This window comes from Pinus tabuliformis, chromosome 6 (assembly GCF_031772625.1).
Source record: "Pinus tabuliformis cultivar Carrire ecotype Pingquan chromosome 6, CPIR1, whole genome shotgun sequence".
Lineage (NCBI taxonomy): Eukaryota > Viridiplantae > Streptophyta > Pinopsida > Pinales > Pinaceae > Pinus > Pinus tabuliformis.
In genome coordinates this window covers 1051621218-1051765396 of record NC_142292.1, presented here as the reverse complement: position 1 = coordinate 1051765396, position 144179 = coordinate 1051621218, and the positions used below count along the sequence as shown (strand labels likewise).

General features: G+C 41.5%; 1 protein-coding gene across 1 annotated transcript; it reads left to right on the top strand.

Moving 5' to 3' along the window:
* Positions 1–43217: 43217 nt before the first annotated feature.
* Positions 43218–106378, top strand: LOC149262579 (uncharacterized). The gene is made up of 3 exons (XM_089380655.1): positions 43218–43380; positions 43462–43628; positions 106250–106378. The coding sequence occupies exons 1-3, from the start codon at positions 43218–43220 to the stop codon at positions 106376–106378; spliced, it is 459 nt and encodes a 152-aa protein (XP_089236781.1).
* The last annotated feature ends 37801 nt before the right edge of the window (positions 106379–144179 follow it).

The window sequence follows — 144179 nt, the reverse complement described above, 5'->3', positions numbered from 1 at the left end:
TATATAAGATGACCCACATGAAGTTTTTCCCTAGTTTCCAATTTTAACAATCCCTCTCAACTAGGGAGAACTTCATCTGCAATCTATCTATCGGTTGTTACTATTCAGCCATCAAATGCACTGCCTTGTATAGCCTGACCCTTGCCTTGCTCTGCTCTATTTTGCCTATTTTGCTTTTTCTTATTCTACTGTGTACCGATCTGTATTGTTCTGCTCTGCTCTACTCTGCTCTGCTTTTGTCTGAATTATGAAGAAGAAGAAATGATCGAGGATGTATCATACTGACTCAAAGTCAGTCTCAGAGTATGTACCACTGGTCCCAAACCAGTCTCAACCAACCCAAAGTCAGCATCATAGTGAGTAAAACTCCACTGGTCCCAGACCAGTATCATCCTCCACTGACTCAAAGTCAGTCTCAAAGTGCGTACCGCTGGTCCCAGACCAGTCTCAACCGACCCGAAGTCAACGTCATAGTATGTACCACTCCTACCACTGGTCCTAGACCAGTATCGCAGTCTCAGAGAGTGTACCACTGGTCCCAAACCAGTCTCAACCGACCCGAAGTCAGTGTCATAGCATGTACCACTCTCACTGGTCCCAAACTAGTACTGCATTGATACACAGTCAGTCTCAGAGTATGTACCACTGGTCCTAGACCAGTCTCAACCGACTTGAAGTCAGTTTCATAGTACGATAAAAATCCTACCACTGGTCGCAGACCAGTATCATTGATCCCAGATCAATGGAGGTCATCCTAGCGTAGGGAGTATGGTAGATACAATGATGCGTCCATCGGTACTACTATGGTCCCTAACTTCATTTCCCTGCTCATTGATCAGATGATAGGTACTTCCCATGAGTCCCAGACTGCATGGGTAGGATACCTTGACAGGAGAACTTAATCAATCCTGTCCTCACAGGAGAACACATCAATCCATGTCGCCATGGAGAACACATCAATCCAGGCCTCACAGGAGAACACACCAATCTTGCTACAATCGCCATGGAGAACACATCAATCGAGGCCTCACAGGAGAACACATAGATCCTGCTAAAATCACCATGGAGAACACATCAATCTTGCTACAATTTCCATGGAGAACACATCAATCTAGGCCTCACAGGAGAACTAATCAATCCTGCTACAATCGCCATGGAGAACACATCAATCTAGGCCTCATAGGAGAACACATCAATCCTACTATAATTGCCATGAAGAACACATCAATCCAGGCCTCACGAGAGAACTAATCATCCTGCTACACAAGACAGTGAATCATCCTGTTCCACAAGAGAGCGAATCATCTTGTCCCACAAGAGACTGAATCATCTTGTTCCAGTGCGCACCACCAGGGGAGGGTGAGTCACCTTGTGGTCATATGTTGCTCTAGTAAGAACTGAGAGCCCTCAGAGCTCCTAGAGCTCAATGTATGCAACATGCAGGGACCCTTGTACAAGGGTTTCTTGATGACTCCAAGTTGTTTGGGAAAATCATAGATTAGATCTTTCCTCGGGACTTTGACAAGGTGTATCGACCTGTACATCATCTTAATGCGATGAAGCCTCCTTGCTCATCGACTTACCATATCCTAGATGATGTCTATCTGCTGGAGCAATCGACAAATATGGGATTCCTCAATAATCGAATCCCACTTCTGGTTGTTACAGAGAATCATAGTGGTATCTAATGTAAATCCAAACAGCTCACTGAAGAGCTTTCACAACCAGACTGCCTCACAGGAGGCCATGCTAGTAGCAATATACTCTGCTTCGGTGGTGCTCAAAGCCACCAACTTCTACTTCCTACTCATCCAGGATATTGAATCAGATCCCAAGGTGAAACAACACCCGGAAGTGCTCTTATGGTCCACCACACTACCTGCTCAATTAGCATCAGTATATCTAAGTAGTCTCACATATCCGGCAATGTATCTTAACCCATTAGTAATTGTGCCACAAAGATATCTGAGAATATTCTTGGCATCAATCTAGTGAGGCTCAACCAAATATGAGCTCACAATGCTAACTGCAAAACATATGTTCAGACTGAGGTTCACCAAGAACATCAACATGAATGAGTTTTTGAAACTCATAGGCATTTCCCAAATCTGGTCTGACATCACTACCATATAACTTCTGAAAGTTAAGATCCTTAAGGTAGTCACAGGCTTGTAGTCCATCATACCAAATATTTTTAGAATATTCACCACATATTTTCCTTGAGATAGGAAAATTTCCCTTGGCTTCTGCCACACTTCAAGTCCTTGGTTCTTCATTTCAAATTCAGAATCCAACTCCCTCTTACATTTGTGAATGAAAGGGTATGCACCTATTAGAAAGAGGTCATCCACATACAACAACAATATGAGAGGCTTGTCATCTTCAACCTTAAAGTAAAGGTTAGGATCAGCTTCACTCCTAGTGAATACTAGCTTCATCAAGTAGCTGTCGATCATCTCATACCATGCTTAGTGTGCTTGCTTCAGTCCATAGAGAGCCTTCTTCAACTTGCATACATGAGATTTTCAATCATAAATCTCAAATCCTTCGGGTTGTTCCACGTAGACCTCTTCTTTGATCGAACCATGCAGGAATGCGGTCTTGACATCCATTTGATGTAGGTTCCATCCTTGTGAAGCCGCAAGGGCTATGATCGAGCGGATGGTTGTATATCTGGAAACAGGTGCAAATATCACATCATAGTCTGTACCTTCCTTTTGGGAGAAACCACGAGCAACAAAACAAGCCTTATACTTTTCCATACTTTCATTTTCTGCATGATTTATCTTGTAAAGCCATTTAGAAGTGACAATTGTCTTATCCTGGGGTTTGGGAAATACTTCCCAGACATCATTCTCCATAATAGACTCATATTCTCTAGTCACAGCATCCTTCCATACCTGATGCTTGACAGCATTTGAGAATGATGGAGGCTCATTTTGTATGATCGTGCACATGATGTTCAGGTATCCTTGATACCTGTTAGGTTTCTTACTTTCACGGAAGGTTCCTCAAGGTGCAACATGTCCTTCAGCATCATCAAGTATCCCCCTAAGCCATGAAGGACTCTTCCTAGAAGAGGGAGGCTTAGGTAGATAAATAAGATCCATGGGTTCCTCCACATCAGGCATTGTTACATCATCTACCCATAGAGATAGCTTCCAAAATCGTATGGTTCTTCCTTTCTGCCACACCATTCTACTCAAGAGTATGTGGTGTAGTAGTCTCCCTCTTAATGCCAGCCTTATATATGCCTGAGTGAACCAACTGTAATATATCGAAGGTCTTGCTTTGACTTGAGGGGAATGGTCCCCTTTTGAGCTTTCCTTCGGCACATCCTGGACATACACCTTCTTTCTCTACTTGGAATTCAGGCATCCCTGTTACCATCTGTCTTACATCAGGTAGAGCTTTGTAATTAAGGTGGGCAAACCTCCAATGCCAAATTTTGGACTAAAGAGTTGTGTCACAAGACATGACACCTAGTGGACTTCCACCAACTTGATATAAAGAATCAACTCGAAACCCAAGAGTGAAAGCATCTTTAACATTATTTTTCCATATACGTACCTTGCCATCGCTAAAGGTTACCTTGTAGCCTTTGTCTTCCATTGCCGTGATGGATACCAGGTTCTTTTTGAGATCAGGTACATATAATACATCTTGTAAGTGAATAATATTACCTTGATTCAATTTGAGAGAAACATTTCCTACACCTTTCAAGGGGTATTTCATGTCATCTCCAAGGACAATTTTCAGGTTAGTTTCTTTCTCTACCAGATTATGGAGTACTTCTTTGTAACCAGTGAAGTGTCTTGAGGCACCACTATCAATGAGCCAAATTCCCATTGAGTCTGAAGGAGCGGAGGTAGATAGAGTAGTTGGTAGATAATATTCAGCCTACTTATTGTCAACAGTGTTAGATTCATACCTAGAATTTCTAGCCTTCTTGAATGATTACCCTCTTCCTTGATTTCCAACATTCTTTTACCTTTGTTGTTGAATTGTCCATTCCTTCAATTACCATTAGAGGGATTTTGATCACCCTCATGGTGAGAGTCCTTTCTATTAGGGCATTCCCTTGCATAGTGACCTGCTTTATTACAAGTGAAACATTGTCCTTTTCTTCCACCCTTAAATCCAGCCTTTCTTTTCGATTTAGACCCAGAATTATTCCTTTTCTTAGCATGAGAAGAAAAAGTAGCAGGAGGACCTTTAGGCAAGGGAATTTCTTTCTCTTCTACCCTTGTTTCTTCTTGAATGCTTCTAGCCATTAATTCCTTGAAACCAAGAATTACATTATTGTTCATAAGAGTAGTCTTGAATACATACCATTTGGATGGTAATCCTCCAAGATTTGTGAGTGCCATTTCTTTTTCAGTAATAGTCTCCCCAATATATATGAGATCGTTCTTGATCTCGGTGATTCTTAAGAAGTATGCTTGCATACTCTCATCTTTACCCTTCTTGATCTACCTCAGCTTATTTCTAAGAAACAAAACTTGATTTGCATCATTAACTTTAAATAACCTCACCGGTCTATCGTAGATTTCCTTGGAGGTGTCTAGATCAGAGATGTAGGCCACCAAGCACTTGTCGATAGAGTCCTGGATGATCTTCTTCGCTTTAATTTCTCCGTTCTTCCATTTTTTCGTGGCAGCAGGAGGTGCATTTGATGGAGGCTCAACAATATTGCCTCTCGCATGATCCAACACTCCTTGATCCTCAAGGGTTAGATCGATAGACATCTTCCATCCGTGATAGTCATCTTTCTCGTGGAGCTTGTCTTCGGTAGGAAAGAGTGTTGAGGACCCCATCGTTCTTTTAGGATAGCTTTGCCAATCTTCTCTTCCGTGATTGCTCTTGCTCTTGCTTGGGCTTTGTCTTCACCTCAGCTTTGATACCATGTTAAGTTATGGTATTTTCTATGCTTATAACAATTTACTTCTTTTTCTTATTATATTCCACAGATTAGAAATCCCATGTACATAAAGTAAAGTGCAGATAGAACATTAAACGATCAACAGAAAACAATCCAAGACAAGGGACACAAGATGTGGTGGCTAGCCAAGGACAAACCCCACAATGTGTGGGGAAACACTTTGATCAAATATTCTTTTATCTTCAATAATTCAGTAGAGATAAATAGTACAATAAATCTGATTCATATCAGCAGTAGCAAACCCTAGATCAGTAGCATCAGCATTAGCGACTTCATTATCAAACTAGGGCAGACGATATCTCACAAACTGATCGTTAGATCGACTTGATTCCACCACCAAAAGTGGAAAATTCTAGAGGAGGTTAAGATGAACCTACAGAGTAGTTGAGATGAGGAGATCTTCTAGTCCACGTAGGTCAATCTTTACTTCTACAGTTGCAGCTTCAGTTTCGGCAGCTTCCAGCTTCAAACTAGGGCAGTCGATATCTCGTAAACCGGCCATCGAATTGACTTTATTCCACCACTAAAAGTTGCGGATTCTAGAGGAGGTTCAGATGAACCTACAATGCAGTTCAGATGAGGAGATCTTCTAGTCCACGTAGGTCAATCTTTACTTCTGCAGTTGCAGCTTCAGTTTTGGTAGCTTCCGGCTTCAAACTAGGGCAGTCGATATCTTGCAAACCTTCCATCGAATTGACTTCATTCTACCACCAAAAGTTGTGGCTTTTAGAGGAGATCCAGATGGCCCTACAATGTAGTTCTAAGGAGGAGATATGATGGTCAACACTAGTCAAACTTTGGATCTGCAGTTGCAGCTTCAGGTTCAACAGCTTCTGGCTTCACATGTGTGAGAGAGAGACCCTTTTTTGCGCAGTAGAGAAGAGACTCATTTCTGCGTAGTAGAGAGAGAGAGATGTGATGAGATGAGTGAGTCCGAATGAGGAAAATTCCTCTTATATTTATACACAACGTTGTTGTTTGAATAGATGCGACTGTTGGGCTTCTGAGCCTACATGAGTTGTAGGTCGGCTTGATAATAATTTCATAATCAAAATAAATTCATATCTCCATGAATACTTATTGGAATCGGATGATCTTTATATCAATCCTACACCTCTTGATGAGAGGAATATAATAGAAATATTATCAGCCATGAATAAGATGACCCACATGAAGTTTTACCCTAGTTGCCAATTTTAATAGAGATATTAGGATAGTTATGGAAGTTCAGATTTTGTTTTATGAATTAGTTTGGTTGGAATATCAAGGGAAGAGCCATTCGGAAATGGATTCTACAAAATTAACGGGGATTTGTCTAAGATTTTCAAAGGAGTTTCATAGGGAAAAGTAGCTGAAATAACTGGATCTTTTATACTTAAACGAAATGTAATAGAAGAAAAGATATAGGTTCAGTTGAAGCTAAAGAGCAGTTAAGAATTCTTTAATTTTATATCAGAAGAAAACATTTAAATTATCCATAGCCAAAATCAGAGTGTATCTTTCAACAAATTATGTTCATAAACTTTCTATAAAATAATTCATATTTAAGAACACATAAGTATAGAAACAAAGAAATAAACACATAGGCAGTGAGAGAAGAACTTCATCAAATAGTCCAACACATGAATCCTGTGAAGAATGCCATTTTTATTATTGCTAAGTCCACTGAAGCTTGAAAAATATACAATAGCTTTCTTCTATACAAAAACCAACATCTCTTACTCCAAATGATGAAGTATTTATAACAATTTATTACAAAATATATTGATTTAAAATATCAAGATTCATTTCAAAATATCCTAAACTGACTGTAAAAATAGAACACAAATAAAGAAAACTAAAATTATTTGAATAGTTCTTGCACTATCCTTGAGGATTGTTGATGATAAAGAAGAGAAATTCTAATTTTATTGCAACTTTTATTTGGTGAGGTGGCATCCCAGTCACTAACTATCCATGATATTTTTCCTCTTGAAATTCTGAAAAATAGGTTCTAGTGATCCCTTTGTAGATCCCAAACCATAATAGTTGTTAGAAAACTGAGAAAGGTTTTTGAAAATTCATTTTCACTTACTCGAAAACCACATTTGAAAACACTGGCTGAAAATAGGAAAATTCATGAAAATATACCTGCAAAGCTTCGTAAGAGTATCCCAAACCATAACAACTGTTAGAAAACTTAGAATTTTTTCGTACATGAGGATATTATAAACAAATTCCTCTTTCCATTTTTGAAAATTTGTTCTCAGCTATTCGTAACCCATGTTTTAAATGACTATTTTGTATATGAAAAAACATATTTTTAACTGACCATGAAACGAACATATGACGTGTAGGTAGGTGGTGACATGGAGGTGGGGTGTGATGTGGAGACATGACGTGGAGGTGAGTGGGGACAACAGTCTAAGTGGCAAGCAGTGAGTGGCTGAGTTGTTCAGATTCAGAGAGAAAAGGAAATCATTTTAGGGGAATAAATATAGGGTAGGGTCCTGGTCTTACGCATAGCTCAGTAAGATAAAGCTTTCAATATGCTACGCCTTGAATAGGAAAAACCCGAGGGGAGGGGGGCGGGGCCCCTTGCTCCGCTCGCCCACGTTGCTCGTTCGTTATAGTATAGATGGTTTTACTTACATATATGTCTGAATGAAAACGAATGAGAGATAGAAGCAATAGCTCCGTGGAGCTTTCTCTGCGGTCCTGTTTGTTGCAGGGCCCAGCTGATAACTACAGAGTTTACGTGGGTGTGAAAACAAGGTCAAATGTTAATTACGTAATGGATATGTCTAGGTGTCAGGATAGGAGTGGAGGGGAGCGTGCGTGAAGAGCAGTCAGGAAAGGGGGAGAAGGTTGGCAGATTTCGGAGCAGGGTCAAAGTGGTAAGTGGTTTTTGAAGGGGGGGTGTGAAATAATGCAGAGGTGACATGTAGGGATGGCACCCGGAGGGAGGAAACAACTTCCTAGACCCCCCTTCCCCACCTGCGGATAAATGTAGGATCGGTAGGGGGGCCAAAAAACCTTGCTAGTCGTTGATTTAATGAGGAGTCCATCGAACCGTCGGATGGAGCGCAGAACTTAACAGATACAGCTGTTGCCATTTTTCGCTTGGGGGTTTTATTACATATTACTTAATCGTGTTTAAATTACATGATTAAACTTATTATAAAAAATTAATTTATGTTAAAACATAATTACTTTATCCTAAGGGCGCATTTTGTCTTACAAGCCCATTTCTTTACTTTTTCTATTTTTTCTTGGAAATAATTAGCAGGATGAAATATTATTTACAGCTCTCAAACCCAAATAATCAAGTAAAACAATAACTCATCCTATAAAATTTATAGGACCCTAACAAGAGGCTATAGTGGAAAATTTCCCTTTGATTAAATAATGGATAGGGGTTAGGGGTGATTCAAATCAATCCACCATCTTTTTGGAAATTAGAGGGGCCTCCTTGAAACTAGTCATCCCTTTCAAGATAAAATCCTCCTAATTAAAAGAGAAGTAGTTTTTATCCCTTGTTAACTCTTATTGTAAATATTTTGATCCTCATCTATAATTCTCCACAATTAACCAATTTGAGGCTAATCTAATGCTCATAAAAGTAAAAACTAAAGAATGGGCTAAAAAGAAGAATATGGTTGGGGTCCATGAACTAAGGGAGATTGAGGAATAACTACAATTTTTTTTTTGATCAAGATGGGGAAGCATACCTCACTCCTAAATAAAGAGAGGATCTTATGGGTTTAGAAAAATGGAAAAAGGGTTCTCTCAAAAGAACAAGAGAAGGAGTGGAAATTAAAAAGATGATGCATTTGGTTGGCTAGCGAGGATGAGAACACAAAAAAAATACAATCCTATGCCAAGGTAAGGAAAATGAACAATACCATATGAAGTCTTTAGGGCCTTGATGACATAGAATTTACACATTTTGAGGGCCTAGAATCCATAGCAAAGAGTCATTTCGAAATCCTCTTCTATGCACTAGCTAGAGCCTCAATCACAAAAGTAATTAGAATTTCTCAACTTTTCCCTGGGTTGGTTGACGAAGATGAGAACATGGCCATCATGGATGATGTTTCCAATTCAATCCTTTTTCCTATCCCTTCAATGAACATTTTACTCTATTCTAGCATTATCCCCACTAATTTTGATGGTTCTAACCTCTTCCTCATTGTTGTAGGATCCCTGAGTATCCCCCATACTCAAGCCATTATACATCTCAATTTTTAAATCTAGCTCCATTATTGGGTCCTATATTCCCTTAGCTTTCCATTGACTAGTTTGTCCCCCCAATCTAAGCTATGGTTGCTAAGTTACACCCTTTTGAAGATATTGTATGCCTTATTTTTCCTTCATACTATTTCAATCACAACACCTTCATATAAATTATGATCCACGATTGTAGGATGTCTTTGGAAATATCTCTCCAAGATATTTTATTTGATTTGTAAACAATGATAGTGATAATTCTTTTATGTACCTGAAAAAATCGTTTAGGCCCTCAAAAATTGCCTGCAAGAAGATGAACTATAAATTTAGAAAATATTCAAAAAATGTACGAAAAATTTGTTTGATTTTCTCCCTTGGTGTCAGGGCCCTAGAGTCACACTTTGAAGTGCTCTAGTGGAGAGCCCAAGAACATCTAAATTTGATTTTAATTTGTTATTAATTTTGGCTTTCTACTATAAATCTAAAAGTGAATCACTTAACTTTATTTAATCTTACTTAATATATTTATCTTTCTTCTAGCTTGAATATTTATTTTCTTAGATTCTTAATGTAAAGTTTCAATAAGAAAAACATAATCTATAGATAGATTGCAACAAATTAATCAAACATTATCTTAATTTGTTCATTTTGAATGTTGTTTTCACTGAATGCATGTGTGAAATTTGATTTTGATTCTTTTGGTTTTTCTCTGTGTATTTTCAAACATAAGTTTTTGTGTACTCTAAAGAGCCACTTCCAGCTATTCAAATAAGGTTTTAGATCTCAAATTTAAAAAAAAATAGTTTATTTTCATAATTCAGGTGAGGGAAAATGTCAACAATTTATAAGGGTTTTGTTGGGTATAATTTCCACTTTTTTTCAGTTACAGAATCCATTTTCCTTTCGTTTGACATAAAATGAAAAAGGGGTTTAATGAGAAGAGAAAAATGGAGAATATATTTCAGTAAACTAAAATGAGTAAATAGGAATTAATTTCAGCCTATTGATATCAGCTGGACAACTAAGAAGTTAAGAATTAAGTTGTAAGAAATGTAGCGATCTTATTTTATACATTTTATTTCTATCCATGTAAAATATTATCAAAGTGATAAATATAATCTTCACAATATTGATAAAATCCTACATAAATTAAAGCTAACAATCGTACTGATGCAAAATTTTCTTTAATTAACAATCACATTCAAATATCATACAAACATCATGTTTACAACATGATATGCAATAAAAAATCTCTGTAATTGTATTAATATGGTGAAAAAATAAAATTACAAGGTGGGTTTTCAAAATTTCACGGAGAAGCATTGACAAGCCAAGACATACTTCAGAATTCCTCCTTACAACAACTTCAACATTCCCAATGTATTCTAGAAAAAAATTGACAGAGTTTCCTTACACCATAATTTTTCTCTCTAATTACATCAAAATGAGGCCTATATATAGGCTCTCAAGAGGTATTCAATAACCACTAGGAATCTCTTACAATCATAAAAAAATATTGTAACTAACTTCCTCTAGACATTTCTAAAAATATTTACCAGTTGTAGAGTGGATACCATCTGATTTGGCCATAGTGGACTCTCCTTCTCTCTCTTGCTCATGCGTTGGGTGCATTTCTCTCTCTTTATTGGGTGTTGACTTAAGAGTTTGCATCACTTAGGTTGGGTCGTTGGTGGTGCCATTCTTGGTTGTATCGATGCCAATGGTTGAATTTGTATTTGTGCATGTTGCTGTAGTGGAGGAATGGAACTTGATCCAGCATCTACAAATGACACATGTGGCATTAGTGCAAGTCCATTTTGAATTGCTAGTTTATCTAAATACATTAAACCCTTCCACTCCTTACTAAATGGAATGTCATAGGTTTTTTCATCCAAAATGATCCCTTATAAAGTTGTGACCATCTCATAATCTAATTTACCTTGCTCTTTTAAGAGGCTCTTTAACAATAACACAATTTCAAAATAATATTCATACAAATTTACAATTTCCTTTCCATGCAGGGAATGATCCTCTTCCCTGAAACCTTCATGATTTTCTTTGATTTAAATGAGACTCTTCATGAGGGATTCCTTGGAATATAAATCCCCATTCCCATAAAAGAATGGTGATAATTTCCTCTTGTATATCATTTCACATCTATCTTTAAGCCTTGTACTTCTTTGGACATTACCTTTGTTTTCTTCTCCACTAGTATCACCATTTTTTTTCTTTCTCTTCATCTAGTTTTCCCTCGCTACCAACTTGGATCTAACCTCGTTGTCCAATGCTCCTTCCTTGGTTTTGACATAAACCTACTCAATACTCCCACTACATGTGCAATATTTGGTATAGTACATACCATTGCATACATCAGACTACCGACTGGAATTGCATATGGAACATGGGACGTGTCCTCTTCTTCTTCTTATGTCTTGGGACACTATTCAGAAAATACCTTTACACCTACAGGAATAGGAACCTTCACCGGTTTACTACCCTGCATATTAAACCTCTACAGTACTGTCTCGACATACTTCCTCTGGTTTAACCAGAGCTTCTTCTTTGCTCTATCTCATTTAATTTCCATGCCAAAAATATGGTTTGCAGCACCAAGATCTTTCATGTCGAATTTGGAGGACAATTTGGTCTTAAAATCCTGGATAATTTCTTTGTCATTTCCAACCAGCAACATATTATTTGCATACAAGACCAGATAAATAAAATGGTCACCAATTAATTTAAAATACACACAGTGATATTCTTTGCTTCTGGTGAATCCAAGTCCCCGTATAAATGTATCAAATTTATAATACCACATCCTTGGTGACTGTTTTAACCCGTATAGAGACATTTTTAATTTTCATACCAGTTATTTCTTACCCTTCACTACAAAGCCTTTAGGTTGCCTCATGTAGATCTCTTCTTCCATATCCCCGTGAATAAATTTTGTCTTCACATCCATCTATTCTACCTCAAAATCAAAAGTAGCAGGAACAGATAAAAGTAGTCTAATAGAAGCTACCTTGGCAACAAGAGAAAGAGTATCACCAAAATCAATTCCCAGCACTTAGGAATAAACTTTTGCTACCAACCGAGCCTTGTATCTCTCCACCTTTCCTTCTGCATTCGTCTTCTTCTTGATCACCCATTTGATACCAATGGGTTTCCTTCTAGCTGGCAACTCCACCAGATACCAAGCCTAATTTTTGTGCAAAGATTCCATTTCATCAACCATGGCCTTTTTCATAGTTTTCCATTCTCTGAATCTATTACTTCATTCATAGTTATGGGATAATAATTAGTAATAGGTAAAGAAAATTTTTAATAGACAACAAATGGACTATACCTTTCTGGTTTCCTTCTTTCTCGAACGGATCTTCTCATATCCAGAGTTTATGGCTCTTCATCTTCTGATTCATCTTCTGTTGTAGAGTCTGATTCTTCCTCCTTTAGCTCAAACTCTATATTCTTAGGTTCCTTTTGTAGGACTTCATGTTTAATAACATAATTCACCTCTCTAAACACCACCTCTTATCTGTACACAACCTTCATTGTTACTAGGTTTCAAAGCCTATAACCTTTTAAACCATCCTTATACCTAATAAAGATGAAATTTTCAGATTTACTATCCAACTTTGTTCTTTTCTCCTTTGGAACATGTACCTATGCATCACATCCAAATACCCTTAGATGTGAAAGAGATGGTTTCTTACCAATCCATACCTCTTGTGGAGTCTTATCCTCCAACAATGATGACGGTGATATGTTGACCAGGTAACATGCAGTCTTCGCCACCTCTGCCTAGAATTCTTGTCCTAACACGACACCACTGAGCATGCTTCTTGCCCTTTCCATCAATGTCTTGTTCATTCTTTCTATAACTCCATTTTGCTCAAGTGTGTATGGAGTATTATTTTGATGTGCTATACCACACTACTTATAGAATTCTTCAAATTCCTTCTTGCAAAACTCTCCACTGTTATCTATCCTCAACACCTTAATCTTCTTCTCTGTCTAGTTTTCCACTAGAGACTTAAATTCTTTAAAATTTTCAAATACTTTAGATTTCTTCTTGAGGAAATATATCGATGTATTCCTTGAGAAGTCATCTATAAATGATACATAGTATACAGAATTACCCAGTGATGGAACTGACACAGGTCCAAATACATCACTATGAACAAGCTCTAATACCTGTTTCACCCTCTTACCACCTGTTACACAACATTTTGTCATTGTCCCTGTACTCCCTGTTCCTCAATCCTGGGGGACCTCTACAGTGAACTCTATATGCTTTCCCATCATGAAGAGCATGTATTTACATCCCTATTCATGTGCAGAACATTCCCCTCTTGCATCATTTCCCAATAATTTTCCTTCAATCCCAGTTTTTAAGATTGGTGCTAGTGTTCAGTTCCTTCCCCGTGGAAATTTGAAGAGTTTGAAACCAGGCCTAGCACCCAATTATGAAAGTGATACCTTCATCACTCGCGCTGACCCTCTTTTGGCAAGTTTTTAAAAATGGAGTTGAAGCTTCTAGGTCTAGAAGATTCGTGAACGGAAGTATGGTAAATGGTTGGGCTGGATAGAGCCGAGAGAGTCTTTTTGGGCTCCTTTCCCCTCTTAAGATGGAACAAACCAAAGAGATAATCCCTCTCCCATCATAATAGGAACCATATCCCCTCCATCAAAGCTATATACACTCCCCCGTTTCCAAGCTGAACTAGTATTTTTGTAGCTTGAATAACCAACAAGATATCTATAGCTTTAGCCTTCTAGTTTATGTCTGTGAAGGGAGAATAGTGTGTTTGGTTTGGTTTAGAACTAATTAAAGGGAGAAGCCTTAAACTTCCATTGGTGAGGCCAACCATGAGATTCTAGCAGTGGTGTTGGAACTTGGATATGTCGAAGGAGACCTGTGACATCAAGGCTTTGGTTGTATCTCTTTATGAGTTTTATATGAATACAACTAATGGTTTATTTCCTACATTGAGTGTCATATTACATTTGATGGCTTAAGATTCCTTGAATTTTTAAGTCGAATGAATGTGATTGCATTCTATTACGTTTTTTGTTGTCTCTTGTGTATTTGTTTCAGGTATTTGAATGGAAAGAACGAAAGGAAGTTGGAGCAAAGGAGAGAGATCACCATCAAGTGGATTAGAATTATAAGAGGTAGGCCCTCTTATTTGATTCTAGTCTAAGGAAGTTTACATTAGGTTATTTTGTTTGCGGCTAGACCCACACTTGGGCTAGAGGTATCACCTTTGTTTGCAGAGGAGATCTACCTAATCCACAAATTGACAACTCCACTGAGGAGCCATCCCTCTCTTTTGATTGTTTTTCATTTCTTAGTTTGTGTGAACTTTTTTTGTATCACCCTTTCCCTTTGGTTTTTTGTGCTTTGCATGGCTTACTACTTTGGCTCTGAAATTTATTGTGACAGGTCTGGTTTTGATATTTGAAATATTTTATTTTTTCTTTTAAATCCTTAATCAATGCATTTTATTTTCTGACAATCGTGCTGACCAGTGGGAATTTCTCTTAAAAAATCGCGTCATACCCCCTTGTGGTGCTTGTTGTCAGTTAGTAAATCGCATTAATTCTTGTAGGTGAAGATCAAGGTTTCTCTTGAATCATAACTAGTGTGTGTTGCCCTCATAATTTTTTCCTTTTGGCCCATTTTCCTTTGTTTCTCCCTGGCTAGAAAGCTTCATTATCTTGTTTTGTGTGCTTATTTGGTTTGAGATTTCCTTACTTGATTTTTGAGTCTTTGGATGGTTTGTGGCCCTAGGGCATCTAGGTCATTTTCTATTCAGTTGTTTGTGTGCTCAGCAAGTCAAGTCGTTGGTTAACTACTCCATGCATTTTATGCTTTTGTACTTTTATTTCTTTGGTTTCAATTGAACAAGTTTGAAAAGTTTCGTTTGCTCTTATCTTGGTTGAACATCTCTTTTCGAGCATAGATTACAATTGCTCATCTTGTTTCTATTAATTCTTTGCATGATTTTTTTGGAAAGAGTTATCTTTTTTGTGATTTGCATATGATTGATGTTGATTTTTTAAAAATCATTCATTCAAGTGTTTATGTGAAGGATTCATTTTATCATTCCATTGAAAAATACATCATTCTAGTTTGCTGAATCGATATGTTGCATTAAGTAGCATCATTGAAAGCTAGAATTGCATCATCATTTGCATTCGAAATGAAATGAACTTCTTTTACCATTGAAAGGACTAGTTGAAGTGCATTTGATAGGAAGATAGGAAGTGGAAAGAATTTTCATTATTTTGTTTTTAAAAAGCGAAGTAGTGAAGAGTCATCTTGCTTTTAGTTGCTTGTTTGTTGCATTGATTGTTTTCTCTACTCTCATTAGTGTAAACATTCATCGAATTGAAAGGGTTTTGTCTCATTTAGTTGCATATAGGATTTTTTCGAGTCACGTCGATAGGGCCTAAAAAATGAGACATAATTTCAAGATAAACTTTAAAATGTATTAAATTAAACTAAGGAACATTTGAAACTTGATGCTCACATTTTAGAGGTCTAGGCTAGAGACGTGTTCCGATGTCTTTAAACCTAGTAGTTTTCATTCACTTCGGCACTAGACATCGCCAGTAGGGACTTGTGATCCCCGTACTGTCGCGTATATAAAGGGAGACCCCACTAAGTTTGAAATCCCTTATCCATAGGAAGTCGAGTCTGCTGCCTTGTAAACATCATACATTGAACATAGCATTCAGGGAGATTGCCTGCCCATACTTCTTAGTTCACTGGGAGGTATTTTGCAGTTCACAGTTACCCGGTAATCCTTTTGCCTAGATTATCATGAGTAGTCATTCTGGTATTTTTGACTCTTTAAATCTAAAATATCATTGAACACTTTTCCTTTCGAGCTCATTCAAACTGAAAGTGATAAAGTCATCTTTGCCTTTTTCTCAACTCTTAAAACATGAAAAGACAAAAGTCTATTTCAACGTCTTAAAAAATTGTTTCCCATGATCACATCACATTCCTGATAGTCTTATTCTAGACCACATCATGAGTATACCTTTAATATATTTTGAAGAAGCCCTGAAATTAATCTCTTTTCTCTTGCTCTTTGAGACAAAGTCATCGTGGCAGAACCATCAGGTTCACCTAGTTCCTCTTCCACTCCTCCATCTGAAAGATCATCTAAGGAGCCTCTTCCTGAACTCTCATAGTCACTCAAGGATCAAGGTGTTGAACTTGGAATTGTTTTGAGTATTCAACCTTTGTCATCTCGTCCTCCTCCATCAGATACTAGGTCACCTTACGAATCTGGCTTGGAATTTTTGGATAACCCTATCTAGACTCCCGAGAGTCTCCCGACTCCTGAAGGTTAGCAAAGACTAGTCGTTTACCCTGTGAATCCTTTGTTTGATCCTGTTGGGATATCACTGCAGCATCCGTACAATCCACGCGATCAATTGGGTATTCCTTTGGAGTTATCCCCTTGAACATCTTCAGTTGTCTGTCATCATTTATTTCCACTCATGGAATCAGAAGGCGAGATTCCAGTCTCCTCTTCAGGTCACTCAGAGGTTTTTGCTACACACACTCCTCACGTAATTGATAAACAGGCATATCAACTCTCTCCTAAAGGTTTCCCTTACACAGGAAGCATTCCGACTAGCATTTACCCTGAGTATAACATGCCTTCATTGCTACATGGTTATACCTCTCTAGCTCAGTTGGTGTCGGGCACTCCTAGTGCCTCGTCATTGTATCACAACTCTATCTAGTTGTCTTGCGCTATGCCTACCTCAGGTCCGTTCGTTCAGAACCTGACCTCTCAACCAATTATGCATATTGCAATCACTTCAGTTCTGGTGCAACCCAACATTCTGAGTCCACTCGTTTCTTCATTTCAACTGACTCTTCTGGTTCAATCGACAATCTCGAGTCAAGTCTCTGTAAGTTCTTTGACCCCTCCAGTAAGTGGACAGACTGTACCACTGCCTGGGGGGCAAGATTCGAATATCTCCATGATGTCTGGTGCAACAAATGTGAGTGGATAAAAAATTCACATGGTTGGAATGAATCATCCCTCTTATGGTGCTATTCTGAATAGTGTTGGTCCTTCTGGATCAAGTAATGTCCCATACTAGCAGCCAAACCCTGCTGGTCTATCTAGGTCAGCTAATGTCCAGTACCAGCAGCCATATGTGGCTCAGGTTCCATTATAACGTCCTTATGTTCCATATGTTTCACAAGCGATGGTAAATCTGCCTTACATCCCTCAAGTTGGACCTTATGTTCAACCTGGTCCATCCACCGTGCCTAGTGGATATGGCCAGTTCCAAATCAGGAACTTCTGGTACCCTCAAGGTATCGCTTCGGGAAATGTCGAAGTACCCTTGCCGCAGTAAGGGAAACCCTTGTAGCAGTAAGGGTAACCTTCGTAGCAACAAGGGCCATCCTTGTAGCAGCAAGGGAAAATAGTACAACAACAAGGAGAACTGTAACAACCATGGGGGAAACCCTTACAATAGTCGCAACAAACTTTGCACCCATAGACGCAGTTTGTTCACCAATCTTCTCAACCTATGTCCTTGAAAGTTCAACCTATGTAGCCATAGGGACAACCTTTACAACAGAAAGGCTAGCCCTTGCAACCACAAGGTCACCTCGACAACAACAACCCTTGTATTTATATCAACAGGGTCAACCTTTGCAAGGTCAAGGTCAAGTCCTGTAACAACAGGCTCAAAATCCTTATGTCCAGGGGAAATGGGTTCAGAATCCTTATGTCCAAGGGTAGCAAGTGAAAAATCCTTATGTCCAAGGAAAGCAGGTTCAAAACCCTTATGTCTAGGGGTAGTAGGTGCAAAATCCATATGTCCATGGTCAACAGGCTCAATATCCTTTTAACCCGTATGTTTCTTATCAGCAACCTATGGTCAGACAATATCAAGGTTACCCGGGTCAGAATCCTACCTACGGGCAAGGTAACCTATAGTAGGGGCAAATCAAATGCCATATGGACAAAATCCTCCACTGTGGGGCTAAAATCCTTACCAACAAGGGTGGGTTCTGCAGTCTGGGCCTGCTCAGAGGCCCGAAATGCCTTTTAATACACAATTGCCATTCTTGGCCACATTGGAGCTGCTAGATGTTTCTAGGCTCACAAATTATCCCATTCTTCATTCGCCATACTGGCCTCCAGTTCTGTCCAATATTCTGAGTGATTGTTTGAATTTTTAGGGAAAATTGAAGGAGGATCCACAAGCCCACATGATGACATATCATCTCTGGTGCTCCTCCAATTCATACGTTGATGATTCAATTCATTTTTTCAATGGAATCTCACATGTGCTGTAGCCAAGTGGTACATCAAATTGCCTTGAGGTACCTAAAATGACTTAAACACTTTTGCTATGGCTTTCCTCACACATTTTTAGCTACCGGTTTGCTACGAAATTGGAACCCATCTGCTTATCCCTTAAGGAAGACATTGTGACCCCTATCTCCAATCATATCCATGAATGGAGGCGTCAGAAATGCCTGATTAAGTTTGAAATTGTTGATCAGTTGTTGACAAAATGGTTTACCAAGTCATTCGTCAGCAAAATTGCTGAGGACATAACTATGTGTGGCTATGTCACTGAGGAGCAAGCCATCACTCGTGCCTAGTATTTAGACCTCATCTACTCACAATCTGGCACATTATATGATATGTTACCTGATGCTCCAAGACTGTCATCCAATCTAACATCATCGAAGTCTCTAGCTACCCCACCTGTTGATGGAGTGATTGGTTCCATGTCTCAAACCTTGAAATCTTCTTCCAAGCAGAAGGAGGTCTCAAACACTGGTTCGAATTATCCCTCTCGAAATTCACCTGGTCTTGGTAAAACCTTTGAGGTTCACACTGTCCAGTCTACCGCAGTGGAAAAATCCTCTGACGGTAAAAAGAATGGAAAAGTCAAGGCCAAAGCTGATGCCCCAAAACGGGGCCCTCCTAAGTCGTCTATTGGCGATGCTTCTCAAAGGAAGCCTAAGTATCCATGCTTGATCTGTGAGGAGGATCACTATACTAAATATTGTCCTTGGACGGTTTGAAGTTAGTCGCTTGATCAAAGGAACCCCAGCTGTCTTGAAAGATCCCTTTTTGTCCCAGCAGACCCAAATGGTAGACCAACCTCAGTCTTTCGCTTCCTTAGGTTCCCAAGTTTTTATGATGAGTACACCTATAAATGTGGCTACTAGATCAAAATATTATCAAACAGCTACTCCGATAGAAGGGAAAGAGAAAGAAGCTTCCCCTTCCTCCTCTATCCCGTCTACCTCTAGTGCTCTCCATATAGAGCGACCTACTCCTGATTCCGCTATTCGACCACCCTCTTGGGGTGTGCTACAAAAGTCCTCGTATAATCCAAATGCTCGATCCACCCAACATTATAACATTGTTTAGGATTTGGCTCAAGTGCCATGAACTATGTCTACTCTCGAGGTCTTTCAAAGTTTTCCTTCTCAATGGAAAGCGTTGCTATCGGAAATTGTAGGTATTGATCCATCTGATACCAATCTCATTTGTTTTGATCTAGAAAACCATGTTCCATGCTTACCTCAATAGATTTCATTTCTCATTCATGTGATCATTAATGAGAAGACAATTCACAGAATCGTCATTGAGGAATTCGCTTCCACCTGCATCACGTCTATCTCTTGTTGGAAGGCAATTGGTTCTCCTACCTTGAACCAATCACCTCACACTTTGGAAGCCTTTGATGGGTTTAATTCTTGACCATTCGGTGTCCTTCCTGATCTTGCCATTACCTTGGAAGGAAAGACAGTACATGTCGAAGTAGAAATTGTGGATGCAAATCTTAATTATAATCTTCTACTCAAATGGAGTTGGACCCATGCTATGCATGTTGTGGCCTCTTCTCTATTCTATGTGCTTTATTTTCCCCATCAAGGGAAAATTGTCATGGTCAATGAGTTGTCTTTCTTTGCTTCTTCTTCCTCGGATGGCAATGTTCCTTACGTGAAGCATACCGGTGCTCCTTATGAGAGTGTGGGGGATGGACTTTTTAAAGATCCCACCTTGATGGGTATTTTTCCTCTCCCACCTCTGCATGTTGCCTTAGTCAACATGATCTTGGTTAAGTCTGATCCTTGGGTCATTCCCTCTCCTAATCTTGTTGATACGTGGGGTGATGTCATGCTGTTAAGCCCTTCCAAGATCAATTATGTGGAGATTGTTTCGGCTTCGGCTTCGGTACCTACTGATCATACTGTTTTGAGTACATATCTTGACACGTATTCTCAATCCTCATGGCTTGGTCCTTTGGATTCTCCCTATCCCTTAACCGAGACTTTTCCTTCTAACGAAATTATCATGGAAATTATGTCTCTAGAGGAAGCACCATGGAATTATAGTCATCATCGTTCCTCGTTCTTGCCTGGCCCAATGGTCATGTCTACCTATCTTGAGAATTTCTCTTCTCATTTTCCGAACCAACCACTTCAAATGCCTATTATGACTCATGAAGTTTGGTCGGAAGGAAACATGGGTAATATTACCCAAATGATGCCCATTGACATTTCTATTAAACCAAGTATCGTTGAAAACGTTCATATTGGGGTGACTTGTTCTCCTAATGAGATCAAGCTCTATACTCATCTTTTTCAAGAATTTTGAGACGTTTTTGCATGGTCATATGAATAAATGCTTTACATTGACCCAAGTATAGTCATGCATGAGATTTTGAATTATCCAAACGCAAAGCCTGTTCGACAATGACTTCATCCAGTGCACCCTAGAAAAGCAACCACCATTAAAGGAGAAGTTGAAAAACTTCTTAAAGCTGGATTTATTTATTTATTTATCCAATCCCTCTAATAGATTGGGTTTCAAATATCATACCACTAACTAAGAAGCAGGGTACCATTTGGGTCTGTGTTGATTATCGTGACCTTAGTCATGCCTGTCCAAAGGATAATTACCCCACTCCTTTTATAGACCAGATCATCGATGAATGTGATGGGAGTGATATTTTCTCCTCTATGGATAATTTCTCTAGTTATAATTAGATAAACATTACATCGACTGATCAAGATATGACTGCCTTTATCTATCCGTGGGGGACTTTGGCGTATAAAAAGCTCCCTTTTGGCCATAAGAATGTCGGGGCAACTTTTGAAAGAGTGATGTCATATGCTTTCCATGATATTAAAAACATAATTCAACCTTATTTGGATGATCTTCCTACTCATTCACGTAAGTTCCATGACCATCTTGACCATCTTCAACAAATCTTTCTTCATTGTAGACACTACAACATTCAACTGAATCTGCATAAATGTGTCTTTTGCATTTAATCCAGACGACTGCTCAGTTTTATTGTTTCCAAAGATGGAATTCATCTTGATCCTCTAAAATTCAAGGCTATTGTTAATCTACCCCCTCCCTCTTCGTTGCATCAATTATAGAGTCTACAAGGGAAAGCAAACTTCCTTCGTCGTTTTGTGCCTAATTATGATGAGCTAGCTTCAGGGTTCACCAAGTTGCTTAAGCAAGGGACTCCATTCATTTGGGATGAGGTTGCCCAAAAGTATCTCAATGACTTAAAAGTTTTCCTCAGTAATTCTCCTTTGTTTCACCCTCCAAACTATCATCATGATTATTTCCTCTATCTACCTGTAGCCTCTAGCATTATTGCTATGGTGTTGGTGCAAGACAATGACGAAGGTCATGAACATGTTATTTACTACCTCAGCCATAATCTCCTTGATCCTGAGATGCGTTATGCTCATGTTGAGAAGTTGGCTTTGACTGTTGTTCAGGTTGTTCAACACTTTCGGCATTATATTCTCCTCCACACTACAACTGTGATTTATGACTATAACCCCATGACTTACATTTTGACTTGTCAGTTACTCGGGGACAAGTATTCCAAGTGGATTGTCATCTTCTAGGAATTTTATTTGGTGTTCACTAGTTCCAAATCCAAGAAATCACTTGTATTTGCTGAGTTGATTTTCTCTCTTCCCTCTGCTTCTCTTCCTACTGGTGCTGATGAGCAGCTCTTGGACAAGACTCTTTTTCTGATTAGCACTCTCGACCCTTGGTACAGTGATATCATCATGTATCTCCAAACTTCTACCTTCTAGTATGCATTGACCAAGGATGATAGCTGATGCATTCGACATCAATCCCAACCTTACCGCATCATTGGGGATACTTTATACCGTGTTGGTGTTGATTCAATTCTTCACTGATGTTTAAATCTCGAGGTTGAAAGAGTCTTGAATGATTTTCATTCCGGTGCATGTGGCGGTCATCTATATGGCTATGCCGTTGCTCAAAAGATCCTCCGTGCTAGCTATTTATGACCCTCTATCTTTAAGGATTTCATCCTTGCTATTCGCAAATGCCATTAGTGCCTAATTTATCAGTGGAAAATGTGCACCCCACTCACTCACCTTCACCCCGTCATTACCGTTGGTCCATTTTCAAAATGTGGTATTAACTATATGACATGTAACCCTCGTTTGGCTGGGGGGCATGGTTATATTATCGTTGTCGTCGATTACTTAACCAAATGGGCCGAAGTGATGCCTATGTATTCAGCTGACGGTAAAACGACATTGCAATTTCTATTCAACCATGTTATTTCTAGGTTTGAAGTGCCTCAAGCCATTGCCATTGGCCATGGCTCCCATTTTCACAATTACATGATGGCTAAGATGACTTCTACATTGAGCTTGCATCATGATGGATTAACCCTGTATTACCCTCTAGCCAACGGCCAAGTTGAAGTTGTAAACAAATTTTTAGATGTGACGCTTCAATGCACCATTCAGATGCACAAATCCAATTGGAATCTCATGATTTTTTCAAATCTGTGGGCTTACTGAAGCTCGACCAAAGACACAACTAGATTCACACCTTTCCAGCTCATTTATGGTCTAGAAGCAACTTTATTGATTGAGTGTGAAATTCCCTCACTCAAATTGGTGGTCAAATTACTCCTTGAAACCTCAACTCAAGAAGAGCATCTCTTGTATTTAGAACAATTGGATGAAACCCTTCATCTTGCTTCTTTAGTCAATGAAGCATAGAAAAATTGGGTTAAATCCCATTTTGATCAATCTATTTCTCCTCGTGATTTTTCCGATGGTGATTTGGTCCTGCTATATGACCAAGCTAATGGTAAGATGGGGGCAGGTAAATTCGGACCCATGTGGCAGGACCCTATATTGTCAAACGCATGTTACAAAAAGGGGCCTATGAGCTAATTGATTATGATAGCAACCCTTTGGACCAGCCCCGCAATGGGATGTATCTCAAAAAGTACTATGCTTGAGTGATCTCACATGGCTACTTTTTTACATAAGTGTGTTATTCATTTTTGTGCAAGTTTGGTTTGGTGTGTTTCTTCAAGCAGCTTTCCTGCTTATTATGTCTTCACCTACTTTGCAGATGTATGTGACTCCTTATGTTGGTTTCGCTGATGGTGCTTGCCATACTACCCAGAATTTATCTTCCATGACATGGGCTATCTACGCTCCTAATGGTGAGTTGATTGATCTTCAAGGTATTTTTTTGGGTCAAACAACTAATAAAATTGTTGAATATAGTGCAGTTATCGAACTCTTGTTAGAATCGATCACTCTTGAAATTTGGGAAATGGTTGTTAACCTTGATTCATAGCTTTTTGTTCTTTAGCTCAATGGGAAATATTCCATCAGAAACCCTCACATATTGAGAATGTATTTGCGTATTCGTCTATTGGAAAGAAATTTTGATAACATCACATATCATCATATTCCTAGGCATATGAATACATTAACAAATGCATTAGCTCATTATGTGTTAGATAGACATTTACACAACATGTGAAAACAAAACATTGTATCATAGTAAACATGAAATATAGCATATATATATATATATATATATATATATATATATATATATATATATATATATATATATTGATAATGTTTCAGTGTCATACATCAAAAACCCAAAAAATAATATATATGTTCAGTACATCCGTGACTCATAGGCCTGAAAGTTGTAAATGCTAAAACTATGGACTACTCAGCATGGTGCTCATGATAGCACATCACTACTTGTACCACTTGAGTCAGTAAATGACGGATCCGATCTGACACTCCCACTGTGTGCCACTGACATTGGCATGGGATGTCACCCACCCAGGCATACTTTGGGATGCCTTTGGTCAAGTTGTCAAGGTTCCACACAATCTCCTCCTCATTATCAACTCCTTCCTGATAAGGAGTGATCTCAAACTGTCGAGCAACGCGTCTAGTGATCAGGGACATCCCAGGTAGTCACTCTGGTCCCACATCTAAAATTACAAAATCGAAATGTCACAAATGCATATATTTCAAAAACAATAAAAAATAAAAAAATAAAAATTATTTTTCCTATCTCCTTCATCAAAATATTCTCCCTCTGGGAGCAACATGTCAAGATCACCATGGAAGTTAGTACCACTATATGGAAAATCCTCTACCACGATCAGTTGATGTCTCAACCATGCAAAGAAGGCAGGCTTGTATGACATGTGCTGAGCCCCACCAGTTCTGGGCATTAGTTAACTCCATCAGACCATTTGTGGGTCTCGTGGCAATGGGGTGTTTACCTTTGCCAGCTAATATTGAAATAGAGGGATCTTCTCCAAAAAGAAAGTCACCAGAATGGAACCATATCCAAACTGTTTCAAGTTCCCTGCCTTGGCTTTGGATAACTGGTGCGTCATGTTCACCTTCATGGCTTCTACCCAATTGAAGACAATGGTCATCATGCAGTCTATGGCATACTTAAATTTGGACTTATTGGACTCATGCAATGCCTAAGCCCCATCAACTTTGTTTATGATCAAGAGCAACACTTTCAGTACAAGGTCTTTAACACTCATGATATCAACCTTGCTACTTTTTTATTTCAGTTCTTCCGGACAATGTTCTACAAGAAACATGTTCACACTTACCCCAATGGGCCTGGACCCATATAGATTGACTGGTTCCCCTCTTCGGGACAATTCGGTGATGAAGTAGATATCTGAAGTCTCTAGCTCCAGCTCTTGGTCCTAGATCACAAAGACTTCCCATCCAAGCTCCCAAAGACTAATCAAGTATTGTAACAGCTCAGGTCGAGCCCAAAGGTCCGGTGTAAGGAAGAATTTGAGGAGCCCGTAGTTCCTCAGATCATTTAGACAACTTGGATCTGCCAACGCATGTGCATCAATTGCCTTATGCTCAGGTTCTTTCCAATCAACCATTTTTTCACTGTATTTTGCCTGCAAACACCAAATATTCAAGTCAACATTAGTCTTGGACCAAGAAATTTCGGATTTGTAGCAAATAAATTGGGCGAAAATGAAATTTTTTCTTCTCTCTACACCAGTGCGACTGTTTTAAAAATAGTAGCATTGACAGTGCAGGTGCCTGTGCTTTAACCCTTGATCAACACAATCTTGAGCCTGAATCTCACACCTACCAAGGGCGAATGTTTTTTGCAAAAATATCCTCAAAAAATCTGAAAAATGGTTAAAAGTAGGAAAAACAGGTATTAAAATGAAGATTAGGGTCTCAGCTCTTACCTGCAACTAATGGTTCATTGATCGGCCTCCTGGATCTGCCGCAATCCGCTCCTAAAGTTTTAGGGCACAAATGGGTAAAAATTTCTCCAAACAAGGTAAAAAAGGTAAATGGTAAAAAATGATTTACTTTTCCCCTTTTTATTCACTTTTTATGACATTTTAGGGTTTTAAAAGCATTTTTCACCTATTTTTACCTTAGAAATCAGATAATGAGTTTTCTTCTTGTTCAGTGACATGTGATGGATTGTTGATGATGGTGCTGGAGTCATGTTTAAGATATTTTCTCAACTTGTAAAAAACTCAAATGGAAAGATCACCGAGTATTTTTCCCTTTTTGACTCGTTAAAGAGAATAAAAATGGGGGGTTTTCTTTCAGCTCTTTTTCGACCCTTAAAACACAAAAATATTGTTGAGCTCTTGTCATTTTGAAATCATTAAAGGTTGTGAAACATCATTTACCTAGTATATGTTTACCCATTTTTTGGATTGGGATAAACTATTTATGAAAAAGGTACTCCTTGACTGACATGGTCAAGCGGTTCTCTCAAGTATTACTTTCTACCTTTTCGGGTTCGAGAGACACAAATGTATGAAAAGGGACTTGTTAGAGTCGGTCTGGTCATCCCTCCGTCAGAGATCAAAAATATTTTTGCATTCCATGTTTAGGTGTCCCATCTCGCTCGATCAGTTGCATTCCGTTAGGAGCATGCCATAAATCTGTCGGAAGGGCTTTTGTCATTCATTCCCCTCATGCTTTGCACTGTTGGCTCAGGTCTCATCATCAAAATCAAGTCTTAAAAGTCATTTGCAGTCTTGTTTCAGTTTCTAGGTCATAACAGTCATTTTAGTCATTATGTCTAGGGTTAGTCAAGCTGTGTCTTCACAAGGTCTAATAAAGCCAGCCAGCCAGAGGGAGGTTCTTGATAAGTTATTATTTCAAAGATTTTTATCGTCATATGGATGGATTATGACTTTTCTTCAAAACTCTGTTTTGAAGACAAGTTGGCATTTTGTTTTTTGTAATAATTTTCAAAAATTTTCAGTTCTTGAAATCTTCAAGCACAACCCTGGTCTCCTTTGCCAAATTCCATGTCAGTTATTCCTGCAAAAAATTGCCAAGAAAGTCATCATTTCAACCAAAAAATCAAGGAGGAAACAAAAAGTCAGAGTTGTATTAATTATGAAAAAGTGCCAATTTCAAAACATTACAAAAATGGGTTTTGAGGAACCAAAAATCAAATCAATGTCTTTATAAATATTTTTCCATGAAGATCAATATCATTTTGCATGTCAAGGTCAAAGAAAAGCATTTCAAACTGAGTTGGGTGAGCTAGTGCATGTTTTGGGGAGAAATAGCTTGCAGCTAGCCGGCGTGGCACACAGAATAGGTGGCACGGTGCACTGGAAGCGCGCGGCACACTGGGAGTTTTCGTCCAGTGTTATTCTAAACGAGCAAGGCGCACTTGGTTCTTGGTGCAGCGCATACAGTCCAAAGCCCGAAATTGTTTCAAATCTCTTCAAGTTGCTCATTCCTTGTGTGGATTTGCCAGGTAGGGCCTTCTTCTTAATGTTGCATCAAATTTTGTGATACATGATGGTGGTTTATGGGTGGTAACGGTTGACACAAAAATCCAAACCCTCCCTCTAAAGTGCCTTCAAAGGAAGATTGTTGTGGGTTCCTAAATCTTTAATTTGTCACCAAGGACTCTCCTCCTTCCCCATTTCTCCCTTGTTTCATCATTTCCTACCCCCCCCACTAAGCTCATCAATCCTACATTTTCTTTCATACATTCAAATCCCAAAACCCCAAAACCCTAGCCCTTATAAAAATCTCCCAATCCTATACAACAATCCCAAACCCTAAACCCTATTCCCATACATAAATCCTCAAACCCTCTCCCATAATTCCCTATCAAATTTCTCCTAATAATTCCCATTCCTCACTATTATTTCCCCTTCCTAACATTCCCTTGTTGCATTTTTTTTTCCCCTTGGTGGCAGAATCCAACTATATTACATTACAACATAGCAGTTTTATACATCATTAAAGAGCAGTCCAAGCACAGTTCATATACAAAAACATTTTTTCTTCAAGGTATATTGTACAACAGTCATGGCATCTGAGCATTCATCGGACTGTGAGGTGGAAACCCAAAGTAACTCTCCCTTGGAAGAACAGGCACCCCGGAGACCTCATAAAAGTGGCAGACATGTTAGGGAAGAACCGACTACCCTTTCAACTTCAGTTCCTTATTCACATTCTGTGGATTTTGCTGCTGGTACCTTGAGATCCATTGTCATTATTGGTGGTTTCTCTCGTTCTTGTTAACGGTTCACATCATTGATCGGTAATCAAGTGATTTTTTAGCATGTTCGACTTCAAGACATCTATTCACATGTTAGAATTTCTACTTTTATCGGGTCGTGTTGGAAGCACAAGACCCTCGGCTTAGATTACTAAATTCCAGGTTACAAGGTGATGTGGCATGATCATGCTAATCTACATGTCTCTTTCGTATGGATGGTTGCGACCATACCATGAGTTGTTATATGTGATCCTTCTCGTTGTTGGATGGCTGCGACCATACCTTAGGTTCGACATGATCCTCCTTAATGGATGGTTGTGCCCATATCTTGGATCCATTTACATGATCTTTCTCTAGATGGCTGCGTCCATACCACGATTCATGTTTCATTTATCAGAGTTTTCAGTGATGTATATGTATCTATGCTTGCTTGCAGGTTTTTCGAAGATTGTCTCTGGTTCCACGCACCTACTTGCAAAGCATTTCACCCCTCACTCTAGTTCGTCGTTTACACTTTAAGGGCATTTTTTACACAACATTTTGTCACTATCCTTGTACTCCTCATTCCTTGATCCCAGGGGTCCTCTACAGTGAACTCTATATGCTTCCCCACATGAAGAGCAGGTCTTTACATCCTTATTCATGTGCAGAACATTCCCCTCTTGCATCATTTCCCAAGAATTTTCCTTCAATCCTAGTTTTTAAGACTGGCGCTAGTGTTTAGTTCCTTCTCCAAGCCAATTTGTAGAGTCTAAAACCAGACCTAGCACCAAACGGTGCAAGTGAGCCCTTCGTCACTCATGCTGACCCTCTTTTGGCAAGATTTTAAAAATGGAGTCGAAGCTTCTAGGTCTAGAAGCTTTGCGAATAGAAGTTTGGTAAATGGTTGGGCTGGAGAGGTCAAAAACCTAAACATGACCTCTTTGCCCCTATTTTCACACACAGGAAGCAGTCTTGGGAGATTGAGGTTTTGGAGGGAAAATGGGCAACCAATTCAAAAATTCCACTTGAATTGGAAAGTAGACAGGTAGGGCTTTCCAACAAGCACACTTGGGCTCAATTTGGACTTCAGCAAGTGCCTCAAAGTCAGCATCAAAGTGGCGTGATGCATACAGAAATTGGCGTGATGCACAGAGGTTTTTTGCCCAATTTTTCACCTTCCAGCTCAGAAATTCGGCTAGTTTGACTATTTTTGCTTTGTGATGTAATTTTTGATCTATCTTGATGTAATTGGGTGAACATGATGTAATTTTGGTACTTATTTACTTGTTCTAGAGGATTCATTCACCAAAAAGTGAAAATTTAATGAATGAATTAGTTTCCTACCTTATAGAGGCAAGTTGTTTTGACTGCCTAGATTTTAGTGCTTTGTTTAGAATTGGTTGAAACAGCTCCTAGAATGATGAGATAGACACCTAGAGGCAAGGGAACAGGTTGGCTTGCATTTATTATGTAATTTCTAAGCCATTTTCAGGGTTGGACTCTTGGGAAAAGTTTGGCACTCTATTGTACATTCATTTCTGCATTTTTGGCTAAGGAAAGACTAGGGTTTTGCAGCACTGTTTGGGATCCATGTGGCTTTATGTTTTGATGGTGTGATTCTCTGAGTAATTGTAATTTTATCTAGTGTTATGTGTATCATTTTCAAGCTTCTTCTTCTGAATTTGAACAAATGAGTGATTAAGGTAGAATCCATAACTGTTATGCTCTGCCTTTGAATTTGTTTAAATTTTCATGTTTTCATCTGTTTAAGGAGAATTCTTGAGGATCTATTTGTCTCCTTAGCTCCTCACCAGTCTGATCTATCCATCTCACTCACTTTAAAGCATCAAAACGATTGCCTTCCTTGCCCTAATCAGAACTCTGCAGAAACTGTGCCTCATCCCCGAGCCCAATTTGCCTTTCCCTGTTTCCAACACAAAACCCTCAAAAACTCAAATCAAATCCTTTGCACTTAATACCTAGCCTAAAATCAGTTGCTAAATCAGTCATCTCCAGCCCCATTGCTTATCTTTCGCTGAGATTGACCCGGAGAGAGACCTCTCCTATCCTCGTAGGGCTAGCTACGAGGCTGAGCGTGGTTTGATGTGGACCTAAAACCTTGTATTTTCAGCCTGAGGCAAATCTAGGCTCTAACAGGACCTTTTGGAGTTTTCTTTTATGTTTCTTTTTCAAACTCTCTAAATATGAAAAAGATACTGAATTACACCTTTGTCGGACTCGTTAAAAAATTAAATGACATCGGATTCGTCACCATGATGGACATGAGCTTCTCTTTCCTAGGGCTCATTAATCTTACTAGGTCAGATTTATTCGAAGGATGGACGTATAGTGCAAGAACATGCTATCCCCTTCAAGCTTGTGATAAAAAATGATTGGGTTACTTGCCAAAACTGGTGGGGGAAAATGGGAAATCCTATCAGTTGTGTCAGTAACTCACTCTTGAACATGACACTTTCTGCTTCGTGTCAGGTTGGGATATCCGCACTTCATCGTTGACTTTCCTGGGTTGGGCTGTTCATTTTTTTCTTTCCATTTGATCTCTTCCATGTCGTCATGACCTCCGATCCTATGGATCCAAAAGATGCCAAACTCCGGAGTCATGTCGCCAAGATGTTCAAGATTTATCCTTATATAGTTACATTCATTCCTGATTCTTTGTATCATCCATAATCATTACATCCCTTTGTCTTGCATCGATGATGTGGGATACATCATGGTCCTCCTTCAATAAGGTCACTTCCTATCAACTTTAGCACATTATCCAGGAAGTTGGCCGTGATACTCCTTTCGAGTACCTTAGAGCTTGCATGCCCTAATGGCAAGTTCTTCGCACTCGATGACAAGTTCACATCATTGGCTTTCGGTCGAGTGATTTAATCGGTGTTCAACTTCAGTTCCTTATTCACATTCTGTGGATTTTGCTGCTGGTACCTTGAGAGCCATTGTCATTATTGGTGGTTTCTCTCGTTCTTGTTAACGGTTCACATCATTGATCGGTAATCAAGTGATTTTTTAGCATGTTCGACTTCAAGACATCTATTCACATGTTAGAATTTCTACTTTGATCGGGTCATGTTGGAAGCACAAGACCCTCGGCTTAGATTACTAAATTCCAAGTTACAAGGTGATGTGGCATGATCATGCTAATCTACATGTCTCTTTCGTATGGATGGTTGCGACTATACCATGAGTTGTTATATGTGATCCTTCTCGTTGTTGGATGGCTGCGACCATACCTTAGGTTCGACATGATCCTCCTTAATGGATGGTTGTGCCCATATCTTGGATCCATTTACATGATCTTTCTCTAGATGGCTGCGTCCATACCACGATTCATGTATCATTTATCAGAGTTTTCAGTGATGTATATGTATCTATGCTTGCTTGCAGGTTTTTCGAAGATTGTCTCTGGTTCCACGCACCTACTTGCAAAGCATTTCACCCCTCACTCTAGTTCGTCGTTTACACTTTAAGGGCATTTGTTACACAACATTTTGTCACTATCCCTGTACTCCTCATTCCTTGATCCCAGGGGTCCTCTACAGTGAACTCTATATGCTTCCCCACATGAAGAGCATGTCTTTACATCCTTATTCATGTGCAGAACATTCCCCTCTTGTATCATTTCCCAAGAATTTTCCTTCAATCCCAGTTTTTAAGACTGGCACTAGTGTTTACTTCCTTCTCCGGGCCAATTTGTAGAGTCTAAAACTAGACCTAGCACCAAACGGTGCAAGTGAGCCCTTCGTCACTCACGCTGACCCTCTTTTGGCAAGATTTTAAAAATGGAGTCGAAGCTTCCAGGTCTAGAAGATTTGTGAATAGAAGTTTGGTAAATGGTTGGGCTGGATAGAGTTGAGAGAGTCTGTTTGGGCTCATTTACCCTATTAAGATGGAACAAACCAAAGAAATAAGTCCTCTCCCATTATAATAGGAACCATCTCCCCTCCATCAAAGCTATATAAACTCCTCCTTTTCCAAGTTGAGCTAGCCTTTTTGGAGCTTGAATAACCAACAAGATATCTATAGCTTTAGCCTTCTAGTTTATGTTTGTGAAGGGAGAATAGTGTGTTTGGTTTGGTTTAGAACTAAAGGGAAGAAGCCTTAAACTTCCATTGTTGAGGCTAACCATGAGATGCTAGCACTGGTGTTGGAACCCGGATATGTCAGAGGAGACCTGCAACATCAAGGATTTTGTTGTATCTATTTCTAAGTTTTATATGAATACAACTAATTGTTTGTTTCCTAAATTGAGTGTCATATTACATTTGATGGCTTAATATTCCTTTACTTTTTAAGTAGATTGAATGTGATTGCATACTGTTACATTTTCTATTGTCTCTTATGTATTTGTTTAAGGTATTTGATTGGAAAGAATGAAAGGACAAAGGAGGGAGATCACCATCAAGCATATTAACGTTCTAAGAGGTAGGCCCTCTTATTTGATTCTAGTCTAAGAAAGTTTACATTAGGTTGTTGTGTATGCGGCTACACCGTCTCTTGGGCTAGAGGTATCACCTTTGTCCACAGAGGAGATTTACCTACTCCACACCACCAGAGGGGAACTCACCTGATTCTACTTCCCATATACAAAATTTTCATAGAAATAAAAATCCAGAGAGCTATTAGACATACCTTCTACCATATCTTTACCATGAAGTATTAAAAGGCCCTTCTCTGCGATATGTACAAGACTTTGATGCCGTAGCATGGTATTTTCCCTAGAGACCACTAGATTTTCTACTCCACTTTTAGGAACCGTAGAACTGTTGCACCCATCAATAATAGTGCTACCTTGCATCTTGTACAAAGTTCCCATTCAAACTCCTCACATCAATACCAGTGCTCCTCGAACCATCTTGCAGGTATCTTTCTCGAACAGTGTTTTTACACCTGCATCATCCAACTTACTTATAGAAATAAGACTTCTGGCTAATGCAGGAATATGCAGAACACATGGAAGTGTTCTAATCCTTCCACCTTACAGCTTCAACTTGACTTTTCCGTGACCAATGATTCTAGCCTTGTTATCATCCCCTAAGAAGACATCACCACCGTCATATTTCCCATACTCACAAAACCACTCTCTATGGGGAGTGAAGTGAAAGGATGCACCTGAGTCAAACAACCATGTCATGATCTACATGTGTACTTGAATAAGAAGCCAAGTACACATCCCCACCTTCATCTAAGGTGGTTTTCACCTCTACAGAAGGAGCATCATCAGATCCCTTTCCTTTCTCAGGAGCTTTGTATTTACAGTCCTATTACACATTAATTTGTCACTGAATCTGCATTCCTTGATCCTGAATACTGCCGATCCATGTTACTGACATCTGTGTTGTGTTATGTTTCCAGTTCTGTGTCATTACCTTCCTTGCAATCTGAGGAATAATGTCTCAATTCATTATCTTTGGAGAAGACCCCTTTTTACCTAGGTTTTTGGGTCGTCGAGGATCAGAAGTTATCCCTCCCATGAAGATGGTCAAGTTAACACTAGCCCTAGCAAAGTCTTCATTCTGTCCCTACGTTACACCCACGAAAAGCCATATTTGGCAAGTTTTTTAACAACTCATCGAAAATTCGAGATGAAATTGCTTCAGGGGTGGTCCTAGGGCTGGTTGTTGGGTCAGTTGAGCTCGTCTCTCTCCTCTGGGATAGTTTCTCCACCTTTTCTGCAACCTCCCTAATATAAGCTCTTCCTTCCATCTTTTATGGGACCTCTACCTCATATAAATATATCCTCCGTGAATGAGATCAGCTAGCTTTGATGTAATTGGATGATAGCTAGCAATAATTTGATAGCTTCAGGTTTCTAAGAGAGGAGTAGAGGTAGAGAATGTTATTCGAGTGTGGAAGTAGCCTCATATGTATTTTGGTATGAGAGATTTTTGAGTAGAGTTGGCTTGAGAACTTTCTAGCATCAATCCTTTTGGACGGAAGAGAGAGCCATATGTTCCCTTGGGAGACGGTTCACAAGTAAATGCTTATGAGGACATGCTGACAGGACCCTTCAAGGAGGCTTAAGATGTCAAGGCTCGGTTGTATGTTTTACTTTGATTTATATTAATGCAAATCAATAGCTTGTTTCCTATATCGTGTGTTAAATTATATGTCGATAGCTTGAGGTTCCTTGACTCCAAATAGATTGCTTGGTCGTTTTCTATTGCATTTGTGGTGTTTCTCTACATGTTGTTTTTAGGTATAAGTGACTAGAAGAACAAGAGCTAGAGCAACACGATGAGGAATTCATCAAATGTCGAACTAAAGGTAGAACTTCATAACACCAACTTTCTAAGGAAATTTGCCTTGGTATTTTCTTTGCAGTGACTAGACCCACTCTAGGGCTAGAGGGTTTGCCTCTGTCCGCAAAGGGAACTTACCTGTGTCACAAGTTGGTGACCATACTCGGGAGTTGTCTTTTGTTTTTTGTGTTGATTGGTTTTGTTTGTTTATTGTCTTCCTTACTGTTTGGGTAGCATGCTCTATTGTAGAAGTTGTTAGACTACTCATGTAGCCTTCCCACCATTCTGAGTGATAGATCTGGCCTTGCTCCAGTCCAAATTTCATTTTTTGACTTTGATCTGAGGTCATCGCTGTTTATTTCCTAACAGTCGCGAAGTAGTCGCGTCTGCGCTGTCTTTTGGGTTGCACCTTTTACTGTATGGCATGATTAAATTGTCTAACAGTCGTGACGAGTCCTGAAATCAGCTCGGTGCAACTAATTGATGTATTTTCGTGACAATGTCGCAAAGTGCTTAGTTAGGGAGGTGCAACAATTTGTTGTCGACACATGTTGCTAGTGTTTTACTTGCGACAATTCCTGTAAGTTTCAAATTTTGAAGTTTATTTGGTTGATCGGCCAGTGTGTTCTATCCTCTCAGCTTATTTTTCTCCTCTTTATTGTGTCAAAAGTGGTGATTGTTAGGATTTTTGATTCCGGTTTTCAAGTCTTTTCAAATCCTCCCTCTTGAATCGTGTGACCTAAATACCTTAGGGTTTCTCAAATGCTTGGTTTGCTTGGGTCATTCATTCATTGAGATCTTTAGACTCTGCTTGGTATAATCTCTCATATTGTTTGAGGCTTCTTCCTTTTCGTTTTTCATCCTCTTGATTGGTATGTGGCATTTGGTCACCGAAATTTTTGGTCTTGTTCGTTCAGTCTCCTTCCCTTGATTGGCATAAATTACTTTGCTTCCCAGTCAATGAGATAGCTTTCCAGTTTTGTAAAAAGGATTATTTCCTTAGTTTTGAGTCTTAGATTCATTTTTTCATGTAGTTTCTTATCATTTATTTGAAAAAATAAAAAATTGTATTCATACTGTATTAAGGTTTGAAAGATGATTTTTGCATTAGTAGATTCTTGAGATTAAGATATTGAAAAGCAAAAACTGTGTTTCTCATTTTTTCTTGTTCAGATTGCTTGCAAGTTTTAGTAAATGGTGGAGGTGTTCCTTTTTCTTTGATTGGTTTGCTTGTTTTCCATTCAGTTGTTATGCATTGAACCTCACTCTTCCTTAGCTAGTTGTTCATCCAACGAGAATAGTCTTTTTGTTCATTTAGTTGCATTCTAGGAGTGTTAAAGATACATTCGATAAGGCCTTAAACCCGAGACTTAATTCAAGATTAATTGTTAAAATTTATTGAATGAAATTAAAAATGCATTGGAACCTAATGCTCACATATCTAGAGATCTAGGCTAAAGACATGTTCCGGTGTCGTTAAACCTAGTTTCTATTGTTTTCACTAAGGTTGGGTGATTCCTCCTTTTGTGATTCAATAGATACCAGTACGGATTTGTGCTCACTATACCGTGGCGTATATGTTGGGAGACCCCACTAGGTTATCATCCTATTATCCATAGGAAGTCGAGTCTACCGCCTTATGAATCGTAATGCACCATACACAACATTTAGGAAGATTGACTGTCGTATAGGAAGTCCTTGGTCATTTCTCTTTCATTTTATTACCAAGGTGTATATGCAGTTTTACGATTTGTCTGGTAAACCTTTTGTCTAGAATTCCAGAGCAGTCACTTTCATTCCTTTTTGACTCTTTAAAAGTAAAAGGATCATTTGAGCACTTGTCCTTTCAGGCTCATTAAACTTTGAAGTAGATTAGAGTCATCTTTTGTCCTTTTTCTCGACTCTTTAAACATGAAAAAGAAAAGTTTCGTTCCGATGCCATAAAATTTATTTGTTTGCAATAACATCTTACCTATTAATCTTGGCCACTTCGTGATAATATCTTGGAAGGTTTTTTGCAACCCTATTGATTATGTCTTTTCTCCTAGACTTTTGAATTTAGGCCATCCTTGCGAACTCACTGAATCCATCGTCCTTACCAGGTGATGGAGAGCCCCTTTCTCCTGTCTCTTCTGAGGTATCATTTGTCACTAGTACTCTTCCTATTGTCCTGAGCATTTAGCCTCTTTCCTTTCGAGCTCCCGGTGAGGAACCTTTTGATATCAATTGGACTCCTCCCAATGTTTTGGAATTTTTAGATGAGGACCTCCCATCTACTCCTCCTGGTGCTTTGATTTCGATGGCCACTTCTGACATGGATGAGTCAAGTCCCATTAGTAATCAAGAGAGCCTTGTGTCAACTGAGGAATGTCATTTCCCCCCGTAAGGTTTTCCTTCCCATACCGCTCCAAATGTGTTGTTGCCACTTCGCTATCATGTTCTGGCTGACATGGTTCTACATCTCTGCATCAGAGCTTTGTGTGGTCTCGTACTACAATTCCGACTTCAAGACCTTTCACGTCTGCTCAGTCGACCTTGACTTCCATACCTCAGACACAAGTTACATCAATTATGTCCATTCCATCAATGCCCACCGTGTGTGTGGCTTCTATAGCCCCTTCTGTTAGTGTGGTTACCACATCTTCGGTAGTTACTACTATGATTGGGATATCTTTCGAGCCCGCTGGAAGTGGTCCTTCACCTCTTGTTTCTGGAGATGGTCAACCTACGGGTAATGTACTGATCTCTTCAATGTCCATTCCATCAAGATTGTCATATGAGCAGTACCTATTTTCTCTTCAAAATCCAACTCATAACCCTTTAGGTTCTCAACCATTGTCTATTCTGCATAACCCTCCGCACTACTATGATCACCGTGGAGCTCATATTTATTACACTTGGTCTTCTCCTTCGGGGGTCCCAGTTGAGAATTACGTTCCGCTTTCGGTTGCCTAGAATCACAGTACTTACCACGGCCTACAAGGACAACCTTTTCAAGAACATCCTTCGGGCTTGCAAGGACAACCCTTTCAGGGACAACCTTTGGCCTTCATAGGTTCCTCCTTTGTTTATTCAGGGCAACCTTTTGGTCAACCAGGTCAGCCTCAATTCCAGCAAGGCCAACCTGTTACCCAGTAAGGACCACCCTTTGATTAGGTAGGACAGCCTCAGTTTTAGCAAGGCCAACCTTCTGCTTAGGTAGCATAGCCTCAGTTTTGGCAAAGCCAACCTATTGCCCAGCAAGGCCAAACTTCTGGTCAGATAGGTCAACCTTAGTTCCAACAAGGCCAACCTTCTAATCATTTAGGTCAGCCCCAGTTCCAACGAGGACATCAGTCTAGTCAAGTCAATCCAACTCTTAGTCAACCGGGCACTCAGACGCAAGCTAGTTTCCAAGCTCAACCTGGTCTCCAGACTCAGGCTGGACTCCAAACTCAACCCGGTCCCCAAACTTAGGTTGGGTTCCAAGCCAAACCTGTTTATCAGATGCAACCTGGGCCCCAGGCACAGTTTGGACCTCAACTGCAATACGGTCTCCAAGTACCTCAGCTACCCCAAGGGCAACCTCAGGGTGCTCAGTAGCAGAACTATCAGCAACCTCAGGTTAATCCTTATCAGAATTTTCAGCAACCATATGTTTCCCCTGTTGGTCAAGTTAGTAACAAATGGTTTGTTGGCGGTCAAAATCATTGTCAACAACAAGGTTATGGCATTAATCCAACCAACTATAACCCTTGTGGACAAAATCCTTATGGAAAAAATCCATGGGGGCAACAAGGCTCTGGTTGGAACAGTAACACTGGCCCTTATCAAAGGCCCATGATGTCTTTTAACCCTCAATTACCTTTCCTTGTGACTTTGGAACTGCCCGATGTGTTGAAGTTGACAAATGACCCCATACTTCATAATCTATATTGGCCACCAGTTCTGACCAAGATTCCCGGTGAGTGTCCTAAATTTGACAGCAAATCTGGAGAGGATCCCCAAGAGCATGTTATGACTTATCACTTTTGGTGCTCATCTAATTCCTAACTTGATGATTCTATCTGTCTCCATCCTTTTCAAAGGAATCTTACTGGTTCTGCTGTGAAATGGTATATTGAACTCACTCATGGAACTTTCCAAGACTTTAACTCTCTTGCGATGGAATTTCTTACCCATTTTAAGTTACCAATTTTCTATGAAATGGGAATGCGTCTCCTTACTTATCTAAAATAGGACACGACTACCCACATCTTCGATCATATTCATGAATGGAGAAGGTGGCACCATTTGATTAAGTCCTGGATCCCAGATCAACTTTTGACTGATTGGTTTACTACCTCTTTTGTCAGTCTAATAGCTTGAGATATTTCTATGGGGGCATGTGTTATTGAAGAGCAAGCCATCGCACATGCTTAGTATCTTTATTTGTTCTATTCTCAATTTGGCACGCTTTACGATGTCTTACCTGGTGCTTCGCGACTTGGAACTTCTAAAGCCCCGTCAACACCTTCTGTCGATGGTGTTATTGGCTTCGTTTCTCAATCTTCCTGAAAGTCTTCCATGACTTCTGTGAAGCAAAAACCCATTGATCTTGTTGAAAATGCTTCTTAGTCTACATCTAGTATTGGGAAAACCACAGAAGTTAATGCCATTCAGTCTACTGCGGCAGAGAAAACTTCGAAAGGTAAGAAGAAAGGGAAAGGTAAAAATAAGTTCGAAGCACCAAAGAAAGAACCTCCTAAGACTTCTGCCGATGATGGTTCTAAATGCAAACCTAAGTATCATTGTCTTATTTGTGACGAGGATCACTACACTAAATACTATACTAGACAGTTTGAGGTTAGTCACTTGCTTAAGGGGACTTCAGGAACTCCTACTGTACTTGTTGGAGAGGTAAATCCCCTCTACGGATAGAGGCGATCCCTACTAGCCCAGCAGGGGTCTAGCAACAATCACACAATGCTGCTACGCATGTTCCTAATTACAATTAAACAAGAGGTAAAGAGAACCTACTTGGATTCCTGCGCTGTCGTTTGACGAAGAGATGTTGCCTTCGCTCCTCCGCTTCGGCTGGTCACAATCCTCCGCGATCTCCGCGAATAGATACCTGCACACACGAAGGGGAAACAAACACAAGCGTGAAATCTAGTAAAAGCAACCATACATCAGTCAGAAAAGATGTAATTCACATTTAACCATTGCATAGACAAATGAGAATGGAACAATAATAGCAGTCATCTATTATTAATCAGAATAGAGAAGAGTACAACCAAATGTTCTGACGTCGGTAGCCTTCTCAGGAGGGGCCAGTCAGCATGTATCTCAAGCATTCACCTTTGAGGATGATTCTCCCAAGACAAACAACTCTCTCTCTCACACAAATAGCACAAAACAACCTTCCCTAAGCAATCAATCACTTCCACACCTAGCACACCAAACCTATAGCAGCAATCTGAGCACTACAAGCTCTGTACAATCCAAGCTATTCCAAGCTAAGTCTAACTAGCTGCTCAGGGTAATGGTGAGAGTTTATATAGGAGAAGGAGCCTCCTAAAAGGGTGGAAGGATGAGCTTATCCTTGAGGGAAATGGTTGCAAAGGGTCGAACAAACATGCCATAGAAGGGAGTCGACATTCACAAAGCTAACAACCAAGCCTGGAGTTATCTGGAAGGCTGGTTGTTTGAACAAATTCGCCCAAACTGGATCAGCGCGGATTATGAGGCAACTGACGCGATGTCGTCACGTTCACATAACTAGGACAGTCATGTCAGCGCGGAAGAACACGGGAAAGGCGCGCTGGCTACCAGCGCGGAAAAGTGATGTCATTCCGAGCTGGCGGCGCGCGGGATACACTATGGAGCGCCAGTCATCGCGGGTATTTTGCAAACAGACGCGCTGGTGAATAAAACTTTAGGAAAATGGGTTTTTTGGGCTAGTTCAGAAGGCATGAAGTTTAGTGATTGGCACAGCAGGGTGACTGACAGGACGGCAGTGACAAATTACTGTGTAACAGATGCCCCCTAAAGCATGAAGACCGAGAGAGTGGGAGGGGTGAAATGCTTTACAACACACGCCGAACTGGAACACCACCAGGAAGGACCGAAATATCTCTGATAATCAAATACACGCAGTCTAGGCATGGGCGCAGCCATCCAAAAAGACATGCGAAAAAGGTCTGTGGAATGGACGCAGCCACCCAGCTAAAGAGACCATAATAATGATAAGGTATGGTCGCAGCCATCCATGAAGATTCAGGTATGGGTGCAGCCATCCATCAATGAGTCATGTAATGATCATCCACAAAATCGCAACCTGGACCATAAACAGACAGGGATCCAGGGTCTTGCGCTCCGTCCCGATCCGAACAAAGTACAAGTTCAAGCATGTGAATACATGGGTTGAAGTCGAACATGCATGAACATCGTCTGATTACCAGTCAATGAGGAAAACTGTTAACAGACGCGAGAGGTACCACCAATAATGACAATGGCCCTCAAGGTACTATAGGTACAATCCGCGGCATGTGAATCAATGAGCTGGTGTCGAACACCCACAGAATCATTCGATCGGAGGCCAATGGTGTAAACCTCGCGTCGAACACGAAGAACCTGCCATTAGGGCATGCAGGCTCTAAGGCACCTGAAGGGAGTCTCTAAGTCACCTTCCCGGATAATGAGCTGAAGTCGACAGGAAGTGACCTTGATCGAAGGTGGGCCATAATGATTCCCACATCATCGTCACGAGACAGAGGAAAAAATGATTTGTGTGAGATAGCAGATGAGGTTGTATTATTGCAGAGGTCAACTTCTCTTGAACATATTGGCGGCACTGTAGCGGGTTTGGCAGTACTTGACATCAAATGAGCAGAGGATAGGTGATGTTGGTAATGAGTAAATGAGAGGCCAAATAGGATATCCCAAACCCATGGAGGCTAGTGAAAACAAGATGACATGACCCCACCCAGACACGAAGTAGCAGAGTGCCATGTTCAAGAGCAACGTACTGCCAACACGACTGTAATCATAGTTCCATTTTCCCCACCATTTCTGGCAGGTACCCCGATTATTTTTGGATGACAAGCTTGACGGGGATAGCATATGCTTGATGTGCGTCATTTCGACAATGCCCGATGTCATTGACTGTTTAACGAGTCTGACAAAGGAAGAACTCGGCCTCTTTTCTTGTTTCGAGAGTCTGAAAAGAATGCGGAAAAGGAGACTCCAAGGGGGGTCCTTTTTCGTACAGTTGTGTCTCTCGAGCCCGAAAAAGTATAAAACTATGCTCGAAAGAACCGCCCGGCCATTACGACCGAGGAGTACTTTTCGTGGATAGTGCCTTCGACCCGAAAAAGTAAAAAAGCGGTCGAAAACACGTCGTTTTAGAGCCGTTATCGGGCGCGAAACGACAAACACCCGACAATCTTTTTAGTTTAATGATCGAAAAAAGAGCTTAAAACGACCGCCTTTCATTCCTTTTAACGAGCTGAAAGGAGGCTCGGCTATCTTCTCTTGTTTAACGTCAGAAAAGAGCTTAGAGACGACATATTTGGGGATCATATGAACGGAGGACTGTCAGGACCAAGTTGCTTTATCTGAACCTGCACAAGAGCACTACCCGCATAAATCCATTCGATATGTGTAAAAAACATATTGAAACATGCATTTAACAAATTCAGGGCTAAAGTCATGGTTAAAAATGGCAAAAACCCAAAAAATATGACAATTCATGAGTTTTTACTATAAATAGGGGGAGTAATAAGTCATTTTTACCATTTTACTATTTTGGGACGTGAAGGACGTGGAGAAGCCAGAAAGTTGACGGAGTGATTTCCAGCCCGTACGGACACCATTTCTCGAACCGCTTCTTCCAGGTAGGTTCTCGTTCCCTTGCCCTGCATTTTGGTTGTTTTTGGTAGGATTTTAACGGTTAAATTTGCCCGATTGGGTGAATTTTTGGTGCGTGGATGCGCTCTCGGTCAGCGCGGATATCCCACACGGGTCCGCGCTGACCGAATTAGAACAAAACGTGGCCAACTTCAGGTCAGCGCGGAAAACCCGTGTTCTTCCGCGCTGACCTCGAAAATTAACGAAGGGCTGCCATGGCCAGCGCGGCTGTTTTTAAAACAGCCGCGCTGGCGTGGAAAAATTATTTTGTTTTCAAATGAACGTGAAAAATCCTATGCCAGCACTTCTAATTTCTTTTCATGGTTTGTGCAGGACGTAATGGCTTTCCAATGGCAGGAAAGAGTGCACGATGTCGAAGATATTGCTACTTGGGCCAATGTGGATTGCTGCAATGCCATGCGGGCTTGCGGTTTTATGAAATTTTTCCTTACACCTCGACTAAGAGCTCAGCATGATCTTCTCGAGCTACTGATCAGGGCATGGAACCCGGTGGATATGAAATTCACTATCCGGGGCCAGGATATCGAATTTGACCACATGGATATCTTCTTTTTGACTGGGTTGTCACGCCGGGGTGCGAGGCCCATCATAGAGGGACAACGACCTGGCGGCGGTCCTCTAGATGATCTCATGGCTCGAGTATGCCCGGAGGCTGAGAAGACGATGAGTGGGAAAGTAGCAATCCCCACAGTGGGAAACATAGTCCTTCGCACCATCCTGTTCATGGTGACCCGGGCAGCGGGAAGCATGGCCAACCACGAGGCTTCAAAGACCCACCTCATGCTAGCTCTTGATTGCCTTGAGCCTACAATGTTTGATTGGTGCACAGAAGTGACCAACAACATGAAGAGGCAGTTGAGCAACTGTCGTCGTGGGGAGACGAAACAGTTCGGCTACGGGTCTATCTTAGTCCCGCTCATTCTAGAGCGAGTGCCAGCCATGCGGCTGCAGACGATGGCCGTGGATGCTCCTAGGGATCCTCGGGAGACGAGGGCCACACGATGGGCTCGCATCATGCCACGCGGAGGTGGCGGCCGGCCACATGCCTGGGGGACATTCTTCCGGGACTGGCTAGATCAGCAGGTTGTCTTCGTGGAGGACTGGCCATACGCGGGTATGGATTTCCGCAATGACCCTGATATGGTGCTGCCCCCAGGTGAACAGTGGGATGATGCAGGTATAACAATTGACTTTTTTGAGTTTTGTAATGTTTTGGAATTTTTTACGTACATGTCCTAATAAATGTCATGGTATGCAGATGTGGGGCCCACTAGACCGATTAGCCTGGCTGCCACGGCATGGAGAGAAGGACAGGGGGCCGGGGCTTTGGCCTTAGTCCCTCCAGGGGTTGACACATCAGAGACTGTGGCTCGCAACCTTGAGGGGTTGCTGGAGGGAGTGCCTGACTACCAGGGGGTCGAAGAGGTCCCCTTACAGCATCAGATCCATACAGTGGGGGTGGAACCCAGGGTGCACCGTCTTCTGAGGCGGGTAGCACGAGTAGCTGTGTACTACAGAGAGCATCATCCAGCCGAATAGTCGCCTAGGCTTTATTTCCACTGTTATTTTGAGACACATGACTCAGACGTACTGATACTTTGGACATATACACTTATTTTTGAGCGCCTTAGTGCGCCACACGATATATATATATATATACATACCGGTTTTTGGATTGATCATTGTTACATGTGATGATGTTTTGTTTATGTTATGCAATTGTTCAGTACAACTGTGATCTTATGTATGAATTTGCACGACACATGACCCATGAATTTTATATTTTTTAATGCAAGCTTAAAAGCACACATATGCAAACTATGCTTGAAATGATTTATTTACATATGCTTTACTCTATTATGCTTTCTATGTCTTCTTGCATGATGTTATCTGTTCCGCAAATGTCTGTCTAACACATGATTTGCCAATGCATCAATCAATGTGTTTAATCGTCTCGGAATATGCTGATATGTAATATAATCAAAGTTCTGTTCCAACAATCTTACACGTAGGTACAACCTTAGTATGCGTTGGTCTCTGACGGAATATCGCCCGTTAAGTTGATGGACGACCAGCTGGGAGTCCAGGTTCACCACTAATTCTCGGATGCCGAGATCAACCGCTTCGGCAAGTAATTCAATTACAGCGCTGTACTCGGCAACGTTGTTAGTGGTACGACCTAGGCAGACACCCTGAAGGTCTAGCAACTCTCCGTGAGGATCGTAGATCACCCACGCTGCCGAAGACAAATTACAAGTGCTACGGCAGGCACCATCAGCGAAACCAACATAAGGTGCACTAGACATCTGCACAGGAAAAAGAAAGCATAATAAGGGGCAAGACACGCCTTTATACCAAAGCAAAATGAAACTCATGCATGAAAAACACAAAACACACGTATATACAAAGTGAATGTGTGAAGCTATGCATAGTATTTCTTCAGATACAGCCCGTTGCGGGGCTTGTCAAGAGGATTTCCTTCATAGTCAATCAACTCATATGCGCCCTTTTGTAAAACTCTTTTCACGATGTAGGGACCTAACCACATGGATTCGAGTTTTCCTGCCCCCAGCTTATCCTTAGCTTGATCGTAGAGCAGTACTAAGTCTCCCTCAACAAAGGAACGAGGATGAATATTCTGGTCGAAGTGAGCCTTGACTCTCTTCTTCTGTGCTTCGATAGCCAGAGAAGCCAAACGACGAGTCTCGTCTAACCGTTCTAGGTAAAGAAGCCGTTCCTCCACCGGAGTGGTGTTGGGAAGCAACTCGACAGCTAATTTTAATGAAGGAATCTCGCATTCGACGGGAAGGGTAGCCTCCAGTCCATAGACCAGTTGAAACGGGGTGAAACTGGTGGCATCCTTCACAGAAGTCCGGTAGGCCCACAAGGCTGGGAAAAGCATAAGATGCCAGTTCGACTTGTGTGTATTGACGGTGCGTTGAAGCATGGTGATCAAAACTTTGTTCACGGCTTCGACTTGACCGTTCGATTGAGGATAGTACGGTGACGAACTATCTTGGCGCAAGCCTAGCTGGGTCATTAATTCCGTCATCATATGATTTCGGAAATGCTTTCCGTGATCTGTAACAATAGCCTGAGGGACTCCGAAACGAGTGATAATATGGTTGAATACAAACTGCGTCGCTGTATGACCATCTTCGTTTAATGTAGGCATCGCTTCGGCCCACTTGGTGAAATAATCCACAGCAACGATAATGTACCCATGCCCCCCGGCCGAACGAGGGTTACAGGACGTATAATCGATGCCCCATTTTGCAAATGGACCTACGGTTACGACAGGGTGCAGTGGTGCAACAGGTGCATGCATCTTCCGGTGGTAAACCTGGCACTCGTGACATGCACGTACAGCAAGGATGCAATCCTTGAAGATAGAAGGCCAGAAATAACCAGCGCGGAGGATCTTCTGAGCGGTAGCATATCCGGACATATGGCCGCCACAAGCGCCGGAGTGGCAGTCATTCAAGACTCGCTCAGCCTCCTCAAGGGTTAAGCATCGGCGAAGAACAGAATCGACGCCGAGGCGGTACAGGGTATCGCCCAAAATGCGGTATGGTTGAGCTTGGTGACGAATTCGTCGTCGAGCATCTTTCGATGTGTTGGGACAAAACGAAGACGTTTGTAAATATACGATAATGTCCCCGTACCACGGGTCGAGAGTGCTGATGAGAAATAGCGTTTCATCCGGAATATGCTCCTCTGAACGAGATGGTGCAGACTGAGATGGTAAGGAGCAGAGCAGTTCGGTGAAGACCAGCGATTTCTTGGACTTGGCTGCAGTGAATTCCAAGTCGAACTCTTGGAGGATTACGATCCACTTCGAGTATTTGCCCCCCAGCAACTGACGTGACAAAATGTAGGTCATGGGGTTGCAATCAGAGATCACGGTCGTCGTGCGCAACAGGATGTAATGACGGAAACGTTGGACGGCACAGACAGCTGCCAATGCCAACTTCTCGATGTATGCATAGCGAGTTTCCGTATCCAGAAGGTTGCGGCTAAGATAATATACAACATGCTCGGTGCCATCATCGTCGTCTTGCACTAAAACCATGCCGATGGTGGTATCGGTGGCGGCCAAATAAAGGGTGTAGTCACGGTGGTAATTTGGAGGTCTTAGGAGCGGAGCTGAGACCAGAAGGTCTTTAAGACGCTCAAAAGATTGTTGAGCGATAACGTCCCAGCGAAAGGGCATGTCTCGCTTCAATAATCGCGTGAAACCCTTAGCCACCTCGGAATAATTTGGGATGAATCGTCTGAGAAAATTGGCTTTCCCCTGCAAGCTCTGTAACTGCTGTAGAGAGGCAGGGGGAGGAAGATTCAAAATGGCCTCGACCTTAAGGGGATCCAGACGGATACCTTCCCGGGAGACGATAAACCCGAGCAGTCGGCCAGATTCTACGCAGAAGACACACTTATGCAGATTGAGTCGAATACAGTAGTGTCGACAGCGGAGAAAGATTTCGCGTAAATGAGATGGATGGTCTTGACGTTTAGCTGAATGAGCTGGTAGGTCATCCAGGTAAGGCTGTACGATGTGTCGGATATCATGAAAAGCATACGACATCGCACGCTGGAAAGTGGCACCGGCATTTTTCAGACCGAAAGGTAGCTTCTTGTAAGCGAAGGTGCCCCAAGGACAAATGAAAGCAGTCTTGTGCTGGTCTGCGGGGGCTATGTTGATCTGGTTGTAACCAGAGAAGCCGTCCATAAATGAATAAATTTCGCTTCCTACGCAATCGTCGATAAGCTGATCAATAAAAGGCGTAGGAAAGTTATCTTTTGGACAGGCGCGATTGATGTCGCGATAGTCAACACAAACCCGAATAGTACCCTGTTTTTTATTCACAGGGACTATATTAGATACCCATTCCGTGAGAGGAATGGCATAGATGAAACCAGCTCGAAGGAGTTTTTCAACTTCGGCCTTGATGGCTGCAGCCTTTCGAGGGTGCACTGGGCGTAAACGCTGACGAACAGGCTTAGCGCCAGGATAAGTAGGGATTTCGTGCTCCACGATACTGGGGTCAATGCCGGGCATTTCCTCGTAAGACCATGCGAAAACGTCACGGAATTCACGAAATAAATCGGTATAAAGTTGAATTTCCTCAGGAGTGCATGTGACTCCAATATAAATATTTTCGACAACCCCTGTTTTGACAGAGATGTCGATAGCCAGAGTTTGCGTAATGTTACCCATGTTTCCTTCCGAAGACACTTGATACAACTGAACAGGCGTTTGGAGAGGGATAGATGGGACACATGAAGCAAACCGTTCGAGACATGTGGCCATTTCCGAATGAGGAGGGAGAAACGAAGAGCGATGGTGGTAATCTGACCAAGGGAGCTCCTCGGGAGACATAGTCTCAATGATAGCCTCGTCGGAGGGAAATGATTCCTTCAGGGGATCCGAAGTGGCTTCTGCTCCCAACCAAGGGTAGTGGTCATATGAATCGGGAACACTGCTTGGGAAAGCAGGTTCAGGGGGTGGAGCCGATGCAGCGACTATCTCGACGTAGTTGAGCTCGGCAGGGCTCAATGGCATCATCTCGCCCCAAGAGTCTTCCTGATTCAAGGGAGGGAGAACCCATGGATCGGAACGCACTGTGATCATGTTAACGGAGGCGAGATTTGGAAGTGGGAGGGGAAAGACTCCCATCAGGGAGGGATCTTTAAATAATCCAGCACCCACACTCACTAGCGATTTGGAGGTATGCTCTACGAATGGCACATTCCCTTCAGAAGAGGAAGCGAAAAAGGACAGCTGGTCCACTGTGACGATTTTCCCTTGATGGGGAAAACGAACGACACGGAACAAAGAGGAGGCCACGGCTTGCATGGCATATGTCCAGCTTCGTCCAAGGAGGAGGTTGTAAGTGAGATTAGCGTCAACGACTTCAACCTCGACTTCTACCGTTTTCCCTTCTAAAGAGATAGGCAATCGCGGGAGGATACCATATGGACGAGATTCTCTTCCATCGAAAGCCTCTAGGGTGGTAGGAGACTGACTCAGAGCAGGAGAACCAATAGCCTTCCAACAAGCAATCGACATGATGCAGGTTGAGGCACCTTCATCAATGACCGTACGATGGATCGTTTTGCCATTGATGAGAACCTGTATAAGGAAGGCCACCTGGTGAGGCAATCTCTGCGTGAAACCCTCGAGATCAAAAGAGATTAAATCCGAATCTGCCGGGTCTATGCCACCAATCGCTGATAGCAGGGACTTCCTCTGGGAGGGGCAACTCTGGAGGACTTCTAATGCGGACATAGCAGATGGAGCCTGAGCTAAGTCCTCGACAATGCTATAATGTTGTGCAGCACGAGCATTGGGGTTATAAGATGACTTCCTGAGTACACCTTTGGGAGGGGGTCGGGGGATCGTCTCGGTGCTGGGCCGTTCGATGTGAAGGGGACCAGAACTGGACGGAGGAGCGCTGGAGGGAACTTCTGGCTCCTTCTCGGCTGAAGATGGATAATCTTTCGCTCGAGTTGTAACATGGATGGGGATGGTTCCAGCCATGAACACCTGAGAACCGAATGAGGAAGAGGATTGAGAAGGATCTACCACCTGATGCGTCTACTGGGACGGGAAAGGCTCTTTAAGCACGGCAGGGGACCCTGGAGCACCTTTCAAAAGCCGACTAACCTCGGACCACCTGGGGCAATCCTTAGTGTAGTGAACCTCCTCGCAAATGAGACAAGGATACTTAGGCTTCCGTTTGGCTCCTTCCTCGGAAGGAGGTTTAGGAGGGTTCTGCTTGGGCTGTCCAGATTTTTCTTTGGCCTTTCCTTTCTTTTTGCCTTTCGAGGATTTGTCTACCGCGGTGGACTGAACGGCATTTACCTCGGAGGTATTCCCAGGAATAGATTGGCTCTGAGAAGCATTCTCGTTAGAGGCATTTTGTTTCTACTTCCCAGGATTCGCGGTCGATTTCTTAGATGATGAATTTACGGAACCGATGACTCCATCAACAGAAGGCTTTGGTGGAGCTTTGGGTTGTTCGGGCCTTGGGGCATCTGGCAAATACTCATACAAAGTACCTGACTGAGAATACACTAAGTCCAGGTATTGAGCTCGCGCGATTGCTTGCTCCTCAGTTACACACGCCCCCATTGTGATATCTTTGGCAATTTTAGGGACAAAGGACGTGGTAAACCAGTCGGTCAAGAGTTGATCAGGGATCCAAAATTTAATCAAGCGACGGCGCCTTCTCCATTCATGTATATGATCGGAGATGTGCGTCGCCGTGTCCTGTTTTAGAGACGTGAGCAGATGGGTCCCAGTCTCGTACCGAATGGGTAACTGAAAATGAGTTAAAAAGGCCATAGCCAACGAGTTAAAATATGAAAACATGCCGCGATTGAGTTCGATGTACCATTTAGCAGCTGAACCAGTGAGAGTCCTCTGGAAGAGGCGAAGTCGGATAGAATCATCAAGTCATGAGTTAGATGAGCACCAAAGGTGATAAGTCATTACATGGGCCTGAGGATCCTCTCCGGCTTTGTCGTCGAACTTTGGACAGTCACCTGGTATTTTGGTTGGAACCGGTGGCCAATATGGATTATGCAAAATAGGGTCATTTGTTAACTTGGACACATCAGGTAGTTCCAACGTTGCCAAAAATGGTAGCTGCGGGTTGAAGGACATCTGTGGCTGCAGATTCGAGGCGACATTAGGGTTCCACCCAGATTGGGGTTGCCCCCACAAACTTTGTCCGGACGGGCCCGGCCCAAAAGGACCCGGCGCGTAGGAATTTTGTCCCGATGGACCTGGTCCAAAAGGACCTGGCGCATAGGGAGTTTGTCCGTAGGAGTTTTGTCCGTATGGATTTTGGCCATATGCGGACGGTTGTCCCTGTATCTGCCCCCCAGCTCCCCATGTATTAGCAGCTTGCCCGACAGGTTGGCCATATTGATAATTTTGATAAGGGGTGACCTGTGGTTGCTGATAATTTTGATAAGGAGCATACTGATTTTGCCCCTGGGGCTGCTGGTAGCCAGATGACTGCTGGGTCCCATACGGAGCCTGGTAGGCAGGCTGCGTTTGGTACGAGGGTTGATAACCTGTTTGAGTTTGAGGCCCAGAGTAATGTCCTTGAACCGGCTGGGGTTGAACCATCTGTCCCGAAGGTTGACTTGGTCGGATTCGAGATGGACCTGGTTGGCCAGCAGGGTAGCCTTGCTGGGCACCAGGTTGTCCATGTGCCACCAAGGGTTGTCTTTGCGGAATGGATGGTCGAATTGGCTGGATAGCTGGTTGACACCGAGGTTGGCCAGCTTGTCCAGGTTGACGATGAGGGTGGACAACGGGTTGATTTGGCTGTATAGACGGTTGGCCCGTTTGTCCCCCAGCGTGAACAGATTGAGAAGAGGGCTGGGCTTGCTGTATGGCAGGCTGCCCTCCTTGGTGTATGGGCTGAGCAGAGGGTTGGCCTTGCTGTACAGCAGGTTGCCCCCCTTGCCCAGAAGGATTCGTGATTTGAGGGGTAGGTTGGCCCTGTTGAACATAGGGTTGTCCACCCTGCCCAGGGAATTGACCAGACTGGGCGGTAGGTTGGCCCTGTTGAACATAGGGTTGTCCACCCTACCCAAGAGGATACCTTTGCTGGACCACTGGTTGATTTGGAGGATTGTAAACTGAGCCAGTTTGTCCAGAGGGGTACCCTTGCTGGAAACCGAGTTGGCCTTGTTGAAAAGAAGGTTGCTCTGGTTGTCCAGTAGGTTGATTTTGATATGGATATGGCGGACCTCCAATGCCCATGGGTTGTTCCTGGTAAGGTTGACCTTGTGGGCCCCCAGATTGTCCTGGGTCAGGCGGGCCATAAAGTGGTTGCCCCTGGGGGGTTTGCACGTAGAATGGCTGGTCTTGATTGGGTGGTCCTATGGGCTGCCTGGGAGGATCCCGGTTCCCTTTGAACATATGAGTAGCGTGATCGTACGTGACATTCAAGGGTTCCTCGTTTTCTTTGAAAGGGCGATGAGGGAGGCCTGAGATGCTCTCAAGGAACTCACCGTTTTCATCATAGTAAAAGAAGGGACCTTCGTAATCCGGTCCGTTATGGGTTCCCCAAAAGCATCATACGGTCCTGATCCTGGAATTCCACCAACAAAGGAACCAGCTTGAGGGTTTTCAGACGAGGAAACCGGTACAGCACTGACGACCGGAGTCGAACGTGCTACACAGACAGTAGGTTGAGTGGGAACTGAGGTGACGGGCGTGTTAAGCCCTGTCGTAAGGGGTGTACTAAGGGGCTGCGAAACAAAAGGCCCAGTGGAGGCAACAAGACTAGGATCCCATATAGTAGTAGAAGTCGTTCTAGCGGCATACCTATCCCTCACTGATTGATATCGTGGAGGGAGGGGAGAGGAAGCCGGGATCGAGGTCTCGACATCTGTGACCACGGGTGTCTCACCGGTGCTGGAAGCTGTCTCATCCATGTGGGAAGAAGACATTGGAGACGACATACAGAGAGGGGTACGAGGGGTATAATTGGGCTCCCAGATGGGATTCCAATCCTCTATGTAATCTTCGTCGCCTGGGGCACGTACGTTGATAGGCTGGATACTCGGAACAATGGGAAGAGTACCGCTTACAACTGGTACCTCTGGAGCAACAGAGGACGGAGAACCTTGATCACTTAGACCAGGAGTTGATGGGTCAGCCAGGATGACCAGACCCCTTAGAAAACCTAAAGGAAACCAACGATAAAAGCCTACTCAAAACTATCGCACACAAGATCTAAAATAGGTGATGTTATCGTGGCCAAATTAATTTTAAGACACAAGAACCAAACTTGACCTTTTCATGTTTCAGGAGTCGAGAAAAGGACGAAAAGATGACTCCAGTCTCCTTTCAATGTTTAATGAGCACGAAGTGACAAGACGCTCACAGGCACCTTTTCGTTTAGGGAGTCCGAAAAGGATCAAAAGGGACTGCTCTGGAACTCTAGGTAGAGGGTGTGCCAAACTTTTCGCAAAACCACAGAATACTTTTTAGGGTACGGGTGGTCGATCTTCGTGAATGCTGTGTTCACTGCATTGCGAATCGTAGGGCGACCGACTCGGCTTCCTATGGATAAAGGATAAAAGCCTAGTGGGGTCTCCCTATATACGCGACGGTACGTGGGAGCGCAGTCCGTGTTAGACCACTATTGAGTCACAGAAGGAGGAATCACCCAACCTAATGTGAAACAACAGTGACTATGTTTAAAGACGCCGGAACACGTCTCTAACCTAGACCTCTAGATATTTGCGTTTAGTTCCAATGCGTTTTTAGATTCATTTGGTTCATTTTACAGTTGATCTTGAGATTAAGTTTCGATTTCAAGCTCTATCGTATGTTCGCTCACAATTACCTAGATGCAATCTATATGCCAAAGAATTTCGTTTTGTTCGATGAATTCTAGCTACGAGAGGGCAAGGAATTTTTAACCGAACAAAACAAGTACAAGCAAACAAGCAACTTAATGCAACTAAAGCGAAGAAAGGAAATTTTTTCTTTTGAAGATGCAAACCAACAAAATGTTCTTTTCCTTTTCAATTTTTTAAAGCAAAGCTACTAGTTTGATTTCTTTTTAATGACACAAAGCACCTAAATGAATTTGGAGGAACCAGAACACCAAGTAAACTACTTAATGAAAGCACACAAAGTTCCCAAAACACTCAACCAAAGCTTCCAAATCAAAAGAAAACAAAATCCGCACGAGCTATGTGATCTAAGCTCTTGCAAGACAAGCAAGGACTGCAAGCAAGGAGGAAGCGAAAAGAAACCACTCGGGAACACAATCCAAAACACTCCGACAATCACTGAACGAGTGAGAAAACAAATCTGAAATCAGCTGGTCAAACAAGCAAACAAGATTCCTACGGCAGGCTTGAAACACACACGGCCTCTAGATGCCCTAGGGCTAGAGTGCGAAATCAATAGAGAAAAGCGAACACCTGAAGGACGAGAGCCACAACCAGTCGATTAGAGACTCAACCCAATCCGGCAATTGCAAGAGTAATGATGGAAACACGAACCAAGCAGCAAAAGCACAAGGGAAGGTATTTGCAAACTTAAGAACTGAGCAAAAACGGAACCCTATGGAACCAAGCTCCGCAATCAAGCAGTTCAGAGTTCAGACAATGAAAAACAAGTCGTCAGACAGGTGGAGAGAAGAAGGGAAAGTCACAGCAAGAGGTTCAAGAGGCCAATTTGGTCAAAAATGAATTTTACAGGATCAGCGTGGGTATCCTTCAGCAACTCGGCGCTGACAGGGGGAGGCCTGTAGCAACTTTGCGATGTCAGCGCGAAATGACAGGGATAAAGCACGCTGTCTCAGAAAAACGAGGTCAGCGCGGAAAGAAAGCACACAGATGCGATGACAAAAACTACAAAGAAGCGGGGCCGCGATTCCAGCGCGGAAGAACACAAATAAAGCGCGCTGTCTCTGAAAACGAGGTCAGCGCGACTGTTAGACGTACAGGCTCGATGGATAGAAAACCAACGAACAGGGTCGCGATGTCAGCGCGGCTGTTCGGAATTAAAATGCGCTGAGAGCAAAAACAAGCAAGGCCAAAAATAAAAGCTCCCCAAACCAAAGGCAAGAGCCTTTTGACAATAAAGATGCTTCCCAGAAACACCCAGAAAGTTCATAAGCAAAAGAGACAATCCCAAAAACTCGAAAAGAGATCAATCAAAGCCAAACACAAAAGTGGACTCAAGAGACAAAAAGGCTTATCCCCAGTGGAGTCGCCAAATTGTTGGAGAGGTAAATCCCCTCTACGGATAGAGGCGATCCCTACTAGCCCAGCAGGGGTCTAGCAACAATCACACAATGCTGCTACGCATGTTCCTAATTACAATTAAACAAGAGGTAAAGAGCACCTACTTGGATTCCTGCGCTATCGTTTGACGAAGAGATGTTGCCTTCGCTCCTCCGCTTCGGCTGGTCACAATCCTCCGTGATCTCCGCGAATAGATACCTGCACACACGAAGGGGAAACAAACACAAGCGTGAAATCTAGTAAAAGCAACCATACATCAGTCAGAAAAGATGTAATTCACATTTAACCATTGCATAGACAAATGAGAATGGAACAATAATAGCAGTCATCTATTATTAATCAGAATAGAGAAGAGTACAACCAAATGTTCTGACGTCGGTAGCCTTCTCAGGAGGGGCCAGTCAGCATGTATCTCAAGCATTCACCTTTGAGGATGATTCTCCCAAGACAAACAACTCTCTCTCTCACACAAATAGCACAAAACAACCTTCCCTAAGCAATCAATCACTTCCACACCTAGCACACCAAACCTATAGCAGCAATCTGAGCACTACAAGCTCTGTACAATCCAAGCTATTCCAAGCTAAGTCTAACTAGCTGCTCAGGGTAATGGTGAGAGTTTATATAGGAGAAGGAGCCTCCTAAAAGGGTGGAAGGATGAGCTTATCCTTGAGGGAAATGGTTGCAAAGGGTCGAACAGACATGCCATAGAAGGGAGTCGACATTCACAAAGCTAACAACCAAGCCTGGAGTTATCTGGAAGGCTGGTTGTTTGAACAAATTCGCCCAAACTGGATCAGCGCGGATTATGAGGCAACCGACGCGATGTCGCCGCGTTCACATAACTAGGACAGTCATGTCAGCGCGGAAGAACACGGGAAAGGCGCGCTGGCTACCAGTGCGGAAAAGTGATGTCATTCCGAGCTGGCGGCGCGCGGGATACACTATGTAGCGCCAGTCATCGCGGGTATTTTGCAAACAGACGCGCTGGTGAATAAAACTTTAGGAAAATGGGTTTTTTGGGCCAGTTCAGAAGGCATGAAGTTTAGTGATTGGCACAGTAGGGTGACTGACAGGACGGCAGTGACAAATTACTGTGTAACATTGGCTTCGTTTCTCAATCTTCCTGAAAGTCTTCCATGACTTCTGTGAAGCAAAAACCCATTGATCTTGTTGAAAATGCTTCTTAGTCTACATCTAGTATTGGGAAAACCACAGAAGTTAATGCCATTCAGTCTACTGCGGCAGAGAAAACTTCGAAAGGTAAGAAGAAAGGGAAAGGTAAAAATAAGTTCGAAGCACCAAAGAAAGAACCTCCTAAGACTTCTGCCGATGATGGTTCTAAATGCAAACCTAAGTATCATTGTCTTATTTGTGACGAGGATCACTACACTAAATACTATACTAGACAGTTTGAGGTTAGTCACTTGCTTAAGGGGACTTCGGGAACTCCTACTGTACTTAAAGAGCCTTTTCCCTCCCAGCAAACTAAAATGGTGGTAGACAAACCTCAATCCTCTTCCACTTTTGGCTCCCTAGTTTTTATGGCTGGGACTAGCCCTATTCATGTGAGTACTCGATCGAAAGATTACGCTCCATCCGTCGGGAAGGAACCTGAAGTACCTTCTAACATTCCTTCGTCTAGTTTTGGCCCTCTTCATATTGAATGGCCCAGCACCGAGTCTGTCATTAGACCTCCTACTAAGGGAGTTCTCTGAAAATCTTCCTATAACCCCAATTCTCATGTTTCACAGCACTGTAGTATTGTCGAAGACCTAGCCCAAGGTCCTTCGGCTATGTCCATGTTGGAATTTCTCTAGAGTTGTCCCCCCTAAAGGAAGTCTCTGCTATCCACCATTGGTGGCAGTGATCCAACTGATTCTGAGTTAAGTACATACGATCTTGAAAACCAAGTGCCTTGTTTTCCTCATCAAATCGCTTTTCTCATTCAAGTCATCATTAACTCCAAGAATATTCATCATACTATTAGTGATGAAGGCACCTCAACTTGCATCATGTCTGTTGCTTGTTGGAAGGCCATCGGTTCTCCCTCTTTGAGTCAATCTCCCCATACCTTGGAAGAATTTGATGGAAGAGATTCTCGTCCATTTGGTATTCTCCAGCACTTGCCTATCACCTTGTAAGGGAAGACGGTCGACGTCGAAGTCGAAGCTGTTGACGTTAATCAAACTTACAACCTTTTGTTGGGTTGAATTTAGATGTATGCCATGCATGCCGTGGCTTCGTCATTATTTCCTGTACTCCATTTTCCTCATCAAGGGACAATTGTTACAGTCGATCAGTTGTCCTTCCTCACTTCCTCTTCCTCGGATGGCAATGTTCTGTTTGTGGAGAATACCAGTATTCCCTATGAGAGTGTGGGTGTTGGACTCTTTAAAGATCCTGCCCTTATGGGCGTTTTTTCACTCACACATCCTAATATCAGCTCTATTAATATGATCTCTATCAATCATGATCCCTGGGTGATTCCCTTTCTCGATCAGGTGGATTCATGGGGTGAGGTTATGCCGTTGAGCCCTGCAGAGCTCAACTATGTTGAAATTGTTTTAGCTTTGGTTTCATCTTCTGACTCTACTCTTTCGAGTAGATCTCTCAACACGTATGTGAAATCCCCCTAGGTTGGAGATATTTCTTCTCCGGATCTGTTACGAGAGACACTTCCTTTTGATGATGCGATTCTTGAGACTATGTCTTTTGACGATCCTCATTTGGTTGATAATCATCATCATTCCTTGTTTCTCCCAAGCCATGGGACCATGGTTGCCTGTCTGGATAAGTTTTCTTCCTATGTTCCTTCTCAGCCACTTCAGATGCCCATCTTAATTCATGAGGTTTTTTCTGAGGGGAATATGGGAAATATTATGTAAACCATGCACATCCAAATCTCTGTTACACTAGGCATTGTTAAGAATATTCACATTGGAGTGACTTGTTCCCATGAGGAGATCCAGCTTTACACCGACCTTTTTCAAGAGTTTGTTTCACGATGTGTTCACCTAGTCGTATGAAGAAATGCCCAATATTGATCCAAGTATTTTGGTACACGAGATACCTACGTATCTTGGTTCGAAACCAGTTCGTCAATGTTTATGTCCCATGCACCCGAGAAAGGCTATTACATAGTAATTTGTCACTGCCTTCACTCCAGTCCTTCTACTGTGTCATGTATCCAAGTCAAACATGCTCATATTGAACAAATGTTCTCTTCTGCTACCAAATGACCCATTTTTCCTAAGTTATCTGTCTCATCGCGACTATGGACTAAATATACAGGTTGAAAGGCGCTCATAAACAGTCCAGCTACGCTACCAGCGCGGAACTACATTTGATTCCCGCGATGGTCTGATTTCATTCTCCAGCGCGTGGTTACTTATTATCTTTAGCGATGATCTAACTGGTTACATTGCTCACTAGTGATGTCAACTCTAAGGATCAATTACGCCCTCGAGATGATCCAGATGGGCGCGTTTGTTCCAGCAGTCGGCCTTCCAAATGACTCTAGACCTGGTTGTTGGCATAGTTTGTATCACCCTCCTTTCTCTAGCATGGCAGTTCCATTAATTGTGATACCTTCCTTTGGGATAATCTCACTCTTCCACCTCTCATGGAGACTCCTTCTCCTATTTAAACTCTCACCATTGCTATGCATTGCTAGTTTTCTGACAGTTGGCTAGTTGAGCAGTGCTGTTAGTGTTTGTGAGTTTGCTAGATAGCTGGTGTGAGTATGACAAGTGTGGGATTGTTGATAGCTTGTGGAAGGTTGTGAAGTACCCATAATCTTGTGTAAAACGTATGAGTGAGAGAGATCTTGTATGTTGGGAGATCCATCTTTAAAGGGTGAATTCTTGAAGAACATGTTGGTTGGATCCCTCTAAGAAGGCTTATGACGTCAAGACTTTGGTTGTAAGCTTACTCTTATTTCATTATTAATACAATCAATGGTGTTTTCCTATGTCTTGTATGCAATGTACTTGATAGCTCATGACTTCTTGACTTTGTGAGTAAACAGATCATTGTTGTTTTCCAGTTATGTGCTTTGTTGTATTTCCTTTGCATTGTTTCAGGTTGATCACTCATTAGGATAAGGAAGCGGAAGCTGGAGCAGCACAAAGGAACTCCATCGACCATCGGTTGAGGTAGGCCTCCAACTATGACTATTTAAGGAAAGCTATTGTTGATCTATCCTTGTTTGTGACTAGACCCATTCTAGGGCTAGAGGGGTTTCCTTTGTCCGTAGAGGGAACACTTTCCTGCATCACAAATTGGCGACTCCACCGAGGACTTTGGCTTTTGTTCTTCCTTTGTTTGCTCTTGTTTTGATTTTTGATTTGGTCTCTTTTGAAGTTTGGGGGTTAGTTATCAGTCTTTTGGGTTTCCTGGCTTGATCTGGGAAGTACCTTTATTTAATTGAAGGATTGATTGCTTTTGATTTGGGAGTTTTGGTTCGCCTGTCATTGTTTTGAACATCATCATGGTTTTAAATTTAGTAGTTGCACTGTCATCGCGCTCACCCTTTTGTAATATCCTATGCATTGGGTAATTACGCCTCACAGTCACGACGGTCCTGAAAATTCAACCATCATGGAAAATTGGTGTACTTCCGCGCTGACATCGCTCTGTTGCTGCGGTTAGTTCTTTATTAGTGTTTGTTGCTTGTGTATTACCCACACTAATTGCTGTAGAACTGATTTTCTCAATTCTACCTCCTGAGTCCATCAATCCTACTGGCCCCTTTCTTTTCTCGCCTGCTTAGTAGCTTGTTTTTCATTGTTTATGGTTGAGGCACTCTTTTGTCAGCTCTATTGAATGAATCTTGCTTTTTTGCCTTTGTGACCTGGTTCATTATTTCAAGTTTCTTGAATCAGTTGGCTTGGTTGCTGGTTTGCTCGAGGTTCGTTTGCAACCTTTTGTTGGTTTGATTGAGCCTTCCCCTTTTCTTGATTTTGGTTGATTGTTTAGTGATTGTTATTGAACCAATCTTTGGTATTGATTCGATTTCTTTTCGCTATTGAACATAGATCACAATTGTTTGGATCAACCAGTTTTTTCCACACTTGCTTGTTGCTTATTTTTTTCTTCTAGATTTAAAGACATCAAAATAAAAAGGATTGCATTCATTTAGTGTACAAAAGTGAAAGTGAATTTGCATTTCAAGTTTGCATATTGGAAAGCAAATGATAAGATCTCTCATTAGTAGTATCCATGCACTTTAGGAATTGATGTCTATATGCATTGAGTGACTGCCTTTGTTGTCTTGGTTTTCTTGGTTTGGGAGTAATCTCTCTACCCTCCCATACGTAGATGTTCGTTGAAGAAAAATGATTTTTCATTCATTCTAGCTGCATCCTAGGATTTGTTGTATACATACGGCAAGGCCTGAAAACTGAAACATAATCCAAGATCAACTCTAAAATGAGCTGAATAAATCTAACAACGCATTGGAACATAACACACACTATTTAGAGGTCTAGGCTAGAGACATGCTCCAACGTCATTAAACCTAGTCACTTTTGTTTCCACTCAAGGTTGGGTGATTCTTCCTTCTGTGACTCAATAGTGGTCTAGTACAGAATTGAGCTCCCATGTACCGTCGAGTATATGTTGGGAGACCCCACTAGGTTATCATCTGTTATAGACATTTTTGTGCCTTACAGCTTTGAGCATGAAATGTCCATAATCCAAGGGATCCAAAGTCCCTAAAGATGTTGTTACAGCTCCTAAAGGAACAAGGTCAACCAATGACAGCTTCTCCCAGAAGTTCTCCACCAAAAACCACTCAGAACTAGTCAAATCAGGATCAATTCAAAAGCTCCACTAGCTGCCTGCGTTGCAAAGCACCCAAATACACTGGCTAGGTGCGTTGCAACGCACTTGAATGCACTACCCAGGTGCGTTGAGCAGGAAATGACAAGTGGCAGAGTCATTCAACGAGGTGGAAAGACCATGGAAGCTTCCAGAATCTTCTCCAATGACACTTGCCTCACTGAATTCGACCAAGTGATGAGTAAGAGGCTCTCAGTCTCCAAGTGGAAGCAAGAACTGACAGAGAGAAGCCACAAGTCAAAACATAAGCTGACTCATCCTCTCTGCTTACATCTATATATGGATCCCTCATCCCAGAGATCTAGGGGCTGGAATTTTGTACTTTGCAGAGAATTGCTATTGGTTTTAGATTGAGATTAGTACATTGGGTGATTTATGCTTTGTTGGAGGAGAGGAAGGGATTCCTTTGCTGGGAGGTAGATGCTGGATCGGGACTCACTTGGTTGTATCTCCTCTTGGACTTTCTTATTCTATCAATAAACTATTCGAGTTTCTCCTATATGTTGTATACCAATGATGTTTTGTTATATTGCATGTTTAGCTTAATCTGATCCTGAGCTTTTTATGAATGTATATCTGTATCTTCGTGTAGTTTCTCTCTCTTGTGATCTTGCAGGAATTCGGTGAAGCTGGGTCGGTGAGGGAGTTGGGAGCTGGGAGCTACTGAAGAGAGGAGCGATTGGATCAACAAACTAGCGAAAGACACAGGTTAGTTAGATCCTTTCTCCTCATTTACATTTCATAAAGAAGAATACTCAAGTAAGTTTCCTTGTTTGTTGCTAAGGCACTATCACACCTTAGAGTGGGATAGGGGCGTTCTGAATAGATACTTTTCCCAACAACAAATTGGCGACTCCGCTGGGGATCATATCTAGTTAGTTTATTTGTGTTTCTATTGTTGTTCTTCTCATAAACTCAGGAGTGCTGAATCGAACTGCATTTGCCATTTACAAATGCAAAGTAGAGATCTGCCACTCTAGTCCACTCACTGGGCCTGTTTATGATCTGAACAAACTGATCCACAAATGCTCTAACAGCCCTTTGTGATAGCTCTTAGTCCTCCTTTAAATCATCCTCCTAATTGTACCTCATTGATAGCTTTTATCTGGCCAAAAACCTTAGATCAAACTGCAAACCGTGACCCAGAACCCAGAGACAATTCTCGTTTCTGCTTCAGTGCAGGCTCTGTGAAGAGACTCTGCATTTCAACGCAGGTCCCAAGAGGGCTACCTGCGCTGCAATTCAGTTTCTCTATCATGCAGGTGCGCTCATCAGCCTTTGCCTTGTGCAGTTGTGGTTCTTTGCATCCTTGTGTTCAGTTTTATCTCTATTTTTTGCAGCCTGTTATCAGTGTGTGTACCTATCTGAAAACCCTTTTTCTCTGCCTTAATTCCACCTCAGTTGTATAAAGAAACTGTATTTGTTCTTTGTGTATTTGTTACATCATTTGCAGTTTCCCATTGCAAAAGTAAACTAGTCATACTGTAGCCCTTAGATCTAGACCTGTCGTAAGTGTCGTTTTGATCTTAGGAGTAAGTTTGTTTTCTGTTGACAGTTGATTGCACTTTTACTTTTGTCTTTTGGTTTGAATTTGTGAATTTCTTGTGTCGAAACAAGTGTTTACTTCAAAATTATAAAGTGTCGTAATCGTCTTTTTGTTTTCAAAAAGAAACTTGTTTGTGTTTTCACTTGAAATCGAATTCAAATTTGTACAACAGCTTTCTTTTTAGGCATCAATATTAAGAAAGTGAAAACAAATACATGCATTTGTGCATTTGCACAACGATAGTTTGTATGGTTTGATTTAGGAAAAGTGCATTTACAGTGTGCTCTTTTCTCTTTGAGAAAAGATTGTGTCTTTCTTTTCCCCTTGTAGCTAGGATTTTCATTGTTGAAAAGAGATAAAAGCTTGCTTATCATCTTTAGACTGCATTTAGGAATTGTATCTACATCTCGTGGTGATCCAAAAAGGCAAAATTCTAAGAAAGATCAACCTAAAATAAATTGAATGAACTTAACAACGATTTGTAACTTAACGCACAACATAGAGGACTAGGCTAGAGACGTGTTCCGACGTCGTAAAACCTGGTGACTGTCGATCTCGCTGATGGTTGGGTGATTCCTCCTGAGAGACGATAAGCGCCAGTACGGATTGTGCTCCCACGTACCGTCGAGTATATATTGGGAGACCCCTATAGGCATAAAACCTTTATCCATAGGAAGCCGTGTCGGCCGCCCTACTAATCGCAATGCACTGAACACAACATTCGGGAAGATTGACCGCCCGTACCTTAAAAAGTATTCTGCGATTTTGCGAAAAGTTTGGCACACCCTCTACCTAGAACTCCAGAGAAGTCCCTTTCGTTCCTTTTTCAGACTCTATAACGGAAAAATTCCATCCGAGAATTTGTCACTTCGGGCTCGTTAAAATATCGAAGGAGACTAGAGTCATGTTTTGCTTTTTCTCAACTCTTTAAAATTGAAAAAGCAAGTTGTGTCCAAAGCATCTAAAATTCATTTAATTCGGAAACATATTTCCCCTTTTGTATTTTAGTTGATCAAGTAATCCGCAATCGTGGAAGAAAGTCAATTGAAACCCCGTCATTCGCGGAGGCTTACGAGTCAACTGTCTTTGTCTCTGGAATCGAAAACAGTACAGACAAAGTGAACTTGTTTAACCGGTTCGAAATCTCCTATTAAAGTTAGAACAAGTGTTCCAACAACATCGAAGGTTCTGGTTACTCCAAACATTTCTGGAAACCCTGCCTCTACAGAAGAAGTTCAACAGCCACAGAGGGACAGTGATACTGATCCTAGTCTGAGAGTAAACACTTGTGTTACTGAACCAGTTCCATCTGCAACCGGTTCGGAGAGTCTTGCTCCTCAAACATCTGTCGCTGTCGATTCAACCCCTTCTTCGGCACCAGAAATATTTTACGGACCTGACGGTCTTCCCCTTCCACCTGGTTTGATTGCGATAGAGGAAATTGTAGAAGATCCGCAAGCAAGTACTCCAACACCTTTTGGAGTCGGGGTCACTCTATTTCCTTCGACATCAGAAGTTAGTCTACCACCAGTGGAAGTTCCTGTAGAATTGCTAGGTAATTTTTTGGATAGACTCAAAATGTCTGAACAACCGTCAACATCTAGGACTGTGTCAACTGACACAACGATAGCAGAACTTCCTGCCGTCAGTCCGACAATGTTTGCCGGCATACCATCTGTCCCGACTAGCTCACAACCGCTAGAAGGAGTCCATCCAGGGGCTATTTCGACAGTATGGTCCGTTCCTGTTTGTTCCTCCGGAATAATATCTGGCAACTCTTATGTTGAGACTCGCCAAATTGATCCATTTGGAGGACAATTTGGGCAATCCAGTCCCCAAGGGCAGACAATCCCCTTGAGTTCCGGATTGCCACCGTATGGGGGGCAGTATGCCCTTTCATTACCCCCTCCGGGAGGATATCCATACGAGAGTTCACAACAGTATTCAGGTTATACTGGAATTACATCAAGTGGTTGGGTACCTATACTACCCCAACAACCAAGAGTTGTGTATTCTATGCAACAATGTGTACCTATGTCGAACATCCCGACTACGCCAGCTATTGTGACAGTGTCACAAGTTCAAACGCTGCCTGTTGTATGTCAACCTCAGATATCTCAGGTTGTAATGCAACAGCCCCTTGACCCTGTGACTCAACCACAATCACCGACTGGTGGGGCGACACAGGTCCAAACGGGTACAATTACCCCACATCTTGGTCCAACGGTTAGTATAGCACAACAGAACATGGCTTCACAACCGTGGCTGGTGCAATACCAACAACCACAATTCCAATAAGTATACCAAGGTTCTGAGCAGAAGATCTTTGCGAACAGTGGACAGCCGTACATCCAAAACGATCAAAATCAACCATTTTACAATGGTCATGTCCACCAACCGTATCAGTCATACCAACATCAACTACATTATGCTGGTATGCAAAGACCAACTGCTCAGGCAATTCTATCATATCCTGGGTATGCTTCACCTAACCTGAATCAACAGTTACCATTCGTGGCAACCTTAGAGTTACCTAATTTACACCGGTTAACAAACGATCCAATTGCTTACGCCCCTTGGTGGCCAGCGATTCCACACAAACTTCCATCGGATATTCCTAAATTTAATGGAAATCCAGGTGAAGATCCATCGAATCACGTGATGACATTTCATCTATGGTGTTCGTCAAACACCCTAAACGATGATTCGATAAGGCTTCGCCTTTTTTAGAGGACGTTAACGGGTCCAGCGGAAAAATGGTATATTGAATTGCCGAGAGCTTCGTTCGACAACTTCAGTACCTTAGCCACGACTTTCTTAACCCATTTTCAATTACCGATAAGGTATGAAACGAGAATGGAAATCCTAACCAACTTCAAACAGACAACGGCCACTCACATATCTGATCATATACATGAGTGGCGATGCCGTCGTAGGATGGTAAAAACGTACGTTCCCGATCAGCTATTAGCTGAATGGTTTATCAAGTCGTTACTTCCTGCCATAACGGAAGATGTGGCAAAGGGGGGAGTCGTAATGGAAGAGAAAGTTATCGCTCGTGCGCAATATCTGGACTTGGTCTATACTCAGTCTGGCACGCTCTACGACAAAATACCTGACGCCCCTAGACCGGAATTCTCAATTCCTCCTCCTCCTAAATCAAACAACGACTCTCATGACGGCGATGGCGTGATTGGCACTACAAACGCGAAATCGACAAAGGCTACATCCAAGAAAGCCCGTAAGATTTCAGATCAAAATGCAAAAGACGAAATTCTTGCTTCGGAAGTAAATGGCGTATCGACAGATAAGGGCAAAGAAACCAATCAACCAGGAAGCAAGAAGAAACAAGGCAAAGGGAAGAAGAAGAAACAGGATGACTCTTCACCTGAAAAATCTTCTTCAAACCCTCCTAGAAATAGGAAACCAAAAAATCCATGCTATATATGTGATGGGGATCATTGGACAGCAGATTGTCCACACAGAGCTGAGCTTAAGAAATTCTTTAAAAGTTCGAAAACCTCAGCCGTGTTAACTGATCCGTTCCCAAATCCAGGAACAAATCTGGTTGATAGTGGAAATGCTTCCCCGTCGCAAGTGCTAATGCTGTCGATTTCGAAACAGCAAAATGATGCTTTGATTTCGACAAGGAACAAAGATTACGGGAATCCGCAGCTGTCGAACGACAAGGATAAAGATCAACCAAGTGGTTCGACAACAACTTCGACAGAAGTTGTACCACCCATCATTCCTGAATTAACAATAAAACCACCGAAGGGAGTAGTACACAAGTCAACGTTTAATCCCCGCGCTAGAGCGGCACAGCATTATAACATAGTGGAAGATTTGGCCCAATCGCCATCCGCTATGTCGACTCTTGAGGTGCTACAAAATTGCCCATCCCAAAGGCAGGCTTTGTTATCAGCCATTGGTGGGATTGGCCCAATGGATTCCAATCTTGTGGCCTTTGATCATAAAGGATATGACCCTCAATTACCAGCTCAACTAGCTTTCCTTATTCAAGTGAAAGCCCTCAACAAAACTGTTCATCGAACAATTATTGATGAGGGGGCATCTACATGTATTATGTCGATAAGTTGCTGGAAAAATTTAGGGTCACCACCCTTGTCAAGATCGTCAACGACATTAAAAGCATTTGATGGACGATCATACACTCTATATGGGATTTTAAGTAACTTGCAAGTTGAACTAGGGGGAAAACCAGTAGAAGTAATCGACGAAAACCTCAATTACAACATCCTACTGGGAAGGCCTTGGATATATGCCATGGCCGCAGTTGTGTCGACCTACTTCGGGAAGATTGCATTTCCCTTTCAAGGAAGAATTACAATCATCGACCAACAAACATTTTTCCCCAACAGTTCACAAGTTACGGGAAGCATTCCAATGATCCATGGAAGCGATCATTCGCTTCAAAATATTGGAATAGGCCTCCTAAAAGACCCTGCCTTAATGGTACTTTTGCCCTACCGCCTCCAAGTAATCTGGAAAAAGTGGCCACAGTGGAAACCTACAATATGAAATCTTCTATATCTAATGGATTCGGAAGATTCCTAAACATTTTGTCAGCATGGATCATCGCCCTAATAGAAATATTGTAGCAATCAATTTTCTTGGCCTGGGGGGCAAACCAAAATCAACACTCATCGATTGTTTGGATAGATAAGTCTAAGGAAAATGGCACCTCTTCAAATCCTTCGTCACTTGTACATTCTACAAACGGAGGAATCATTCAATCAATGGTAATTGACGGGGCGCCATGCAATGATTCCCACCATCGTTCCCTTCTCCCGGATTGTGGAGAAGATACTAAAGATGACCTTTATCATCCTTCAGTTTTCGATTTTCTATCAAATACTGTAAATACAGTGGGCTCCGAGGATGGTTCTTATCTCATGTCGACCTCGTTAAAAAATGAAACAAGGAGTCTTGAGGATGGTTCTTTTACTGTGTCAACCTCATTAAAAAATGAAACAAATCCCCTTTCCAAATCTCAAAGGTAAACCTTCATTCCAATCACCGAGTTGAATGCAATGAAGCTTGGGGGGCATGCACCTCGATTTGAGTTATTATGCTGGGGGCATGCAAACTTATCGAGCAGTTTTAGCACATAGTTCATGCTCGTTAAAAAAATAACATAAGATCGAGCAAGTGTTTCAACCCGCGTTTAAGCTCGTTAAAAAATGAACTATCCTCCGGTAAATAACCACCGTGAATGTAACATTATCAGCCATTAAAGCCTTGGTCGTGTTTGCACCGTCACCTCCACTTTTCCATTGGCCGATCATTCACCTCCATATGATTGTTTACCCATTTTGAGGAACAGCTGCGAAGAGTGATTTCACTAGCCATCCTTGTGACACTGCTGTGATTGGAAAATTCCAACCCTTACCTCGAATCAGCTGCTACCCATTTTATCACTCGTTCCTCAAAAGACGAGTCTTCTTTAAGCTCTTTTCATTTGACTCGTAAAATATGAAAATATTGCCGAGTTTTGGCCTTCCAGCTCGTTAAAGTGACCGGAAGTGCTATCCCTCCTCTAGATTTTAATCTTTTTGGACCTGAGGGATTATTGCACAAAAAGATCGAGCGCTTGTTTTGTTCGGCTCGTTAAAACTATTGAAATTTCATCCCTTCTGTATTGTTTTATACTTTTTCGGACTTAAGGGATTAGATGACGAAAAAGGACTTCCGGAGTTAACTTTACTTACCTTTTCAGACTCTCTAAAAATGAAAAGGACCGAGTTATCTTTGTCGTTAGACTCGTTAAAAACATTAATAGCGACAAACTTGTCTTTAGACGAGAACGAGTTTCACTATCGCTAGGCTCGTTAAAACATAGCGATAGGTTTGCCCGAAGGGAAAATTATAGAACAAGCATATGTTATCCTCCTCAAGCTTGACAAAAATAAAGAGGTACTGGTCAGCAATGACTGGGGAAAAATTGGGAAGAAACTCAAAGAACCTTTATTGGTAGCAAGTCGCTCTTGAAAATGACACTTCCACTCCGTGCCAGAGTCGGGTTGGGTTGTTTCATTCACCGGTCACATCACCATGGTCTCGCCATACCATCCACCTTTGGGGTAAATGCTACCGATCCATCACATAAGTGTCGCCGATATGTTCAAGAGAAGTCATCCAGAGAAGTCAACCGTGTCCCATCCACTACCATACATTATACTTCATTCTTTCATGACCGCCACCCTGAACCATATATCATCAGATCATTTTCACCTCCATCAAAATCATTTGCTCCGTTCCGTGTCACTGATGTGGGATACATCAAGGCCCTCCTTTGACAGATCACTTCTTGTCGACATCAGCTCATTATCCAAGAAGTTGATCTAGGAACACCCCCTTCAGTACTTTGAAGCTTGCATGCCTCAATGGCAAGTTTCTCACTTCCGGCGACAGGTATACATCAATGACCTTCGACCGAAAGATTTTGTGTGGTGTTCGACGCCAAGTCCTCTATTCACACCACGTGAATTGTACTGCAGTAACTTGAGGGTCATTACCATTATCGGTGATTCCTCTCGCGCTTGTCAACAGTTTACATCATTGACTGGTAATCAAGCGATGTCTTTCCATGTTCGACTTCAAAACATTTCTCACATGGATCAACTTGTACTTAGAGTGAAGATCGGACGAGATTGAAGACCCCGGATCTAGTTTCATCCATCCGGGCTGCGATATATATTCAGGAAAAATAAAGACATTGACATGTACAGCATTGCAGAACAGATAATCATCCTACTGAAAGGATGATGATTTCATCAAAATCATCAGTCTACCATCAGACGATTGTCTGTCCTATGTACATAAAAATGAATTTATAAAGCTGAGCATGGGAATGCCTGCCTCAGCTAGATCATGAAAACAGTATGAAAAATAATGTATTGTATTGTATCTTATTACAGGTCTCCTCCCAGCATTGAAAGAACTTCGGATCCTCCTAATAAAGCATTTCACCCGATAAACGGCCTCATACTTTAGGGGGCAACTGTTATAGACATTTTTGTGCCTTACAGCTTTGAGCATGAAATTTCCATAATCCAAGGGATCCAAAGTCCCTAAAGATGTTGTTACAGCTCCTAAAGGAACAAGGTCAATCAATGATAGCTTCTCCCAGAAGTTCTCCACCAAAAACCACTCAGAACTAGTCAAATCAGGATCAATTCAGAAGCTCCACTAGCTGCCTGCATTGCAAAGCACCCAAATACACTGGCTAGGTGCGTTACAACGCACTTGAATGCACTACCCAGGTGCGTTGAGCGGGAAATGACAAGTGGCAGAGTCATTCAACGAGGTGGAAAGACCATGGAAGCTTCCAGAATCTTCTCCAATGACACTTGCCTCACTGAATTCGACCAAGTGATGAGTAAGAGGCTCTCAGTCTCCAAGTGGAAGAAAGAACTGATAGAGAGAAGCCACAAGTCAAAACATAAGCTGACTCATCCTCTCTGCTTACATCTATATATGGATCCCTCATCCCAGAGATCCAGGGGCTGGAATTTTGTACTTTGCAGAGAATTGTTGTTGGTTTGAGATTGAGATTAGTACATTGGGTGATTTATGCTTTGTTGGAGGAGAGGAAGGGATTCCTTTGCTGGGAGGTAGATGCTGGATCGGGACTCACTTGGTTGTATCTCCTCTTGGACTTTCTTATTCTATCAATAAACTATTTGAGTTTCTCCTATATGTTGTATACCAATGATGTTTTGTTATATTGCATGTTTAGCTTAATCTGATCCTGAGCTTTTTATGAATGTATATCTGTATCTTCGTGTAGTTTCTCTCTCTTGTGATCTTGCAGGAATTCGGTGAAGCTGGGCTGGTGAGGGAGATGGGAGCTGGGAGCTACTGAAGAGAGGAGCGATTGGATCAACAAACTAGCGAAAGACACAGGTTAGTTAGATCCTTTCTCCTCATTTACATTTCATAAAGAAGAATACTCAAGTAAGTTTCCATGTTTGTTGCTAAGGCACTATCACACCTTAGAGTGGGATAGGGGTGTTCTGAATAGATACTTTTCCCAACAACATCATCCTTTATCCCTAGGAAGCCATGTCTGCCACCTTACAAACCGTAACACACCAAACACAACATTCAGGAAGATTGATTGCCGTACGGAAAGTCCTTGGTTTCCATATGACTGCCAAGGTGTATATGCATTTTAATGGGTTGTTTGGTAAACCTTTTGCCTAGTTCTCCAAAGCAGTCACTTTCGGTCCTTTTCAGACTCCCTAAAAGAAAAGGTCCATCTGAGCACTTGTCACTTCAGGCTCATTAAATATTTGAAGGTGACTAGAGTCATCCTTTTGTCCTTTTCTCGACTCTTTAAAGATGAAAAGGTCAAGTTCTGTTCCTGTGTCTTAAAATTTATTCGTCCTTGTTCACATTTACCCTATTAGATCTTGTTTTTGTTAGCTTGAGTAGGGTTCTTTCTCATTAGTATTCCTAGGGTTTTTGAACCAAATCATCCTGGTGGAATCATCAATCCCGTCTCCCGTTCCAAGTGACCAAGGGTCTCCCTCCTCTGTTGTGCCTGAGATACCAGTTGTTAGTGATACTCTCCCTATTATTTCGAGTATCCAACCAATTAACTCTCACGCTCCAGAAGACGAGTCTTACAATATTCATTGGAACCCCATTTGGGAGCCTTCCGAAGAAGATATTCCTAGTACTCCTCCTAGTGTTTCAATCCCAATGTCTTCTTCTGACATGGATGACACATCCCCCATTACGAGTGAAGAATCCGTTGTGACGAGCGGTGAGATTCCTATCTCAATGGAAACTACACCCTTCCGTGTCACCCCTCTTGGTGTCACGCTGCCTTTACGCTATAAGGCTTTGAGGGATGTTATGGGTTCTAGGACCTCACTTATGAGTTCTATTTGGTCTCGTACCGTTACTCCAACCTTGGAGTCTTTTATTCCTCAAATTCACAATGTGTCTGTCACCTCAGTCCCGACTATTCCAACTGTCTATGTGGCTTCTTCAACCCCTATTGTTGGTGTCGTCATTGCATCCTCAGTTGTGACCACTGTTGCTGGACCTTCGTTCGGATCTGTGAATAGTGGCTCGTCAGCATCTACACCTAGAGTTGTTGATCCTACACTAAATGCCCCACCTTCTTCTGGTTCCATTCCAGCAGGGGGGGAATACGATCAATATTTGCACACTCTTCAGAATCCAGACCCCCAAGATCCATTTCATTATTACGATTCCTGAGGAGCTCATATTTATTATCCCAGACCTTTGCCCTCTCAGCCCGCGGTTGAGGTCACGGTCCCGTTATCCGTTGCTTGTGGTACCACCAGTTATCATGGTGGCCAAGTACCCCTTGCGAATTTTCAAGGAACACCTTATCAAGGTCAGCCGTCTTACATGTAGCCCTCCTATGGGTAGTAGTATTACAGACAGCCTTATCTAGGGCAACCTGGAGGCCCTCAAGGACAACCTTCGGCCTCTGGTGGTTCATCTTTTACCTATTTCGGGCAACCTTCTGGTAATCTGGGACAACCTTACATGCAACAAGGTCAACATGGTGTCCAGCAGGGCTACCCTTCTAGGCAGGCTGGTCAGCCTTACGTTCAACGAGGCCAACCCACTGTCTAGTCTGGTAAACCATCTGGAAACATTGGTCAACCTCAAATCCAATCAGGTCAACCAACTGTCCAGTCTTCTCAGCCATCCGGTCCATCAGGACAACCCTCAGTTATGCAAGGACAACCCAATACCCAACAAGCTCAACCTTCTGGGAAAATGGGTCAATCTCAATCTCAACTAGGTCAACCTTCTGGCCAGGTGGCTCAGCCTCAGTTCTCTCAAGGACATCCATTTGGGCTTGCTCAACTGGGCACTCAAATGATTGTTGCTTCTCAAGCTCCACCTGGTTTTCAACCCCAATGTGGGCTCCAGACCCAATCCGGTCTTCAAATGTAGGTTGGATCCCAATCTCAACCTGCTTATCAAATGCAGCCTGGCTCCCAGGCTCAGTTTGAAGCCCAGCCGCCTTATGGTTTCCAGCAATCCCAAGGGAAAACACAATTTGCCCCATACCAAAATTATCAACAACTGTAGGCGAATCCTTATCAGAATTACCAGCAACCGTATGTTGCTACTGCAGGCCAAGTTGGTAATCAATGGCATGTTGGGGAGAAAATCAAGGGTCGACCATCCAGTTATAGCTATAACCCCTATAGACAAAATCCCTACAGACAAAACCCTCCTGGGTCGAATCCATCTAGATAGAATCAATGGGGGCAACAAGCAGCTGGCTGGAACTCTAGTGCTACCTCCTACCCATGGCCTCAGATGTCATTAAACCCTCAATTACCCTTTTTAGCAACGTTGGAGTTACCAGATGTGTCCAAACTGACCAATGATCCTATTCTTCATAGTCTGTATTGGCCACCGGTTCCAACTAAGATTCCCGGTGATTGTCCCAAATTTGATGGTAAAGCTGGAGAAGATCCCCAAGCTCACATTATGACTTATCATCTATGGTGTTCGTCAAATTCGTGGCTCGATGATTCAATCTGGCTCCACCTTTTTCAAAGGACCCTCACTGGCTCTGCTGCTAAATGGTATATTGAGTTAGCTCGTGGATCTTTTCAAGATTTTAACTCATTGGCTATGGCATTTTTAACTCATTTTCAGTTGCCGATTCGATATGAAATGGGCACACATCTCCTGACATCCTTAAAACAAACAAAGGCTATGCATATCTCCAATCATATTCATGAATGGAGACGGCGTCGCCATTTGATTAAGTTTTGGATTCCCGATTAGCTTCTGATCGACTGGTTCACGACCTCATTTTTCAGTCCGATAGCACGGGACATTGCTATGGGGGCATGTGTAACTAAAGAGCAGGCTATTGCGCGTGCTCAGTACCCTGACTTGATTTACTCCCAGTCCGATACACTGTATGATTATTTGCTTGATGCCCCGAGGCCCGAAACTTCCAAAGCCTCGCCAACACCATCTGTTGACAGCATCATTGGTTCTATTAATCCGTCCTCTAAGAAATCTTCCACGAACCCTGGGAAGAGAAAGCTGAATGCTCCGAATGAAAATACTTCTCAAGTTGTATCCAATTCTGGTAATACTTCTGAGGTTAATGCCATCCAGTCCACCATGGCAGACAAAGCCTCAAAAGGAAAGAAGAAGGGAAAAGGAAAGAATAAACCTGATCAACCCAAGCAGGATTCCCCTAAACCTCCACCCAAGGAAGGTGTCAAACGCAAGCCCAAGTATCCTTGCCTTATCTGTGACAAGGATCACTATACCAAAGACTGCCCGAGGTGGTCTGAAGTTATTCATTTGTTAAAAGGTGCTCCCAGGACTCTTGCCATGCTCAAAGAGCCTTTTCACTCATTCCCGTCCACATTAGTACTTGGGCAAAAGAGTATCTGTCGCCTGCCGAGAAAGTGCCTGAGGTCCCCTCTAGCGCTCCTCCGTCCAGTTCTAGTCCGCTCCATATTGAGAGACCTAGCACTGAGACGCCCATCTGACCCCCTCCTAAAGGTGTACTCCAGAAATCTTCTTACAACACTAATTCTCGTGTTGCTTAGCACTATAGCATTGTTGAGGACTTATTCCAGGCTCCATCGGCTATGTCCACCTTAGAAGTTCTCTAGAGTTGCCCGTATCAGAGGAATTCCTTGCTATCGGCCATCGGCGGAATTGACTCGGCTGACTTCGATTTGATCACTTTTGACCTAGACAGCCATATACTGAGACTGCCTCACCAAATTTCCTTCCTTATCCAGGTCATCATCAATTCTAAAATGATTCATCGTACCGTCATTGATGAAGGCACTTCTACTTGCATCATTTCTGTCACTTGTTGGAAGGCTATCGGTTCTCCAACTCTGAGCCAGTCTCCTACGACCTTGAAAGCCTTTGATGGGAGAGAGTATCGCCCTTATGGTATACTCCAACGCATGCCTATTACCTTGGAAGGGAAGACAGTCAAAGTGGAAGTTGAAGTCATTGATGCCAATATAACTTACAACCTCCTTTTGGGATGAAGTTGGACACATGCCATGCGAGCCGTCGCTTCATCTCTATTTCGTGTCATTCATTTCCCTCATAAGGGGAAGATCATCACAGTAGACCAGCTGTCCTTCTTCACCTCCTCTTCCGATGGTAACGTGCCCTTTGTGGGGCATACCTCCATCCCATGTGAGAGTGTGGGAGTTGGAATCTTTAAAAATCCTGCCCTTATGGGTGTCTTTTCACTCCCACCTCCCAACATCGCTCCTATTAATATGATTTATGTTCGCTCTGATCCTTGGGTTCTTCTCCCCGTTGATCAAATAGAATCTTGGGGTGATGAGATGCCATTGAGTCCTGCCAAGCTCAACTACGTCGAAATTGTTGCTGCATCAGCTCCACCCTCTAAATCTGCTCCTTCAAGTAGAGCTCTCGACTCGTACGCTCATTCCCCTTGGCTTGAAGGCAATGCTTCTTCAAACCCTTTAAAGGAAAATTTTCCTTCTAATGATGCCATTATCGAGACCATGTCTCTCGAGGAACCCCCTTGATCTGATCATCACCATCGTTCCTCATTTCTCCCTGCCCACAGAGAAATGCTTACCTGTCTTGAGCGGTTTGCTCCATTGCACCATGTTGTTACCGTCGGCCCTTTTGCCAAATGGGGCATTAATTATATGACCTGTAACCCTCGCTTAGCCGGGGGCATCGATATATCATCATTGTTGTTGATTAATTCACAAAATGGGTCGAGGCGATGCCTACACTATCTGGGGATGGTCACACAGTGACACAACGAGATAAGCCTCGAAATGGGATTTACTTGAAAAAATATTATGCGTGAACTTCATACACTTTGATTTGTACATACGTGTCTTTTTAGCAGGTGTGTCTGTGTGTTTTCATGTTTTGGCTTGGTGTGTAGACATATTGCCACTTATTGTGTCTTTGGCTTCTTGTGCAGATGTCTGGTGCACCTTACGTTGGTTTCACTGATGGTGCCTGCCGCAGTACCCGTAACCTATCTTCTACGACATGGGTGATCTACGATCCTCACGGTGAGTTGGTAGACCTTCTAGGTGTTTGTCTAGGTTGTACCACGAATAATGTCGCTGAATATAGTGCTGTTATTGAGTTACTGGCCGAGGCAGTTCATTTCGATATTCGTACATTGGTTGTGAACCTGGATTCTCAGCTTGTCATCCACCAGCTCAATGGATGATATTCCATTAGAGACCATCGGATTTTAAGGTTGTATTTATGTGTTAAATTGTTAGAAAGGAATTTTGATTTTATCACATATCATCATATTCCACAAAGATTAAACACGTTAACTGATGCATTAGCAAACCATGTATTAGATAGACATTTGCATAACATGTAATCAAAACAGCATATAAGAAGCATATAAAACACAATAATAAACCATAGGAATATATATATATATATATATATATATATATATATATATATATATATATATATATATATATATATATATATATATCGTGTGGCACACCGAGGTGCTCAAAAAATAAGTGTATATGTCCAAATAGAGTCTGTGTTCTCCATACATCCAAGACACATGTCTCTCCAAAAATCATCAGCTAGGAAATAAAACCTAGGCGTCTACTACGGTGGGTTATGCTCCCTATAGCACACCACTGCTCGTGCCACCTGCCTCAACAGGCGGTGTACCATGGGTACAACTCCTACTGTGTGGATATGGAACACTATGGGGACCTCCTCGACCCCCATGTAATCAGGAATCCTTGCCGTCAGACCCTCCAGATTTCGGGCCACTGTCTCCACCGGATCATCAGCTAGAGGAGCGAAGGCCAGCGCTACAATGCCCTGTGCATCCCTTCGTGCCTCTGGAGCCAGCCTGACGGGTCTCACTGGTCCCACATCTGCAATGCCATAGAGTTCGTCATTAGGACATATACATGGAAAAATCTAAAAACATCATAAAAAAAAAAATGCAAAAATAACGTGATCAAGTGTCTTACCACCATCATCCCACTGATCTCCAGCAAGCAACTGCATGTCAAGATCTCTGCGGAAGTCCATGCCAACATATGGCCAATCCTCCACGAAGATTGTCTAGCACTCCAGCCACTCTCAAAACAGTTTCCCCCATGACACTGGTCATCCGCCACCTCCTCAAGGCATAACGTGTGCCCACTGTGTGGCCCTAGTCTCACGTGGTCTGGGCAAATCCAAATCCATGTCCTGTAACTGAAATGCCAGCACTCGCTCTAGCATGAGCGAGACTAAGATCAACCCATAGCCAAAATACTTCATCTCTCCTCGATGTCAGTTGGTAAGTTGCCTCTTCATATTGGCTGTCACTATTTCTGCCGAGTTGAACATGGTTGGATTGAGACATTTGAGAGCCAACCGAAGATGGGTCTTTGATGCCTCATGTTGGGCTTGGGAGCCCGTTGCCCATTAACCATGAATATCATAGCGCAAAGAACCAGGTCATCCATTTTCGGGATTTCCACCTTCCCGCTTCTCGATTTGTGTGCCCGTGGGCACACTTGAGCCATCAACATCTCTAGAGAATTGCCCCCAGGTTGCTGCCCCTCTAGAATGGGTCTCTCACCATGACAGGATAGCCCGGTCAAGAAGTATATGTCTATGGCATCGAACTCGATTTCTCGGCCTCGGATTATGAATTTCTCATCTGTTGGATTCCATGCACGGATTAGTAGCTCCAGTAAATCGGGTTGAGACCGAAGGTGCAGAGCAAGGAAGAATTTTAGTAATCCGCATGCATGTAATGCATTTCGGCATCCAACATCAGTAAAAGTTTCCACATCATTATCATCATGCATTCATTCCTTCCATACAAATGCAGTTATGGCCTGCATGATGAGAAACAATGAATTAGCACTTCCTTTCTAAATTTTAATCCATAATTTGCACAAAAAAAATAATTTTTCGTCGTCATTGTGTCTGTTTTTAAAACAGACGCGATGACGAGAGGTCGCTAGTTCAATTTTCTCGCAGTCATTGTGGAAGTACATCACTTTCCCATGATGATTGAAGAGCGTTATGTGTAAATATTATCAGTCATCATGGACCCGAGCGGTATACCCGCGATGATCGAGCGGTGGAGCTTGACTCAAAAAATCTACCTAAACTAACACATCTAACGTCAAAATGCATAAAAAAGACACTAAATTGAAGCGTAGGACAAAGTATATCTACCTGGAAGAAGTTTCAGGATGAATGGTGGACGAATGGGGCTGAAATCAGCTCGCCAACTTTGGTGCTCCAAAGTGAAATGAACAATACCAATGGTAAAAATGAATGAATTACCCCCCCTTTTACAGTAATTTTTGGGAATTAAAAAATTATATTTTATAAATGTGGGTTTTTTCTCATTTTTTATCACATGGTTAGTTAAAATTTAGTTTTTTAACTATGTTTCTACATATATTATTCATTTTATGTCGAATGGGTTTACGTTTGACGTGCTTTGTGTAGAGCTACAGGTAGTGGAGTTATGTCAGCTTCGTGTACACTTGATCCGTAAAGTCGTCTTTAACGCTCTTTTTCGACTTGAAAAATGAAAAGATAGCCGAGTTGTTCCTCTTGGCTCGTTAAAAGAAATAAGAGGCGGTCACCTTTAACCTCTGTTGCACAAAATATTGTCACCATGACATTCTGCAGTCAATATGAGTCTATCACCACTCATACATTCCTCCTATGCAAGTCTTAAACCTCAGCTCTTCATGTCAAGCCTTGAAAAATGAGAGAAAGTCCTTAAAAATATCTAAAACTCTGGTTCCAAACTTTCTCTTAGCATTACCTGCGGTCTCGCACCCCTTGGTCATGTCCCCTGCGGACCTACCCACTCTATTTCTATGTAATGGGTGCGGACCCCTGTAAAAGTCAAAAAGGCGCAAGTATATTCTTAAAAACTCACTTTGGGTTATTTCTGGAAGCTTCTAGAGGGAATATTGAGGTGGCAAGTTCGCTCCTTGGTGGTTCATGCATCCCATAACTAAAGTAGCTAACCCCTTGATGTGAGGAGCTTATCCCTTTGAAGGAGGACTCTACCCCTTCATGGATGGACCTGGTAACTTCCTTCCTCTGCACTATAAAATGAGGCATTGGGCTGGTTACTAAGGAGGTTGAAAGCTGAATATTTTTTAGGGTAAATGCTGTTGGAATTTAGACTTCCTAATTGAGCTTGAGAGGAGAGATTACATACCTTTTGACCTCATTGGGAAGAGTGTGAAGCTTGTCAAAGTAGGGGAGATTCTTGCTTGGACCCTGGGAGGAGCTTGTACAACATCAAGGCACCAAGGTTGTAAAGTTCTTCTTTGTTTAAAGTTAATACAATCAAGTTTATTTTTCTTAATAAGCTGTCTTCTATACTTTATTTCATGGATTCCCTGATCACCATGATGAATATGATTTATTATATTGGCTATGCAGGTGTTATTTGATGTGTGCTTGTTTGTGTTTGTAGGTTCTTTAAAAGGAAACTCATTCAGATGGTCGAAGCGGGGCTGCCACAAACTAGCGTTGGACTTAAGGTAGGGTCTAAAAACACCTTTTGGCTTTTATTTATAAATCGCAATATTTAGAGAAAGGTAGATTTGCTTGTTCTGCTTGTCACCAAATATCAGTTGATACTAGGGAGATCGGTCTTGTTCGCAAGAATGATCTATCTGGCCAATGAGCTCTTTTCTGACCATGTAAACACGAAAATATTGCCGGGCCTTTGTCGTTTCAAGCTCGTTATTGGTTACGAAACGACATGATTTCCATCGCTTTTCTACTTTTTCGGGTCGAAGTCACTAGTTACTAAAAGTACTCCTCGATTGTAATGGTCGGGCGGTTCTTTCAAGTATCATTTTATGCTTTTTTGGGCTCGAGAGACACAAATCTATGAAAAATGACCCCTGTGGAGTTTTCTTTTCTATGTCTTTTTCAAACTATCTAAACATGAAAAAGACTTCGAATTTTTCCTATGTCAGACTCGTTAAACCCTAATGAAATTGGACTCATCACCATGACGAGACTCGAGCTTCTCCTTCCTAGGGCTCGTTAAACCATTACTAGGTTGGATTCGACCAACGGTCGAACTTATATTACAAGCATATGCTATCCCCTTCAAGCTTGTTTTCAAAAATAATAGGGGTACTCACCAGCAATGGTGGGGAAAATTTGGAAATCATCATTGGCAGCTAGTCACTCTTGAACATCGACACTTTTTCTTCTTGTCGGGTTGGGACATCCATACATCGTCATTTGGCCTTCCACGGGTTTGGGTTGCCATTTAGCTTCATTCCATCTGATTCACATTGTCTCCATTGAGCCTCTAATCCCTTGGTACCTGAATGCTGCCACCCTCGAGAGTCATGTCGCCAACATGTTCAAGGGTATAATCCTTCTGCAGTTTACATCCTTGCCTTCTCCTCTGATACTTTGTTTCACCATCTTCCACTTGTTCCTTATCTTATGTTTTTGATGGGGGAAACATTATAGCCCTCTTGTGACGGGTCGTCTCCTGTTGACATCAGCTCATTTTCCAGGAGATTGATCTAGAGATCCCCTTTGGTACCTTAGAACTTGCATGCCTCAATGGCAAGTTCTTCACACCCGACGGTCAACTTTCATCATTGGTCATCGATTGGGTGATTCCACAAGTGTTCGAATTCAGTTCGTTTTTCACACTTCGTGGATTATGCTAGCTAGTACCTTGAGAACCATTGGCATTATTGGTGGTTTCTCTCGTGCTTGTTAATGGTTTTCATCATTGACCAGTAATCAAGCAACTTTCTATCATGCTCGACCTCAGCACATCTATTCGCATGCTAGAATTTGTACTATGATCGGATAGGTTCAAGACCCCGAACTCATATTACCCATGTTTGGGCTGCGTGGATTGGTTTGTGATTACATGACTCATTGATGGATGGCTACGACCATACTTGAGTCTTCATGGCTGGCTACGACCGTACCTTTATCATTATCATGGTCTCATTAGCTAGATGGCTACGTCCATACCACAGACCTGGTTCGTATGTCTTTTGGATGGCTTCGCCCATGCCTAGACTACATGTACTTCATTATCAGAGATATCATTTGTACTTGCGTGCAGGTTCTTCTAGATGGTGTTCCAGGTCAGTCAGTTTCGTAAAGCATTTCACCCCTCCCACTCTCTTGGGCTTCATACTTTAGGGGGCATCTGTTACATAGTAATTTGTCACTGCCTTCACTCCAGTCCTTCTACTGTGTCATGTGTCCAAGTCAAACATGCTCATATTGAACAAATGCTCTCTTGTGCTGCCAAATGACCAATTTTTCCTAAGTTATCTACCTCATCGTGACTATGGACTAAATATACGCACTGAAAGGCTCTCATAAACAGTCCAGCTACGTTGCCAGCATGGAAGTACATCTGATTCCCGCGATGGTCCGATTTCATGCTCCAGCACGTGGTTACTTATTATCTTTAGCGATGATCTGATTGGGCGAGTTTGTTCCAACAGTCGGCCTTCCAGATGACTCCAAACCTGGTTGTTAGCATAGTTTGTATCGCCCTCCTTTCGATGGCATGGCAGTTCCACTAATTGTGCTACCTTGCTTTGGGATAAGCTCACTCTTCCACCTCTCATGGAGACTCCTTCTCCTATTTAAACTCTCACCATTGCGATGCATTTCTAGTTTTCTGATAGTTGGCTAGTTGAGGAGTGTTGTTAGTGTTTGTGAGTTTGCTAGATAGCTGGTGTGAGTGTGACAAGTGTGGGATTGTTGATAGCTTGTGGAAGGTTGTGAAATGCCATTAATCTTGTGTAAAACTTATGAGTGAGAGAGATCTTGTATGTTGGGAGATCCATCTTTAAAGAGTGAATGCTTGAAGAACATGCTGGTTGGATCCCTCTGAGAAGGATTCTGACGTTAAGACTTTGGTTGTAAGCTTACTCTTATTTCATTATTAATACAATCAATGGTGTTTTCCTATCTATTGTACGCAATGTACTTGATAGCTCATGACTTCTTGACTTTTTGAGTAAACAGATCATTGTTTTTTTTCGGTTACGTGCTTTCTTGTATTTCATTTACATTGTTTAAGGTTGATCACTCATTAGGAGAAGGAAGAGGAAGCTGGAGCAGCGCAATGGAACTCCATTGACCACCGGTTAAGGTAGGCCTCCAACTATGACTGTTTAAGGAAAGTTATTGTTGATCTGTCCTTGTTTGTGACTATACCCACTCTAGGGCTAGAGGGGTTGCCTCTGTCCATAGAGGGAACAATTTCCTGCATCACAAAGGCCATTGCCATTAAGGGAGAGGATGAAAAGCTTCTCAAGGCAGGGTTTATTTACCCTATTCCACTAACAGACTAGGTATCTAATATTGTCCCTATGACCAAAAGGCAAGGCACTATTCGGGTTTGTGTTGATTATCGTGACATCAATTGCGCATGTCCAAAAGACAATTATCCCACTCCCTTTATTTACCAGTTGATCGATGACTGTGCTGGGAGTGAGATATTCTCTTTTATGGATGGCTTTTATCGTTACAACCAAATCAATATTTCACCTGCCAATCAACACAAAACTGCCTTTATCGGTCTGTCGGGTACTTTTTCTTACAAAAAGCTCCCTTTTGGCCTGAAGAATGCCGGTGCCACTTTCCAGCGAGAAATGTCCTATGCTTTTCATGAAATCAGACACATTTTTCAACCTTATTTGGATGATCTTCCGGCTCATTTAGCTAAATGCACAGACCATCAAAACCATCTCTGCCAAATTTTTCTTCGTTGTAGACATTACCGTATTCATCTCAATCCACATAAGTGTGTCTTTTGCATCAAATTCGGAAAAATCCTTGGGTTTGTCATTTCTAAGGAGGGTATTCATCTTGATCCCGTCAAGGTCAAAGCTATTTTGAATCTCCCACCTCCTAATTCTTTGCATCAATTGCAAAGTTTGGAGAGGAAGGCTAATTTCCTACGTCGTTTTATCCCTAACTATGCCGAGATTGCTAAAGGTTACATCTATCTCCTGACACTCCATTTATTTGGGATGATATCGCCTAAAGGTCATTCGAGGAGCTCAAGATACTTCTTGTTTTTTCTCCCCTATTGTGTCCACCCAACTATCATCGTGATTATTCACTTTATCTAGTTGTTGCTTGTTATAGACATTTTTGGGCACTGCAACCCCAAGCATAAATGTCCATAAACCAAGGGCTCCTAAGCCCCTAAAGGTGTTGTTCCAACCCCCTAAAAGAACAAGGTCAACTGATTATAGATTCTCCCAGAAGTTCTCCATGAAAAAACACTCAAAACTGGTCAAAACTGTACCATTTCACCTGCTCCATAGGCAAAGTGTGTTGGATCTGACCTAAATACACATAGTAGGTGCGTTGCATTTCAAAAATCCCTTCTATGGGGTGCGATGGGCGAGAAGGGACAAATGGCAATGTTAATCCGTGAGGTGGAGAAGCATGGAATCTTCCAGAAACTTCCCCTGTGACACTTGCCTCTCTGAATTCGACCAGGGATGAGTAAGAGATCATCAATCTCCAAGTGAAGCAAGAACTATCAGAGGGAAGACACTAATCAAATCACAAGCTGACTCATCTCCCTTGCAGACATCTATATATGGATCCCTCATCCCAGAGATCTAGCGGCTAGAATTTTGCATCTTGTAAGGAATTGTTGTTGGTTTCTTGAGGCAACATCATAGTGTTGGGTGATCTAAGCTTTTCATGAGGTGAAGAAGGGCTCACTTGCTGAGAGGATGATGTTGGGTCAGAACGATTGGTTGTAACTCTCTTATCTCTTTCTTGATTATCAATAAATCTATTCAAGTCTTCCTCCATACTCTTGTGTGATTTATGTTTTATGCATTTGTATGGTCAATTTACATCTGATCCTAGATTGTTTATGATAATAGATCCATGTTCTCGTATAGTGTTATGCTGCTTTGATTCTACAGGTACTCTATGAAGCTAGGTATACAAGAAAGGCAAGCAGCAAAGGACTATCAGAAAAGAGAGGAATCGAGCAAGGAACCAAGCGCAAGATAGAGGTTGGTCTCCTTTATTCTTCTCTCATCTATCTTTCATAAAGGAAAACGAAAGTAGTTTTACTTTGTTTGTTTCTAAGGTAGCTACCAGCCTTAGTGGGATTAGCAGTTCTGCATAGACACTTTTCCCTGTAACAAAATGGCGACTCCGCTGGGGAGTGAATAGATTGATTGTTTATCTACATTTGTTTACTTTATAAACTTACAAATGGAGCCTGAAGTCAAGCCAGCTAGCCTTCGAACTGCATTTGCTATGCAAGTGCAAAGTAGATCAACGTTGCTTCAGTCAATCTCCGGGTTTTGTTTATGAATTAAACAATTGATTTACAAGCTTTCTAATTGCCCTCGTGGTGGCTCTAGTAACCTCCTTAGATCTACCCCTATGATTGATTTACTAATTACCACTTGCTCGGCCAAAATCCCTGAACTGAACTGCAAACTGTGACCCGGAACCCAATCAAAGTCTCGTCCTTGGTCCAGCGCACTGTCTGTTCTGATAATCTCAAATTCAGCGCACTTCCCGAGTGTAGTAGGTACGTTGCATTTCAGTTTCACTGTGTTACAGGTGCACTGATCATACTAGGAATTGTTCCTAAATTTTGGTTTTTGTGTTCACTCTTTTTAGATCTATTCAAGAGTTTTGCTGCCTGTAGTCAGTACACCTCTGTTTGAAACCCCTTTCCTTGCTGTTATTCCGCCTCCATTGTGCAAAGAAATGTAAATGTTTTTATGTATTTTTTTGAGTCATTTTCAGTTCTCCTTTACAAAGAAGTAACGTAATCGTACTGTCGTTTCTTGATTGGAAAGTGTCGTTTTCAGTCATAGAAGAGAACCTGATTATTCTTGACATTCGATTACCCTGTTACTATTGTATTTGATCTAAATTAGTAGTTTTTCTAGTGTCGAAAGCAAGTTTTTATTTCCAAATCACAAAGTGTTGCCATTGTCTTCATTTTGATTTTGAAAAGAAACTTGTTAGTAATTGTCGCTTTGAAAAATAATTCAGATTTGCGCATTAGCTTTCTTTTTATCATTCACATATTAAGAAGGCTGAAAACAAATACATGCATGGGCATTTGCATTTAGACTGTTTGATTGGTTTGATTTAGGATAGTGCATATAGTGTGTGCTCTATGCTCTTTGCTGAAAGAACGCCATTTCTCTTTCCTTAGTAGCTAGGATTTTCATTGCACAAAGAAGATAAAACGAATGTTTATCATCTTAGATTGCATTTTAGGAATTGTACATCTACATCACGCGGTGAACCTGAAAGGCAAATTTCTTAAGAAAGATCAACTATAAAATAAATTTAATGAATCTAACAACACTTTGGAACCTAACACACAACATCTGGAAGTCTAGGCTAGAGACGTATTCCGGTGTCGTAATGCCTGGTAACTGTTGTTTTCACTGTTGGTTGGGTGATTCCTCCTCTTTGAGACGATAAGCGCGAGTACGGACTTGTGCTCCTACGTACAGTCGAGTATATTTTGGGAGACCACAATAGGCTTAATCCTTTATCCATAGGAAGCTGTGTCTGCCACCCTACCGATCGCAATGCACAGAACACAACATTCGGGAAGATTGACTGCCGTACCGTAAAAAGTATTATGCAGTTTTGCAATTGGTTTGGTAATCCCTTTGTCTAGATTTCCAGAGTAATCACTTTCATTCCTTTTCAGACTCCTTAACGGAAAAGGTCCATCTGAGCACTTGTCACTTCAGGCTCATTAAAAATCGAAGGCGACTAGAGTCATATTTTGTTTTTTCTCGACTCTTTAAAATTGAAAAACAAGTTGTGTCAAAGCGTCTAAAATTCATCTAATTCGGAAACATACTTCCCCTTTATTTTTAGTTGATCAAGTAATCTGCAATCATGGAAGAAAGTCAATTGAAACCCCGTCGTTCGAGGAGGCTTACGAGCCAACCGTCTTTGTCTCTAGAATCAAAACTATTACGGACAAAGCGAACTCATTGAACCGGTTCCAAATCTCCTAGCAAAGTTAGAACAAGTGTTCCAACACCATCATAGACTCCGGTTACTCCAAACGTTTCTGGTATCCCTGCCTTTACAGAAGAAGTTCAGCAGCCACTGAGGGATAGTAGCTCTGATCCTAGTTTGAACGTAAACACTTGTGTTACTGAACCAGTTTCATCTACAACCGGTTCAGAGAGTGTTATTCCCCAAACATCTGTTGCTGCAGATTCCATACCTTCTTTGGCACCAGAAATATTTTACGGACCTGACAGTCTACCTCTTCCACCTGGCCTGATTGCTATAGAAGAGATTGTGGAGGATCCTACATCTAGTACTCTATCGCAATTTGGAGTCGGGATCACTCTATATCCTTCTTCATCAGAAATTAGTCTACCGCCATCGGAAGCTCCTGTAGAATCGCTAGGTAATATTTTGGATAGACTAGAAATGTCTGAACAACCGTCGACGTCTAGGACTGTGTCGTCCGACACAGCGATGGTAGAACTTCCTGTTGTCACTCCAACAATGTTCACCTGTATACCATCTGTCCCAACTAGCTCTCAATCGCTAGAAGGGGCCCACTCAGGGGCTATTTCGACAGTATGGTCCGTTCCTGTTTGTTCATCTGGAATAGTATCCGGAAACTCTTATGTTGAGTCTCAGCAAATTGATCCTTCAGGGCGTCAATTTGGGCAGTCCAGTCCCCAAGGGCAAACCATTCCTTTAAGTACCGGATTACCACCATATGGGGGGTAATATACCCTTTCATTGTCTCCTCCGGGAGGACAACCATACGGGAGTTCACAACAAAATTCAGGTTATGCTGGAATTACATCTAGTGGTTGGGTGCCGATACTGCCTCAACAACCAAGAGTTGTATATTCTGTTATCACAAAATCACTACTAAGGGCTGCAACCAAGTAAGATTTTATGTAACTCTTTCAACCAAACTTTAGACTAGGAATTAGCCTTCCTAATCAGAGAGCGCTCTCTCACAGATTTATAATAGAAATCAATTAGAACAAAAGATGGCTAACTCTTCACTCATTCATGAAAACAACAGCTGGTTGAACACATATCAAATTGGTCTTCATTGGGCTATGGAGTCTTATACATTTAATAAACAAAAGCACAGTCATTTCATGGAAGTCAAGGCTCTTTGCATTAGATGTCCAAACATATTTCACAAAAACCACAGCTTGCCAAACACACAGGAAGTCAGAGCATAAGATATGAATTCTGAGTGATTGTGCTATAACAAGGCTGTAAAAAAAACATATAAGATAAAACACCACCATCATATTTGAACAAAATAATCCATTGAGAATCTTGAGAAGAAATAACCACTGTTTTACTATTACTGTAACAAGTCTTACATTGGCCCAAATAACTCTGTTTTTGTATAAAATGTCCAACCCCTATTACATCCTAATTTCATCCATTTATAGGAATACATTCCTCCCTTTCTAGAGGGAGCTCGAAGGCCCTATTAACTACTCCTACATGCTATTTAACTAATGCATTAATTACAAAGTGCTGAACTGTAATTGCACACAATCCTAATCAAACTAAAACACTAATTCCATTCTCCTCGTATGCTTGATTCCTTTGTGAATGCTGCCACATGTCCTCTTTCTATTTTGGTTGAGGTATCTTGAAGGAGAATATACTGCACGAGCTAGCTTTGGATTCTAGTTGCGTAGATGGCTCATTTAATTAACCAAGAGAAGTGCTCTATTTTTACGGTCTCTGTCTCCCATTATTCTTCATCACTTTAATCACATGTCCCCTGCTCTTTAATTCTTCCCAAACAACGCATATCATCATACTTATTCAATGAGATGGAAGCCTTCTGAGCTGAACATGTGTTCAAACCAAATCACCGAAGACTATAACCAAAACCCTAATAATTCGGTCATAAAGTGACTTTAGGAAGATTTTAACAAAAGACAAAAATTTCACCTTTTTCTTAAATACTCACACCTGTCACCTTTTGAATATCTGAATAGCTTTGTATAATCTCCATGCTGGCCTCGAGTCATCCTTTTAAGATTTGCTGACCTCAGCATCAATTTCATTTTTTCACATAAACAGTGATCTACAGCAGTTTCGTAGCGCGCTACGAAACTGCTGTAGGTAATCAAAACAAAGCATATGAGTTTTAAAGCACTGATGACTTAACTCCGTGATCTCTTCAGCTATTTTTTACAGGTGTAAAGGCTCCAAAAAGTTTCAAAATGATGACAGCCAAAATTTATCAAAACTTGAAAAGCAAATTTCCCCTTGGATTAATCAGCTAGTTTACCTAGTTTCTTCTTCAAACTGCTAACCTCTTTCTTCAAAGCCTTTGTTTCTAGCTCTCAGGGTTATGTTCATCTTTCTGACATGTTTGGCTTGTTTGATGGCTGAAACCGTCCAGGTGTACACCTCATCCACTGCATCTACCTGACTAGCAAAGCTTTTGCTACCTTTCCTTACAGCTACGAAACTGTTGTTCTGCCTGAAAATAGCTCTTGGGACAGAGCTCATAACTTCTCACAGAAAACGTATTTGGAAAAACTGAAGGAGGCTTTTGTGAACCAATCCGTGCTGAACAAAAACCTCTTTTAGTTTTTTGAAACCTTACTCCAGCTGCCCAGAATCGATCCTTGAAGACTATGTATAAAACAGGAAATTAAAAACTGCATCTACAGCAGTTTCGTAGCGCAACTTTAGTCACTTGTTTCTCCCAGCTCATAATCAATTTGAAGAAACTGAAAGAGGTTTTTCTAGTTCAGTATGTTAGGAATAAAAACCTCTTTCAATTTTCGAAAATATTATTTCAGCTGCTCTAAATACCTCCTGGAAGTTGACAACTTAAAACAGAGAAATATGCCTTATTTGCCTTGTTTCAATATCATGATGACAAGACCTTGAGTCAACACATGAAGCCTGAATGCAAACATTTGTTACAATATCATCTGCTAGTTCAGTGCCAACGGTCAAAACTCAAGTTTGCTTCACGTTGTCTTGGAGAGAGAAAGCATGTGTGCTTGAAATCATAATCATTGTAATACAATGGTGAACCTTCCAAAATGCAGAGAAACTTGGGCATGTCTCAGCAATAGCACGAAGTGATGATGGCACCAAATGGTGGAAAGAAGACCACTCCTACTCAAGCCTAGGAGAAATTGAAGCAAAATCATGTGTCTGAGTTGTGAAGATCTCATTGCCAGCCACTTGAATGAGTCGTTGCAATCGATGCTTGTCCTTCAAAATCCATTGCCAAAACAGAATTGCACAAAAATTTGCCATAAGAGTCTTTGTATGATATGAAGAACCAACAGATCCATTAGCATCATTATAATAGCTGTCCACATATTTATTGAACAAAGATTGCTGCCCAAATGGCTGTATGATAGGCATTGGTCATGCATCCATCAATAAACCAATTATTGCACCCTCTCTAAGAAACCCACACTGACCAAACTTAATGACAAGCATTGATGCCTCCAAAGAAAGGGGAAGACTCCCAAGCAAATTTCCATATAATGTTGGTTCACACTTTCCCCTATGATGAGATGGTGCCTTCAGAGCATCTAAAGAAACCAACAAATCTAGTGCATCTTGAAAAACAGAACGCTGCACTAAGGAACTCGGCAGTGCAATCACTTCAACCCTTTCATTCTTACCAAGATCTTTAATGTAGTCCCTGTATCTTGTTATATCTGCACCTTTGGGGATTAGGTTGTTTTGCAGCTGCAATACCTCAGACTTTTCCTTTGTCTCTGCTTGGCAACAGTGGTGGATGCAAAGCATAAAAGTTACCATTCCACTCAAAACACTCCTTCACCTGTAATACTTCCCTTCAGATTCAGAACTGATGACAAGCATACATGTAGGAGCTTGAGAACATGCCACCTGTAAAATGCATCCACCCCAGAGCTATTTTGCATGACAGTTGCTATGGATTCGAACAAATCCCCAATTTCGTAGCGCAGCCAGTGCAAAATATGGATTATGCGCTACGAAATCACCTAGAAGATGTTGCGCTGCGAAACTGTCTTCAAGCTAGTCTGAGAAATTTTGGCATTAGAATTTTTAGTGATAACAGTGGCTCCACTTGGGATAGTGTGCCCTTGTGGTACACTAAGAACCTGTAGTTTCAGTGCCTTATCCATTTTTGATGAACAAAAATTATTTGACAAACATTTTCTTCAAGTTTCTTGGGCCTTCACCTCGGGCTTAAACCTGATGATCACTGCAGGAGATAAAAGTCTATATCTACCACTACTAAAAAAAAAAAAATTTCTCAGTCAACCTTGAGCTTATTTGCATTTATCTTACCTACCTACCCTATCAGCTGCAAGCTCCACTTGTAGCTCAAGCAACATGATATTTCCAATAAAGCCAATCAATTGTCTTTTCTGATACGGGAGGCTCTTGACTGCATTCAACCTCAACATAACCATGGTAGTGGGATGACCAACTCAACTCATAATATACTTGATCTTCATAATGCAAATGAAAATGAAAGACCGGAGTGCAAAGCTTGTCCATATATTCACTTACAGGGTCCAAGAAGACATGGTTATGTTGATGATCATCATAATATTCCACATCTTTAGACAACTGATTCGCAACCACACAAGGTTCTTTTGATATGCTATCCAACTGCTTTTCTGAATGATTGTCATAAAAAATATAATTTTCCTCACTATTATGATTGTTATTTGAAGTAAGCTGCTGCAAGGAATTACAAAATTGAGCAAGTTTTTCCTCTGCCTGAGGGTCATAGGAAATTTCCTCCAATATTTCTTCTTTCTGGGTGCAATCAATTTCATCTTCATCATGATCTGAAGCCTGACCAATCTGCTGCATCTCTACATCAATATCAAAGGATGAAACATGGGTTTCACAACTAAACCCCTGCTGATCTTCATGCTGTGTTTCATGGGATGTTATATCTTCTCCTTGGTGCTGGAATGCATTGTTATGAAGAACCTCTAAAATTTCTTCATCCATAAATTCATCATCACCATAACAATCCTCCAAGTACTGAATGAGATTTAAAGAATGTCTACAACAATCTTTGAGCAACAATAAGGAAGGATGATACTCTTTATACATGTCATAGAACACATTATGGAAATCAGCAAGAGAGGATAATGAACCATTTTCCAAATTTTTATACCAAGACCATGCTTTTCCTTCTAAAGTGGCCATAAACATCCTCATGAGACAATCCTCAGGAAAGTGAACCTTAAGACTGCGTACATGCATATGAAACCTAACCAAATGAAGAGCAGCATCATCTTTCTTTTCATCTTTGAATATTGGAAGATCCTCTAACCAATCAACCTCCGGCATAGGATTTGGAAAACCAGGGATATGAGACCGATCCATAGGAGCATACCTGGCATTCATTCTTGCAGTAGAATCCATCTTGAAACTTCATCAAGCTACTGATCTTCTAGCAGTGGAGTCACCTTCTAATTTCTTATTTGATGTGTGGAGTCGCCAAGGTAGTTTTGCAGCCTCAAAAAGATGTCTGAGCTCCTGCTACCTTCAGAAGTTCAACCATTGATTTCGGGAATGAATAGACTTCAGGCTCCCGGCAGACGCACCAAAATGTTATCACAAAATCACTACTAAGGGCTGCAACCAAGTAAGATTTTATGTAACTCTTTCAACCAAACTTTAGACTAGGAATTAGCCTTCCTAATCAGAGAGGGCTCTCTCACAGATTTATAATAGAAATCAATTAGAACAAAAGATGGCTAACTCTTCACTCATTCATGAAAACAACAGCTGGTTGAACACATATCAAATTGGTCTTCATTGGGCTATGGAGTCTTATACATTTAATAAACAAAAGCACAGTCATTTCATGGAAGTCAAGGCTCTTTGCATTAGATGTCCAAACATATTTCACAAAAACCACAGCTTGCCAAACACACAGGAAGTCAGAGCATAAGATATGAATTCTGAGTGATTGTGCTATAACAAGGCTGTAAAAAAAACATATAAGATAAAACACCACCATCATATTTGAACAAAATAATCCATTGAGAATCTTGAGAAGAAATAACCACTGTTTTACTATTACTGTAACAAGTCTTACATTGGCCCAAATAACTCTGTTTTTGTATAAAATGTCCAACCCCTATTACATCCTAATTTCATCCATTTATAGGAATACATTCATCCCTTTCTAGAGGGAGCTCGAAGGCCCTATTAACTACTCCTACATGCTATTTAACTAATGCATTAATTACAAAGTGCTGAACTGTAATTGCACACAATCCTAATCAAACTAAAACACTAATTCCATTCTCCTCGTATGCTTGATTCCTTTGTGAATGCTGCCACATGTCCTCTTTCTATTTTGGTTGAGGTATCTTGAAGGAGAATATACTGCACGAGCTAGCTTTGGATTCTAGTTGCGTAGATGGCTCATTTAATTAACCAATAGAAGTGCTCTATTTTTACGGTCTCTGTCTCCCATTATTCTTCATCACTTTAATCACATGTCCCCTGCTCTTTAATTCTTCCCAAACAACGCATATCATCATACTTATTCAATGAGATGGAAGCCTTCTGAGCTGAACATGTGTTCAAACCAAATCACCGAAGACTATAACCAAAACCCTAATAATTCGGTCATAAAGTGACTTTAGGAAGATTTTAACAAAAGACAAAAATTTCACCTTTTTCTTAAATACTCACACCTGTCACCTTTTGAATATCTGAATAGATTTGTATAATCTCCATGCTGGCCTTGAGTCATCCTTTTAAGATTTGCTGACCTCAGCATCAATTTCATTTTTTCACATAAACAGTCATCTACAGCAGTTTCGTAGCGCGCTACGAAACTGCTGTAGGTAATCAAAACAAAGCATATGAGTTTTAAAGCACTGATGACTTAACTCCGTGATCTCTTCAGCTATTTTGTACAGGTGTAAAGGCTCCAAAAAGTTTCAAAATGATGACAGCCAAAATTTATCAAAACTTGAAAAGCAAATTTCCCCTTGGATTAATCAGCTAGTTTACCTAGTTTCTTCTTCAAACTGCTAACCTCTTTCTTCAAAGCCTTTGTTTCTAGCTCTCAGGGTTATGTTCATATTTCTGACATGTTTATCTTGTTTGATGGCTGAAACCGTCCAGGTGTACACCTCATCCACTGCATCTACCTGACTAGCAAAGCTTTTGCTACCTTTCCTTACAGCTACGAAACTGTTGTTCTGCCTGAAAATAGCTCTTGGGACAGAGCTCATAACTTCTCACAGAAAACGTATTTGGAAAAACGGAAGGAGGCTTTTGTGAACCAATCCGTTCTGAACAAAAACCTATTTTATTTTTTTGAAACCTTACTCCAGCTGCCCAGAATCGATCCTTGAAGACTATGTATAAAACAAGAAATTAAAAACTGCATCTACAGCAGTTTCGTAGCGCAACTTTAGTCACTTGTTTCTCCCAACTCATAATCAATTTGAAGAAACTGAAAGTGGTTTTTCTAGTTCAGTATGTTAGGAATAAAAACCTCTTTCAATTTTCGAAAATATTATTTCAGATGTTCTAAATACCTCCTGGAAGTTGACAACTTAAAACAGAGAAATATGCCTTATTTGCCTTGTTTCAATATCATGATGACAAGACCTTGAGTCAACACATGAAGCCTGAATGCAAACATTTGTTACAATATCATCTGCTAGTTCAGTGCCAACGGTCAAAACTCAAGTTTGTTTCACGTTGTCTTGGAGAGAGAAAGCATGTGTGCTTGAAATCATAATCATTGTAATACAATGGTGAACCTTCCAAAATGCAGAGAAACTTGGGCATGTCTCAGCAATAGCACGAAGTGATGATGGCACCAAATGGTGGAAAGAAGACCACTCCTACTCAAGCCTAGGAGAAATTGAAGCAAAATCATGTGTCTGAGTTGTGAAGATCTCATTGCCAGCCACTTGAATGAGTCGTTGCAATCGATGCTTGTCCTTCAAAATCCGTTGCCAAAACAGAATTGCACAAAAATTTGCCATAAGAGTCTTTGTATGATATGAAGAACCAACAGATCCATTAGCATCATTATAATAGCTGTCCACATATTTATTGAACAAAGATTGCTGCCCAAATGGCTGTATGATAGGCATTGGTCATGCATCCATCAATAAACCAATTATTGCACCCTCTCTAAGAAACCCACACTGACCAAACTTAATGACAAGCATTGGTGCCTCCAAAGAAAGGGGAAGACTCCCAAGCAAATTGCCATATAATGTTGGTTCACACTTTCCCCTATGATGAGATGGTGCCTTCAGAGCATCTAAAGAAACCAACAAATCTAGTGCATCTTGAAAAACAGAACGCTGCACTAAGGAACTCGGCAGTGCAATCACTTCAACCCTTTCATTCTTACCAAGATCTTTAATGTAGTCCCTGTATCTTGTTATATCTGCACCTTTGGGGATTAGGTTGTTTTGCAGCTGCAATACCTCAGACTTTTCCTTTGTCTCTGCTTGGCAACAGTGGTGGATGCAAAGCATAAAAGTTACCATTCCACTCAAAACACTCCTTCACCTGTAATACTTCCCTTCAGATTCAGAACTGATGACAAGCATACATGTAGGAGCTTGAGAACATGCCACCTGTAAAATGCATCCACCCCAGAGCTATTTTGCATGACAGTTGCTATGGATTCGAACAAATCCCCAATTTCGTAGCGCAGCCAGTGCAAAATATGGATTATGCGCTACGAAATCACCTAGAAGATGTTGCGCTGCGAAACTGTCTTCAAGCTAGTCTGAGAAATTTTGGCATTAGAATTTTTAGTGATAACATATTCAATGCAACAATATTTACCTATGTCAAATATACCAACTACGCCAACTATTGTGACGGTGTCGCAAGTAAAAGCACTACCTGTTGTATGCCAACCTCAGGTTTCTCAGGTTGTAATGCAACAACCTCTTGACCCAGCGACTCAACCACAATTGCCGATTGGTGGAATGACACAGGCCCAAACGGGTACAATTACCCCTCATCTTGGTCAAATAGTTAGTATTGGGCAACAACACATGGCTTCACAACCATGGTTGGTGCAATACCAACAACCGCAATTCCAACAACTATACCAAGGATCTAAGCAACAAATCTTTGCAAATAGTGGGCAGCCATATATTCAAAACGGTCAAAATCAACCATTCTACAATGGTTATGCCCACCAACCTTACCAAAGTTACCAACATCAAATGCATTATGCTGGTATGAAAAGACCAACTGCTCAGGTGATTCCATCTTATCCTGGGTATTCTTCGCCTAACCTGAATCAACAATTATCCTTCGTGGCGACTTTAGAGTTACTGATCTAAATTGGTTAACAAACGATCCAATCGCTTACGCCCCTTGGTGGCCAGCAATTCCGCATAAACTTCCGTCAGATATTCCCAAATTTAATGGAAATCCGGGTGAAGATCCGTCGAATCATGTGATGACCTTTCATCTGTGGTGTTCATCAAACACCCTAAACGATGATTCGATTAGGCTTCGCCTTTTTCAGAGGACATTAAAAAGTCCGGAAGCAAAATGGTATATCGAATTGCCCAGAGCTTCGTTTGACAACTTCAGTACCCTAGCCACAACCTTTTTAACCCATTTTCAGTTACCAATAAGGTACGAAATGGGAACAGAACTTCTTACCAATTTCATACTAACAACGGCCACTCACATATTTGATCATATGCATGAGTGGCGACGTCATCGTAGAATGGTAAAAACGTATGTTCCTGATTAGCTTTTAGCTGAATGGTTTATTAAGTCTTTGTTACCTTCCATTACAGAAGATGTGGCAAAAGGGGGAGTCGTCACCGAAGAGCAAGTTATTGCTCGTGCGCAATATTTGGACTTGATTTTCACTCGGTCTGGCACGCTCTACGATAAAAGACCTGACACACCCAGACCGGAATTCTTGGTCCCTCCTCCTCCTAAATCAAACAATGACTCTCATGCCAGCGATGGCGTGATTGGTGCGACAGACACGAAATCGACAAAGGCTACATCTAAAAAGGCCCGTAAGATTTCCAGTCAAAATGCAAAAGAAGAACTTCTTGCCTCGGAAGTAAATGTCGTCTCGACAGATAAAGGCAAAGAAACCAAGCAACCAGGAGGCAAGAAGAAAAACAAAGGGAAGAAGAAAAAAACAGGAGGAATCATCACTTGAAAAATCTTCTACAAACCCTCCTGGAAATAGGAAACCAAAAAATCCATGCTTTATATGCGATGAGGATCATTGGACATCAGATTGTCCACACAGAGCTGAGCTTAGAAAATTCTTCAAGAATTCAAAAACCTCGGCAGTATTAACTGATCCGTTTCCGAATCCAGGAACAAATCTGGTTGACAGTGGAAATGCTTCCCCATCTCAAGTGTTGATGTTGTCGGTTTCCAAACAGCAAAATTATGCTTTGATATCGACAAGGAACAAAGATTACAGGAATCCACAGTTGTCGAACAACAAGGATAAAGATCAACCTAGTAGTTCGACAACAACTTCGACAGAAGTTACGCCGCCCATCATTCCTGAGCTGACAATAAAACCGCCAAAGGGAGTAGTACACAAGTCGACATTTAATCCTCGTGCTAGAGTAGCACAACATTATAATATAGTGGAAGATCTGGCCCAATCGCCATCTGCTATGTCGACACTTGAGGTACTGCAAAATTGCCCATCCCAAAAGCAGGCTTTATTATTAGCTATCTGTGGGATAGACCCAAAGGATTCAAATATTATGTCCTTTAATCATAAAGGATATGATCCTCAGTTACCAGCTCAACTAGCTTTCCTCATTCAAGTGGAAGCCCTCAACAAAACTGTTCATCAAACAATTATTGATGAGGGGGCATCTACATGTATTATGTCGATGAGTTGCTGAAAAATTTAGGGTCTCCAACCTTGTCACGATCTTCGACGACATTAAAAGCATTCGACGGAAGAACATATACCCCATATGGTATTCTAAGTAACTTGCAGGCTGAACTAGGATGGAAAACAGTAGAAATAGATGTCGAAGTAATCGACGGAAACCTCGATTACAACATCCTACTGGGAAGACCATGAATATATGCTATGGCTGCTGTTGTGTCGACCTATTTTAGGAATATTGCATTTCCCTTTCAAGGAGGGATTACAATCGTCGATCAACAAACTTTACTCCCCAATGGTTCTCAAGTTACGGGAAGCATTCCAATGATCCATGGAAGCCCCCATTCGCTTCAAAATATCGGAGTAGGCCTACTAAAAGACCCTATATTAATGGTAACTTTTTCCCTTCCGCCTCCAAAAAATCTGGCAGAAGTAGCATTGGTAGGAACCTACAATATGATATCTTCGATTGAAAAGATCTCAGAAAATGATATAAACATGGATCATACACAGGTATTTCCTCCAAGCCTAATGGAAATATTGTAGCAATCAATGTTCCTAGCATGGGAGGCAAAACCAAATCAACGCTCATCAAGCGTTTGGATAGATAGGTCTAAGGAATATGGCACCCCTTCAGTTCCTTGGTCGCGAGTGCATTACACCGACGAAGGAATTGTTCAATCAATGGTAATTGAAGGGGCACCATGGGAATATTACCACCATCGTTCCCTTCTTCCGAATTGTGAAGAAGATACTCCTGATGACCTTCATCATCCTTTAGTTTTTGATTTCCTATCAAATACTGTGAACACGATGGATTCCGAGCGAAACTTGTCCAACATTGAAGAGACTATCGCCATAAATATCTCGACCAAAACAGATGTTGTAGAGAATATTTATGTTGGCAAATGTTGTTCTCCTTCAGAACGGGAAATATATAATGCTCTTTTTCGCGAATTCAGAGATGTATTTGCTTGGTCATATAATGAAATGCCAGGCATTGACTCGAGTATCGTTGAACACGAAATTAAGATGTATCCAGATGTCAAACCAGTACGACAACGGCTATGGCAGGTGCACCCCAAGAAATCCGCTGCCATCAAGGCAGAAGTTTAAAAACTTCTCCATGCTTGTTTCATTTACCCGGTTCCTCTAACCGATTGGGTATCGAACATTGTTCCTGTTATGAAAAAACAGGGAACGATTAGAGTGTGCGTCGATTATAGGGATGTAAATCAAGCTTGTCCAAAAGACAACTACCCTACACCCTTCATTGACCAGATAATTGATGAGTGCACCAGATGCAAAATATTTTCATTTATGGATGGATTCTCCAGGTATAATCAAATAAATATCTTCCCACAGGACCAGTCAAAGACTGCATTCATTTGTCCGTGGGGCACATTCGCATATCGCAAATTACCCTTTGGTTTAAAGAATGCAGGGGCAACATTTCATAGGGCAATGAATTATGCCTTCCATGACATCAAAAACATTGTTCAACCATATCTCGACGACCTTCCGGCTCATTCACGAAAGCAGACTGATCATCCGCAGCATTTAAGAGCAATATTTCTACGTTGCCGACACTAAAAGATATGACTCAATCCACACAAATGTGTGTTCTGTGTCAGTTCTGTTCTTTTACTTGGCTTTGTAGTCTCAAAGGACGGGATTCATCTCAACCCATGTAAAGTTCAGGCAATCATTAATTTTCCTCCACCTTCAAATTTGCTTCAGATTCAGAAACTCCAAAGGAAATCAAACTTTCTGAGGAGGTTCATTCCAAATTACGCCGAACTTGCTAAAGGTTATACACGTCTATTGAAAAAGGAAGTGCCCTTCATCTGGGATCAGGTTGCGCAAGCTTCCTTTGATGCTTTAAAAGAATCCCTAATGAAAGCATCATTAATGTACGCTCCTGATTATAAAAAAGACTTTAACCTGTATCTGGCTGCAGCGGATACAACCATCGCAATGGTTTTAGTTCAAGAAGACAACGGAATTGAACATCCTATATATTATTTGAGTAAGAACTTAAATGATACAGAAAGCAAATATTGTTATGTTGAAAAGCTAACGCTCGCAGCTGGTCAAGCAATACAGAGATTTCGACACTATGTCCTCTTTCGAGAAACTACCATTCTGTCAGATTGCAACCCCATGACTTATATATTGTCGCGACAGTTGCTGGGGGGCAAATATTCAAAATGGATAGCAATTCTACAAGAGTTTGATCTGGAATTTGTAAAATCCAAGTCAAAGAAAGCCCTAGTTTTCGCAGAATTATTATGCGATCTCCCATCGTTATCCAACGATGAAACATCCGAAGAAACAATCGTGGATGAATCTTTGTTTCTGATATCTTCAAGCAATCCATGGTATGGAGATATAATCATTTATCTCCAAACCCAAAAATATAGGCCTAATACCTCCCGCTCTGAACAAAAACGTATTCGATACCAATCAAAAGACTACATGATCGTCGGTGATACACTTTACCGTCGTGGTGTCGATACAGTTCTGAGAAGGTGTCTCACCCATGAGGAGGTCGAAAAAGCCCTGAATGATTGCCATTCAGGCGTGTGTGGGGGGCATCAATTCGGTTAGGCTACGGTACAAAAATTTTTACGAGCAGGATACTTCTGGCCAACAATGTTCAAAGATTGCATAACCACAGTCAGAAGTTTCCATGCATGTCAAATTTTTGATAGCAAAACCAGAAGACCACCCGCACCTCTGCAACCAATAGTTGTTGTTGGGCCATTCGCCAAATGGGGCATCGATTTCATGACATGTAACCCCACCTCGAGCGCAGGGCATGGGTATATCATAGTCGCAGTTGACTATTTTACCAAATGGGCTGAGGCGATGCCTACATTAGATAACACTGGTGAAACAACTGCCCTTTTCTTTTTCAATCATGTAGTCACCAGATTCGGCATTCCACAGGCTATAGTCACAGATCATGGATCGCATTTTCATAATCACATGATGGCCGAATTAATTGCAAAATTAGGGTTGTCTCATGACAGCTCTACTCCATATTACTCGCAGGCCAACGGACAAGTTGAAGCAATCAACAAGGTCCTGAAGCGCATGCTGCAAAGGATGATTGGAGTCCACAAAAGGAGTTGGCACTTGATCCTGTACTTAGCCTTGTGGGCATACCAAACATTGGTAAGGAATGCAACCAGGTTTACACCTTTCCAACTGGGGTATGGCCTAGAAGCAATCTTACCAGTTCAGTGTGAAATCTCGCCCCTCAAACTCGCAATTGACCTTCTCCCCGGAACTTCAGAAGGGGAAGCTCGTTTCTTGGAACTAATCCAATTGAATAAAACCCGTCGTGATGCCGCTTTGGCTAACGAAGCCCATAAGAAACGAGTCAAGGCACAGTTCGACAAGAATGTCAAACCCCGTGTCTTCTCAGAAGGTGACTTGGTCTTGCTTTATGACCAGGAATCCAATAAATTGGGAGCAGGTAAATTCAAGTCTTTATGGATGGGCCCCTATATTTTTAAGTGAGTGTTAGCAAAAGGAGCCTACAAGTTAATGGATTTTGATGGGATTCCACTGGCACAACCTCGTAACGGGTTGTACCTTAAGCATTACTACGCATGATTCAGTGTGGTAACCTATATGCTTTTGTTACATTTTTGTTTTCACTAAAGTATTTGTTTTGGTCAAGTAAATCCACTTTTTACATTTGTCGCAGATGTCAAACCTGTTAGAATCATTTGTTGGATATGTCGACGGAGCAAGTCGTAGTTCGCAGAACCTATCTTCTGCAGCATGGGCCATTTTTTATCCAAGCGGCGAGTTAGTAAGTTTCAGAGGGGTATGTATTGGTCGATCAACAAATAACATCGCTGAATATAGCACGTTGATAGAACTTCTCTCTGATGCCATCACACATGGCATATGCTGACTGGTCGTTAGGCTAGACTCACAGCTCGTCATACTACAACTCACTAGTATCTACTCCGTCCGAAATCCAGCTATCTATTGCATGTTCCTAAGGATCAAGATTTTGGAAAGACAATTTGATTTTATTCAATATCATCATATTTCCAGAAGCTTAAACACATTAACTGACTCATTGGCAAATTATGTGTTAGATAGACATTTGCAACATTTATGAAAAGAAGCATTTCATCAATATTTGCATGTGGATCATATAACTTAACCAAAATAAAACTCCGAAAATCAAAAATATATATATAACTATTTATGGTTTACACATAATGTTCAGTAACCAAGACAAAATTGGTCAAATGACCCAAAACCCAAAACGCTAGGGGGCACCCTAGTCTAATGATGTTGGTGATAACAAGTCACCGCCTGCGCAATCATGCGTAAAAGCCTAGTCCATGGACTTGGCATGCCAGTGGTATGTCACTGGAACCTCAGGGGCAGCTCGTTAGTCCTCACATCTGGAATACCGAGAGTGAGGCCCTCGACCTGGTCCTGTAATGTTGAAAGAGTCTCGGCCACATCAAGGTCGCGAATGATAGCCCTTCCCACAGCCTCTCTTGCTAGAGTGGCGGCTGGCCCTCTCAGGCGTTCTACTGGCCAGACAGGACCAACATTTGCATAAGCACATGAGTTCTGATTAGTCTTGATAGAATAAAGCACAAGGACATTATAAAAGAAAAATGATAAACAGAAATATGGTCAAGAATTTACCAATGGCACCCCACTACTCGTCAGTCGGTAGTACCAAATCCAGGTCACCCCGAAAGTCCATACCAACATATGGGTACTCGGAATAAACCATCTCCTGACGATCAAACCACCCAAAGAAGGTATCAGAAAAAGAAATCTGAGACTGACCAACATGTCTGGACATGTGGTCGACCCATCTCTGCATCCGTGGTTCGGTCGGTGGAGGTAAACCAAGTGCAATATACTGCGGCTGCATCAGTGGTATCCTTTCCAAGGCGAAGGCGGTCAAAATAGAACCATACCCAAAGTTCTTCAATCTCCTGTTTTTCACCTTGGTCAATTGTTCTTTCATCACAAGGATTACTGCATCACACCAGTTGAACACCTTTGGTTCAAGACATTCCAAGGCGTACTGCATATAAGACCGGTTGGCCACATGGAGAGTCGCACGACCAGCCATCCTACCAAAAGTGAACAGAATGGTCCTCAAAGACCTATCAGTGACATCTCGGATGATAATCTTTCCATCTTTACTTGGCTGAGATCCCTCTATGCAATACCTGCGAACATAATCTCTCATAGATTCACCTCCACGGGCCGAACCGGATAAAGAGATAGAGGCACCCCGCCTCGATAAGCTGGTCAAAAAATAGATGTCCACTACAGTCAAGGGGATGGATTTGCCCCTAATCTAGAACACCTGGCTGGTAGGATCCCAAGCATCGAACAAATACTGCAACAAGTTGATTTGTTGTCTCATGCTAGAGATGCGGAAAAACTTCAACAGGCCACAGTTCCGCGGTGTGTTTATTGTAACCGGATCATGTAAAGCAAGCATGTCCTCTTCTTCATGCTCACTTTCTCGCCATGTAATAGTCATCTTACTCCAATAAATCTCTAAAAGAAAACAAGAGAAGAGTTAGATCCTGATTTGGTGAGAAACAGGCAAAAATTTCCATTAAAAACTGTGCACAAATTTCCCTCCTTGCGCCCATCGCACCTCCAGCTTAGTCCTGGGTGCATTGCATGTCAACTGCCCAGTGAGTAGGCCAACATGCAATGCACCTTTCGATGTAGAAAGGGTGCGATGGGGCCAGAGCGAGTTTTTCAAACCCTAAGGGCTCAGAAAAACTAGAAATCAAGCTCATAATGCAAAATGGAAAAGATGAAATGAAAGAGCTCAAGTTTAGCTCCTACCTGGTCCAGATGGCACCAAAAATCGTCCACAGAATCTCCCGAAATCAGCTGGTGAAAATCAAGGGGGAAAAGCACCTCCAAAGCTCCAACAAGTCAAAGTTCAAATGAAATGGTAAAATGAGAGGTAAAAGCACTTTTAAATTACTTTTTTCGTAATTCAAGTAAAATATTAGTGTCTTAACTCATTTTTCAAACATATATTGTTCATTTCTAACTAGTTTGATGAAGCAATTGAGCATGAAGTACAATCTTTGAAGGAACAAAGCTATTAATGGTAAAGTCAAGAAATGACCATTATATCAAGCAGTTTTAACGCGGACTTCATGCTCGTTAAAAAATAAACATAAGCAATGAGCAAATGTTTTCCCCAGCGTTTAAGCTCATTAAAATATGAACCAATTTCCGGTAAATAACCATCGTGAATGTAATACTTCAGCCTTTGAAGCCTTGGTCGTGTTCTCATCATCACCTCCCCTTTGTATTGGCCAATCATTCACCTCCACTTGATTGTTTACCCCTTTTGAGGAACAGCTGTGAAGAGTGATTCTATTAGCCATCCTTGTAATATTGCCGTGATTGGGAAATTCCAAACCTTACCTGGAATCAGCTGCTACCCGAATTTATCACTCGTTCCTCAAAAAACGAGTCTCCTTTAAGCTCTTTTCATCTGACTCGTAAAATAGGAAAAGATTGCTGAGCCATTAGCCTCTCTAGCTCATTAAAGTGACCGGAAGTGCTATCCCTCCTTTAGATTTTAATCTTTTTGGACCTGAGGGATTATTACACAAAAATATCGAGCGCTTGTTTTGTTCGGCTCGTTAAAAGTACCGAAAATTCAACCCTTTTGTATTGTTTTATACTTTTTGGGACCTAAGGGATTAGATGACGAAAAAGGATTTTTGGAGTTTCCTTTACGTCCCTTTTTAGACTCTCTAAAATTGAAAAGGACCGAGTTATCTTTGTCGTTAAACTCGTTAAAACCTAATAGCAACAAACTTGTCATAATAGACAAGAACGAGTTTCACTATCGCTAGGCTCGTTAAAACATAGCGATGGGTTTGCCCGAAAGGCAAATTATAGAACAAGCATATGTTATCCTCCTCAAGCTTGACAAAAATAAAGAGGTACTGGTCAGCAATGACTGGGGAAAAATTGGGAAGAAAACTTGAAGAAACTTTGTTGGTAGCAAGTCGCTCTTGAACATGACACTTTCACTCCGCATCCAAGTCGGGTTGGGTTGTTTCATTCACCGGTCACATCACCATGGTCACATCACACCATCCAAATTTGGGGTTAATGCTACCAATCCATCATGTCAATGTCGCTTATATGTTCAAGAGAATTCACTCAGAGAATTCACCCGTGTCTCACCCACTGCAATACATTTACGCTCCATTCCTTCATGACCACCACCCTGAACCTTATATCACCAGATCATTTTCACCTCCATTAAAATCATTTGCTCCATTCCGTGTCATTGATGTGGGATTCATTAAGGCCCTCCTATGATGGATCGCTTCTTGTCAACATCAGCTCATTATCCAAGAAGTCGATCTAGGAACACCCATTTCAGTACTTTGAAGCTTGCATGCCTCAATGGAAAGTTTCTCACTTCCGGTGACAAGTTTACATCAATGGCCTTCGACCGAAAGATTTTGCGTGGTGTTCGATGCCAAGTCCCTTATTCACACCACGTGAATTGTACTGCAGTACCTTGAGGATCATTATCATTATCGGTGATTCCTCTCGCGCCTGTTAACAGCTTACATCATTGGCTGGTAATCAGGCGATGTCTTTCCATGTTCGACTCCAGAACATCTCTCACATGGATCGACTTGTACTTTGAGTGAAGATCGAATGAGATTGAAGACCCCGGATCTAGTTTCATCCATCCGGGCCGCGATATATATTCAGGAAAATAAAGACATCAAATGTACATCATTGCTGCACAGATAATCATCCAATCTAAGGGATGATGGCTCTACCAGAATCATCAGTCTACACTAAGACGATTGTCTGTACTATGTACATGAAAATGAATTTATAAAGCTGAGAATGGGAATTCCCACCTCAGCTAGATCATGAAAATATTATGAAGATAATGTATTGTATTGTATCTTATTACAGGTCTCTTTCCATCTTGAAAGAACTTCGGATCCTCACGATAAAGCATTTCACTCGACATCAAAAAGATTAACGACCTCATGCTTCATGGGGCAACTGTTATAGACATTTTTGGGAACTGCAACCCCAAGCATAAATGTCCATAAACCAAGGGCTCCTAAGTCCCTAAAAGTGTTGTTCCAACCCCCTAAAAGAACAAGGTCAACTGATTACAACTTCTCTCAGAAGTTCTCCATGAAAAAACACTCAGAACTGGTCAAAATTGGACCATTTCACCTGCTCCATAGGCAAAGTGCGTTGCATCTCACCTAAATACACACAGTATGTGTGTTTCATTTCAAAAAGCCCTTCTATGGGGTGCGATGGGCGAGAAGGGACAAATGGCAGTGTCAATCTGTGAGGTGGAGAAGCATGGAATCTTCGAGAAACTTCTCCTGTGACACTTGCCTCTCTAAATTCAACCAGGGATGAGTAAGAGATCATCAATCTCCAAGTGAAAGCAAGAACTATTAGAGGGAAGACACTAATCAAATCACAAGCTGACTCATCTCCCTTACAGACATCCATATATGGATCCCTCATCCCAGAGATCCAGAGGCTGGAATTTTGCATCTTGTAAGGAATTGCTGTTGGTTTCTTGAGGCAACATCATATTGTTGGGTGATCTAAGCTTTTCATGAGGTGAAGAAGGGCTCACTTGCTGAGAGGATGATGCTGGGTCAGAATGATTGGTTGTAACTCTCTTAGCTCTTTCTTGATTATCAATAAATCTATTCAAGTTTTCCTCCATACTCTTGTGTGATTTATGTTTTATGCATTTGTATGGTCAATTTACATCTGATCCTAGATTGTTTATGATAATAGATCCATGTTCTCGTATAGTGTTATGCTGCTTTGATTCTACAGGTACTCTGTGAAGCTGGGTATACAAGAAAGGCAAGCAGCAAAGGACTATCAAAAGAGAGAGGAATCGAGCAAGGAACCAAGCGCAAGACAGAGGCTGGTCTCCTTTATTCTTCCCTCATCTATCTTTCATAAAGGAAAACGAAGGTAGTTTTACTTTGTTTGTTTCTAAGGTAGCTACCAGCCTTAGTGCGATTAGCAATTCTGCATAGACACGTTTCCCTGTAACACCGCTGATAGTACCATTGGTATGGTTTTGGTCCAAGACGATGACAATGGTTCCGAGCATGTCATATATTATCTTAGCCGCAACCATCTTGACACTGAGACTCACTATGCTTATGTGAAGAAGCTAGCCTTAGCAACTGTCCAGGTTGTCCAACTTTTTCGTCATTACATTTTGTTGCGCACTATGACTGTGATTTCAAATTGCAACCCGATGACATACATTCTGTCACGTCAATTGCTGGGGGGCAAATATTCAAGATGGATTGTTATCCTTCAAGAGTTTGATTTTTATTTCACCACTACTAAGTCTGAGAAGTCACTAGTCTTCGCTGAGTTGATTTTCTTGTTATCATCTGCTTCCACTCCCTTTCAAATAGAGGACCACATTCCACACAACATGCTTTTCTTGATCAATACCCTCGATCCCTAGTACAGTGACATTATTGTTTACCTCTAGATGTCTTCATTCCACCCTAATTTGTTTAAGGATGACCGAACATGCATTGGCCATCATTCTTAGCCCTATCGTATTGTTGGAGACACTTTATACCATCTCGGTGTTGATTCAGTTCTCTATCACTGTCTGACTTTCGAGGAAGCTAAAAACGTTTTAAATGACTGCCACTCTGGTGCCTGTGGTGGTCATATGTCTGGTTATGCTACTGCCCAAAAGATTCTTCGTGCTGGTTACTTTTGGCCCTACATATTCAAGGATTGCATTCTAGCTATCTGCTCCTATCACGTGTGTCAAATTTACCAGCCGAAGATGTGTGCGCCACCTTCCCTTTTGCATCCTGTCATTACTGTCGACCCTTTTTCTAAATGGGGCATTGATTTTATGACCTGTAACCCTCACTCGGGTGGGGGGCATGGGTATATCATTGTTTCCATTGATTATTTTATGAAATGGGCCGAAGCAAAGCCGACATTGTCTAACAATGGTAAGATAGCTGCACAATTCTTATTCAGTCATGTAATTACCCAGTTCAAAGTCCCTCAGGCTATAGTCACTGATCATGGTTCCCATTTCCATGGTTATATGATGATTGAGCTGACAACCTAGTTAGGCTTGCGTCATGATAGATCGACGCCTTATTACCCTTAGGCCAATGGTAAAATTGAGTTAGTAAACACAATGTTGGTTACTATGCTTCAGCGTACCATTGGAATGCACAAGTCCAACTGGCATTTGATGTTGTTTTCTGCTCTATGGGCCTACCGTACCTCAGTTAAGAATCAACCGGATTCACACCATTTCAACTTGTTTATGGTCTGGAAGCTACCCTTCCAATTGAATGTGTAATCTCTTCTCTCAAATTAGCTATCGAATTGCTCCTAAATACTACTCCAGTGGAAGAACACCTTCTTTATCTAGAATGGCTTGACGAGACTCATCAACTTGCTTCTTTAGTCATTGAAGCATAAAATAAGACCCTGAAAAATCACTTTGATTAGACAGTCAACCCACGTTCTTTCACAGAGGGGGATTTAGTCCTGCTGTATGATCAAGCTAATTACAAGCTGGGGGTAGGCAAATTTGAACCCATGTGGCATGGGACCTATATTGGCAAACGTGTTTTACAAAAAGGGGCTTATGAGCTAATTGATTACAAAGGAAACCCTTTAGATAAGCCCCATAATGGGCTTTATCTTAAGAAAAATTATGCACGAGTCTTTCTTGCATTTCTGTGTACATAAGTGTGTTTTTCATTTCGTACATGTTTGGCTTGGTGTGTAAGCGTTTGTCGCTTATTGTGTCATTTTTTTCTTCTTATGCAGATGTTCGTCGCACCTTATGTCAGTTTCACTGATGGTGCCTGTCGCAGTACCCGAAATCTTTCCTCTGCGGCATGGGTTATCTACGATCCTCATGGTGAGTTGGTAGATCTTCAAGGTCTTTGTCTATGATTTACTATGAACAATGTCACTGAATATAGTGCAGTAATTGAATTACTAACCAAGGTTGTTGTCCTCCATATTCACGCATGGATCGTGAATCTGGATTCACAGCTTCTTGTTCTTCAACTCAATGGGTGTTATTCCATCAGGGACCCTCAAATTTTAAGATTGTATTTACATGCTCGTTTACTGGAAAGGAATTTCGATTATATTACATATCGACACATTCCTAGAACACTAAATACATTAACTGATGCATTGGAAAATCATGTATTAGATAGAAATTTTCGACATTTATAAAAGTAAATCATTAAAGACATAATAAGTCAATATAGAAAAACATAGGTATATATATATATATATATATATATGTATATCAAGTGTTGCACATCGCAGTGCTCAAAAAATATATGTTCGAGTTACATCGCAAGACAACATGTCTTTCAAAATTGCAGATATTAAACCTAGGATTCTAATCTATGTGGTGCTCTCTATAGCACACGACTGCTTGGATGACACATCTGAGTAGCCAGTGAATCTTGCCCGACACCCCTACTATGTGTCATTGGTACTGTCAAGGGACATCCTCGAATCTCATGTAGTCTGGGATCCCCTCTGTCTACCCCTCCAGGTCACGAGCGATCTCATCCTCTACATCTCCACTGGGAGGAGGAATCTCGAACTCTCGCTCAGCTCTCCAAGCAATCAGAGACAAACCTGCAGGCATTTTCAGCCCAACATCTACAAGATTGAAACACAATGATCGGAACATATGTAAAAAAATGATAAAAATTACAAAATCTTTAAAAATCAAAATTTGTTACCTCTGTTGTCCTAGTGTTCACCGGGAGGGAGTACTAAATCTGGATCACCCCTGAAATCTATCCCAGCATATGGCCAATCCTCGACAATGATAAGTTGATGATCTAACCATTGGAAAAAAATCTGATCTCCATGACATATGTTGACCCCTGCCTCCTCGGGGCATCAGCATCACCCATCGAGTCATCCGTGGCTCCCGTGGAGTTGGCCATGGTACGACTGCTTCCTGTCTCTAGAAGATAGGAAGACACTCGAGGATGAATGATACGAGAATGGACCCATACCAAAACTATTTGACATCCCCTTGTCAGCACTTTGTTAATTGCCATTTTAAGTTATCTACCATGGCCTCGGCCAAGTTTAAAACCGTGGGATCCAAACAGTCGGCGGCCAACCAGAGTTGGGTTTTGGTGGCCCCATGGGGGGCCTGTGAGCCAGCTACTCTAGTAATGGTAGAGAGGAGGACTCGAAGAGACAAATCTCTAACAGTTTCAATCTTGAGCTTTCTGTCCTTATCTGACTTCTCTACCTTTGGGCACAGTATTAACATCATCATATCTATAGTTACTCCAGTGATCTAGATCTAGGTCATGCGGGGCCTTCCCCCCTCCATGACAACCCTATCAAGAAATAAATGTCTGATGCCTCAATCTCCAGCTGTTGCCCTTAGATATTTAACTTTCCCTCATTCGGATCCCACACTCCAACCAAATATTGGAGTAGGTCTGGTTGTGCCCTCAGACAGGGCACCATGAAAAATTTTAGCAGAATGTCTGTTGGGCATGGAATCCCTCCACAGCATGTTTTGGGGCTCAAAGCCCAACTTTTGGTCAAATATGTTGTAAGACTCTGTGAATTGCGGACGCGGAGCATGAAATGTATATTAAGTCATAGGGTTGTCCACCGTAAGTATTGTAATATAATGTAATTTCATGTCGGCCTACCCATGGTCTGTGGACCATGGGATTGTATAAATAGAGAGAGGCTCTAAGTTGTAAAGATAGCTAATTGGAGATAAGGAGAGATGGTTTAATGTAATGATCTAGTAGCAGATAAAGAAGAAGTCTAAGTGTATTGGGTCATAGTAGTAGGAAGAGGCTCTGCAGCTGAGTGCGCAGAGGCCTAGTAGAGTTCGCCACTAAGTGCGCGAACCCCTGCAGCTGAATACGCAGGGCGAAGTTGAGTTTGTAACCAAAGAAGAAGAGTAATAAAGAGAATTTTGATTCTAAATACTCTGTATCTGGTTTTGTATGATTTTCTATGCATTTATGCTGTGTTGTTTATCACGTGAACTTATATGAATATTGAACACTGTTAAGTATAATTGGGCTCATATAGAAAAGTTAAGTAATCAGATAATATCGGGTTAAGAACTTGGGTAACAACATAGATCGCACCTCAAATAGAGCTGCGCGAAGGTAGCATTGCAGGCCGCAGGGTACTGATCGGTGCGCATAGCGACGTGTGCGCAGGGTCAAACCACGGAACACCGACAAACCATCAAACATCTCTAGGGTGTAGAAACCTGGTTCTAGCACCCACCCATACTACTTCAGGTGAGACCTCAGTCCGCGCTCCATAGACTGTTGTCAAAAGGGCCAGTAATACCAAGATTTGTTTGTTTAAATCACCTTTGAACCTGGGGTAGGTCCATACAAGCCAAGAAATGGTTCCATTGCTAGGATCAGAATCTACATAAGGGATGTCTGATGTCATGCCACTGGAATCCAACAAAGAAATAAATTTAAGGGTGGTTAGACAAGAAGATTCATGAGTTCGCGGCGCAGGAAAATAGAAATCTATGAGTATCTAAGGAACAATGGTTGGAGCGCTACTTGTATATGAAAATCCACGAAACTTCCTTTGCATCCTTTCCTTCTAAGCTGTATGAGTGGATCGTGAAGCTAGTAGACAGTCAGGGAAGGTGTAGCCTTGAAAAGCCAATCATGTGGACTCCGGAATTAGTGTGCAGACTAGAAATGTCATGAGATAAGATCACATGGCTATGGACCATTGGCTCGACTGAATTATAGGAGGATTTACCACTGAGTTCATGGTAGATATGACCGTTAGCTATAGTGAGGCGGAGCGATGTTTCCTCAAGGGACCGTGAGGTAAGTATATTAAATCTTTGAACACTTGGATTAAGATGTTATTGTGTGAAAAGTGGGTTATGTGAATAAATTAATGTTTGGGACTACGCGAAGTGGGAAGATCTACAGAAGTGGAAGTAGTGAAGAATTAGAAACCAGTCCCTTAATTTCCCCCTCACAAAAAAGCGAAGAAGAGCTTGTGAAAGTTTCTCTGAGAAGCCCGGTCAGTCTGATAAGGAAAAAAATTCTGTGCTTACCACCTCCACCTACACCGCCACCCATCTCACCCTCCTCACCTCCATCTCCACCCACCCCACCTCCGCCACCACCACAGTTCATTATGGCGAGTGCGATCAAACTATCATTATTCAAAGGAGTAGGGAATGAAGATCCGGAGAAATTTTGGTTTGTGGTAAGAGTTGTATGAGAAGCACAAGGAGTTGTGGATGACAATATCAAAAAGGCTACACTGGTAAGCGTGCTGCAGGATCACGCATTAACATGGTACATCAAGCATTCTAATGACCATCCAAATGTAGGAATTGTAGAAATCAAGACCGCGCTAAATAGGGAATTTAGCAAGCCAAAGTCGGAAACACAATCAATCATCGGGTTTAAAGAGATCGTGATGCTCTCGAGTGAGACCCCCTAGGATCTGGACCAAAGAATGAAGGGTATGATTCGCAAAGACGACATGACATTGATAGATGGATAGCACCACACATGGTTTTTAGCATCACTAACACCGCACTTAAGGATGGCACTATCACAAAAAAAAATTTCCACCCAGACCAAAGCTTTGGAGATGGCAATGAGATTGCATGAGACCCCTATACAAGACCCTGGTCTAGGAGTCCAACAAATCCAGGTGTAACTGAAAAATCTATGCATGGAGATGTAGAGTTTGAAACATGATATGACACCTCGGCCAAAGGCGCGTGAAGAGGTATGGTGCATAAAATGAAAAGGCCAGGGGCATGACAAGGACCACTGTGTAGTGTTCACGAATTACTTGGCAGGAGGAGGGTCGATGCCATTAAGACCTGAGGCATAGGCAAGACCAAGCGTGGCACCTACATTATGGTGTGTGATCTGTCAGATAGGAGGAAAACACACTATGGATAATTGTCATCTATTGCAAAAGTATACGTAGACATCCCAACAATTGTTTTGTAATTTCTGGAGGTCAGTAGGCCATGATGAATGTACCTGCAAAAGCTATGAACTAATGATCAATCAGACTCCTACCTACAGGGTGCAGACCGAAGCACGAGCCCTTGACCCAAATGTAGGAATGGCGCACACTGGATTTCAAGGGCGCGATTGAGGTCGAGGTGGAATGGGACTACAGAGGGGTCGCAGACAACTAATTTGTTACAATTGTGGAGGGCTAGGGCATTATGCTCGTGATTGTATAAACTTGACAAGGACATCATGTTTGTATTGTACTCAGTTTGATCATGAGGCAGAAGACTGCCCTACATTGATAGTGAGACTGCATGAAAATGGGGTACCTCAGCCCCCTCCGACTTCGAATTTGTAGATGATGAGGTCTGAGTCGTGCGAAGAAGGCCTGAATGTAAACATGATGCTCAGAAGTGTTATGACCACTAGCGATGATAAAGGTAGGCAATCAGAAGAAAGTGTGTGAGTTCATAAGGCTCCTACAAAGGAACCCGAATTTGATTTAGAATGCGCGAAGGAGACATTCATGGAAGCTAAGAAGAGCCTCACGAAGGCCTCCGCTTCAGGTAGTGTTATAGACATATTTGGGCACTTCAACCCCAATCACATATGTCCATAAACCAAGGGCTTCTAAGTCCCTAAAAGTTTTGTTTCATACCCTAAAGGAGCAAGGTCATCTAATTACATCATCTCCCAGAGGTTTTCCATGAAAAACCACTCAAAACGGGTCAAATCAGGACCATACAGACTTCCCAGTGCAAAGGGTGTGATGGATCTCACCTACCACATTTGAAAAGTGTGATGCATACTGGAAAGCCATTTTGTAGGGTGCGATGAGCGAGAGCAGACAAATGGCACAAGCAATTTGCTAGGTGGAGACCCTGAGAATCTTCTAGAAGCTACTCATTTGACACTTGCCTCCCTGAATTCGCCCAAGGATGAGTAGGAGATCATGAAATCTCCAAATGGAACCAAGAACTATCAGAGAGATGACACTAATCAAAATCCCAGAAGATGACTCACCCCCTACAAATATCTATAAATTGATCCCTCATCCCAGAGATCCAAAGGTTGGAATTAGGGCAATTTGCAAAGAAGTGTTATCGGTTTCTCTTTGAAGACATTGTTGGGTGATCTTGCTTTGTATGAGGTGAAGAGGGCTTTCAAGCTGGGAGGATGGCACTGGGTCAAACCAAGTGGTTGTAATCCTCTCTTCTACTACTTTTACTAATAAAGATATTTGAGTTTTCCTCCATATTCTTGTGTATCTCTGAATATTGTGTTCATATATGCATTTGTATGGTCAATATATATCTAATCCTATATTGTTTACAGTGAAAGATCTCTATGCTTTGATGGTATTATGCTACTATGAATCTACAGGTGCTCTTTGAAGTGGGAAAAGTAAGGAAGCAGTGGTGATATTCTGTCAAAGGGGAAAAGAAACAAGCAAGGAGCCAAGCGGAAGACTGAGGTTGATACTCTCTACTTCTTTCTCATCTCTCTCTCGTAAAGGAAAAACAAGTGACTTTAATCTGTTTGTTTCTAAGATAGCTACCCATCTTAGTGGGACTAGCAGCTCTGAATAGACACTATATTTCTCGATAACAAAATGGTGACTCCATTGGGGAGTGATTAGTTTCATTTCTTGTCTCTATTTGTTTGATTCATAAACCACAGGCGGAGCCTGAAGTTAAGCCAGCTAGCCTTCGAACTGCATTTGCTATCCAAGTGCAAAGTAGATCAATGTTGCGTCAGTCAATCTCCGGGTTTGTTTATGAACTGAACAATTGACTTGAAAACATCCTAAGTGCCCTAGAGGTAGCTTGAGTAACCTCATTAGATCAGCCCCTGTACTTTGTAGTTACTGAATATCATTTGCTCGGCCTAAATCCCTGAAATAGGCTGCAAACTGTGACCAAAAACCAAGTTAAAGTCTCATCCCTAGATCATCACACCTTCTCTTCTTAGAAATCTGGATGCATCACACCTCCCATGTGTAGTAGGTTGGATGCATCCCTCTTTCCTTGTGTTATAGGTGCAATGATTAGACAAGACTAGTTCTGCCTCCAGATTTTGGTTTTTTTTTTCACTCTCTTCAGCTTTATTCAGGAGTTTTGTTGTCTGTGATCAGTAGACCACTATTGAAACCCCCTTTCTTTGCATCATCCAACCTCCATTGTGCAAATATTTGTGAATGTTTTTATGTATTTTTCGCCATTCACAGTTCTCATTTACAAAATGGTAGCTTAATCGAACTGTCGTATTTTGATTTGAAAGTGTCACAAGTTTCGTTCTCAGTTAAGGAAAATAATTCTTCTCTTTTTGGTAGTCGATTACACTATTACTCTTGTATTTGATTTGAATTAATAGTACTTCAAGTGTTGAAAGCATTTTCCAATTCAAAATCGCAAAGAGTCATCTTGTCTCCCTTTGTTTTTTTGAAAAGAAAATCATTAGTATTGTCACTTTGAAAGAAGATATAATTCAGATTTGTGCTTAGCATTCTTTTTGTCATTCACACATTAAGAAAGCAGAAAACAAATACATGCATGTGCATTTGCATTTAGACTGCTTTTTGATTGTGATTTAGGACAGTGCATCTAGTGTGTGCTCTCTGCTCTATGTTGAAATAATTTCATTTCTCTTTCCTTAGTAGCTAGGATTTTCATTACAAAAAGAAGATTAAATGATTGTTTATCATCTTAGATTGAATTTTAGGAATTGTATATCTACATCACATGGTGAACCTGAAAGGAAAATTTCTTAAGAAAGATCAATTGTAAAATAAATTCAATGAACATAAAAATGCTTTGGAACCTAACGCACAACATCTAGAATTCTAGGCTAGAGACGTATTCCGACATCGTAAAGCCTGGTAACTGTCGCTTTCATCGTAGGTTGGGTGATTCCTCCTCTTTGAGATGACAAGTGCCAGTACAGACTTGTGCTCCCACGTACCATTGATTATATATTGGGAGACCACAATAGGCTATATCCTTTATCCTTAGGAAGCTATGTCTACCGCCCTATCGATCGCAATGCACTGAATACAGCATTCAGGAAGATTGACTACCATACCATAAAAAGTATTCTATAGTTTTGTGATTGGTTTGGTAATCCATCTGTCTAGATTTCTAAAGTAGTCTCTTTCATTCCTTTTCAGACTCCTTAAAGGAAAAGGTCCATCTAAGCACTTGTCACTTCAGGATCATTAAAAATCGAAGCCGACTAGAGTCATCTTTAGCTTTTTCTCGACTATTAAAAATTGAAAAATCAAGTTGTGTCAAAGCGTTTAAAATTTATTTTAATCAGAATAACGTCACTGTTCCCTCGTTGGTCTTAAGTTGAGAAAATGGAGTCCACCAACCAAGGATTTCCCCTTGGGGGAAATCCTAGTCCTTTCTCCTCTTGGGGGGATGTTGGTGCACCTCATATGGCCACATTGTCCCTTCCAGGATTGACAATTGGCCTACCGGTATGGCTTTTCTCGACCTCTATCATTTAAAGCATCGTGATTCCTGAACAATCAAATTAGCAACTAGATGATACTAGAGTTCCTCCCCAACATTCTACTTCGTTTGTCTCTCCCTCTCCTTCTTCCTCTTCACTTGGTGAAGATAGTAAAACTAAAAACCAAGTAACTGAGAAGAAGAAGAAGGGGAAGGAGAAGAAGAAGAAGGAGCCAACGACAAAAAGGGGCAACCGTGCATCATCTAGCAAAAATCCACACACTGCACTGTCCAAACCTAAATCTCCATGTGTCATCTGCAAAGGAGACCACTATCACTAAGATTGTCCTTGCATCCCACAGATCCTAAGGGACTGGTCTCCCCGCTTGCACAATCCGGTGTCGTCAACCTCTGACGATCATGTTGAAAGTACACCGTCAACTAGTGAAAGCGAAGTCACCAGACAGAAAGGAAAATCTAAATTTCCTTGCAGACTGTGTGAAGGCGATCATGCCCTCCACTGTTGTCCCTTCTTGGGCGAAGCTAAAAGAGCCTTGGATAATCGTCTTGCATCACCGCAGTGACTCCCTCCTTGATACAAGAAACTCTTGCCAAATCCATTGCTAGTTGGAAATCTGACTGACCCACCTTTGGTGTCAGTCAAAGCACCTATCATTGAAGATAAAACCTCTGAGTCCACATCGGACTAAAGTCAACAGGTCGAGACAGTAGTCAACCCCATCTTGGGTTCAGAAGATTTACCTTCAAATGATATAATCACCAAAGAGAATGAGAACGACGCCGTTCAAATTCTTTTCATAAACATAAACTCTGATGAACATGGGGGCAATCTGCCCATCCCTTTACCACAGGAAGGAAGTTCGTCATAGTTGTATCTGGCCATTTATTCGGTCCCACCTCAAAGAAACCTAGTCATTTCCTTCAATTGGAATCTACTAGGTAGACCCCGTTTACCATCTAATGTACCATTTCGAATCATAGTGCAAACTTACAAAATGGTCATGGTTGGTACCATCATAGATGAAGGGGCTTCTATGAGTATCCTTTCCTCAATTTCTTGGAAAGCGCTTGGTTTGCCATCACTTTTTCCTGAGATGCAAAATCTAACAGGCTTCAATAAAGGAACCAGTCGACCGTTAGGGATCCTTCCAAGTTTGCCTATAACTTTGAGAAGTAAAACCATTTATCTGAACATAATGGTAGTCCAAGGAACTTTAGATTACAATCTACTCCTTTGGCATGACTACATTTATAGCATGGGAGCCATTGTCTCCTCACTCTTTCGAGTAATGTGCTTTCCGCATGAAGTCAGAGTGGTCCAGCTCGTAGACCAGCTTTCATTCCCCAGTTCACACATAGCTAATAGTCAAATGCCATCCCTAACAGGTCTTTTTGCGCAAGGAATGTTTCATCAATCTCTAGTCCGTCCACCTAATGAGCACGAGTGATTCGGTGGTCGTGACTGAAACCCAGGGGGCATGCACCCTGGTCTTCTTTGGTAGGAAATCTTCAGGTATAGGGTAGGTTTTTGCAGAGGATATATGACTGGTTTGACACACCCATCCGTTTAGGAAAATGGGATTAGACCAGAATAAGATAACGCTGTTAGAAGGTAGGCCTTTCCTGATAGAACAAATGTTTTGTTTACAAATTGAAGGGTAACTTGGAAAAGGTAGGCCTTTCCCGATAGAACAAATGTTTTGTCTGCAAATTGAGGGGTAACCTGGGAAACTCTACTTCGCTATACCTTGGGGCATGCAAAACTTTTTGCGTGAAAGTGAAAAACGACCATTTATTTTCTTAGTTTGTAGGTTCTTAACTCTTTAAACTTATACGATTGGTTTTTCCTAGCTTACATAATAAAAGGAGTCGAAGCATAATTTCGAATGGTGCAAGCTCCCTAAAAAATGAACCTATCGATGAGACATCCTTATTATACAACTGGCACGAGCAGTTTTACACGAAGTTCAAGCTCGTTAAAAATTAAACTTAGCAATGAGCATATGTTCCACCAGAGTTCAAGCTCATTAAAAATGAACCCACCTCCGGTAAATAACCATTGTGAATGATTATCATCAACTTTTGAGCCTTGGTCGTGTTCTTACCATCACCTCCACTCTATTTTAGCCAATCATTCACCTCCATTTGATTTTTTACCCCTTTTGAGGAACAACTGCGATGAGTGATCCTATTAGCCACCTTCTTTACACTGCCATGATTGGAAAGTTCCAAACCTTACCTGGAACCAGCTGCTATCTGAAAACATCACTCGTTCCTCAAAAAGCGAGTCTCCTTTAAGCTCTTTTCATCTGACTCATAAAATATGAAAAGATTGCCGAGCAATTGGCCTCTCCAGCTCGTTAAAGTGATTAGAAGTGCTATCCCTCTTCTAGATTTTAATCTTTTTGAACCTGAGGGATTATTACACAAAAAGATCGAGCGTTTGTCTTGTTCGGCTCATTAAAACTATCCAAAAGTCATCCCTTTCTCATTTTTTATACTTTTTCAAACTTAAAGGATTATATTACGAAAAAGGAATATTGGAGTTTTCTTTCCATCTCTTTTCAGACTCTCTAAAATTGAAAAGGACCGAGTTATCCTTATCGTTAAACTCGTTAAAACAATAGCGAAAAACTTGTCCATTTAGACAAGAGCGAGTTTCATTGTTGCTAGGCTCGTTAAAACATAACGATGGGTTTTCCCAAAGGGAAAATTATAGAAAAAGCATATGTTATCCTCCTCAAGCTTGACAAAAATAAAGAGGTACTAGTCAGAAATGAATGGGGAAAATTGGGAAGAAAACTTGAAGAAACTTTATTGGTAGCAGGTTTCTCTTGAACATGACACTTTCACTCCATCACCATGATTGAGTTGAGTTGGGTTATTCCGTTCACCAGTCATATCACCATCGGTCCACCGTACCATCCACTTTTGGGGTTAATAATACCAATCCATTTCAGTGTCGTTGATATGTTCAAGAGAAGTCGCTCAGAGAATTTACCTACCTAGCTTTTGTCTCATCTGCTATAATACCTTCACGCTTCATTCTTTCATGACCACCACCCTGAACCTTGTATCATCAAATCATTTTCACCTCTACAAAATCATTTGCTCCGTTCCGTGTTGTAGTTGTGGGATCCATTAATGCCCTCCTACAACAGGTCACTTCTTGTCGACATCAGCTCATTATCCAAGAAGCCAACCTAGGGACAACCCTTCCAGTACTTTGAAGCTTGCATGCCTCAATGGCAAGTTTCTCACTTCCGGCGACAGGTTTACACTAATGGCCTTCGACCGAAAGATTTTGTGTGGTGTTAGACATCGACTCATGTATTCGCACCACATGAATTTTACTGCAGTACCTTGAGGGTCATCATCATTATCAGTGATTCCTCTCATGTCTGTTAACAACTTACATCATTGGCTGGTAATTAGGAGATGTCTTTCCATGTTCGACATTAGAACATCTTTTCACATGGATCGACTTGTACTTTCGGGTAAAGATTGAACGAGTTTTGAAGACCCCGAATCTAGTTTCATCCATCCGGGCTGCGATATAATCAGGAAAATAAAAACATCAAATGTACATCATTGCTGCATAGATAATCATCCAAACTAAGGGATGATGGCTCTACAAGAATCATCAGTTTGCACACAGACGGTTGTCTGTCCTATGTACATGAAAATGAGTTTATCAAGTTGAGCATGGGAATGCCCGCCTTAGCTAGATCATGAAAGTATTATGAAGATAATGTATTGTATTGTATCTTATTACAAGTCACCTTCTAGTGTGAAAAACCTTGGATCCTCATTATAAAGCATTTCACCCGACATCAAAAGATTTATGACCTCATGCTTTAAGGGGCAACTATTATAGACATATTTGGGCACTTCAACCCCAATCACATATGTCCATAAACCAAGGGCTTCTAAGTCCCTAAAAGTGTTGTTTCATACCCTAAAGGAGCAAGGTCAGCTGATTACATCATCTCCCAGAAATTTTCCATGAAAAACCACTCAAAACTGGTCAACGCAGGACCATACAGATTGCCCAGTGCAAAGGGTGAGATACATTTCACCTGCCACATGCAAAAAGTTTGATGCATACTGGAAAGCCCTTCTGTAGGGTGCGATGGGTGAGAGCAGACAAATGGCACAAGCAGTTTGCTAGGTGGAGACCCTAAGAATCTTCTAGAAGCTGCTCATTTGACACTTGCCTCCCTGAATTCGCCCAAGGATGAGTAGGAGATCATGAAATCTCCAAATGGAACCAAGAACTATCAGAGAGATGACACTAATCAAAATCCCAGAAGCTAACTCACGCCCCTGCAAATATCTATAAATGGATCCCTCATCCCAGAGATCCAAATTTTGGAATTAGGGCAATTTGCAAAGAAGTGTTGTTGGTTTCTCTTTGAAGACATTGTTGGGTGATCTTGCTTTGTATGAGGTGAAGAGGGCTTTCAAGCTGGGAGGATGGTGCTGGGTCAGACCAAGTGGCTGTAATCCTCTGTTCTACTACTTTTACTAATAAATCTATTTGAGTTTTCCTCCATATTCTTGTGTGTCTCTGAATATTATGTTGATATATGCATCTGTATGGTCAATATATATCTGATCCTATAGTGTTTACAGTGAAAGATCTTTATGCTTTGATGGTATTATGCTGCTGTGAATCTATAGGTGCTCATTGAAGCGGGACAAGTAAGGAAGCAATGGCGAGATTCTATCAAAGGGGAAAGGAAACAAGCAAGGAGCCAAGCGGAAGACTGAGGTTGGTACTCTCTGCTTCCTTCTCATCTCTCTCTGATAAAGGAAAAACAAGTGACTTTAATCTGTTTGTTTCTAAGATAGCTACTCATCTTACTGGGACTAGCAGCTCTGAATAGACACTAGATTTCCGGATAATAGGTAATAAGGATTAACTAAAACCAAGGATAGATTCCTCAATTCTCACTACCTTTCTGGAGACATGCATGAAACTGCTACGTGACAACAAGGCAGTAAAAGACTACAGGAACTTATTACTAGGTGCGTTGGGTTAGGAGTACCACACATGGTCTGGAAACTTGGAAAGCATGCATTGCACACAGGAAGGGAAATGAGGTTGACTGCGCAAATCGGTGAGTATGAAATGGATTAGTTAATCCTGGATCTTGGATCGAACACGACTTTACTACCAAAACAAACATGGGAATGCATGGGAAGACCCATGCTACAATGGTCTCCTATTCAGTTACGAATGACGAACCAACAAAAGATCTTGCCCATGGGAAGATTGCAAGGGGTAACAGTTGATATTGAAGTTGTGAGCACATAGGTGGATTTTGAAGTGATAGAGATTGTCAATGACAGTAATCCCTCTCCTACACTACTAGGAATAGACTGGGCCACCGATATGAACGGAGTCATAAATTTGAAGAAGCGCAAAATGATCTTTGAAAAAAAGTCACTACATGTAGTAGTACCACTAGAGCCAGCCGAAGGAGTGCGATACATTGAACTGATGCACGATGATGATAGTGATGATGATCTCAATTTTATTTACAAGATAACCGTGCAAGAAGAGGATTGGATGAATCTGACTGCAGATGGAAGGATTTTGTGGGAGCGCGAAAGCTCCTGCACTTCAGATTTAGACAAAGAGATAGAGCGATGGTAGAATCAGCTACACGAAGTAACAATTCTTAATTGCAACATGATGGTTAGATTGCCACGCCGCATGACAACAGAGGCAATGGATCTGCCTACATATGATGGGTTGACATCGATGAGTGAATTCCTAAACAAATTTGAAAGCGCAATACCATAATAGCAGTGGTTCGATGCTCTGAAGTGGGCACTGCGCGTAATGCCTACATGATGGTGGGGTACAAATCAAGGAAGTTTTGAGGACTGGCGTGGATGTAGAAGGATGATGTGCCTATGTTTTGGAAAACCCTAGCTCAGGATGAAAGCTAGTCACGAGGGGCAGAACAACTTGCATGGCCACCTTTCCCGATGGGTACAGACATATGACATACAACCCGCACAAGCACACACCATTCCTAGAATAGAGAATTAGAACAAAACACAACAGTAGGAAAGGGAACATGCACTACCAATTATCCATGGAGAAGCATTTGATAGGGTGTGTGAAGTACTAAACAAGGATCACCAGGTGAGACACACTGATTGGGACCTGCACGTACCAGCAGTTCGATGGGCTTATAGGACCATGTGCAAATCCCTGACCACAGAAATGATTCCAAAGGTGTAGAACAGAGTAGGGACCGTAATTTCTGAAGAGAATGCAAAGAGGAATCCACACGTAATAGTGCCTGTAGATGTGATAGTGCACGAAGCCCAGGATGAAGAAATCACACAACTATGTGAGGTCGAACACATAAGGCTTCAGGAAGCCATTCGGCGAGGGAACCTTAGATTTCGTGAACTCAAAAAAGACTAGGTACGACTAAGGAAGAAAAGCATTTTGATGGACGCAGAGGTCAACAGGTTGGAAAATGAGATCAAGCAAGTATGTCTCATCGATAAACAAAGGATGGCAAGGTAAGGTACGGATGATCATACCACTAAATTAGAAGACTATCACCAAGAATTTATGACTCCACTGCCATGGCTATGACCACATCTCACCAAATGCAGTAACTAGGGGAGTGCACTGCATATGATAGAATGCACGGCACCGGCTGTTGCAAGGGAAATTGAGGATTTTCCGTGGACTATACTGGAAGGGGAGTTGAAGCCTCGCATAGGTGGTGCGACCACCTGACTAGCCATAGGAAGCACAGTCTCAGCGCTCTAGGTAATTGAAAGAGAGCGCTAGACTATAAAAGAGTCTTTTTTGGAGTTGCCCAATAAGGGAGGTCCACACAAAATCAACATTTCATAAGGTTCGTGCTCGCGCACAGGGGGCTACAATGCTGCGCGAGTAGGCTAGGAAGTGACCATTGGTGTCACTGTTCATGTCAAGATGTCTGGTTTGAGGCCAAATGGAGTGGACAATGGACATTTAAGACAATAGTTATGGGCAAGATTTTAGAAAATCTACTGCCAAGAAAGCATTGATGGCCTGAAATTGGGGGGAACTATCAAATTTGAATTCAAAAGGTGCTATAAAACTCCATGGGTTGGCCACGAGACAACACTTGTTCACTTGAGAATTGAGCGGTTGAATAGAGCACAAAGTATTGAGCACCGAGCGATATTCGAGCCCCTAGGTTCGCGAAAGACCGCATATAGTATAGACAAGATGACGGATACCAATGCAGGTTTGGGCTTTGAGGAAGGAACCGTTGGCGAGGCCGCACCGACCCACATGGCACACGATGTTCCCAAAGATACTGGGGTCACATCAGAAATCCCGAAGTCCCCTCAGACGCGAAGACCAAAAAAAGATAATCAAACAATGGGACCAATCTGCATGTCCCTGAGGAATCCGTGGTTTGGTAAGCTATCAATGGAGGATGAGGGCAAGGCTATCACCATTGAGTCAGATGAAGAGGAGGAGGACTTATAGGCTCTGATTTTTGAGGTTGAAGAGGAAGAAGATGTGGAGGTGGACATCCAACAAATGCGCTCTGTAGCAAAATTTCCCGAGTATGTCCCTCCGTGAAAGGGGAAAGCTAAGGTACCAAAGGATCTGGATGCAACGAAGAGTGTGATCCAGACCCCGCTCCTCCCCGATGGAATTACCTTTGAGGTTCCACTCCTAGGACATGTGCCTACCCTAAAATTTGAAGACTAGGACCTTGCAGACAGCGAGAAGTTCCCGCACTTAGAGACAGAGAGCCTAATTAAACAGACTACGAAGGGGCCAGTGATCACATTAAAGCCGCAAAAATGGTTGCGTGGTGTGGAGAAGGCCAGGTTGCTTCATTTACTATGGATACCACACTTTCACCGTGCACCCATCACCATTTTCGTCATCAGGCAAGTACTTTGCCTGGTGCATGATGGGTACTTATGGCTGGATGAGCCTATTCCCATCATGGCGAATCTCATCCATAGAATTTCTTGGCTTCCCTGTAAGGGAAAGGACCCCATGAAGATAGCAAGAAAAAGCGGTGATTTGGCTCTCGTGGAAGCCATGAAGAAAAAATATAAGCTCAAGAAGAAAAAGAGGGGTTATGCCATCAGCATTATCAAGGATAAAGGGGTGTGCATAGCCACCCAACTCTTGGCCGAGAAGGTAATGATAAAATGTCACGGTGATGAAGTACCAATGCCGGTAGTTGCATTGGCCAAACAATGCACAGAGGGGGTCCAATTCAATTGGGCTAAGTTCCTCTGTGAGGAATTCTTGATCAACTGCAAGGAAGCGTAGGAGCAGGGTAAGACCTTCCACTATGTGTGGTTGCTCTTGTCCATTTTTCTAGTAGTGGGAGAAGTATCGGAGGATAGTCAGTTCCTGAGCATTGAGCGTGACCTACCAAAGGCCATGAAGTACGCGTCACTCTGGGCTACCAAGGATGCGAAGAAAATTCGTGATACAAAGATCTTCTGGGTGCTCATGGAGGTGAGCATCTGGATGTGTATTAATAGGAGGCCACCTGTGATGCAGGAAAGTGTTCCCTCTGTGGACAAAGGCAACCCCTCTAGTCATAGAGTGGGTCTAGTCACAAACAAGGACAGATCAACAATAGCTTTCCTTAAACAGTCATAGTTGGAGGCCTACCTCAACTAGTGGTCGATGGAGTTCCGTTGCGCTTCTCCAGCTTCTGCTTCCTTCTACTAATGAGTAATCAACCTGAAACAATGCAAAGGAAATACAACAAAGCACGTAACCGGAAACAACAATGATCTATTCACTCACAAAGTCAAGAAGTCATGAGCTATCAAGTACATTACATACAAGACATAGGAAAACATCATTGATTGTATTAATAATGAAATAAGAGTAAGCTTACAACCAAAGTCTTGATGTCACAAGCCTTCTCAGAAGGGTCCAGCCAGCATGTTCCTCAAGCATTCACTCTTTGAAGGTGGATCTCCCAACACAAAAGTCTCTCTCACTCATAAGTTTCACACAAGATTAAGGGCACTTCACAACCTTCCACAAACTATTAAGAATCCCACACTTGTCACACTCACACCAGCTATCTAGCAAACTCACAAACACTAACAACATTGCTCAACTAGCCAACTATCAGAAAACTAGCAATGCATAGCAATGGTGAGAGTTTAAATAGGAGAAGGAGTCTCCATGAAAGGTGGAAGAGTGAGCTTATCTCCAAGGAAGGTAGCACAAATGACAGAATAGCCATGCCAGAGAAAGGAGGGCTATACAAACTATGCCAACAACTAGGTCTGGAGTCATCTGGAAGGCCGATCATTGGAACAAATTCGCCCAATCTAGATCATCGTGGGTACATCACTGTTCTATAGCACTAACATCGGTATTGAATAATGTATCTAGTCAGGTCATCACTAAAGATTACAAACAACCTTGCGCTGGGACATAAAATCGGACCATCGTGGGAATCAGGTGTACTTCCACGATGGCAGCGCTTCTGGACTATTTAGGAGCGCCCTTCACCACGTTTATTTAGCCAACAGACATGATGAGGCAGATAACTTAGGATAAGTGGGTCATTTGGCAACATCAAAGAGAATTTTTCTAATGTGAGCATGTTTGACTTAGACACATGACACAATAGGAGGACTGGAGTGAAGACAGTGAAAAATTACCATGTAATAGTGCCTGTTCCCCATAGTGTACAACAGTCTGCAGAGCTTTGCAGACTTCAAGGCAGGCATGCACAATATTTACGTCAAGGCATGAAAGGATCTGGTGCAGCAGTGGACAAATCTCCCATTCATAGCCACTGATGACACGATGTCTACAGTGTTAGAATCATGGCCTCCCGAGTGGCGCACCCTGGATTTGGTGGAGTTGGATAAGACAGTGGCACAGAAAATGAAGGATGCTTCCAAGTAGCGCGTCACCCAACTGGCCAAGAAAAGGTAGAATGAAAAAGTGGTAGACGAGGTCAGGGCAGCCTACAAAATAGCACAGGTAGCTGCAGAGCAGAGGAAGGCAGCCAAAACAGTAGCAACACAGACAGCAGAGGCCAAAATAGTGTAGGCAGAGGAGGACCAAGTAGTGTCTGTAGAACAGGAGGCAGGGGAAACGAACTTTGCAAAAGAGAGCATGGACCCAGGAACCACCTTGACCCAACTCAATCAGTCGTGTGTCACAGAAATATTGGGTCCAAGAAAAAAGGTCAAGGCCTCGAAGTTGGCCATTGACCTAATCACCTTAACTGAAGGTGACCTCCATGACATTGGCGAGACGGTTCGTGATGTCACTAGTGAAGCACTCCAAGACTTCATGATGGAGCAGCAGAATGTGTTCAGGGCCCTCAGGATGCATCTGCAGGAGTTAAAGGTGCGGCCCCCTCAAGAATGTATTATGTCTACCCACGTAGCAGCAGGCACATCAACAACAGAACAGATGTTGCGCGTGCGAATGGCCAACACAATAGTGTTGCCAAAATGAGCGTTGGTATTAGCAGATGCAATAGACTGAAGGACAGTTAGCATGATGAAAGGCCTTGGCCTTAATCTAGCTACCCTTCCCTGAGAAACACTCTATCAGCTACAGGATGGAATAATAGCAAAGATGCGCGCCAGGGAGAGTTGCGTGATCCAGGTTGTGAGTGAGAAAAAGATTAATATAGAGCAGCTTATATTGTAGCGCGATGAGATGGTGTCGCAAAACAAACATTTGGTGTAGATGGTAGATGATGCTTGCCGACGCGTCCCAAATTTGGCTATCGCAGTAGATGTACCAATAGAAGTGCGGATTCATAGTCTAGCAAGTGCAGTCCACGATGCTAGAGAAGAGACAGCAAAGGTGCAGCTGGAGCGGAACCTCCAAATTACTGAATTGTGTTTGAAGGCGCAACCTTCCACTCCCCCAGAGGTCATAGAGCAGCACGCGAGTGCTATTGTAGCAAGGATGGAAGAGATTGGAGGTGTAGTGCGTGACTGTACCACCATGTTGGAGCAGGTGCTGGAGGTCCTCACGACATTATAGGAGGACCCCAACATTCAGCGGTTAGAGGTAGAGGCACACGAGCTCTAGCAACAATATGCCAACATTAGAGGGATTGCATAGATAGTAGTCCTTACTCAATTACTTGCAAAGATGCAGCAAACCAAGGCATTGAAAGAGCAGGTGGACATGACGCGCCATAAGGAATTCGTTCTCAAAGCGCGTGTCAAACCATGGATTGATGAAAACTTGATAATCACAGTAGATATCTAATGAAATATCGTGTAGCTTTAGTGGATGTAGGTACAAATGTAGCGTAGCACACCGGAAACAGAGAGCTCAAAAGACAGAATGCAGCAAGTGCAGCAGGCAACAGCCTAGTGTGCTGCCGACATTCAGGCCGTTCTAGAGCAGTTGGAGGGACTCTGCGCCAAGATCACTGTGCCAATAGAGTGACTCGAGGGTGAGTCATGATGTTTGTGTTGGGGGCCTGTTGGGCATGGAATCCCCCCACAACATGTTTTGGGGCTCAAAGCCCAAGTTTTGGTCAAATATGTTGTAAGACTCTGCGAATTGTGGGCATGGAGCGCGAAATGTATATTGAGTCATAGGGTTGTCTGCTCTAAGTATTGTAATGTAATGTAATGTCATGTCGGCCTACCCATGGTCCGCAGACCATGCGATTGTATAAATAGAGCGAGGCTCTAAGTTTTAAAGATATCTAATTGGATATAAGGAGAGATGGATTAATGTAATGATCTAGTAGCGATATAGAAGAAATCTATGTGTATTAGGTCGTAGTAGTAGGAAGAGGCTCTGTAGCTGAGTGCGCAGAGACTTAGTAGAGTCCGTAGCTGAGTGCGTGGACCCTTGCAGCTAAGTGTGCAAGGCAAAGTTGAGTCTGTAACCCAAGAAGAAGAGTAATAAAGAGAAGTTTGGTTCTAAATAATGTGTATCTGGTTTTGTATGATTTTCTATGCATTTATACTGTGTTGTTTATCGCGTGCACTTATATGAATATTGAACACTATTAAGTATAATTGGGCTCATACAGAAAAGTTAAGTAATCAAATAATATTGAGTTAAGAGCTTGGGTAATAACATATATCACACCTCGAACAGAGCTACACAAAGGCTACATTGCGGGCTGCGGGGTACTGATAGGTACGCGTAGCGACGTGTGTGCAAGGTCAAACCACGGACCACCGACAAACCATCAAATATCTCTAGGGTGTAGAAACCTGGTTCTAGCACCCGCCCATACTACTTTGGGTGAGACCTTAGTCCGTGCTCCGTGGGCTGTTGCCAAAAGGGCCAGTAGTACAAGGTTTTGTTTGGCTAAAGCACCTATGAACTTGGTCAGGCCCATACAAGCCAATAGCAGTTACAGAGCATGTCTAGGAAGTTTTGGTCCCCCATGGCTAATTCATCATCGCCATTGTGCTCTCGTTCCTTTGACTCAATCACCATTTTTTCTTCTTGCATACACACATAGATCATTATAAGTACTCCACTTGTGCTTAAAATCCAAGTAAATTGCTTAAGTTTTGAGAAATATCAAGAATCAGCTCTCGACGCGCTTGTTTTTCTAACAGGTGCATCGAGCCAAAATCTACAGTTTGGGAAAATCGGGATCTTCGTGACTTTTTCGTGTACAGGTCGCAAAGACCCCATTTTCTCCCCATGGAAAATTTCGGGTCATCACAGTCCTTAGCTGGCGACTCGTGATGACTGTCGTGAATATGTTGTCCCTAAATCCTTCCTAAATGGCGGCTCATACCATTAAAAATGAAATATTATCCATCTAAATGTGCAGGAAATCAACTAGTGCCTACCTGGACCGGACAAATTTGCTGACAAGGTGCTAGTCTTCCTCCAGTCAACCGTTGAAATTTCGAATGCGCAAGGGTAAAGTTTTCACTCTGAGGTAAAATAGTGAAAAGTAATTTGATTTTTACCAAATGACAGTTTTATAAGCCTTTTTGGTCAAAGTAGGGTTTGTAAATTAGGGTTTTTGTCTATTTTTAAATATTTCACATATTTTTATATCAAAGATGGATCTTACACTTGTGTTTGTGCAACAACAGGTTTTGTGAACTCTGGTGACTAGTTTGTGAGTTATATTTTATACTTTTCCGAACTCGGTAAAAACACGTAAAAACCCCTTTTGGAGTCATCTCTAAGCCCTTTTCTGACTCTTGAAACATGAAAAGATCATCGAGCTCTTGTCCCTTTGAACTCGTTAAAGGCTGCGAAGTGTCATCTACCCAGTATAAGTTTACCCCTTTTATGGGTTGATATAGATTATTTATGAAAAATGTATATGTTGATCTTTCATGGTTAATAGGTTCCCTTGGATATTGTTTTCTACCTTTTTGGATTCGAGGGACAAATTTACAAAAAGAGACCTTTGGAGTTTTATTTTCCATGTCCTTTTCAAAATCTCTAAACATGAAAAAGACTCCAAGTTTTACTTATGTCAGATTTGTTAAACCCTGACGACGTTGGACTCGTCACCATGATGAGACCGAGCTTCTCCTTCCTAGGGCTCATTAAAAATCACTAGGTCGGATTCGTCTGAATGATGAACTTACATTACAAGCATATGCCATACCCTTCAAGCTTGTGTTTCAAAAATAATTGGGGTACTTGCTAGAAATGGTGGGGGAAAATTTGGAAACATTCTGTTGATTGTATTAGTTATTACGGTAGATTGTTGCTCTTGGCAATCAACACTCTTTCTGCTTCATGTCGGGTTGGGATATCCTCATTCTATCGTTTCCCTTCTAGGTTTTGGGTTATTCATTTTGCCTCTTTCCATCTGATCCTTGCTGCATCGTCATGACCTTTGATCCCTTAGTACCAAAATGTTGCCAAATTCTGGAGTCGTGTCGCCAATATGTTGAAGAGCTTAATCCTTCTACAGTTTGTAGCCTTAACACCTTCCTTAGATTCTCTATCTCATTCACATTCATCTTGTTCCTTTGTCTCACATCGATGATGTGGGAAACATTATGGCCCTCCTTTGATCGATCACTTCCTATCAACTTCAGCTCATTATCCGGGAAGTTGATCTAGATACTCCTTTCTGGTACCTTAGAGCTTGCATGCCTCAATGGAAAGTTCTTCGCATTCGACAATAGGCTTGAATCATTGGTGTTTGATTGAGTGATTTCACAAGTGTTCGACTTCATATAATTCTTCACACTTTGTGGATTGTACTAGCAGTACCTTGAGAACCATTAACATTACTAATGGTCTCTCTCGCGCTTGTTAACGGTTTACATTATTAGCTGGTAATCAAGTTATTTTCTAGTATGCTCGACTTCAACACATCTATTCACATATTAGAATTTGTACCATAATCAGGTTGGGATTCAAGACCCTGGGCTCAGATTACACAAGTCCAGGTTGCAAGGATTGATTTATACATGACTCTTTTGATTGGATGGCTATGACCATACCTGAGTCTCTTTTGTGGTCTTTCTGATTGGGTGGCTGCATCCATACCACAGACCATTTATGTTTATCTTCTGCATGGTTGCACCCATGCCTTATGAACATGTATTTCCTTTCACTATGTACTCATGTGTCAGAGATATCAGTTGTACTTGCGTTTGTAGGTTCTCTGTGAGGACGTTCTATTTTGGTTATGGATTCGTAAAGCATTCCACCGCTCCCACTCTCTTAGCCTTCATGCTTTAGGGGGCATCTGTTACATAGTAATTTGTCACCGACTCTGCATTCCCTCATCCAGGATATTGCCAGTCCATGTTACTAACATCTGTTCTGTGTCATGTTTCCAATTATGTGTCATTACCTTCCTTGCAATCTCAGGAATAATATCTCAATGTATTATCCTTGGAGAAGACCCCTTTTTACCTAGGTTTATGGGTCATCGCAGGTCAGAAGTTATCTCTCCTATGAAGATGGTCAAGTTAACACTAGCCCTAGTGAAGTCTTCACTCTATCCCTATTTTGCACACGCGACGAGCTATCTTTGGCAAGTCTTTTAACAACTCGTCCAAACTTCGAGATGAAATTGCTTCATGGATGGTCCTAGGGCTGGTTGTTGGGTCAGTTGAGCTCGCCTCTCTCCTCTGGGATAGTTGTTCCACCTTTTGTGCAACCTCCCTAAGAGATAAGCTCTTCCTTCCATCTCTTATGGGACTTATCCCTCCTATAAATATCTCCTCCATGAATGAGATCAGCTAGCTTGGATGTAACTGGATGATAGCTAGCTATAATTTGATAGCTTCAGGTTTCTAAGAGAGGAGTAGAGGTAAAGAGTGTTATTGGAGTGTGGAAGTAGCCTCATATGTATTTTGGTTTGAGAGATGTTTGAGTAGAGTTGGCTTGAGAAATTTCTAGCATCAACCCTTTTGGATGGAAGAGAGAGTCATATGTTCCCTTGGGAGATGGTTCACAAGTAAATGCTTATGGAGACATGTTGACAGGACCCTTCGAGGAGGCTTACGATGTTAAGGCTCGGTTGTAAGTTTTACTTTGATTTATATTAATACAAATCAATAGCTTGTTTCCTACATCGTGTGTTAAATTATATGTCGATAGCTTGAGGTTCCTTGACTCTTCAAGTAGATTTCTTGGTTGTTTTCTATTGCATTTGTGGTGTTTCTCTACATGTTGTTTTCAGGTATAAGTGACTAGAAGAACAAGAGCTGGAGCAACATGATGAGGACTTCATTGAATGTCAAACTGAAGGTAGACCTTCATAACACCAACTTTCTAAGGAAATTTGCTTTGGTATTGTCTTTGCAGTGACTAAACCCACTCTATGGCTAGAGGGGTTGCCTCTGCCCGCATAGTGAACTTACCTGTGTCACAAGTCCCTTTTGTAGTTCCCTTCCTTTCCGCATTTCCAACACACCTTTACAGGTTTTCCTGGAGATTTAGATCTCCCACTCGAGGACTTATTTTTGTTTCTATTTTGGGACTGTCCTCATACAGACAAGGCATCACCATTCTGGATCTCCATAGTTTTCCGTCTCATCTCCTCCGTTAGCAAGGATGAGACTATTTCATCAAAATACAAGGCATTTGCATTTCTAACTATTGCAACAACCCAACTATCCCATGAATTAGGTAGAGAACACAACAAACTGATGCAGTTATATTCATATGAAATTTTAATATGAACAGATAATAATTGACTTACTAGAGTATTAAATCCGTTCATATGCTCTGTCACCGAGTCTCCATCTTTCATCCTTAGGTTATACAGTTTTTTCGTAGGAACAATTTATTTACCAGAGACTTAGATTGGTACAAGGTCCCTAACTTGTCCCACAAATCCTTTGTCGTAGCTTCCCCTGATACATTCAACAATACTGAATCCGAGACACACAATCATATTGTGCTCTTTGCTTTTTGATCCAACTTCTTCCATTCTTCATTGAACACTATCGTTGGTTTGGTATCTGGATCTACTGCGATCCACTAATCTTTATCCACCAACAAATCCTCCATCTTGAGTGTCCACAACTCAAAATTCTGACCATTAAATTTCTTGATCTCTATCTTTCCACTTCCCGCCATCTTCTTTCACCACAAGAATTGATCCCATAGATCTCTCACTGCATAGGGTCTACCATAGGCCTAAGAAACACATCTCAGCAGAAAAGTTATCCCCTTGAAGCCAAAACAACTCTGATACCAAATGTAGATTTTAACCTTGTACAAAAATTACCTGCACACAAACTCTAAAAACAAAAAATAAACAATTGCAAGAGAATAACACATAAAACAAATATACATAGATATTTCCCCCTGGATCCCAAAACCGAGACTACCAGATTGATTTTGGATTATTTTCCTTTTAATGTTACAATACATATATATACATGTTGAAGAATCCATAAACCCCAATCCATTAACCCTAGATTAGAATATAATCATAGTTCCCTTGACCATATCTACAAAATAACATGGACCTAAAACCATCGTGCCCAAAACCATGTGCAAAATCCATGCACAAACTATAGGTAGGTCTCCCCACCTAATATAGGGTCCAATTTTTTTTTCCCCAAGGCACTGCACCAGACCCCATAGAGGGGGGCTACTACCCCCCTCAAACTCCCTGATAGGGGGGGCTTTGACCCCCCCGTTGTGTCTGACGCAATGTAGGGGGCGCTCTGCCCCCCTTTTACCCCCCGGTTTAACTAGGGGGCTAGTCGTGGAAAGAATATAACACAACCCAACATTCTCCCATTTGTTGTTTTCTTTCCATAGGGGGCCATAGGAGAGCTTAGTCATTTATCCAACCCTGCAATGCCCATTACTTCTCTACAACAAGAGAAATTCTCAAAGCTCACAGAATTTGTCAATGCATCTGTAGTATTCTTCAAAGTGTCCACCTTTACTAGCAACACCTTTTTGTCTTCTACTATATCCCTCAAAAAGTGATACTGAACATCAATGTGCTTTGTCTTTGAATGATAATCAAGGTTCTTTGCCAAGAAAATTGTACTTTGGCTATCACAGTCTCTCCTTATATCTCATTGTACTAGCCCCATACTTGAACACAATCTCTACAACCAAACTACTTCCTTTCATGCATGATTATTTGCCATGTATTCTGCCTCTATAATTGAAAGTTCCACTATAGATTGTCTCTTACTCATACAACTAACTGCACCTCCAAATAGGTTAAACAAATACCCACTTGTAGATCTTCTCTGATCTAGATATCTACCCCAGTCTACATTAGCAAAGCCACGGATGTCCAAAGCTCAGTCCCATCATGTCTTCCTTAGTATCACAAACCAACCATAATCAATAGTGCCACACAAATACCTAAAAACTCGCTTCACTATTGTCCAATGCTCCTTCCCTGGTTTTGACATAAACATGTTCAATAGTCCCACTACATGTGCAATGTCTGGTCTAGTACAGACCATTGCATAGATCAAACCATTGACTGTACTTTCATATGGAACGCGTGACATGTACTCTTCCTCTTCTTGTGTCTTGGGACACTCTTTAGCAGATAAATTTACACCTACAGGAATAGGAACCTTCACTAGTTTACTATCCTGCATATTAAACATTTGCAGTATTGTCTCAACATACTTCCTCTGGTTTAAACAGAGCTTCTTCATTACTCGATCTCATTTAATTTCCATGCCCAAAATATAGTTTGCAGCACCAAGATCTTTCATGTCAAATTTGGAGGACAATTTGGTGTTCAAATCCCAGATAATTTCTTTGTCATTTCCAACCGAAAACATATCATCCACATACAAGACCAGATAAATAGCACAGTCTCCAATTAATTTAGAATACACACAGTGATCTACTTTTCTTCTGGTGAAGCCAAGTCCCCATATAAATGTATCAAATTTATGATACCACATCCTTAGCGACTGTTTTAACCCATACAGAGACTTTTTTAACTTGCATACTAGTTATTTCTTACCCTTCACCACAAAGCCTTCAGGTTGCTTCATGTAGATCTCCTCTTCCAAAATCACATGAAGAAATGTTGTCTTCACATCCATCTATTCTACCTCAAAATCAAAAGTATCAGCAACAGATAAAAGTAATGTAATAGAAGCTACCTTGGCAATAGGAGAAAAAATATCACCAAAATCAATTCCCGGCACCTGGTGTTGAAAATAATACTGAGAGGGGGGGTGAATCAGTATTATCAAATTATTTTTCAACTTATATAAAGATTAGCAGATATGACTAATGAAACTTGTGTATACCTTCCAGACTTATAATTTAATTTATTCTTCAGATGTTGATCATTAATCTGAGTGTCAGAACCATATAACAGTAAGCAGGAATAGAAAAGAAGAGCAGACAGTCACACAAAAGAACACAAGATATAAGGTGGAAACCCAATGTGGGTGAAAACCACCTGTTGCAATATGTCTCTATCTTCTTTCAATTAGAAACTTCCTTTTACAATGATTCTATACTGGTGCAGTCTTATACTAGCACGCAGGCTTCAACCTACAGAAGGCTACAACCTTCTCTCATTCTCCAGATTCTTCTGGAAGGGAGCTACAACCCCCTTATCTCTTGTACTAGCTGAAGTATTAGTACATAGGTGCTGACCTACAGAAGACTTCTCTTTTCTTCCAGGGACCACGTTTCATGAATTTTCAAACTGGATCCATGAATATCAATCAAGCATCAAATAGATCTGCAATCAACCTACTTCCTTGTACAAATACTGAATCAATAACTTCTCAAAACATAGTACCAGTAACCAGACACCAATTCAGAACCCTGAACATTGTAGTAATAGACAAAAGTAGCTAAAACATATTTCAAGGAAAAAGTCCGCAACTTCACCAATATAAACCTGTGTACATCCACAGTATTCCCTTCTTTACCCTATGGGTATCTGCACCTCCTCTGTGTCGAACCTGCGGTATTCACACCTACGCTCTACCGAGAATACGGGTATCCGCACCTCCTCACTGTCTAAACTGTGGTATTTGCACCTGTGCTGTAACAAGCCTGCGGGTATCTGCGCATGTGCTGTGTCGAGCCTGCGGGTATCTGCGCCTACGCTGTGCTGAGCCTGCGGGTATATAAATTTATTAGACTTCAATTATACCCCATATTATCAGATTTATAGATCTGATCCATCTATAACTCACCAACCGATCACCAGTATTTCAGATCTTTCTCCTCTCAAGATATTCAATGCATTATTTGCCCAGCCAAATGATCTCCTTTCCTTTTTTATAGTCTAAGCCTTACTCAAACCATGGTCCAAAACCATAGAGATCCAATACTAGGGACCCAAAACCTGGGTTCAATACTTTAGATGCAAAAACCACGGACCAAAACCATAGGATCAGAAATGTCGGACTAAATACCATGGACCAACCATAAGATTTCCCACGTGCACACTTTCTCTGCATGAAAGTGCATGTACTTTACGTCCACACTCTGTGATCAAAGAACCTGCATACATGTCCGCAACTTTTTTTCGGCGCACCTGCGTATGTCTGCGACTTCATGAACAGGAACCTGCGGGTATCTCATTTTCTACTATTTTGAGAGCCTGAACTTGTGATCTACACTTTGAGTGAGTTTCCATCAAGGATGACACTTATGTCATCGAGCCAACCTATGTCATAATGCCAACAATCTCCCCCTTTAGACTTGATGGCAACCCAAAGTCACTCAAAGTCTTTTCTCCCCCTTTGACATTAAGGGCAAAGGGTTATTCTCCCCCTGAGTACATGCTGAAATCTCTGCTCTGTTGTGCTGTCCAAGCTCCCCCTGACATATAGGCAAGATCTGCAACAAGATATTCTACAAAGAAATATGACTTTATACATCATAACTGACCTTCCTATCACCAAAGACTCATACATACGACTCCCAACCAAGTGGGGATACATGATATAATAAGCATATTACATTATCCATCCTAGGCATAGTGGGGCACCAAGATAGGCTATTACATGACCTTGACAAAAGAAAGATAGAGACAAAATATCAACAGCATTTGTCAATCATTATTCAGATCAGTATCCATGTTCTCCTTTTGCACTTGCTCCTCCTAAAATCAAAATATCTAAAGAATTGAACCAAGATATTCTATGATAATGCCAACAATGCATGATTAGAAGAATATATGCTCCCCCTGAACCTGTGCCAGATGGTCTCTGACAAACCCATATCGGACTCTTCTCATTCTTACTTTTCTTCAAGTTGACTGTACCCACATAAACCAGCGTATGTACGTGTATACCCCATGTGAAACAATCTCTGAAAATAGACAAGATTCAACAGCAAGATGATGCATCAATTACCCCCAGCTTTTGTCTGAGGTATTCAAAGGTCTCCCTGGGCAGTGGTTTGGTGAGAATATCAACAACTTGTTCCTTAGAGGGTACATAATCCAATTTGACCTTTTGTTCAAGCACTTGTTCTTGGAGAAAATGATACTTGATTGGTATGTGCTTAGTCTTTGAATGCATGACATGATTCTTTGAAATACTAATTGCACTTGTATTGTCACAGAAAATAGAGATAGGTGGAGTGTAGGTGATTTGAAGATCTTGCAATGTTTGCATCATCCAAAGGAGTTGTGTGCAGCAAGATGCAACCGCTACATATTCTGCTTCAGTGGTAGATAATGCAATAGAGCTTTGTTTCTTGCTGAACCAAGATACTAATATAGGACCCATGAAGAATGCACCACCAAGTGCTTTTCCTGTCATCCACGCTTCCTGCCCAATCTGCATCAATGTATGCATGAAGTGTTAAATCTGCACCTCTAGGATACCATAAACCATAGTTTTGAGTTCCTTGAAGATACTTGAAGATTCTCTTAACTGCCTGAAGATGAGTTTCCATTGGATTTTCCTGAAACCTTCCAACTATTCCCACTGCATGCATAATGTCTGGTTGGGTACCTGTTAGATAGAGCAGACTACCAATCATGGATCTATAGGTTGGTTGATGTACAGCTGCCGATTCATCATTTGTGTTAAGGCTGCATCCTGTCACCATAGGGGTACATAATGGTTTCGAATCCTCCATCCCATGTTTCTTCAAGATCTTCTTGAGATATTTGGTTTGTGATAGAAAAATTCCATCTTTGTTTTGTTGGACTTGTAAACCAAGAAAATATGTGAACTCACCAAGCATGGGCATTTCAAACTCCTTCTGCATCACCAAGGCAAAATTTTGACTCATGTCTTCTTCATTGCTACCAAAGATGATATCATCAACATACACAACAAGTATCAGCAACTTATCATTGTCAATTTTTATATATATATTGCTATCAGTCAATCCTTTTATAAAACCTTGTTGATGGAGGTACTTATCCAACTGATAATACCATGCCCTTGGAGCCTGTTTAAGGCCATAGAGAGCCTTTTTGAGTCTGCATACAAGTTTTTGATCATTTACAAGTATAAACCCATCTGGTTGTTCAATATATACTTCTTCATTTAAGTCTCCATTCAGAAAGGTAGATTTTACGTCCATCTGAAATACTTTGAACTTCTGAAAGCTAGAGAGAGAAAGGAACATTCTTATAGCCTCAATTCTGGTAGCTGGAGCAAAAGTTTCTTCAAAGTCTATGCCTTCTTGTTGCAAATTTCCTTTACAAACAAGTCTTGCCTTATTTCTAACCACATCCCCATTTTCATTCAGCTTATTTTTGAAAATCCATTTTGTCCCTATGACATTCTTATCTTTTGGTCTAGGAACCAACTCCCAAGTGTTATTCTTTTCAATCTGCTCGAGTTCTTCCTTCATGGACTTGACCCAGCATTCATCTTTGCAAGCCTCTCTTACATTCTATGGTTCAGTGGAGGAGAGCAGTGCTAGATAGCTTGAAGCTTATGAAATGGTTATTCTTGTTTGTACACTTGCCTATTTCTGCCCGAAAATTTGAGATTCTGGATGATTCTTCTGAATGTATCTGGATGGAGTCTTTTCTTCTATCCTTATTTTTTCTTCTGGTGCTTCAGGGGTTTCTTCTTCATCATGAATTTGATTTGATGTTGACGGATAGTCTTCGCCATCTTCGAGATATTCAGATTTTACCTACCTAGGAGTGTTTCCTTCTTCATCAAACACTACATCAATACTTTCAACAATTTTACCAAGTCTTTTATTGTAACATTTGTAAGCTTTGTTGTGGGGAGAGTAGCCAAGTAAAATGCCTTCATTTGCTCTAGGTTCAAACTTGCCAAGATTTTCATCAGTCCTTTTAATGTAGCATTTGCTTCCAAAAATATTGAAGTATTTTACCGTGGGAGTCTTACCGTACCAAAGTTCATGATGAGTCTGAGTGCTATTTACCCGGACATTTGTCTTGTTGAGAATAGTAACCGCGGAAAATGCGGCTTCACCCCAGAAGGTTGCGGGAGTTCCAGACTCATCAAGCATAGCATGAGCCATTTGTTGAACCATTCTGTTCATCCTTTCCACTACATTTTGCTGAGGAGTCCTTGCAGTAGAAAATTCCCTTCTTATTCCATGTTCTTCACAAAAATCGAAAAATTCATCTGAGGTAAATTCCCCTCCTCGATCAGATCTAAGGCATTTGATTCTACGATCTGATTCGTTTTCAACCAAGGCTTTGAATGACTTGAACTTTTCGAAAGCTTCATCTTTATACTTCATGAGTCCTATCCAACACATCCTTGAAAAGTCGTCAATGAACAATATGAAATACTTTACTCCTCGAGGTGACCTCTTCCTAGTTGGACCACATATATCGGTGTGAACAAGTTCAAGTGGCCTGCTAGCTGATCCTTCCTTCTCAACGAAATTAGTTCTGGTTTGCTTACCAAATTGACATGACTTGCATATTGTATTGTCTAGAATTCTGATGTCAGGAAGATCATGAACTACCTGATATTTGCATGCTTTCCTTATCTGAGAGAAGCTAAGATGCCCCAGCCTTTTGTGCCATAGCCAATGTTCATCATTCTTGCTTAAATAGCATTGTTTTTGTTCTCCCTTGAGTACATATAAGTTATTCGGAGTTCTTATGCCTCTAATCACTGTCTTTCCTGTATCAAGTTCACGAACAATACATCCATTTGATTGAAATATTACCTCAGTTCCTTGATCACACATCTAACTGACACTCAATAGATTATGCTTTAAGCCATCAACATACATAACATTTCCATCCTTTACCTTTTCCTTCAAACGAATAGAGCCTTTACCTTTTATGAATGCATGGGTGTCATTTCCAAATGAGACCTTCTTTTCCTTTTCTAAGGAACTATATGACTGAAGTTTTTCTTTATCACCTGTCATATGTTTCGGGCATCCACTGTCGATGTACCATTGATTTTCCTGTCCTTCTGTATATAAGGCTATCCCACATATTTTTGGTTGTGTTTCTTTCTTTTTCCATGTTTTGGAACTCAATGAAGCTTGCTCCTTCTGAGTTTTTTGCCGAAACCTGCTTCTGCATTCAGAATCTTCAGGACCGAAGTTGTTACAGATAAAACATTCTATTTCATTTTCAAGAGTAGAGAAGTTATTGTAGATTATTTTCATGATTCCTATCCTACTCCTTTGTTTTTGAGCTTCCCTAATCATGATGGTCTTGTAGGCAACACATTGAGCAGCTTTATGACCAAAGTTATGACAAGAGAAACATTGGCCATTGAAGAAATTCCTGTGGTTATCAAATATACCAACCATATGATTGTAGTTTCCATCCATTCTTGAGGCAAAATGATTTACCTGTGGTCGGTTGAAGCTTTTGTTCATCCTTGACGTAGATTTCCCCTGATTTACTTGATAATCTTTGATCATTCTTGAAGAAAATTGTCCTTGATTTTCCTGGTGATCTGCATTATGATTTTGCTATCGATTGTCAACTTGTTCACTTCTCCTTGCTGCATCAAGATAGCTTTTGGAGGTGGATGGCTTCTGCGCTTGCTTCTGAGCTTGGGATGCTTCTTCAGAATATCCGAGACCAGTCTTGATTAGCGGAGAATGCTGAACTTTGATAATCTCATCTACAGTTTCAGATCTTTTAGCAAATCTGAGATTAAGGGCTTTGTTTATCAATTTCTTTTCTAAGTCCCACAATTTCACATTCTAACTCTTCATTGTGTTTATCTTTTTCAACAAGTTGGAATGTTAGAGTATCTATAATCATATTCTTTTCTTCTAAACAAACTTTAAGTTTAGAAATTTCTTCATAAAGACCTTCTTCATTTATAGCATCCAAGAAATCATCATCTTCAAAAGCCATCAAAAGTCTATCATCATTACCTTGTTCATCTTCATCACTGTTTGAAAATCCATCACTGTCTTCATGCATGTAATAGCTCTTCTTATTTACATTATGTTTTTTGTTCTATCTAACAGGTTCCTTACCTTTGTCTAGTTTATCCTTATGAGGACATTTTGTAGCATAATGACCGACTCTTCCACAAGCAAAGCATTTGAAAGGTAGCTTACCTCTGAGTCTTCCAATTCCCCGTTGAAGGTTCTTGACAAAATTTGATTCTTCCTCTTCTTCTGACATATGTCTGCCTCATGGTAATCTCCTTTTCCTGAATCCTTGAATGCAGCTTCTCTCCTGTCTAATAGTCCTCCTTTTCTCATCTCGTAAGTAGTTAGAATTTCATGCAGCTGTGACATGGTAAGGCTCTATAGATTTTTCTTTTCTTCTATGGCAGAAACTTTTGAATCAAACTTAGGAGATAAATATCTTAGAACTTTTTCAACCAAAACAACTTCTTTTATTTCTTCACCCAAGTTTTTCATACAATTTACGATCTCATCTATACGTAGGAAATAGCTAGCCACACTTTCATGATTATGCATTCTGAGACTTTCATATTGAATTCTAAGAGTTTGTAATTTTGCTCATTTTACCTGTTCATCTCCTTCATAACTCAGAACGACCTTGTCCCATATTTTTTTTATGCTTTTGAGCTGCATAACCTTGACGAATTTTGATTGAGATAGAATTCCTAATAGAGTATTGACTGCTTTTGCATTTCTTTCATATTGCTTCTTACCAGCTACATCTGTAGGAGTTGCTGAAGGAAATGTGTATCCAGTTTCCACAATATCCCAAACTTCTGTACCAAGATATTGAGGATAAGCAGTGATTCTTACGTTCCAATAGACAAAGCTTCTCCCATCAAAAATTGGTAGCCTGATAGATGCTTCCTTTTCGTAGTTGCTCATGATGATAGATCTTCCTTCAAGCGATCAAGCTTTTCCGGAAGGACTTGCTCTGATACCAATTGTTGAAAATAATACTGAGAGGGGGGGGGGGGTGAATCAGTATTATCAAATTCTTTTTCAACTTATATAAACATTAGCAGATCTGACTAATGAAACTTGTGTATACCTTCCAAACTTATAATTTAATTTATTCTTCAGATGTTGATCATTAATTTGAGTGTCAGAACCATATAACAGTAAGCAGGAATAGAAAAGAAGAGCAGACAGTCACAAAAAAAACACAAGATATAAGGTGGAAACCCAATGTGGGTGAAAACCACCTGCTTCAATATGTCTCTATCTTCTTTCAATTAGAAAGTTCCTTTTACAATGATTATGTACTGGTGGAGTCTTATAATAGCACGCAGGCTTCAACCTGCAGAAGGCTACAACCTTCTCTCATTCTCTAGATTCTTTTGGAAGGGAGCTACAACCCCCTTAGCTCTTGTACTAGCTGAGGTACTAGTACATAGGTGCTGACCTACAGAAGACTTCTCTTTTCTTCCAGGGACCACGTTTCATGAATTTTCAAACTGGATCCATGAATATCAATCAAGCATCAAATAGATCTAAAATCAACCTACTTCCTTGTACAAATACTGAATTAATAACTTCTCAGAACACAGTACCGGTAACCAGACACCAATTCAGAACCCTGAACACTGAAGTAATAGACAAAAGCAGCGAAAACATATTTCAAGGAAAAAGTCCACAACTTCACCAATAGAAACCTGCGTACGTCTACAGTATTCCCTTCTTTACCCTGCGGGTATTCGCACCTCCTTTGTGTCGAACCTGTGGTATTCGCACCTGTGCTCTGTCGGGGCTGTGGGTATTCACACCTCCTTTGTGTCTAACCTGCGGTATCCGCACCTGCGCTGTGTTGAGCCTGCGGGTATCCGCGCCTCCACTGTGTCGAGCCTGCAGGTATCCACGCCTACGTTGTGTTGAGCCTGTGGGTATTGAAATTTATCAGACTTCAATTATACTACAGATTATCAGATTTACAGATCTGATCATGCGCCAATGAGATCTCGACCCACCAGTAGATCCATCTTGTAATGCTCAAGTTTCTCCTTGATTTGGGTCCAGCTATAACTCATCAACCGATCACCAGTGTTTCAGATCTTGCTCCTCTCAAGATATTCAACGCATTAGTTGCCCAACAAAATGATCTCCTTTCCTTTTTGATAGTCTTGGCCTTACTCAAACCATGGTCCAAAACCATAGAGATCCAATACTAGGGATCCAAAACTTAGGTTCAATGCTTTAGATGCAAAAATCACGGACCAAAACCATAGGATCAGAAATGTCAAACTAAATACCATGGACCAACCATAATATTTCCCACGTGTGTGCTTTTCTCTGCATGAAAGTGTGTGTACTTTACATCCTCACTTTTTGATCGGAGAACCTGCGTACATGTCTGCAACTTTTGTTTGGCACACCTGTGTACGTCAGCAGCTTCATGAACAGGAACCTGCGAGTATCTCATTTTCTACTATTTTGATAGCCTGAACTTGTGATCTGCACTTTGAGTGAGTTGCCATCAAGGACAACACTTATGTCATCGATCCAACCTGTGTCATAATGCCAACACCTAGGAATAACCTTTTGCTACCAACTGATCCTTGTATTTCTCCACCTTTCCTTCTGCATTTGTCTTCTTCTTGGACACCCATTTTCTGCCAATGGGTTTCCTTCCAGCCGGTAACTCCACCAAATCTGAAGCCTCATTTTTCTGCAAAGATTTCATTTCATCAACCATGGCCTCTTTCTAGAGTTTTCCATCTCTGAATCTATTGCTTCCTTCACAGTTCTGGGATCATCATCAGTAATATATAGAGCAAAATTTGAACAAAAAGTGGATGGAATATAACTCTCTGGCTGCCTTCTTTCTTGAATTGATCTTCTCATAACTGGAGTTTGTGGCTCTTCATCTTCTGATTCCTCTTCCGCTGTAGAGTCTGATTCTTCCTCCTTTAGCTCAAACTCTATCTTCTCAAGTTCCTTTGGTAGGACTTCACATTTAATAAAATCTTTCACCACTCTAAACACGACATCTTAACTATACACAACCTTCCTTGTTACTGGGTTCCAAATATTATAACCTTTTAAACCATCCTTATACCCAATAAAGATTCACTTTTCAGATTTACTATCCAACTTTTTTATTTTCTCCTTTGGAACATGTACATATGCATCACATCCAAATACCCTCATATATGAAAGAAAGGGTTTCTTACCAGTCCAAACCTCTTGTGGAGCCTTATCCTCCAATGCTGATGACAATGATTTTTTGACCAGGTAACATGTAGTGTCCATCACCTCTACCCAGAATTCTTGTCCTAACCTGACACCACTGAGCATGCTTCTTGCCCTTTCCATCAATGTCTTATTCATTCCTTCTGCAACTCCATTTTGCTCAGGTGTGTATGGAGTAGTCTTCAATCGTGCTATACCACACTTCTTACATAATTCTTCAAATTCCTTCTTGAAAAACTCTCCACCGTTATCTATCGTCAACACCTTTATCTTCTTCTCTGTCTCGTTTTCCACCAGAGCCTTAAATTCTTTAAACCCATCAAAGACTTTAGATTTATTCTTGAGGAAATATATCCATGTGTTCCTTGAGAAGTCATATATAAATGATACATAGTACATAGAATTAACCAGTGATGGAATGAACATAGGTCCAAATACATCACGATGGACAAGCTCTAATATCTGTTTTGCCCTCTTACCGCCAGAGGGGAAACACACCCGATTTTGCTTCCCATATACACAATTTTCACAAACATCAAAATCCAGAGAGCTATTAGACATACCTTCCACCATACCTTTACCATGAAGTATTCGAAGGCCCTTCTCTTTGATATGTCCAAGCCTTTGATGCCATAACATGGTCTTTTCCCCAGAGACCACTAGATTTTCTGCTCCACTTTCAGGAACCACAGAACTGTTTCACCAATCAATAACAGTGCTACTTTGCAGCTTGTACAGTGTTTTGATCCGAAATCCCTACATCAATACCAGTGCTCCTCAAACCATCTTGCAGGTATGTTTCTTGGACATTGTTTTTACACCTGCATCATCCAACTTACTTATAGAATTCAAACTTCTAGCTAATGCAGGAATATGCAGAACACCTGGAAGTGTTCTAATCCTTCCACCTTGCAACTTCAACTTGAATTTTCTGTGACCAATGATTCTATCCTTCATATCATCCCCTAAGAAGACATCACCACCATCATATCTCTCATACTCGCAGAACCACTCTCTATGGGGAGTGAAGTGAAAGGATGCACTTGAGTCAATCAACCATGCATCATGATGTACTTGTGTACTTGAAGAAGAAGCCAAGTACAAATCCCCACCTTCATCTATGGTGGTTTTCACCTTTGGAGAAGGAGCATCATCAGATCCATTTCCTTTCTTAGGATCTTTAGATTTACAGTCCCTTTTGTAGTGCCCTTTCTTTCCGCATTTCTAGCAAACCTTTACAGGTTTTCCCAGAGATTTATATCTCACTTTAGATTTAGATCTCCCACTCGAGGACTTATTTTTGTTTCTATTCTAGGACTGTCCTCGTATAGACAAGGCATCACCATTTTGTCTCTCCATAGTTTTCCGTCTCATCTCCTCCGTCAACAAGGATGAGACTATTTCATCAAACTGCAAGGCAGTTGCATTATTACCTCTTGCAACAACCAGACTATCCCAAAAATATGGTAAAGAAAACAACAAGCTGATGCATTTATCTTCATATAAAAATTTAATACCAACATATAATAGTTGACATACCACAATATTAAATGCATTCAGATGCCTTGTCACCTAGTCTCCATTGTTCATCCTCAGGTTATACACTTTTTTTCATAGGAACAATTTAGTCACTAGAGACTTAGATTGGTACAAGGTCCCTAACTTCTCTCACAAAGCCTTTGCCACAGCTTCCCATGAAACATTTAGAAATACTGAATCTGAGACACACAATTGTATTATGCTCTTTGCCTTCTGATCCAACTTATTCCATTCTTCATCAGACACTATCGTTGGCGTAGTTCCCAGATCTACTGCAACCCACTAATCTTTATCCACCAACAGATCCTCCATCTTGAGTTTCCACAACTCAAAAATTTGACCATTACATTTCTCAATCTCTATCTTTCCATTGCTCGCCATCTTCTTTCACCACAAGAATCAATCCCGCAGATATCCCACTGCACAGGGTCTACCACAGGCCTGAGCAAAACCGCTTAGTAGCAAAGACATCCCCTTGAAGCCAAAATAGCTTTGATACCAAATATAGATTTTAACCATGTACATAAATTACCTGCATACGAATTCTAAAAACAAAAAATAAATAATGGTGAGAGCATAACACATAAAACAAATATACACATATATTTCCCCTAGATCCAAAAATCGGGACTACCATATTGACTTTTCATTATTTTCCTTTCAATGTAACAATACATATATATACATGCCAAAGCATTCATAAACCCAAATCCGTTAAC

What these genes read in the sequence shown, in the direction of transcription:
- LOC149262579 (XM_089380655.1), top strand. Translation starts at nt 43,218, where the DNA reads ATGCCACGCGGAGGTGGCGGCCGGCCACATGCCTGGGGGACATTCTTC. An exon ending in TGAACAGTGGGATGATGCAG is followed by an intron (nt 43,381 to 43,461) that starts GTATAACAATTG and finishes CATGGTATGCAG; the next exon opens with ATGTGGGGCCCACTAGACCG. An exon ending in ACTACCAGGGGGTCGAAGAG is followed by an intron (nt 43,629 to 106,249) that starts GTCCCCTTACAG and finishes CTTCTTATGCAG; the next exon opens with ATGTTCGTCGCACCTTATGT.